This window comes from Cyprinodon tularosa, unplaced genomic scaffold (genome assembly GCF_016077235.1).
Source record: "Cyprinodon tularosa strain WSP-4 unplaced genomic scaffold, ASM1607723v1 ctg27, whole genome shotgun sequence".
Lineage (NCBI taxonomy): Eukaryota > Metazoa > Chordata > Actinopteri > Cyprinodontiformes > Cyprinodontidae > Cyprinodon > Cyprinodon tularosa.
In genome coordinates, this window is record NW_024038974.1 from 2315259 (window position 1) to 2459437 (window position 144179).

General features: G+C 36.8%; 7 protein-coding genes across 13 annotated transcripts in view; 3 read left to right on the forward strand and 4 right to left on the reverse strand.

Annotated features, from left to right (window-relative positions):
* Positions 1–13108: 13108 nt before the first annotated feature.
* On the reverse strand, positions 13109–19084 carry p2ry4 (pyrimidinergic receptor P2Y4). Its single transcript, XM_038289548.1, has 2 exons — positions 18886–19084; positions 13109–14366 (listed from the first exon to the last, which is right to left on the reverse strand). Exon 2 carries the CDS (start codon positions 14345–14347, stop codon positions 13271–13273), a length of 1077 nt encoding a protein of 358 aa, XP_038145476.1. The 5' UTR covers positions 14348–14366; positions 18886–19084; the 3' UTR covers positions 13109–13270.
* Positions 19085–38076: 18992 nt separating this feature from the next.
* On the reverse strand, positions 38077–70979 carry inppl1b (inositol polyphosphate phosphatase-like 1b). Its single transcript, XM_038289522.1, has 27 exons — positions 69451–70979; positions 64793–64856; positions 63079–63217; positions 62108–62228; positions 59653–59793; positions 58506–58593; positions 58292–58369; positions 57916–58053; positions 54098–54212; positions 53709–53809; positions 53528–53630; positions 53253–53449; positions 51883–52000; positions 51701–51797; positions 51484–51622; positions 49607–49706; positions 49416–49504; positions 48577–48658; positions 45973–46062; positions 45750–45863; positions 45580–45668; positions 45402–45489; positions 44857–45009; positions 44372–44453; positions 40770–41541; positions 40573–40688; positions 38077–38728 (listed from the first exon to the last, which is right to left on the reverse strand). Exons 1-27 carry the CDS (start codon positions 69585–69587, stop codon positions 38635–38637), a joined length of 3645 nt encoding a protein of 1214 aa, XP_038145450.1. The 5' UTR covers positions 69588–70979; the 3' UTR covers positions 38077–38634.
* Positions 70980–79654: 8675 nt separating this feature from the next.
* arr3b (arrestin 3b, retinal (X-arrestin)) lies at positions 79655–86908 on the forward strand. 2 transcript variants are annotated; one of them, XM_038289607.1, is made up of 18 exons: positions 79655–79786; positions 80144–80171; positions 81348–81378; positions 81499–81559; positions 81952–81996; positions 82136–82329; positions 82422–82481; positions 82565–82641; positions 82731–82863; positions 82949–83033; positions 83149–83221; positions 83646–83783; positions 83947–84024; positions 84139–84162; positions 84243–84292; positions 84410–84413; positions 84497–84549; positions 86463–86908. In XM_038289607.1, the coding sequence occupies exons 2-17, from the start codon at positions 80164–80166 to the stop codon at positions 84504–84506; spliced, it is 1071 nt and encodes a 356-aa protein (XP_038145535.1). In that variant the 5' UTR covers positions 79655–79786; positions 80144–80163; the 3' UTR covers positions 84507–84549; positions 86463–86908. The 2 variants fall into 2 exon arrangements, with proteins under 2 accessions (XP_038145535.1, XP_038145534.1); XM_038289606.1 differs by lacking the exon at positions 84497–84549.
* A 3380-nt stretch (positions 86909–90288) lies between these two features.
* rab41 (RAB41, member RAS oncogene family) lies at positions 90289–102198 on the forward strand. 4 transcript variants are annotated; one of them, XM_038289519.1, is made up of 8 exons: positions 90289–90467; positions 91478–91536; positions 93860–93913; positions 94212–94317; positions 96648–96759; positions 98372–98465; positions 99646–99712; positions 100409–102198. In XM_038289519.1, exons 1-8 carry the CDS (start codon positions 90389–90391, stop codon positions 100471–100473), a joined length of 636 nt encoding a protein of 211 aa, XP_038145447.1. In that variant the 5' UTR covers positions 90289–90388; the 3' UTR covers positions 100474–102198. The 4 variants fall into 4 exon arrangements, with proteins under 4 accessions (XP_038145447.1, XP_038145448.1, XP_038145444.1 ...); XM_038289520.1 differs by lacking the exon at positions 94212–94317 and adding an exon at positions 94790–94895; XM_038289516.1 differs by lacking the exon at positions 98372–98465 and adding an exon at positions 97936–98029 and having other exon boundaries at positions 90290–90467.
* A 6909-nt stretch (positions 102199–109107) lies between these two features.
* Positions 109108–113896, forward strand: stard14 (START domain containing 14). Its single transcript, XM_038289499.1, has 6 exons — positions 109108–109447; positions 110328–110475; positions 110741–110844; positions 110988–111105; positions 111194–111246; positions 112771–113896. The coding sequence occupies exons 1-6, from the start codon at positions 109277–109279 to the stop codon at positions 112975–112977; spliced, it is 801 nt and encodes a 266-aa protein (XP_038145427.1). The 5' UTR covers positions 109108–109276; the 3' UTR covers positions 112978–113896.
* A 2925-nt stretch (positions 113897–116821) lies between these two features.
* pdzd11 (PDZ domain containing 11) lies at positions 116822–119583 on the reverse strand. Of its 2 annotated transcripts, none has more exons than XM_038289501.1 (6): positions 119500–119583; positions 119043–119150; positions 118124–118264; positions 117934–118032; positions 117285–117345; positions 116822–116980 (listed from the first exon to the last, which is right to left on the reverse strand). In XM_038289501.1, exons 2-6 carry the CDS (start codon positions 119133–119135, stop codon positions 116946–116948), a joined length of 429 nt encoding a protein of 142 aa, XP_038145429.1. In that variant the 5' UTR covers positions 119136–119150; positions 119500–119583; the 3' UTR covers positions 116822–116945. The 2 variants fall into 2 exon arrangements, with proteins under 2 accessions (XP_038145429.1, XP_038145430.1); XM_038289502.1 differs by having other exon boundaries at positions 119504–119572.
* Positions 119584–128878: 9295 nt separating this feature from the next.
* The window catches only part of mthfr (methylenetetrahydrofolate reductase (NAD(P)H)), a 15544-nt gene continuing 243 nt past the window's right edge, over positions 128879–144179 (reverse strand). Inside the window, exons 1-12 of one of the 2 annotated variants that reach the window (XM_038289546.1) lie at positions 143996–144179; positions 142696–142957; positions 141971–142209; positions 140729–140839; positions 140140–140333; positions 137813–138063; positions 134622–134756; positions 134296–134476; positions 131934–132116; positions 131738–131839; positions 131537–131656; positions 128879–129981 (exon numbers count right to left, since the gene is read on the reverse strand). The exon at positions 143996–144179 is cut by the window's right edge and continues 242 nt beyond it. In XM_038289546.1, coding sequence (XP_038145474.1) covers positions 129760–129981; positions 131537–131656; positions 131738–131839; positions 131934–132116; positions 134296–134476; positions 134622–134756; positions 137813–138063; positions 140140–140333; positions 140729–140839; positions 141971–142209; positions 142696–142957; positions 143996–144179 — 2184 coding nt within the window. In that variant the 3' untranslated portion in view covers positions 128879–129759. The remainder of the gene's footprint in view (positions 129982–131536; positions 131657–131737; positions 131840–131933; positions 132117–134295; positions 134477–134621; positions 134757–137812; positions 138064–140139; positions 140334–140728; positions 140840–141970; positions 142210–142695; positions 142958–143995) is intronic. The other variant, XM_038289547.1, reaches the window with a different exon arrangement.

A 144179-nucleotide genomic window follows, 5' to 3' on the forward strand; every position in this document is an offset into this window, starting at 1 on the left:
TGGAAAAAGCGCTAAATAAGTGCAGGCCATTTACCATTTAATAGTTTCTCATAATAGTTTGGTGGAGTTTTGGTCATTTTTTTCCAGTCTGGTATAACCAAGTCAGTTTTTGTAGACCACCTTACTCTCCCAATTTTTCAGCTCTCCCCAAAAACTTACTTAATACTGTTATTGAAGCTATGTATAGAATGAACAGGGGAGTATCTGCCAAGTGGGTTAGAGCAGTACGCTTGTGCTTTCAGAAAGTTGCAAGTACCTGGTTCAATCCCCACAGCCTCCACTCTGGGTTCCTGAGCACAACCCTTAACACCTGATTGCTCCACGGCAGCCCACTGCTCCCCAAGGGGATGGGTCAAAATGCAGGGAATGAATTTTTACCATTGTGGGACAATAAAGGGATCTACAACACTCCAAAACCCAGATTTTTTACGTGCAAGACATTGCTATTTTGGGGGAATTATTATCGTTGTCCTCTTAGCTGATATTTTAACCTTATTTCTTATAACTTTAAACCTTTTGAGAGGTTTAAAGTGTGTCCTACTTCCCTCTTTGAAATGTAAACGTTTGAATATAAATTACATCAATCACTCATGTAATACTGCAAATAAATTAAGTTATGTGTTTGTGTAAATTACAGCATCCAGCATGGAAATTGGGTTTAAGACAAATCCCACATGTTTACTAAATTGCTGGGGGTAAACAATTGGAAAGGTGTTACATTATTTCTTAATTGCAAGTTTTAAGGCCCAAAGAATAGCTGGAGAAGTTTTGGCAGTGTAAATACTTATGTACTGAAGGGAGGAAGGGAGGCGGCAGTCGCCAACAGTGACGCAACTATCATGTCCACGCCACTGAGGTGGGCACGACCAGCAGGCTATCGCAATGTTCTGTATTTTACATAAAATGTTTATCACTTGGCACAGGTCCTTCAAACCAAATGACATTGGGTGTTCCCACAGAGCAGCTTCCCTGTACCAGCATATATACAATTTCTCCTTAAAGGACTATATGACAATCAAAGGGTTTCTGTGCAGCAATAAACACAACGGTAATTTCCTCATGTATGCTTTTGGTACTGCTGCCTGCATGCAGACATTTTTTTTAAATAAACTTTAAGTCCTGCTTTGCTTGTAGTGCTTCTCGTTTTGTATTTTGACTCTGTATTAGAGGAAAGGTTGAAAATATAAGGTAACACTGGGAAAGTTGCATTCGTCATGATGTCACCATTTCATTTTTATTTATAATCACCTAACCATCATTTGTGATGAAATCCCTTATGTGGTCAAATGTTCAAATATCTGAAATATTACGAAAATGATGATATGGACTTTTTTACACCGATATAGATTAACATCATCTGCATGATATAGCATCGGAATCGGTAAAAAGATATTTTAGTCGTATGCTAAGCCAAAGGTTTTGTTTGGGTTTTTTATTTGTTTTTTGTTTTTTTTTAAACAAAGGGCATTGAAGCATTTGATATGGTAAAAACCCTCAAATTAACAACCATCCCTGTGATCGTCTGCTCCACAACATATGATTTCTGAAATGTAATATCTTACAAAATTTTCTAAAGAAAATATCAAAGGACCCGAACTGTAGGTTTTCACAAGCTATTAGACATAGACTAGTTGAAACAAATATATACTTTAAAGATATCGCTTTGTATTGTGTGTTTCTCTTTCTGAATTTGAGGTGGGTTTGAAATAATAATATTATTTTGGAGTATCACAATTCTATTCTGCACTCAGGAAGATTATAGGTGCCATATGCCTCCTACAATTCTAATGTACAAATTATTTAGCTTTTTTTTTGCAAAGAGCTACCCAATCTTTGCAATTTAAATATTTTGAAATATCATATTTTTGATGTTGGAGTTGATGTAAGATTTTACGGGTCCATCTAAATAGTGCAAATCGCTTCAGACACTTAAGCCAAAGTTTGTCAGCGGTCACCATGATTAGTGTTGGAATAGTAAGAAAGATGGTAGGAACAGGAAGCAGGATGCTTCCTATCAATAGTTCATTGAGCATAGGGACCTGCTAACATTCCTATCTGATCCATAGCAGTCCTTATTGTGGTGTAAGAAGACATTGAAGCCGAGCCCACCTTAATGTTTTTAAGAAGAAAAACAAAAAGAAAATTTCTTCATGAATACTCTGTGTGAAACATTCCATTATGTATACACACCTTCAAATGTTTTGGGTTTTATAAACGAGAGCTCCAACCTTTTGTGACATTTGTTTACCTTTTATTTTTGTATTTCTTTTTCAGAAGGCTTTAGTCCCAATTTTAAAAGCATCAATAATGTGTTTTTCCTTTGCATAATGACACCCAGAAGGTAAAGTGCTGTTCAGATTCAGCACAGCATCCTGAGTTCCCCTGCAACCCACAATAGTGTTCTTACTCTTGACCCCATGAAAGGTGAAAGAACTAGAGCTAGAATTTGCAAAATTCAGAAGGAGGAGTTGACTGCCCTGGTCTTGGCCCATCTCAAACGAGTCTTTAGCATTAGCCTGAGGGACCAACTAATCTGGACTTATGAGAAATAAAAATAGAAAGAGAGTAATCAACTGCAGATATATCCCATAGTATATAGTATTTATTCAGATTGCACTTTACAAAACAACATGTGATAGATCAAAAAGGTAAAATTGTAGTAAAATAAGATTTTAAATCATCAATTATGTGCTGAGGCAGGTAGTTCTTGAGCTTTGAGGCCAATTTATGTCCTCTTTAATTTAGGAACCACCAGAAGCATCTTGTCATAGGTCATAAGGGAATGAGATGGGGCGCAGGGGTCCAGGGGGTTTGAAAATGTTAGCACAAGGTCATTAACAGACTTTCAAACAAAGCGCTTTAGAGATTTAAAGTGACTCCGGGTGTTTTGAGCTACATCTGTACTTCTGCTGCTTTAAGCTTACGCTCCTAGAGGACATGAAGACTACTTTTCCTTACTCTGAAACATTTCTCTTCTTTTCTTCAGTTTTTGCATTACTTGTTACTTAAACTATTAAATTCAAGTTCTTTCTGGTTTCCTTTTTTTTCTTCATAGTTTGTACATCTGGCCAGCTTTCCTGTTTGGCTGTTAAATGTTAAAGATGTCGATCTTTCTTCGAAAATCAACTGGACTGCCACTGTGGACAGCTCCATGTTATAGATGATTTAGTTGGGCCTGTTTGTCTGCGCTTAGTCGTCTGTAGTTATTTAGTCTGGAAATAACTACAGATGCAGCTTCTGCTGTGGCTAAGTGAGTGGTTTCTTTCATCCCTTTGACCTGAAAATAGCCTCAGAGCTTTTGTTTAACTTTCTTTCCTAGAACAAAGCCACCTATGGAGCTTGTCTACTAATGCCATCTCCAACATAGAAAGTACTGCCTCTCTTCTCAGACCTCCAATCCATCATGATTGTTTTTGATCTTTTTATGCTCATTATGAACTATTGGATAAGAATACCTTGATGGAAACGGACAAAAATTTTAAAACACATACTAAATTTCGCAATACTTTTTTTATTTGCTTGAGGTTGTTTTTGACTTAAAAAAAAGTGAATGCACACAAGAGGAGATGGAAACGATTGTACAAGTTCTGATGAAGCAATATTTAACTCATATGACTGACCAGCTGTTTCTGCTGCCAGCTTTCCATTAGAATCCCATTTCTCCTTCAACTTCTCTGGATGGCATGTAATATCACTAATAGTAGATGACATGATGAAGTAAGCAGAACTTGTCTGATTGCAGCACATTCATTGAAACCGCTGTCCATGACCAATCTGTGGTTTGCACTATTACCTCTATTTCCTCTTTATTTCAGCCAAGCAGAAAGACATTTCATCCCAGAGCTGCATGTTCTGACCCCGTAACATCATCAGTGACTCCTCACACTCCCACCATGGACCGTTCTCCCTACCGCCCTTTGGGAAAAGGCTTTGCAGCATTCGATGCAGGACCAGCAGATTCTGCAACAGCTTTTTCCCTGCTGCCATAAGACTGTTGAACTATGAAACTCTAATCAAGACACATATCTCTGCATCACACTGCAAATATCATACTTGCACTAAATTTTCAAATCTCTTCAAATAGAATTCAACTCAATGTTCTACTGCATTTTGCACCATATTAATTTATTTTTGCACTCCTACACTATATACATTTTGGTCACTGCTGCACTTTATAAATGGACATATTTATTTCACTGCTAATCTACCCATTCACTGTTGAAAAAGCTGTATGTATCGAAATCTTGTTTTATATGCACTCTGTGTATACAAAATGACAATAAAGTTTGTCTAAGTCTAAGTCTTAGCCATAACGTAAACATATGACGACATTACACATTACATATTCAAGTTAACATACTCCAATGAATGGAAACAAATTTCATCAGTAACTTTTCAAACTTCATAAAATATTACCCTAACTTTTGTGATTGTACGTTGAACTCCAACTAGTTAAATGACACCTCTGTCATGGCCTGAGGGGGTCTGTATCCCTTTCACCAGCACTAAACAACTTTTAGGAGGGTGGCAGACGCCCTGCCACACAAAACAACTACAAATGTGCAGACTGATTTATGGCATACATCACTTTCATCTTTCCCAAAAGTAGTTGATCCTCTTAGGAAAAAGCTGTCAATACAACTTTTTTCAATTGGACAGAGTGAAAAAAATCGACAGAAACTGAAATATATTTAGAACCGCTTTAACAAGTTTTGATAAAGGCTTGCTCAGAATTTGCATCACATTTGTTTGGAAACACAGCTACTGTGAATGGTTGTACTGGAGGTTTCTTCCTGTCATCAGTCTTATCACAAAAACTTTGATCAGAGGTAGGGCCTCATACCCTGGAGTCCTACCCTCTGATTCAGGTTTTAACAGAAAATATCATATATAAATACCAGAAACTATATCAAAATACACAATTATATCTGTATTTCTCTAAAAATAAATAAATAAATGAAATCATCCCACTGGTTAACTTAGTTGTTCCCAATCCTTTCTTCATTGGCCCCTCTAAGGTTTAAAAGAAGAGTTGAAGCACCTGACTCAGACCAACCTTTTCGGCTATTGAACGAAGAAAAAAAATCCCTGGCTGTAAACCATTTTGACAAGCATATATTTCAAATAACAAAACTGCCATTTTAAGTGCAGTTATTTTTAAGTTTCACTGTGTAGTTTTTCTTTGTTAACTGTGTAGAATTCACCTTTGCAAAGAATAAAAAATAAACTCTCAAAAATGGAAGTTGGCAAAGTTGCCAGTTTGTGATATTTGTCAATAGAGACTTGCATCATCAAGCATGTTTTTCCTGCAGAATTTAATTTCATCCTTTAATTTATTTAAAATCCCCCATCTTTTTTTCATCTTTTGCTCAGCTTAAGCAAAGATGCAACAGCAGCAGAAGATCAAGAAGCATCCAAGGCCCTCACCTAAGACTTTTAAACTGAGGGTGCAGATGGGTGAAACTGTTGGGGGTATAGGCCTCTCTATAGTTCAGCCTTCCAATCAATATCCAACATCTATCAGCATTGGGAGGCAATATTTCCCCTCTTTACCTTGCAATAATCGCGCTTAAGGCTGTGAAGTACCTTATCATAGGTCTGGAAGCAAGAGAAAGGCCGGTTTCCCTGGCGACCATGAAAGCCATTGGTTTCCTTTTCAGCAGAATAATGAACTTCTCTCATCCGTGTATCACTCTTCCACCCCACTCTCAGCCTCTTCGATTAAATTCAAGTCCACGCGTCCTTGAGATCCATCGTGCCTGGCTTATAATTTGACAAACAAGAAAAAAAACATAGAAGGGAAAAATGCTCAAAGCTCAAGAAATCCGCAGATTTAGGCATCTACAGTCAATACAGAGCTCAGTGTTGCTGTGTAATTGAATTAATCAAATTATATGTATATATATATATATATATATATATATATATATATATATATATATATATATATATATATATATATATATATATATATATATATATATATATATTAGGGCAATTTGTAGTGTATTTGTAGTGAATTTGTAGTAATATATGCAGCTTTTCTGTAAAGATGCATATATTTATTTAGTTATTATTTACTTAGTTAGTTATTATTTATATTAATTTAGTTATTTTCAACTTTTTTTAAGAGTGCTACATTTTAAGTCCAATAACACAGTGCTGGATTAGAGCTGGATCTTCTTAGGTGTAAAGGTTGTCTTTTTTCATCTCTGTATCTCAATCTGAATAAGAATAACAACAATGAAAAAATATTTTCTGCCATCTTGAATCCGACCATTGATTGCTACAGTGTCCTTGAGCGCGCATCCTCTGCAGAGAGGACACCAAGTGCTTCATTCAGCGGCGCTGACCGCGCCATGGTCGATTATAAGAGAAGAAAGGATATCAGAAAATATGCTCCAGGAAAACTTTGACAACAGAGGCGCGCGCAAATCCAAATAAAACCACCAAGTGATGAGGTCAAACAAAAAAATAGAAGCGCTCAAAAAAAAAAATAATAATAATAATAAAGACTTATATATGTTATTATAAAAAAAAGGCAAACTAATTTAACTTATACATGGCACACACCCAGCTTTGTTGGGTTCTGCTGTTTTTAATTTTCAGCAATCAGTTCATTATTAACCTACATTTAATGATGGTATTGCGAGCTTAAAGCAACTTAAATTAACAATTACTCACTTTTATTTAATACATGGTGATGTTAATGATTTAAACACATTTTATAAATTACGTCCTGATATCACAATCAATTTATACGATTAGACAAAAAACAATCTGCGGTCTTTGTCTTAATAAGCGGATTATAGGCTAAACGGGTAGATGACAGGTCTTCAAAATATTTTAAACTTGACTGGACATATTTAATTCGTCTATATGTGTTACTTTATTCGCAATAAAGACAGATATTAGAACAGATGATGCACTGAAGGCCATAACCGTTTAAGGAACGTTAGACTTTGTGGAAATTGGCTTTAATCTTTATTAAGATAGTCATTAGATATGGGAAAATAAAAATAAATAGTTAATGATGAGGAAAAACTTAACAGCTTTTAAATCTATAGATTATAAGACAGTGGTGCGGAAGTGTTTTTGAGTTTAAAAAAGTCCCACCAATCAATTTTAACATAGATGAAAGCCTAAATTAATAGATAAACTGTTGAAGTTAATCAAAGTGGTTAATTCTTACATTAAATAATTCGTTCCGATTAACAGTTGGATAGAGGTGGGCTTTTAAGATGCGCAGTTACATTACGCCACGAGGAGGCGCTGGTGAGCCACGCTGAACAGAGTCAATCTATGTGGTGTTCAGTGGGTTAATATGTAAAATACCTTTGATAGACTATGGTACGGAGACTAATGAAGGTTAAAAAAATAATAATAAAGCAAGTAGAGCAATTTCAAATAACAAACTGAATTATTTTCAGTGTAATAAAGTAAATCAAGGCTAAGAATACATTGACAGAATTACATAAAAGATGTCAAAAGTACAGATTTCCATAAATAAACTGAATCATTCTGCTGAAAACTGAGCCAGAGGAGAAATGTTTTTAACTGAATTTTTAGATTTAAAAAAATAATTATTTTGAAGCTTTCTGTCAAATCTTGACCATTTTAAATACTTTTCTACATGAGAATGTTTTCATTTATGGTGCGGTGATTTCATTTGGCCTCTCAAATCGATCAAGATTCATTTTAATATTCTTTCTGGAGATTAAATCGTAAAAAAAAAAAAAAAAAAAAAAAAAGATGTATCTTACTAATATCTATCTGATACATATTACAAACTCTTCTCATAGCCTAACCCCTTTAGCACATGCAACAACAAAAAAATGGTGGTATGCAAACATGAAGAATCTCATTTATCTGAGATTTATGTGTTATATATTGTGAAAGGATTTCTCTCAAGGCATCAGAGGTAAAAACACACTGTAAATAGTAAAGAATTTTTGGCTGAAGTAGTTTTGTGGCTGTGTTAGCTTTCATTTCTGTCCAAATAGTGCTTGCAGAAAGGAAGAAGATGGGAAAAGGAGCAGAGAGCGGATTTGCTATATTTGCTGTTATAAGTGAGTAAAAAGCAGTTTTAATATATTTGTAAGTGAGAAAGTCCACCTGAAAACTTCATCTGTGCAGTCAATTCATTAAAATTATGATCCTGCCTTCAAATATTATTTCCCTGTGCACCAGTATAAAACCCTGTACACCGGCAGTGCTCTGTCACTGGAAATCCCCCCTTAAAGGAAGCCTCTGGCCCAGTCGCCTCTTCTATGTTTTCTGCTAATGTTTGCAGTTGCTGGAAGGTGTTTTCCAAACCGTAGGCACCAAAATAATAAAATCGAACACATTTTGCCATCAGGTTTCTAAATCTTAATCCTAAATTATTTTAAATTAATCTAGGCATTAATAAACTGTTTTAGTGAAGTGATGATAGTGATCTGCATTAGCAGTGCTGTGTCTGTCTCCCTCCCAGCTCCCAGATCAGCTTTTGATTGGTTGATGTGGCGCATGGTAGAGGTGGGCGGATCGATCCCAGGATCGATACTATCGATACCAACGCTGGTATTTATATTGAACAATATTCGTTTAACAAGATCGATACTTTTTATCCTCTCTCGCGCGCGCTGACTGCTGCGGAGTCACCAGTTTCCCCATATGTGTAACAGCACTTTGCTCCCCCTCCCCTCTCCTACAGTCACATGGCTCAGCGGCGCCAGCCAATCAGCGCGCAGGCTTAGCTTGGCCTGCCCACTCAGCACTACGTCACACAGACAACCGCGCTGCCGGTTGCTGGGTGAGTGCTCACTCAGACTTGGATGGAGAGAGAGACCAAAGACCCGCCTCCAGCCTCAGACAGACATCTTTGACCCAAGCGTTTCAGTCCTCCAGAGAATATCCAGGTAGATAACAGTGGTCATCGTCTGCAGCACTTCATTATACATCATATATTACTCAGAAAGTGTAGTTAAGACCTTGAAAAAACCCAGTACATTTATCCCATTAAAAATTGTTAGCTAAAATAAGTTAACATTAGATAATCTCTTATTTATTCCACGATTGAGAACTTTATAGAAAAAAAGCAACAGGCAAGTGCAGCTTAAATGTAAAAAGTATCGGTATCGGTATCGATATCGGCGATACTGACCCAGTATTTACTTGGTATCGGATCGATTAAAAAATCCCGGTATCGCCCACCTCTAGCGCATGGAGCAGCAAAAGTTCAATTTATTCAACTCCAGCAGCTGCTGCTTTTGCAGCACATCCAGCGCATCAGATGCTCAGCAGCACATGAGACACTGCTTCAGCTGCTTCGAAGATGCAGTGCTCCTGCTGCTCAAAATGCCCTACTGGACCTTTTGCTGCGCGTTGATGCACATTAACCATTGACTTTGCATGTATACTAGCTGCTTCTGCTGCCTCTAGCACGAGCGGTCTGAACGTAGCATTAGAGACTATAATATGACTTCTGACGCAGCAATAAATTTGATTTATTTGTTTAAAAATGAGTTCAAATGAAAACTTGCATCACCTCCAGCTGTCCTCTGAGTGGGCATCCATTTATATTTCTTAGGGCCTGGTCCATCAGGTCCCACATATGTTGATAATTGTCTCCACCTGGTGGCCTGGAGCACCTCCGTTAAGTGTACCTAGTTTACAGTTTTTCTTGAATTTTAGCTGCTGCTACCTACAGCATTTTTTCTTTTCCTAGTGTTTGGTATGTTAGCGTTATCTGTGTATTAAAGCGGCTTTGGTGTCTGCAGCACCTCTGACACTTTCGCTCTCTATTTTTGTGATCAAAGCATTTCTCCTTTGCAGCATATTTCTTTTGCATGTGATTTATTGATGTATTGTTTATGTGTTAGTCTCACTTTTGTGTTTGCAGTACTTTTCAAATGTGTTATGCATTGCTGTTTTTGCAGTGTGCAACCCCCAGCAAAAATATTTTGGGTTTTGTTGTAGATTTACATCCACAAATTACATATAGGATATTAAATCCTATATGCAATTTGTAATTTGTAAAACAACCATCAATGATTTAATTTAATTTTTTACCATTTCATTCTTTTTTTTTTTTTTCAGTGTCCTGTCTGGCAATGTGGCAATAGGAATAATTGTCTTGATGCCAAAAAGAGCCCAACAGATTTTACTTTCACAAGTGGAGCAGTATGGCAATTGCCATACTGCTCCACTTGTTTCATGCATATAAATTGCTTTATTATAATTATGCAGGGAGTTTTACAGTTTATATGGACACTGCAATGTAAATAGAGCAGAAAAACAGAAGAAGAAAAGGAAAAAAGAAAAAAAAAGAGAAAAGATGAAAGATAAGAGGAAAGAAAGAAGAGATAGAAAGGACCATTTCATTCTAACATCTCCTAAGTAAATGTAGTCGACTACCCCTGTCTGCATTGTTTCTTGCTGATCACCAGTCAGATATGCACTTTCATCCTTGGTTTTACACAATCTGCTTTCCAAACACAGCTTGTGTTGTGTCTCCATCTGTGACATAGTTTCAGTTTCTCCTAAAAAGTAACTTGCAAGACATAAGACTTAACTTAAGCTATATTTTTCTTCAGCAGGAAGCATGTTCCTCTGTAGAGATTTAGTTTCTGGTTAATTTTCCTTATAAGACCAAAACCATTGCAATATAAAGCTTTAAAGTCATTTTAAACTGTAGTTACTATATCATAGTCCTCACACTTAATATCTCAGTAATCCAGTTGGGCTGACAACTTTATTTACGCAAATAGATAAATCTGTAACTATAGCCATGAAGTCAGCTTTAGTAAAACTGTTCCAGAGTTAAAAGACCTTGAAATTCCATGAACAGTTCCCATAGGTAAAGGAAGGAAAGGAAACACAATTTTCCCCTTTGCTGAGGGGTGGGCAGCAGAGAGTCTGAGTTCAAACTTAACTCCCCGTTTTTCTCCCAGTTAAGAGAGAAAGTTGGCTCTGCATGTTGAAGGACAAAAACAGCTGTGCTGGAATCCAGCGCAGGCCTGATTGCAGCTGTTGTTTCCAAGCAATATTCAAACACTGCTGATAGACCAGGGGGGATTGCCTCACTGGTGTCTCATCTTTGAGAAAAGATACTGACCATATTACTGTCTTAGTCAACTGAAGTTAAGTTACATCTAAGAAAGGTTTGCATATAGTTTTCCAATGAAAACTTTTTTTAACATTTCAGGCAGCATTTTCTTCAAAGATATTTTTACATTTACAGTGATAAAACTGTGCAGCAATACCACCAAAGATGTTCACATTCCCCAATCAAGTCCCAGTCAAACAAAAATAAAAATTTTATATTTAATGCATATCATTTGGTATGAGTAAAACACAGATTATAGGTAAGTTATGAAATAAAATTATCCTCCAACAAAATTTGACACAAACATTTTATAGTTTCATCTTTTCCAGAACATGTTATACTACATATAAAAAGACATTTATTATTCTAGAAACTCAATACTGACAACATATCTTCTGTTTTTAATTTAATTAAATCTAGTATTGGACATTTAAGTTAGTTATCTTATAGTTTTATAAGTGGGCTTTTATTGGGGAATTGCTTTTTAGTGCTTTTGCGTGCTTAAAAATAAACTTAAAAGCTTAAAAAAATAAATACACTACACATAAACAGGGAAACGTAATACTGTATTCTAACTATTCAATCTTTTATTGCTAAAGCATGAAACGTTTACTTTTAGCTGGCAACCTCTCATTCAACATATGTTCAGAATGCTCAAACCTTTGTAAAAAAACAATTTTGAGTAATTAACTTTTAATATTTAAGTTTGAATCACTAACATTTTTTACATCTTGATGTAAAACACGTACTTCATTCTTCAATACTCTTACTCACTTACTCAAAAATGTTGATGTAATAATTTCTTTCTTGTACACAAAATACCAATTTTTAAAATATAATATAGTGTAATATTTATTAAAGAACCACAGCACATTTTATATGCAAAACGACCAATAGAAATCTCAGCATAATTCAAACTGTGATTTTTATTTTGAAGTAAAGTGTTTTCTTTTTTTTTTAGGACTCATATCCCTGTTTATTTAAAGCTTAAACATATGGTAAAATAATTAAGAATTTCAGTATTGATACAGAACATAAGAGATATGTCACTCAGTATTTTAAGGAAATGTAAAAGGAATACCAGGCTTTAAGAAATAGGTATGCTATCTGCTTTAATTTATTTTTTAATTTAAAAAAGGGGGGAAAGTGAAGAATTTTATTCTCCCAAATATTCAGCGTGAAAATCTATTGGAATTACAACAACCAAACCTAACTTTTTATTTCTAACCTGGTTCTGTACATCTGCACACTGCTAGATTTTCTTTTTACCTTTGAGGATGGGAGGCAAGTCATTAATGTTGGAAGGCCTCCTTTCCAGCACCCTAATCTTCGGCTGAGCCACAATAAGAAATAACTTATCCAGTCAAAATTTATATTGACTAAATTAAAATACAGTTCTAATCAGGCATGTGATATGACAACCATAAGCTTAACTAAACATTTAGGATTATAACACACATTGTGGCTGTGGATGTATTAAGCAAAATGAATTTGTAAGCTGCCATTACCTCGTCTTGCTGGCATGTACTGTGTGTAGCATTACCATGATGACCAGTCATGTTTATACACCACAGCATTCAAAGAAACAAGATTATTCCCTTGCCCAGTGGATCTACACTTCCAGGGTTTCACCACTGACGAGAAATCTACATGAGAAAAACCTTTGAGCAGAATTTGAGCCCTAGATCTCTAGTTTGAGCCGAGTCTCAGTCAGGTCTGAATTGTTTTTTGTGTCATAGTCTCTAAATACCACTGTGATAGCGCACCAAACATAAAATAGAGCTTCAAGTTATGCCAAGTATTACACTAACATCTGATAAAACAGTCTTTGAGCAGCATATATATATATATATATATATATATATATATATATATATATATATATATATATATATATATATATATATATATATATATATATATGTATATATACATATATATATATATAAATATATATATATATATATAAATATATATATATATATATATATATATATATATATATATATATATATATATATATATATATATATATATATATATATATATATAATCTGTAACATACGATGCACTTATTGAAAGTTATATTTATAACAAAACTGTAATTGTCCATTCCGCAAGAAAAATGTTAAGACACAAGAAAATATATTTTTATACAGTAAATACTGAAATTCTTCATTATCACTCAGCCTCTTCACAGGCCTTAGGAGTCAAGTTCTTACAGACCAGACCCAAACTGCTGTTTGCTTGACTTTGGTTGTGTTTCTTGTTTCTTTTTCTTGAAAGAATGTACATTAACTTGGAGCGATAGTGATCTCCGGCTAGGAAGTACAGGATGGGATCGATGCAACTGTTGAGGCTTGCCAGCGGCCTTGTGATTTTGTAGGCAAAGTTCACAATGTTAAGGAACTCACAGTTGAGATTCAGCACACGTGAGGTGTAGTATAGTGTCCGTGTGACGTGAAATGGGACGAAGCTCACTGCGAATACTATCAACACCACAATGATGAGTTTGATGGACTTTCGGTGGGAGCCAGTGGCCTGCTGGCTGGAGGATAATCCCCGTCTGGGCTGACACAAGGTCCTTGCCATCAGACAGTAACACACCAAAATGACTACGAACGGGATGCCAAACAGCAGTACCATTATTACAGAACTGTAGTCAACGTACTGCTCAAAGGCATCTTGTCGGGTCGTGTCATGGCACAGTGTGTCATTGTCTCTCCTTGAGGTGGTGACGAAGATAAGGTTAGGCACCAGGCAAACCGTAACAACAAACCATACCGAGCCACACACCAGGTGGGCGTGGCGAGACTTCACCATGGTCAGCACCTTGATGGGGTGGCAGATGCCAAGATACCGATGCACACTGATGCAAGTGAGGAAGAGGATGCTGCAGTAGAGGTTGGCATAGAAGAGGAAGCGAACAATTTTGCATAGAGCGACGCCAAAAGGCCAGTCACTGCGGTTAGCATAGTAGTAAATCAGAGTGGGCAGTGAGAGCACGTACAAGAAGTCCGACAAGGCAAGATGGAACATGTACACAGTACTGGGGTTCCACGGGCGCATCCTTATGAACATCCACAATGCCATGGAGTTGAGAATGAAGCCAACAACAAACACCAGGCTGTAGGACACAGGAAGCAGGATGTATTTAAACTCCTCATTAAAGCGACAGCTGGAGTTAAAAACTGGTGTGAAAACCTCCAACTGGTTGTGTGGACTGGAGTTCCTGATGACCAGCTCCATGATAGACATCTTATAGTCAACAGATGACCTAAAAATGTAAGAAAAGAAAAGATTTATGAGTGTTTTCATAGTAAGAACATGAAACATGTGGTTATAAAACAATTTTAAACTACAGAGGTTTAAATAGAAATGACTGCAACACCTTCCTGTTTGCTTTAAATCCTAATATCCTCTGATTCATCTCTTAACATTAGCAGCATAAAATTACTGGCATCAAAATATCTCTGAGTGATAAACAGGATGCATGGCAGACACATGCAATCAACTCAGAAGTGTAAATTGATATATTATGTTAACCAGAGCTGTTAAAAAGAATTGGCCCTCCTTATAGAATTCTTCTGTTTATGCTTGTTGTCAGAGATAAATATTTACCTATTTAAATATAAATAGGTAATCAAGACCATTAAAAATCCAACAGATAAACTTGTTCAGTAATGACAAAAAATCTTTTAAAATAGAGACCAACCAATTAATCAGCCAGACGATATTTTGGAACGGCATCGGCCAATCCAAATGCACACATCCTCCAAATCATTTGTGCATTCAGCACCCCTGTTCTGAGATCAAGTAAAGCGCATGCATTGCAACTCCCTCCATTCGCCATCCACTGTTAACGTCATTTTTCATTTGCTGATGTTGTTTTTTAAATGGAGAATTGTGTTACAATTGTTATCATTTTCTTCATGTATATTAAAAAGCTATATATCTACTCAAAAACTGGCCCAAAAACTAATTCTAAAACCATTTTGTGTTTTTAACTTTTGCTTTAGTTTAAGATTGACTTGCTGAGAGAATTTCAAATAAGATTGCCCTTTAGGGAGTAGAATTAATGGTTTCACCAATCATAATAAGGTCCTTAATAATCAAGGTCCTTCTGTAGCAGAAAAGCCCCAGACCTTCATACAACAGCTAGCATGGCAGTATTTATGGTCTAAACCTGCAGATGCAATGTTCGCTTTTCTAAAACATTATGTTACCCATGATTTACACTGCTGGCAACACTCCCTTCTGCACTTTACTGCCATTCATTTTAGTCATAAAGTATATAGGAGAGAAGAGATGCTCTGAAAAGGATTTCACAATACATTGCAGAAGCAATGGATAAGGACGCTCAGTGTAGATTAGTTGTATTTTTTTTCTTATTTTGGTGCATTTAATTTGTTGATTATGAATAACTATAAATTAATAATTTAGGCTATGGATTTATAGGTATGCGCGCATATTTATTAATAAAGCAAGAATTTCAAGAAAGTCTACACTGAAGTATTTTCAAAATAACAGATGTGCATGTTTATTTTCCTGTAAAGTGGTCTGATTAGATCGACTCTGAACTGGCTTCATCGTCTTTATTGAGCTCACAGTGGAGAAATGTATTCGTTACATCAGCTCAAATAGTCAAAGGAGAAGAAGAATGTGACAAAGGAAGAAAAAGAAGCATGGGATATATACAGTATATACAGTTCGTCAACATATGACAGCTTTTTTTTATTTTCTTTTATAGTATGATTATTATGAAGGGTTATTGCACAGGGTGTTTAAATTGGTATTTATATAGATGGATATTTATATTTATAGTTATTGCACTGGGTGTCAAATATATAGAAACAGATTATTGCACAGGGTATAAATAGTAATTGGACTTTATACACTGCACAAGTTATTGTCGTTGTAGTGTAGTCTGATGGCAGCAGGGATGAATGACCTGCGGTAGCGCTCCTTTTTACAAAAGAGTGTAAAAGTCTTTCACTAAAAGAGCTGCTCAGCTCCTCTACAGTCTGGTGCAGAGGGTGGAAAGGGTTGTCCATGATGGAGGTAAGCTTGGACAGCACCCTCCTTTCAGCCACTTCCTCCACTGAGTCCTGAGTGCAGCCTATACGACAGAAACAGCCTTTCTCACCAGTTTTTTCCACCATTTCTTTGGGGGGGGATGGCTGTGTCTATGTTGCCCCCCTTATTTCTCTCACCAAAGTTAATATACACATGCCCACAGAGGTACCATTTTACCTTGTCAGTCAACAGAACATTTTTCCAAAATCTTTGGGATCATAAAGATGTTTTTTTTGTTGTTTTTTTTTTGGTCAAATATGAAACGATTGTTCCCTTTAAACATGCCTATTCATGTCACCACTGACCTTAACTAAGGCCAATTTAACGCTAAAAATATAGTTTGGTCGCTAGTTAGATCTAAATCCAAACATTAACAATAGAAAAGCTGTAACAAAATTATCATATGGAACTATAACTTGGTATGAAGGCATGATATTGTAGTACAAGAACTTAGTTTTACAGACTTTTCCAATACGGATAAAACGACACCTAAATGTTTAAATAGAACATTTATAAAACAGTTTTGGTAGGTTATAAAGAAAGCCCTTTCTTAGGACATTTAAGACTCTCATTGAGGCAGAATTCAGAATAATTAGCTTTGTGGAAACATTGTAAACTCTTAAATACCAGCTGAGACCAGGTATTTACATACATAAAAAAAAGGCTCAATCTTTTCTTCATGCTAACAGATCTAAGAAAAACAAAACTTTAAGAGCTTTAGTTAGATTAGGATTACATAATTACATTCTGTCTGCTGAAGACAACATTAATGAGAAAGACAATTTTAGGGAGGTTTTTGTTCACTTTCTATGAATTTAGAAGTGTAAATATTCATTCTTTCCTTTTTAAAGAATTTATCTAATTATTTTAACTTGGACAAAAGGTTTTGGGCATCCTTTATTGAGTTTCTTATAACAGTTTATTTATCTATTCCTCCTACAAAGTTACAATAACTTAATAAGAGTATATGCAGTACTTTTTTTTTTTTTTTTTTTTTAAGAAAACCTGACTTAGAATTTTGATCTATAATTAGCACAAACTTGAAAACTCACAAGAAAAAAAATATCAAAATGCATCTCTAAATGAACAATCCGGATATTTGGGTGAAAAGTATAACTTTCAGTTAAGTAGTTTCATTTCATGTTTCCTCAATAAATCTCCACCTTACTTTAAATTTACAACCCTGCCAGTTTTTCTCTAAACAACAAGTTCTTGTTTTCACTTTGCGTCAAGAAGCAAAACATCATAAGTATGTTGTTTACTTTAAGTTTGACATCCTCTAGAGGAAATCCAACCTCTTCCTGTAATTTAATGGACTTATTATTATCTCTTAAAATACCCTAATTAGATTTAAAAAAAAAATAAAAGTATTAGCCAAAATGGTTCATATTTCATAACTTTCATAATCTGTGAAATATTGTAAAAGTCACCCTTAGAAGTTTATACTAACACACAATAAAGAAATACAGGGTAATAAATCTTCACGCTGTCTGGGAGGCTTTTTCTTATAATCATTGCAGTGGCATAATATCACATAGAACATTTTTAGAAGTCCAAATTTGAATCTGAATGCTTATAATCCCAACATTATAAGAAATTAACATAGATTTTTGGTTTCTGTTTTGTTTCTTAGAAATAAATGATGCCACATCCATTTGCACTTCTGAGAGTCCTGATTAAGATATGCTTTACTTCAGCACTGTGTGGGAAATCCAAATTAATGAACTGCAACCTTCTGTTTTCCTGGCATTTATAATGTGAAACAGAGACCAATGTTAAAATGAGTGAGAAAAGGGAACATGTTATTTAAGTTAAGAAGACGCGCCTTGATCTTTAGAAATAATAGCTGCAAGACAACAGTTACTCGTGTAAACTTTGTTTTTATCCAAAGTTAGAGAAATAACGTTAAAAAACAACCAATGCTGTTTCTAACAAGACATGTTCCCACTTACAATGATGGGGATGTTGAGGGAGGAAACAAATAAAAACAACAACAACAACAACAACAACAACCAAAAACAACAAGTTGTATGTTGAAAGACTGCTGCAATTTTGAAGTGTTAGGCTATTTTAAGATGTTTTCTTTATTGTATTTTTTTACCCGTGCTATTAAATGTGGCAGGGTCTGTAACCATATGTGCAACACACTTTGCTGCCAGACACAACATTCCAGTGTTTTATGTCACCACACTAAACATATCACTTTTTAAAATATTCTGAGCAGAAAAAATAATAATAATAATATATATATATATATATATATATATATATATATATATATATATATATATATATATATATATATATATATATATATATATATATATATATATATATAATTTTTTCCTCTTATATCAATAAGTAGTTATAACAATGTTATTAATCCGAATAAAAGATCCAGCATGTTGATTTCAGTTAAGTCTGAAATCTTTTCTTTGAACAGAATTTGTAGCGAGATTAAACTTAAGACACGCTATCAGTATTTTTATACTATTTGTTCTGTTTTACAACTTTTACTTAACTTCACTCAGTCTAACTGCCGCCGATGTTTTTTAGACGGGGAAACTGTTGTAAAGTAGGATATTAGAAATAGAAATAGTTCTTTTCGCTCTTGTTACCAACTATTCTGGAGTTTCTTTTCCTCTTTGTTCCCTAAACTAAGAGTTTTTCTCGTGTAAAGCGCAGTTCATTCAAGAGTTTTCAAGGCTGTCTGCTCTCACCTAAACAGGATCAGGCAGCTCTGGTCTTTGCAGGTTAGTTTGTTTTGTTCTGTCGCTTCTTCTCTTGCTGTAGTTCCCAGAGCTCCAAACGCCTCCAACCGTCCATCAGAAGTCCAGGCTCTCCTTTAACCTTCCCGCTGAGTGTTATTTACCGCAGAGCTGGAGTCCATGACAGTAAACTCTAGAACTGCAGGCAGGAGGGAGGGGAGGAAGTGAAAGTCTCACTGGAGAGTGAACAAAGCATGCCCCACAGAATAAAAAAAAAAAGTCAGGTTTTGAAAACGAAATAAAAGTGATCTCAACTTTTCATCAAACCTTGGGGTGAGATTTTGAAATAGTTTGTAGCGAATAGGATTAGGGACACTGCAAAAAAAAAAAAAAAGAAGTTGACTGATTTTAAAAATTTACCTCAGTTTAATATGGGAAAAAAGTCAGAATTCTTACTTTAATCTCAGAATTCTGACTTTTTTCTCAGAATTTCAGGGGCGGAGCTAGATGAAGGTGCAGGGCCAATCATTGGCCACCCCTGTGGCCACCCCTACAATATTTTTTTCACCCTCTATAATACAGACGTTGGCAGCAGTAATACTATCAAAAATGTTTAAACTTATTAAACATTTAAATTTTTTTATATATTAATAGTTACTTGACAACTAAAACGCTTTGGTTAATTATGTCACAATGTTGGTTCTGTTATGTTTTCTTTTGAGTATTCAGTTTAACATTGCTCCATGTTTTCTAGTTTTATTGGTTTTATTCTTATTTTGTTGTGTTTTCTAGATGTATTTCAGTTCTCAGGTTTTTGTTTGTTGCTCTCTGTTTCCTTCTTGTGTTGGTCTCCTTTTTCCCTAGCTCCTTAGATGCTCTGTTCACACCTGCTCCCAATCTGCTCGTTAGTCCTCTCTAAGTTCAGTTAGCCATAAATGCTCTCCTTGTGCAGTTCCTCAGTGCTGGTTCCTTGTCTAACTTCCTCCATATCCGTCTTACTGTGTCTTCCTCATCGTGATTGTTTTCCATCCATGGTTTCTGGTTTGTTTTACTTTTTTCATGTTTGATTTTTGGATTCCTGCCTCAGTTGTCTGTTAACCTTTCATTAAATCTACAAGAAACTCACCTCTGCCTCCCTGCCATCTATTTTCTGTCACACTCATCGGCGTCGCCAGACCCCATTTACTGGGGCACGTGCCCCAGTATAAATGAGCTGTGCCCCAGTATAAATCTCATGAATATTTGCAACAGTTTTACATTTTTTTAATGCATCAATTTAGATAATTCCAACGGAAGGAGACATATATTTCTACTCAAATGCGCAGCAAGTGTGTTGGTAACTCCAAATTGAGGATGTATTAGCGCCCCCACGTCAGCGCATGTCACTGCATGAACTGCAGGTAAATTAACGCGCTGCTCTCAACTGAGTTGGATGGGACACTGTGCGGCCGCGACGCATTTTTAGTTCTGGTAACGTTTCTTACCTGTCAATTTTATTATTTTCCTAGTGAAACCACATGATTTATAGGCTACTAACTGAAAATGACTGCATTGATGTGTAGATGGATATAAGGAAATTCCTCACACGAAGCAGAGACAGGGAAGCAGTAAAACAAGATGAGAGAGAGGGAGGTAAGGTCCCGTAATGAATTAGTTATTTAAGCTAAGCAGTTACATTAGGGACGTTATAAGCAACATGATAGATATTTACATAATTATAAATTTACGTTTTTTTAATGTTTGCTGTAGAGAATGAGAATGAAGGTGCTGGAGTAGGAAAGGGAGGAGGAGGCGAGACTGACAGGCAAGAGACAGTTGAAGGACAGGAGAGACAGGTGAAGGACAGGAGAGACAGGACCATGAAGGTGATGAGGGAGCAACAACCAGCGTCCACAAACAAGAAGGGGACATTAGTGACTTAGGGGGAAAGCATGATGGTCCTAAACAAGTGAAGTTGTCCCACCATCCCCAGCACAAATTTGGAGTAAAAAAATGTTAATTTAATTCAAAATGGTTTGAGCTTTTCCTGGTTAAAAAAGAAAGCCTTGTCATCAAGGATATGCAGTGTGTTTTCAACTTGCTTGATAACATCATATTCCCAACATTAACGCAGGTCATCCAGATCTCCCTCACAATCACAATCATCAGCTGGAGTTGTGAAAGGTCATTCAGTGTGTTGAGAAGGATCCACACTTGGCCGAGGTGCACAATGGGACAAGACAGGCTCCATCATCTTGCTATTTTATCAGTTCAAAAAGGAAGAACTTTCTAAGTTGAGTCACAAGTGATTGACCACTTTGCAAAAATGAAAAATAGGAGGTACACTTTAATGCTCAAAAAATAAAAGGAAAACTTAGCTCAGGATGAGTTAAACTTTCCCCCGAACTAAAACTCTGTAACCTAGGAATTAATGATTACTTCAGAATGTGTATAAGGAAACTTTTTATTTGTCAAAGTTGTTGATGTCTTATTTTTTATAGCTGCAATGTTGAAAATGTTCATGTTTGTTCAAACAAATATGCTCTTACACTCATTATTATCTCAACTGGTAATTTTGGTAGGAATTTATCAGGGTTGGGCAGTGTGCTTGTCTGTATTTATGTATGGAAGGAGGAGCATATACACTAGGGGGCCAGTGCCCCAGTAAAGCTTTGTGCCTAGCAACGCCCCTGGTCACACTTATCCCAAATGGGGTTTACAAGGGGTGCTGGTGCCTATCTACAGCTCAAAAATCTCAAAATAAGCGGTCCTCCTAATTGTCAGTCATTCTGGTGATATGTTTACGTAAGGCTGTTGTTCTGTCAGATGAGCATACCTGGTCAGAACAGCTTACCATAGTCAATAGCCATTTATCCACATTTATCCCTTTAGTTTTGTACAACAAAGAAACTTTAAATTACCTCAACGGGCATGTATCCATTTAGTAATGTACAAAAAAATACAATTGAATTACTTACTTTTTGGTGTTTTTTGAAGCGTATGGTGATCTCAACTTAAATTGCTAGTTTTATTTGTTCATGACTAAAGGGATACATGTCCAAAACTCTGTACATGTAAACATCATTGTAATTTTTCTCTAGGACCATAACTATTAGAAAGTACACTTAACTACAGCCAGTCAGATTATTAAACCACCAGTTACTATTTTTAGTGGTTGTTAGGTTGACCATTAAAATTGATTGATCCAAAACATAATGGCTTATTCAGATTTTGTCCAAGATATTTGTAATTTCACCAAAATTGGTTTAACCAACTTGATAGGTTGTTTTTCCAACCTATCAATTCTTAGAGTGTAATATCATATCGATCCATCCAGAAATTCATCCATTCACACCATTTATTCATCTGCAGAAGACACACAATTATGCATGCTATTTCTACATCAACGGGAAATTATAGGGACTTTTTTTTTTCTTTAACAGGAACTTTAGGATTGAGGAGGAAGAGTAAATGGAATGCAAAATTTTGTGAAACTAAAAGGCTCAATGTAACCAGTAAGGCCTCACACTTCAGTTTTAATTTCACCTAACTACCTGGTGTTAATACAAACATTAATGACTTTGTTTAAGAGTGCATTTTCAAACTGAAATGTAATTACTATTGTCTTTATTATTGGAAGAAGTTTAGCCCATGTCACCTCATAAAGTTTCATTGATCACACACTCTGATATTCCTTAGGAGGGCCGTTTCTACTTCTAGTATTTCATTCTGGGGTTGGTATGAGCATTCACACCAGAGCAGGTTTATTCCAAAAAAGTTGTTCCAAAAAAAGAAACAAAGTCCAGTGGGTTGTTATTTAAACATTTTTGGAATGACTATGACCTGGATGACACACATGGTACATAGAATCTGTCTCATACTGTACCTAATCAATACATTTGTTTGGTGGAAATCCAGAATATTTTGAATTTCAATAGTTGCTGCAAAAACGTCACAATATGGCAATAACCAGAAAACTGCTTATATACAACAAGTAAAAGAACATTGTATAGTAAGCTATGCATGCAAAATCTGCATATGAATAAATATATTTGCCTGTCATTTTGGATGTGATAAATAATGATGGGGTATTGTGATATAGGAAAACAAAAGCTTAGGCAGGACACCATAGTAATATTCAAACAATATAAAACAGCAGATAATACAAGGTAGATAAATGCCATCCTTCGTCAAAACAACCTAAAACAGGAAACATTTAGTCGGATTTATTTTACTCAGTGACTTCTTTGCACAAGTTTGATGCATTTCCATAGCCTTTTTGATTTTGGTACTGAGGAACAAAAACTTTGGATCAACCCTTTACTGAGCCAGAGATAGGAATTGCTTTTATCAGAAACGAAGGAAAGGCTTGAGTAAAATGTAGTGAGTAAACTGCTTCAAATTCTGGTTCTGGTTTATTTTTGCATAGTTAGGACATCATTGATTAATGGATCTTTAACACGAAGTTTCACTAAGTTTCATTAGTATTGGAATGACTAGTTTTGTTTTCTGTTAGCCTACCGATTCCAGTCATGGACCGGTATGCTCCGAAGTCAGATGTGCTGACACTGTAACTTTGATAATAAACTCTGCTGGCAATTTTATTTTTTTTTTATTCAGTAGGTGTTGATAATTCTGGGTTTTAAAGGACATAAAACTTTTGTTTTGAGTAAAATCGATATATAAATAAAATAAACATAAATATATATAAGATATTGGTGGAATTGCATAATAACACTGCACAATGTGTTCACACTAAAAAGAACATTAAGAAATAAAAATAGGTTGTATTTCCAACATGACAGATCATGAAAAACGAGGAGAAATGTAAGATGAGTTCATTAAGCCTTTTCTTGAATGTGGTCTTCTCCAAAAATCAGAAGAAAAAGAAATAACATCTTTCAAATTAACTTTATATTTACAGTAAGAGACATATCTCTGGACTTTAAAAGGTGTTGTCTGTGAAAAAGCAAACCAGTTCCTAATGATTTTGATGCAATAATAATTAGTAATAATACAGCTTATCTTAAGAACCTCTCAGAACACACAAGGACACTGTACAAAAAACACAATCAACAATACACACTATTAAAAACAGCACATATTATTTAGCGTATGTATGCTGTCTTAAACAGATGAGCTTTTAGTCTTGGTTTACACAGAGAAAAAAATGCGTCACTATTATAAATCTCAGGTTGATTTTCATGGTGAGGACATGAGCAGGAGGCCAACATGGATGAAGAGAAAGATCTAGGGATTCAGGAGGGGGTAGCAATCTGAAGAAGACCGGAGAGGTTTGGCCTAACAAGATTATTGGATGGCCTTGTTAAGAGGAGGATGGAGGAGGATGTGAAGAGGAGGATTTTCAACTGAATTCTGCAGTTGAAATGGAGCCAGTGAAGCTCCTGTAGGACTGTAGTGATGTAATGGAATGAGGGGGTTTTGGTAATTAAAACTAGCCTCTGAGATCCAGACTAGCTACAAAAACAGAGGTAGAAGAGGAATGAAGCTGATTAATGTTTTGTAGATGAAAATATGTAGAAAGATAATGTTATTGATATGGGAGGTGGATGTGAGGGTGCTATGAAGGATAACACGCATACTCTTGACCCGAGGAGAGGGAAAGATCGTGGAACTGTCCATTAAGATAGAGAGAAATTGATTTTGGATTTCTATTTTGTTGAAAGGCAAGGCAAGACAAGTTAATTTGTACAATAGAGTTAAAGAAAAGATCATTTAAAATGCTGAGATTGGTATCTTATAGGTGTAACAAAGAATTAGGGGGGACAAAAGCTGGCTTTGTTTCTTCCCACTGGAATGGCCAAGAGGATACATGGGGGGGTATTAAAGGTCGGAAAACAGTGAGTTAAGAGGATTGGAGTGAAGTTGGTGTCATGATTCAGCACTTTTTGGTTTTCTTTTTAAATTTTTAGTTACACTTTGATTCATGGCATTCTGTGTTTTCTGGCTAATTGGTTTAATTTCCATTTTGTGTCCTTCTAGTTGTTTTCTGGTTGTTTTTGAGTTCTTATGTATTTCTTGCTTACTCTCTGACCCCCCCCCCCCCCCCCCCCCCCCCCCCCGCTTGTGCCTGTTTCTTCCACTAGCTCCCTTCTAGATCTTTTGTCCACACCTGCTCCCAATCAGTTGATTACTTCATTCATTGTTCTGTTTGGCATTTATACTCATCCTCTGCAGTTAGTGTTTGCTGGATTCTCTTCATTCAGTCATTCATTCATTCCCTCCTTAACCCATGTGTTCCCGTTTATCCTGGTTCCTGTGTTCCTTGATTAGTTATTTTGGATTTATGCTTCTGTTGCCAATACTGATTATTAAGCAAGAAACCATCTCAGCTTCCGTCCTCATTTTGGTCCTCTAAAAACCTCTGCACAACCTGACATTTGGGAGGCAACTGCTTTTTCTTTTAGAAATAAAGGGCAAGTTAGAAATGGTCAATTGTTAGGATCTGATTCAAATTTTAGCATCACTTACAATCTTGTTTAAGTCTGTAGGAAGGCCTCAATTTTCTGGACTTTTTTCAGTTTTAATAAGTTCTGCATGAGTCTAAAAGAAAATTGTGCTTTTTTTTTTCTCCAGCCTTGTTAGACAGACGGCCTACTAAGTGAAGATGGGATGGTTTTGATCACTTTATTATTTTGTTTTTCAAGAAGTTGCAACAGTTTTGAAAAAAAAAACTGAATATCATATCGAATATCTAAGAGAAAGTCAAATTTATCTTCCCTGTTTCCAGTTAATGGTATAAAATTCTTTCATTCCCTCGATCGTCTTGCACAATATTTTCGTCTAAATCCTAAATCATGTTATGTTTTAAAGAATAGCACACATTTGCCTAAAATGATTTTTGCAAACTAGAATAAAATTTTAATGAGAGCAAAGATCCCATAATATCAGTCAGTAAAGGTTCAAATGGTCAATCAACTGCAGAAACTGGATGACATGGGATACAGGTCTGCTCCCACATATTGCAACATGGATCTAAAGATGTTAGTATTAAAGCAGACTGTGACAAATAACAGTTATGTTTTCATAACTGTTATTTGTCACAGTAAAATAACGCAATAACGCCAAATAACGCATAATGCATTTAACAGTTTATTTCTGTTGAAATGCATTATTGCTACTAAACTATCCAACTACTGCAAGAAGTTTTGCAAGAAGCTTTGACGTCAAGAAAGTATCAAAGCAGACTTATGGCTCATTCAAAAAGGGTGATTTAAATTACAATCACATCTGACTTTTCCTGGGAGTTAAAAACACAACAGAAAGATAAGGTTTACTTTTTTATAATAATCAAGATTATGAAGATATGAATAAATTAATTAAAAGTAATTTTTTCATAAATCGATAAATTTCTACTCAAAGGATACAACAAATCAAGCTGAATTGTATCAACAAAGCAAATAATAACTAGAACAAACAGCTATATTTAAAAATACTTTTATTTATATGAACTTCAAAGGCAGCGATGTCCTGATCCATGGCTATGGGGGCTTGGAATGTTACCTTGCTTGCGGGGGAAGGAGCCTGAGCTTGAGCAAGATGTGGAGTGATGCCAGCTAGTGTGGGGCTCACCTCCATGCATTTGATCTAGGATTGAGAGGAAGGTTCGTTCTTAGGTTCGGTCTGATACCCAAAAACAAACCCTCTGATGTAAAACAGACTTGTGTTCTGATATGTAACTCATTATCGCCCCAGAGTTCAATGAGAGACAATGACCCACAAATGACTTAAAAATGTAGATTTGTCTCTTCACAAAAGTCCTGGTTAACCATTAAGATACCTTGTTTTGTCTCTTATAAGATTAGTTAACTGTAAATGGCTTTCTTGTTAGCTCAAAAATACAAAGACATTTTGGGATGTCATAAAAAAATCGTTTTTTGAAAGAGTTCTCATTTTGGCTAAACTGTGAGTTCATTGTGTAAAAATGATCAAATACAGGTGGCCTGTTGATGTGCACAAAAAAAAAAAACTAGTACATGGTAGGGGTGTAAATCACATCCATCATGGCGATTCGATTCAGTATCGATTTCCTGACCCAACGATTCGATTATTTTCGATACTTAAGAATACACCACGATCCGATTCGATTCGATTAATCGATTAATCGGTTAATTTTTTTTTTATTATTATTTTTTTTTTTTTTTTACACCTTACAGGCTAAACAAAGTTTCAAGTTTGAAATAAATCAATGAAAGCTGTAATATCGTTATGCATTTTCTTTAGAAACAACAGCAAATAACAGAAGTAGAAAAGTTGCATCAAAAAATACTGTAAAAATACTGCACAATATCAGTGTAATGAGTTCAATGCAATACCTTGGCTCCAAAGAAACTGTCCAACATATTTTTTTAGAATTTAATAAATATACTCAGGAAAGAGAGATGTTGTGTAGAGAGTTAGACAGGAATAAAAGTAAACTAGATATAAGGGAATTGTTTCAAAGGTCATCTGGGGATGTAGTTTTTGGTAGTATTTTTAATTTTCTAAGAAGAACGGGTATTTTAGGGAGAATATAATAGTTTGTCTGGTCCATACTCCATTCTGGAAGGTGGCGGTAATGCACCTATAAGTTGTTTGCCAACCGCCATTAAAAAAAAGAAGAAGAAGAAGGCTCCAGAGTGTTGACGTCACCGCCCCTTGAGAGACGCTCCGCTGCTCCTCTCCCAGATTGTAGCTGACCGCAAACAGTGCACCAGACAGGAGGCCGGCTTGTTTTGTTTTTATGACCGAAATTGCGGAAAACAACTCGTGAAGTTTGACCCGCTAGAAGAGCGAGGTGTGCGAGAACGGTGGGAGCCTTTTTCCAGCTGAATCTCCGCTCTTTTTTCCCTCCGTCGTCGGACTAAACTCGCCCCCACTTCCTCGCCGCCTCGGCCGTATCTAGACCCACAGCGTGTAGCTCAGACCACGCTTCAATATTGAGCATAATTTAAAAATGTCTGTGTGAAGCTTGCTGCAACAAACTGCTGTAAGAGTATAACCAGGAAGCGCGGTAGGAGGGCAAAATAAGTTTAGCGGCACCGCAGGGAGGGAGGAGAGTTACGCCCAGGAGCAAATGGATAAAAATAGACCGGAGGGGAAAAAAAAAACATTAATCGATTATCTTGCGGACGTGTCGATGCATCGGATCGTCGGCTTTTGGATCGATGCATCGATACAAAACGATTATTATTTACACCCCTAGTACATGGTTAGGTGCAGCTTACATGGTTCTTCCTTAAGTACTCGAACTCTGAACAGGACCCCAAGATACTTGAACTCGTCCACTAAGGCAGGAACTCTCCTCCAAGCTGAAGTGGAGAAGTCACTTTTTTCCAGTCAAGATCCATGGTTTCAGGCTGGAGGAGCTGATTATTATCCAAGCCACTTGGCTGCGATCTTCCCCAGTACCTGCTGTATTCTTGGCAGAAGGGAGCCAGCAGAACCACATCATCTGCAAAAAGCAGGGACGAGATACCACAGTTCCCAAACCAGACTCCCTCCATCAATTGGCTGCACATAGAAATCCTGTCCATAAAGGTTATGAACAAGACTGGTGACAGAGGGCAGCCCTGTTGGAGTCAAACATGCATCGCAAACAAGTCGGACTTAATGCTGGAAATGTGGACCAAACACTGACTCTGCTTGTACGGAGACTCAATAATACCTAGTAAATGGCCCCTGACTACTCCTGAAGCACCCCCACAGGGCAACACGAGGAACACGTTTGAATGCCTTCTCCAGGACCACAAAACATACCATATTTTCACGACCATAAGGCGCACCGTACTAAAAGGCGCAGTCTCAGTTGTGTGTGCCATTACTGAATTTAACACACACATAAGACGCACCGGACTATAGGGCGCAGGTTTTATATACAGGTACATGTCCTCTACTACGTTTAAATACCCAGTGTTGTGCCTGAACGCGTTCATTGAACGAAAGTTCATGAACTCGTTCATATTTTGGGCGAACGTGAACTGAACGTACTGCATTATTGCCTGGTGAACGTTATTGTGAACTCGTTCATTCTGGCGTCTGTGAACGGCACGCTCTCTCAGTTCAAATCCGTTTAACAGGTTGCCAGATTTCTATAGAGCCCTCCAGGCGAAACCCCGGCTAAATCACACCGTAAACAGGCCTTAATATGTAGCGGGAAAAACACCCAATCTGGCAACACCAGCTACCAGCGTCGTAGCCTACAGCCGCGTGCGTCATCAAAACAAAATGCAGCGTGGAAGCAACAGCAGCATGTAGGCGACAAAGCAGCAGTATGATCACTTAAAACAGTTTTATGACCAGTTGGTCGGTGAGGATGATGGCAACAAGTTTGCCCGCCGGCTTTCAGTAAAAAAATCCGCACTTCAGTAACCTTAAATTCCTACCTCAGCCTGGTCCCTCAGTTTGTGTTAGTAAAATCTTCTTGAGCGGAGGTCTTCAACAGGGGATCCGCGACCCCTAGGGGGTCTACGGAGGTACTGCATGAGCGTCTGCATGGTTAGTTGATATTTTTATATTCCCCCCCTGCATTTCTTTCCCCCACTAATTGAAATGTCTTTAAATACTCATTAACATGAAATCAACGCACTGTAGTAAACAGATAAATGGAGGCAGAAGATGTCTTTCAGTCATCAATGCTCACATTCAGCGACACACAGGAGCTCTTTCAAGCTGGGCACCGTTTCCTTCACAACACCTGTCCCATCAACCAGGAATCAGAATCAGAAAAACTTTAATAATCCCAGGGAGAAATTAATTTCTTTACATTACTCCATCTGTAATAGAGTGACTATAGGACACAATTTCATACAATATATATAGTTAGGGGGTCCCCGCTCCATCTCGCCATCAGTTTGGGGGTCCTTGGTCTGGAAAAGAAGACCCCTGTTCTTGAGGGTTTTACTATCCATGTAACTTGTTTGTTAAACCTGCCTGGTATAATTTTCCAGGATTCCTTTTTAGTATGTATTGAAATGGAATTTCAAATGGAAAAAATTATTAAAAAAAAAAAAAAAAAACATTTGCACCTTAAAGACTACTTTCCTATTTTTCTTTTAATAATTACTCATAAAAAAGACCATTCAAGCAGCACATTTTTCCTGATGTTTTTGAGAATATACTGTAGGGGTGAAAGCTGCAGCTGCTACTAGTGTGAAGTGAATGGACAGCAACAAAGCGTTAAAGCAGCAATGGGGAAATGCTGTCCCCTCAATGCTAATGTAAACCCTGGTTGGATAAGGATTCAAAACTGGATATGAAGATGAAATCTGACGCACAGTTTCAGAGTTACAACTGATAAAATAATTGCTGTCTGTGGTTCTACAGTAGGCTATGGTGTAATTGAGCAATATATTGAAAAAAAAAAGAAAAAAAAGAACTATGAACTAGTTTGTTTTTTGGAATTGTGAACTATGAACTGAACTAGTTCATTTTAAAATGTGTGAACTGAACTTTGAACTAGTTCACGTAGAAAGAGAACTTTCCCAACACTGTAAATACCTCTACTGCATATTTAGAAATAGAGCGGGAGCAAAACTGAGTATGTTTGTGTTTTATTCATGTATTTATTACAAAGTATTAATCAAACCTGGGAGCTGGCCGTGAGACAGACACATCGCTGATGACACAGAGCGCTGTGATCACTCCTCTGGGAGCTGGCCGTGAGACAGACACATCGCTGATGACACAGAGCGCTGTGATCACTCCTCTGAAACAGTTTATTGACGCATAAATTAACTTAAAATGCAGAAATCTGCCGGCAGAATATGTTCGCTTTTATTATCCTGGTGCCTGCAGTTTAGATTATTTAGATGAAAAACACCTACCAGCTGCCGCGGTGAACCGCGAGGAGGCGACCCGGCCAGAGGCTACTTTTGAATGGGATCCTACTGACAGCGCACCGCCGGTATGTGGGGGTCTGAGCGGCTCTGACAGAACTAATATTAGAAGGTGGGATTGTAATCTGGATGAACTGACTGCAATGATTAAGTTTTCAGGTGGACTTTCTCACTTAAAAATATATTAAAACAACATATTCTCATTATCAGTTCGTATGAAATCGTACGAAAAGTTATGCACACTATTTCGTACGTTTTGGACGTTTTTCCTCAAAAAACCAAATCAGTGCGCATGCGCAGGCAGACAGACAAAAAAAGCAGATCCGCGGATGGACGTAAAACTGGGAAAAACAGTGCAATAATCACTTATTCATGTCTCTAACTATGTTGTTTGCTGTTTTATATCTTAGGGTTAGGGTCAGGGTTAGGGCTAATTGTATTTTCAATTCTATGTTCTTGAATGGTGCGTAAGATGCGCATGCGCATACGATGAAAAAAACGTCCAAAACGTACGAAATTACGGTGCATAACTTTTCGTACGATTTCATACTGTTGGGATCCTCAGGCTTGCCCACCAGAGGGCGCCGAGGATCCTTTTCTGCTCTCTTTGTTTTTCCCTTAGGGTTGGAGTCACTGTGGGGATCTGGAGTTTACCCTCTGTCTCCAGCAGGATGCGCTGTGGGTCTTCTGGAGCTGGAACCTTCCTGCACACCTGTTCCTAATCCTCTTATCAGAAGACCTCTCCTTTATAAGCTCCTGCCTGTCCTTGATTCCACGCCGCAGTGTTGATCTTAGTTGGTTAGCTTCCTGAACCTTCTGCTATAGAGTCTTGGTTGTTCCTAGGTCGAGACCAGATTCTAATATCTTCTTTATCTCTGCCTCACAGGAATCCTGTCCCTCTTGAAAGCTCTGAATGAGCTTAACCTCCTGTATCTTCGTGAAAGCTCTGGATGAGCTTGACCTCCTGTATCTTCGTGAAAGCTCTGGATGAGCTTAGCCTCCTGTCTCCTTGTGAAGCTCCCTCATTGGAACCCTGTCTCTGGTCTGCAGCTCTGGGAGAGCTGCGTCATAGGAAACCAGTCTCAAGCCAGAAGCTCTTGGAAAGTCCAACCTGCAATCTGCCCTGGTGAGCCAACCCGCAGATCCCTACGTGGAAGAAACCTGAGGACTTCTTTGACGAGTTCCCCAGAGGTTACCATGTGGATTATCCCCTGTTGTTCTCTGCGTTGAGCTGGAAGCTCAGATCCAAGCCGTCCTAGCTAGCTTACAGCTAGAGGCTAGCACCTCATTATCTCTGTAATCCAGCCATCCCCAGTTCCCTGCACAGACCCCAGTGAACCAACCTCCTGCCTGAACTGTCCCGGTTTCATATTCATGTGCTTGTGCTCCTTTAATAAACTCTTTGGACTTTTACCTGTCTCTCCGTGTGTGTTCTGCATCTTGGGCTTCACTCAGAGAAAACCCATCATGACACATACAAACTCATAATGAGAATACACTGATTAAAACTACTTTATTCCCACTGATCACAGCAAATATAGCTGCAAGGCAAAGAAAGGATAGAGTAGCTCCGCCCAACGTGTGTCAGACACACTTTTGCACCGCACAGCCAGAGCAGCAAAGCTGCTTCAGCCGCGCGTCAGAACTAACTGGTACAAGTGGCAAAAATGAAGCAGCACACTGCAAAAACGATCTAGAAATAAGTAAAAATGTCTTAAATTAAGTGTATTCGCCCTTAATTTGAGCAGCTAAATTAGATAGTTTGCCAGTGGAATGAGTAATTTTACTCTTAAAATAAGATAATTAGATAATATGCACTTGAAATAAGACAATGCAATTGTGTTTTCTTATTTTAAGTGTAAATTGTCTTGTTCCATTGGCAGAATGTCTCTTTTACCTCCTCAATTCAAGAACAAATGCACTTATTTTAAGAAAAAATGACTTATCTAGATTTAGATTTTTTGCAGTGCAGACGCGTGAACGTAGCCTTACTTTGAACGGGCGGTTGACACCGATGTCGAGCGGTTGAAGTTCCTTTGTCAGGCCTCCCGGAATAACAGCAAGCACAGCGTTCATTTGTTTCACCATGTTTTTCACATCGGCTATGAGATGGGCACGCATGGAGTCACAGATTAACAGCGCACATTTTGAGGGGGAAAAAAGACGTTTATATGCGCCTTATTGTCATGAAAATACGGTATATGGACTGGTTGTGCAAAATCCCATGCACCGTCAATAACCTTGCAGAGTGTAGAGCTGGTCCACTGTTCTATAGCCAGGACAAAAACCACATTACTCCTCCTGTAGCCAAGGTTCAACAATTAGTCAGACTCTCCTCTCCAGGACCCTGGCATAGGCCTTAACCAGGGAGGGTAAAGGGTGTGATCCCTCTATAGCTGTGACACACCTTCCTGTCCCCCTTCTAATGCAGGGGAACCACCACCCCAGTCTGCCAATCTAGGGGCACTGTCACAGACCTCCAGGTGATGTTAAAGAGGCGGGTTAGCCACACCAGCCCGGCAAAATCCAGAGCTCTAAGGTACTCAGAGGGGGTTCTCATCCACCCACATTGCCACTGCGGAGTTTTCTGACCACCTTGGTGACATCAGCCTGGGTGATGAATGAATCCAGCTGCAAGCACACCGGCTCTTCTTCCACCATGTTTACAATCTTCCTGTTATACGCCTTCTTTAAGCGAACTAGCAGAAGGTTATTTCATTTTTAGTGTGATTTATTTAAAAACTAAACCATTGAAAAAGAAAAATGCTTTAGTAGAACTTATGCCAATGCTACTCTATAAGAAATATGCTTTAAATGAGACAAGGTATATGAATGAGCATGTAGTCCCAGGGGTTGTGGACATGATAACTGGTTTGTGCTATATTTGCTGGATCTCAGCTTTTTGTTAAAGATTCACAAGACTAGACAAGGGATGATAAAGTTTGCTCATAAAAATATAAAAGCAAGCAGCATATGCACTGGTGATGAGGCAGTAAACTCAGATCTGTTGGTTTACTTAATAAGTTACTGAAGACTCAAGTGTGAGTGACTGAGATACAATTAAACCAATAGATTTTAGATAGTACTTGAATGCTTTATACTGACAAAAGTGCAGAAACTACAGTTGTTGTCATATAATGTGTTTTATTTTTCAGCTTAAGAAAAGGGCCAAACAAATGTTACATATACAGGTGCTGGTCATAAAATTAGAATATCATGAAAAAGTAGATTGATTTCAGTAATTCCATTTAAAAAGTGAAACTTGTATATTATATTCATACATTACATACAAACTCATATATTTCAGATGTTTATTTTGTTTAATTTTGATGATTACAAATGACAACAAATGAAAATCTCAAATTCATCATATCAGAAAATTAGAATATTACTGAAGACCAATAAAAACAAAGGATTTATAGAAATGTTGGCCAACTGAAAAGTATGAACATGAAAAGTATGAGCATGTACAGCACTCAGTATTTAGTTGGGCCTCCTTTGGCCTGTATTACTGCAGCAATGCGGCGTGGCATGGAGTCGATCAGTCTGTGGCACTGCTCAGGTGTTATGATAGCCCAGGTTGCTCTAATAGTGGCTTTTAGCTCTTCTGATTTGTTGGGTCTGGTGTATTGCATCTTCTTCTTCACAATACCCCATAGATTTTCTATGGGGTTAAGGTCAGGAGAGTTTGCTGGCCAATTAAGAACAGGGATACCATGGTCCTTCAACCAGGTACTGGTAGCTTTGGCACTGTGTGCAGGTGCCAAGTCCTGTTGGAAAATGAAATCTGCATCTCCAAAAAGTTGGTCAGCTGCAGGAAGCATGAAGTGCTCTAAAACTTCCTGGTATGTGGCTGCGTTGACCCTGGACCTCAGAAAACACAATGGACCAACACAAGCAGATGACATGGCACCCCAAACCATCACTGACTGTGGAAACTTTACACTGGACTTCAAGCAACGTGGATGAAGTGCCTCTCTTCTTTTCCTCCAGACTCTGGGACCTTGATTTCCAAAGGAAATGCAAAATTTACTTTCATCAGAGAACATGACTTTGGACCACTCACCAGCAGTCCAGTCCTGTTTCTCTTTAGCCCAGGCAAGACGCTTCTGACGCTGTCTGTGGTTCAAGAGTGGCTTGACACAAGGAATGCGACAGCAGAAACCCATGTCTTTCATACGTCTGTGTGTGGTGGTTCTTGAAGCACTCACTCCAGCTGCAGTCCACTCTTTGTGAATCTCCCCCACATTTTTGAATGGGTTTTGTTTCACAATCCTCTCCAGGGTGCGGTTATCTCTCTTGCTTGTACACTTTTTTCGACCACATCTTTTCCTTCCCTTCGCCTCTCTATTAATGTGCTTGGACACTGAGCTCTGTGAACAGCCAGCCTCTTTAGCGATGACCTTTTGTGTCTTGCCCTCCTTGTGCAAGGTGTCGATGGTCGTCTTTTGTACAACTGTCAAGTCAGCAGTCTTCCCCATGATTGTGTAGCCTATAGAACTAGACTGAAAGACCATTTAAAGGCTTTTGCAGGTGGTTTGAGTTAATTAGCTGATTAGAGTGTGGCACCAGGGGCCATCAATTTTGAACCTTTTCACAATATTCTAATTTTCTGATATGATGAATTTGAGATTTTCATTTGTTGTCATTTGTAATCATCAAAATTAAACAAAATAAACATCTGAAATATATGAGTTTGTATGTAATGTATGAATATAATATACAAGTTTCACTTTTTAAATGGAATTACTGAAATCAATCTACTTTTTCATGATATTCTAATTTTATGACCAGCACCTGTAGGTGGGAAAAAATTCTGTGGTTATTTTGGCCACAAAGGAGGCCTTGTTACAGCAGCACATGATAGAGAGTGAGTCTGTGTGCAGAATAACATTAGATAGAAAAAATTATGTCTTCACAGACTGGCACAGTTTAATATAGCAAGGCTCTATCTTCATGAAATTAAACTAAAACTAAAAACACAATGGCAAAAAAAATAAAAATAAAAAATCTGGATAACCGGGACTATGAGGTTCTTAATGAATTTAATAATGGCAATAATGTGTTTTGGCAACATGTCATTTTTGTGTCAATGCAGAACTTTGCACACATCTACTTCCCGCTTTAGAATGTTAGTCCACATCAAAAGACGATATGTGGTATGAACATTCCCCCTACTGCTCTAGTTCTGACCTTGCTGCAGTTTTTAACAACGATATATCCTACTGTGCAGTCAAATTAGACCCCAATGAGAAAGAAAAGCATGCAGCCAAGATGGCCTAGGCTGTAGGAATGAAGAAATTCTTTGATTATGCTAACATTTTGTCCAGGCAAATGTCCAGGGGGCTGTTTCAGATGCTACTACAAATTAACATGCTGGATGTCGAGGGATTTTGTGGTTACCTGAAGTCTATGAATGTCAGGCTGGTTGGATTTACTGTCTGATCCTACAAAACACATTAGACTGATGGACATTAATAACTTAAAGAACATATGAGCAACAGCTTTGGTATACATTTTGATGGTCAGCATGCCAACATTGACTTTTCTGATAAAGACCCTTATTGGCTTTTTATTGTTGCCAATCTAAGCCCCACCTAGGCTATAATACTGCTGTCTAATCAGTTTCTTAATGTGCCACACCTGTGAAGATGATGAGTGATCTTTGTACAGTCAAATAGCTTTCTGATACAGATGTAGTTAGATTTGTGAACTACACTAACAAACACTGACACAAGTATTTTGTGTACATACTGTACAGAAGTCTTTAATCTTGGATTTGGCTGTTAAAAATGAATATAAATTGATAATTTATCATTTTTGATGGATTATGCCACTTAAGGGAAGTAAATCCAGGCCAAGCACAGCAGAGTGTAGTATATAGAAGACATGTATTGAGCAAGCTTGTTTTAGCCTGGAATGCACACCAGGCTAAATACATAAATAGTTTGAGAACTGTGTGCTGAAGTTGGCAGCACAAAAGATACAGCATTACAACAGGCAGCAGTTCTTTCTTCTCAATACTGGATATCGGCGATGACTTCACTGGTTAACACTGTAGCCAACTAGTGTAATCACTAAAACTAAAGCTAATGCCAGCTTTTGTCAGTCAACATATCCTTAAAGCCTCTAATGCCCTTTCCTTCAACATCTGCCAAAGTCAAAGCATTCAGAGTACTGAGTCGTAACTGTTGTCTGTGCTCAGGTCAGCTCACAACTCCCACTCTGGTAATCACAATCCAATCAGGCAGCAGCATTTGCACTCATATCAATCCTGTAGGTGTGAAAGGTACTTGAAATCAGGACTCCCTACTTCAGGCATGCACACATTCTAAGCTTTCTATCACCATCAGAACGGCACGTAATAATAACCTCCCCCGAATATTGTCATCAGATTTAAATAGTTTTATGATTTCATAATCAAACAGTAGCATTTCCCCCTTAGTAGCCTCCAAGAGCTGGATGGGTCTGTTAATCACTCAATTATTGACGGTAAGTCAGGTGTGTGGAGGTAGGGGAAACCCAAAAAACATGCTGGAGAGTCGGCCCTGAGAATCAGCATGGAAGGCTTCAAGCAATTTTGAATTCCATATTGATGAGAAATTTGGGATACAAAACAACAAATTGTGCCGAAAGGCCATGTGAAAGATTTTCATGCCTTGAAACTGAAACCTGAAAAAAAAAACCTGAGTGAATAAATTAAAACAATTGCTTGGAAGTTTTTTTTAACAAGTTTTCTATTATTTCCAGACTAATATACTAAATTTTTTCAAACAATGAAATGGATCAAAATATCGTTCAGTCAGTTGAAAAACTGAATACCTGTCACATATTTCTTGACATCTTGGCCAAAGCTTCACCTGACTCCCACAGATGATACCCTCATGGTTAAATGGGCTGTGACTCAGCGGTCACTGACACATACCTGCTTTCAGCAGAGTTGTTTGGCTCTGCCTTAATAAGTAACTACCTCCTCTGAATGCTGCCCACACAAAACACCACCAAGCACAGACAATATTCAGGGGTTATTTTTAGGGACTGGATTTTCAACTGTCTCACCTTTTTTTCCCACTGTTGTCTGTTATTACATACAAGCGAGAATACAAGGTGATGTGGACATCCGTATCATTTCTCAGACTTGTGAGTCATTTTCCAAACCTCAGTCTAAATCTCTTAATTGTTCTCTAAATATTGACACATTTCACCAATATCAGATGTACTCACCAGTATGTGGCTTTGCTTCCCTAAATCATTTAGTTAGAGTGATCAAACGTATTAGCAGCATAATGGAGGATATTATTAGAGCTCTGAAATGGAAAATAAGGACCATAAATGGGAGATAACTCTATTTTGCTGTTGCTTGAAAGCAGGAGATGACACGTTATTGCTCGGTGACAGTCAAGTATTGCTTTATGAGCTATATAAACATGCGCAGTAGACGCAGCTACTGATCAGGCGACATGATAGCAAAATTATAAAGAGATGGAATGGTTTTTCTAGAGGTTTCCAGGCAGTCTTCTGGTAGCTATATTAATGGAACTATGCTCTCTTGATTTATTCTAATGACCTATTGTGGCTCATTGGTAGCAAAAAAAAAAAAAAACATAATGACATAATGGAAAACTGATAGCAAACACTGGCTTAGAAAGAACCGTGAAAAACAGGAAAATGGGTTATACTATTTCCTAGAGGCTTTAATATAATTACAACTTCTTCAACTTGTTATCTACGCTGCAAATTAATGTTTTATTGTGTGCAACAGGTACTTCATGCATTATGCTTCTTTTTCTGTTTTGGCACTGACAACCATGTGTTACAGTTTTAACTAAGTGCATAACAAGAGGACAGGGTCCATCAAACATGATGCTTATTAAGATCAGAGCAGACTTATTACAGTTCAAGTTAAGAGCAGAACGGATGATGGCTTTGAACCACTTTCTCTCTGTCAGTTCCAGTTCCTGGGAAGGTTTTCCATGATCCTTCGCCGGTGTGAGGGGTTTGTTACACCTGCTGCACACAGATCCTCCTCAGTAATCCCGCTGCAATGGACAAATAACCCAGAAAAAAATCATGTAGCATCAAGTAAAATACACACAAGATAAAAGTGACCATTAAGATAAAACATGGATTTACAACCTGTTTAAAGAAAACTTTGTTTTTTTGTTTTTGTTTTTTCATAATAACAAATATTAATCTAAAAGACAAAATGAATTTTTTGGCAAAGGAATGCCAGAAAATGTTGATGAAGCATTTAGGAAAAAGGGAAGAAAAATAACCATTCTAAAAAGTAGACATTTAAAAAAATATATTAAAACTAACAGAATGCAACCTTAGAAAAGACACGAGAGCAACAATGAAAACACGCCATAATATTAAGAAGCAAAGCTTTCAAAAATCTATTGTTAAAGTTGAAACAGGTTTGTATTTTCACATTGTTTAGTTTATCCATTTTTTGTTTTAATAATTGTTTTTATGAAACCCCAGAAAAAACTTTTACTACACTTTAGAATAACTTTTTTTTATCTACAAATGAAACAGCAGAGATATGTACTTTTAATAAATGTAAAAACTGCCTGCCATAGCCCACTTTATATAAACCTACGCATTAACGGGAGCTACAATCTTCTCTTTCACCATCTTTCTCTCCTTTGTAGCTGTAGAACTGTTTTCTCTGTCTTTAAAACACAATCTCCTTTTTTAATGAATTTTTTTGCATTTCTGCGTTAAAATCTCTAGTTCCAGTGGGGTGAAATAGGCACTTCCTGTTGCCTGTTGTCATGGTGACTCGTCGAATTTGTGCTCCACTGATAATGGTTTTTCATACTTGTTGCAAACGTGCTTAACTATGAATGGGACTAGTTAAAATCAACTAAACTAATTGATAGCAGCCGTTGTGAAACCAAACACTCGACTTTAGGCTAGATCAATTTAGAGTTGCCAATTTGAATTTCAATTTGTAACACCTGCTTCATGACCCCATAACAATGAAGGCTTTATTAGCAGCTCTGTTGTGTTGAAAGATACGAAGGACTGTATCAAATTTTTTGTTTTTTTTGCCAATTTTTACAGGGATTTAATAAACGCTAAAATGCGTCATCGGCATTTGAACAAAGTAAGATGTTACTTTCTGTTTATCCCATTGTTTTTGTTTTGCTGTTGTTGTAGCTAATTTACACTGCTGGGATGTAATAACAATAAGTGTTACTTCAGTTAAAATGTTCATGGCCTATGTCTTGCATTATTACATAACCTGTTACTTATGGTTAAAAAGTATATGATGTGCTTCTAAAAATGGTAGAGTTTTCCTTGTCTACACATGGAGAGGGATTGAAACCATTCAGAGAAATAGAAAGAAAAAGTGGAATGAGGTGAAGACATATTACCAGACAGTTCTGATAGTGTCTTTAAAAATGAGGAACAAAAAAATGCTGTAAGAAAATGTTGCTTTTATAAAGGCTAAGAGGTAGTGATGCCATCTTCGTCAAGATTATATAGTTATATTTTTTTCACTTTTTTAATGTATTTAAATTGGCAACTTATGGGCTAATAAATGTAGTTAGATCAGCTTGATTCTATTGTTTTTACCAATTGAAGCAATTAAGTGAAGTTGGAGCTGCATTCTCTTTTTAAAGGTATCTGCTTCTCCCTGGGCACGCAGTCTCTTAAAGTCTCAATAAAAACTAAGACATTCGATTTTTTTATGTCTTGGAGAAATTTTGTTTTTTTATTGAAGTTTCTTGTGTTTAAGATGTAAAAGATTACAATCTAACACCAAGCTCCTCTTAGTTTGTATTTGCAAACATTTACAGATAGCGAGAGAGCCATTATTATTATTTTCAAAGATATCAGTCATTATTCTATGAATGTATCTAGAATTCTTTACCTGAAATAATCCAGATCATCCCAGCCATTAAGGCTAAGTCCCAAGGTGTACTTTTGAAGACCTAGGGTACTAAGAAGCTCCTGCACAGTTTCTGGAGCTCCTTTTAGGACAGACACCTGCATTTAGATGAATTTAAATTGTTTTAGAGAACCAGGAGTACCATCATTTAGCATCTGTGCTTCTGAGGAGGATCTTACCTCTTTATCCCAGAAGCAGCCTCTGTTTCCATGCACGGAGGGACTGTTTCCATAAATCACCCTCTGCCTGACTGGGACTCTCTCCTCTGAAGGAAAGAAGTCAACCTCACTGAGGGACTTGGCAATTTGCAAAGCAGTGAGGGAGTTGTCCCCTGCTGAGGGCGGCTTATCAATGATCCAGGAAACAGTGTGCTGCCTATGGTCCAAGGGAGCAGGGATATATGGCAGGAGTGATGGGGACTTTGCATTGATAGCATTCGTTCTCACTGGAACAAAACTGTGTTTTTCGCTCCTGTCATTTTTCTTTAGAATGTCTGTGCGATTGATATACACGTTGCTTTTAGACTGCATGGAGTCCTCCTCAACATTTTGTTGATCCTGGTATTTTTCTCTGCTTTGAGAAGTTTGTTGCTGGAACTGAGGAATGGGATCTTTTGAAGGAGGGGGCATTGATGGGCTTTGGGCTGGGAAGAGCTGATAGGATGAAATGCTTTGGGACGGGTGGAGGTCTTTTGTTAGATTGCACTGGGTAAGGTTGGCTGGAATTTCAATCTCTGTAAAGTCTGATCTGCGACAAGGTGTCCTGTCAAAGCCTTGTCGCCCTGAGACTTTTGGAAGCTGCAGGGCCTCATTTCCAGACCAAATCATCTGAGGGTCCCTTTGCTGGGGAGGAGGCTCCTCCACTCGTTGTGTTACTGATACGCCTTCAAAAATGTAGTAGGCGGGGTTGGTGTAGCTGTTTGCTGCAGTTTTAACAGGAACTTCCAATGGCCTACAAAGCATAAACAGGAGTAAATGTTTACAAGATGAACAATTATTTTTTTGCAATTGTTAGGAATTGTTTAGAAGAACAGCTGTTAGCCATCTTCATTCTGTTAAACAGCTTTCAACCCAATGAGCGGAGGCATGCAACTGTCATTTATGAATTCAATGTTTTTGGTCTATTCTGTCAAAGGCCATCTTTAGGTAAAAAAATACCAACAGCATATATTCTAATATCCAGACAATCTATTAATTTGTGTAAATTATTGCAAATTATGTTAAACTTTGGGCTCTAAATCGATACTGACTCTGATAGGATACAATAATTTTTAACATAACCACTCTGAGCACTCTGGTCGGTATAAACAGAGAGCTACTTAAAGCTGACACCCGACCCACATGAAGAAACTTGGCAAATAGAATGAATGGTTAGTTAATAATGGTTTTGTTTGTGCAGTGATAAAGATTGTTTATGCTGCTTTTGTTACTGAGATATTAAACAATATTTTTAAGGTCATCCAAAGATCACCATCTCCCCATTAAGCTCCACATTGAACCAAAGTGGTCTAGTCTATTTTGGCAGTCAGATTTGTACAGTAAAAAAAAAATGTTTGTGCTGCTTTGGTTTTTAAGATATAATAACGCCTACATGTGGGGTAAAGTGAGACTTCTTGTTTAAAGAAAACCTTTGTTGGTTTAATTTTATCGCCTGCTAAGCTTGAGTGAACATACAACAGTAAATGTAAATAACCTACTGTGAAGGTTTATTTTGAGAAGGCAGATTTAAAATGTTTCTTCTGCATGAATATGTTATTTTTGTATTTGTGTATTTTAATTTGTGTGCAACTTTAGATTTTCGTCTGTTTGATTACATAAACAAAGTCAGGGCTTAAGGAGCCTTATCATCCATTAACTTACTCCACTATATTCAAATATTTTCTACATCTCAAGTAGAAATATATATATATATATATATATATATATATATATATATATATATATCCTCTTGCATGCTGTTTTTTCCATTTATTTTATTTAATGGTGGCCAGCCTAACTTCCAAATCCATTTTCAGTTCCAGTTACAGCCTATATTGAGAATTTATACCTTTATGGTGGTAAGAATAGTCCACTTCTCAGTGTCTTGGTTCTCATTGGTTTTTTTTATTTTTATTGAAGCTGTAGTTTATCACTGGTTTATCACTCAGTATCACTCAGCACTAGGCACTGACCAACAGTTTGATATTATAAAACGCTCATCAGAAAATATCCCACAGTTTATCTGTGATAAAATCTCACAAGAAGCTTCTTTCAACCCATACAAACTAGAACCTAAACACTCTTGGCATTTCCTGAGAAAATAAAAGGGGATTTCAGGCATGAAATTCTTCAAAAGTTCCTCAAAACTTTACAGATATATTTGGCTCCTCTCTAAGACAACACAGCAGTAAGACCAATAAAAACAGACAAAATGTTCTTAAAACTGAAATTATAAATGGTTATTTTTGATTAAAAAAAAGGATAAAAGATGGTTGTTTGAAAAAAATTTAACTGTCAGAGGAAATATTTACCAAATCCTCTTTCAAGTTAACTATGAACAAACCTGTGGTTATATAGGGCTTTAAAAACACCAACATCTAAAAAGAGAAGTCAAGTAAATGGAGCCAAGTAAATGGAGCAATGCCCCATTTACTTGGTTTCAAAAACAGTAATTGTCAGAAGTTAGGCTGCTCTTAATGCACTATAAAGCAGAACTTTATCTGGACAATATCTTGAAATGAGAAACTTAAACACGCAGGATACTGGCTAAATACTTAGCACTGATATTAATGACCAAATTATTGTCTGGTTTTTAAAACAATAGCAGCATGCACTATAAAGCAGAACTTTATCTGGACAATATCTTGAAATGAGAAACTTAAACACGCAGGATACTGGCTAAATACTTAGCATTGATATTAATGACCAAATTATTGTCTGGTTTTTAAAACAATAGCAGCATGTTCACCAACGGAGGCTTTATAATAAAACAGTGTTTATTTATTATTTTTTTCTTCTCTTCTCTTTTTTTACAGTGACAGTTACTAAAACCAAGGTATTTGCATTCAAACTGACTGGTTTTCTTATGGACTGTAAATACAAAGTACTGTTTTCAAATACTTTGTTTAAAATAAACACATTGTGTGTGAGAAAAATTAAATATCTCATTTAATCAGCTTATCTTTAAGTAGCTTTAGGTTAGGTATGCTAAATCACAGGTGTGCTTTACGTAGGTAGGCCACAATGAAAAGGCGCTTTTAAACAGCTGAGGGATAGACTCACAACTCACAGTTTAGAGTGAATTAATTATAAGAAAACTGCACTTTTTTTTTTTTTTACACATGACATTTTATCAAATCCAAAGCTTTAGCGCTTTTTTACAGTATTGCATTAAAATAATTGGCACATGTAGATGCACATAAGTTATCTCAAGAAACATAGAATCAGACTAAAAACGTGTCATTTAAAAATAACAGTCTGATTGGATTTGTCAGGATTAGAATGGAAAGGTCATTGATGATTATTCCAACTGGCATGCATGTAAACGCTCATTAGGATCACGTAATTTTGTATGAGGCAAGCTGACTTGAGTGTGCATGTCAACCCCATGTCAACATGTGGCTAGATTATTTTAGAATATTCCATCTGACATGTTTACATGACACAGTTTTGACTGTGAAAGTACCACCCGATTATATTTTTGTTTTTAAATACAAATACATTTCAATCAGATCTTGAAGTTTTGTGCATGTAATAAAAGCTATTAGATGATGATGGTGATGATGGATGTGAGACACTCATACCTAGTTACTGGGATCCGTGTTACTGCAAGGGACACATTTCCCCTTCCAGGACCTTTATCAATTTTCTCAAGACAGAGCAAGTCTGAAAAAGCAAAGTTACAGGACATGAAAATGACATTTTGCACTGATCAAAACTTTTTAAAAGTCTGTGTTCCTTGCATGCAAAAGACTACTGCCAGTTTGCATTTGCTCAGCAAAGTTTTGTTTGTGTGTGTGTTGTGCCTGACCTGGTGGCCTAATACTCAGTGTCTCAGGATGCATCTGGTCAGCATCAGTCAGTCAGGAGCCAAAAGAGGAAGTACTCGATAGATACCAGCAAGAGTGTAAAGCCAAGCCATGGGATCATTGAGGAACCAAATAGAGGAAGCAATGTGAGGCACACAGGAAAGTTAAGGAATGCAGTGAGAGTGGAGATGAGGTTTTAGAGGGAAGTGATAGTGCAAGCAAGGCACAGTTCCAGAATACAAGTTTTTCGGCTGACCCACCATAAATCTTCTTTCGGATTGCTCGCCTGTCCTTGGGCACATGAACTCTGACCCGTCCTCGGATGGAGCCCATCTCCTCGCCCCGATGACACAAAAAAGTCTCAAATTTCTGTGATGCACCCATCACTGTCTGTAGAGCCACACAGCATTCGCCTAGGGAAATCATTTTTAGTTAAAAATGAGTGAAAGTTCTTGAAAAATGAACAGATTTTTTTCAAATTCAGTTATATGCTTTTTTGTAAACTACACCATCAAACCTTTATTACAGAGCTGTCAAAACATACTGCCTTTTTTGCTACTTTTGATTTTTTTTTTTATCAGCCCAAATGGATCATTTTCTTTGAAAGGCTGACCTCTCAAATAGAGGCACTATATACAGTATATATCCATTCCAACGGCCAATCCTCCTAAAAAATGTTAACATAATACTTTGCACCAGTAGCTGAAGTGAGGGTAAACTACACAGAAACAACTTGTTGTCTGGGTTTCTTTGGGTTTCAGATAGTAAAGATCAGCCATTTTCACAGAAAAGGCTTTGCACTGACCGTATGATTCAAATCCATCGCATGACTTCACAGATAACAGCAAGTGCTGATCCTGGAGGTACTCCAGATCAGATAAGACTGGAATGAGCTTTAACAGATTAAATAAAACCAAAATTAGAAGAAAAAAAAAAAACATTCTTCTTAACCATTTCTTTTTCTTTCAAAAGGAGTAGCTTACCTTCGGAAGCTGTTTGCTGGTCCAGCCCAGTTTGAGAAACCCCGGAATGTTACAGCTTTGCAAATTATTTTCACTGGAGCGTTGCGTCTCTGCGAGCCAAGTTAGGAGTTAAGTCTCTATAACTGTGTTGTTTTTATGCTACACATTCTCATTCTGACAAGACAACACACCTTCAAGGCAGGAGGAGTGAAACTCGATGAAGAACTTTGCCTTGCTTGCCGTCTTCACTATGGTGTCAATTTCCTCCAGCTCAATCCAGGTCCTTTCCACACTGGAATTCACATCTGTTTCATCAACAACACAAACACACACATGCATAGTTATTGATTTAACAGATATATGCCACCAGGTTCCAGCAATTTAAAATCAAAGGTTTTACAATAACACAGGCACCTGATTTGTTGCAGCACTGAGATGTCACTCCCACTTGGAAAGTAGCAAAAACAGGCGAATGATCACTTGTAAATATGTCATCAGTGCAACCTGGTAACAACAAACGGTTTATTTAGTTATATTATTGTTATAAAATCAGCTCAACAGCTTAAATACTCAGTGGCTAGCAGTATGCTTAGGCACACTAGCTGTCAGTGTATCAGAACTTTAAAAAGGCTGTTAATATCCCTTCAAACATCACCCTAGAATCTAAAACTTCCATTTATTGTTATATTGTCTTTTAATGAATGAACCAATAAATAAATGTTTTACTTGCCTAGATGTGAAATATAAATACCAAGTAAGGTTTCTTTTGTAAAGTACAATGAATATTATGAATGGTTTTCAGTAATTATTCAAACAGAATTAACGAAAAGCCAGCATAACCAGACAACTTCCAATTTTTCTTAAGTTATACAGTACAAGGATCTTCAAAGCTTCAAACATTTCAAAGAGCACTGCTAAATCTATAATTCATAAATGAAGTTTATGGCTAAACTGCAAGACAGTAAAGACAAGGCCAGTCAATGAAAAGCATCCAAGAAAACCATGATAACTCTGGAGAAGCTGCCCAGGGGTCAGTTTCACAGATTTAACAAATTTGGACTCCAATCCTGAACTCTGAGTTGATCTAGCCTAAGGTTGGAAACTCTGGGTTTTTGGTTTCACAATAGCTGCTGATGAGTAGTTCCACTCAGAGTTAAGCACGTGCTTAACAAGTATGAAAAGCCCTCATCAGAGGATCCACGATTCGACGAGCCACCATGACAATAGGCAACCGGAAGTGCCTATTTCACACAACTGGAACTAGAGATTTTAATGAAGAAACGGAAAAATAAAGCACAATGTGGTTAAAAGACTGAGCAACAGCGCTACAGCTGCAAAGCAGAGGGAGATGGTGAAGGAAAAGGCTGTTGCTAAGGTTAATGTGAAGGTTTTTATGAAGCACTCTATTACTAGCCTCGTGAGACCATCCTGATCTCGCGAGCTTTCAAGATTTCACTCGCTAATCAGTCTGGAGACTCTCCGTTGAAGAAAATTTGGAGCCGTTCACCAAACGAACGTCCAATCAGCGTTGGCTTTGAGGCGAGTTGAGGTGTGACGCAACGAGAAGCGCGACAGTTCAGTCTAAAGAACATGCCGGCTTCAGCCGATGAAACTAGCGTTAGCGTGGCTATCGAGCAAGTTTTATCGGAATTACAGAGTATTTCTTCACTGAAAGAAGAGCAAATCACTGCTCCGGAGGCTTTTCTCAGAGGAAAAGATGTTTTAACTCTTCTCCCGACTGGTTTTGGCAAGAGTAGCCTGGCTGTTAGTACGTCATATGCTTCGTTGATCTGATTGATCTATCACCAACATAGGCCAATCAGCTAACCAGTATTTTCGCCCCTTCCCAAAATTACTTCAACGGAAGGTTTCCAGATGGATATGCGGAGCAAATCCATCTGGCGGAGTCTGGTTACTCTTTTACAGGCTGTTTTTACATTTATTTAAAGCATTCTCCTGTCTGTTGTTCCATTTATAGATAACTGAAATAGGATATTTCCTGGCCAAAATTCCATTCCTATTCAGAAATTAAATAATGCATTTTCTAAATTACATGTTTGGAGCAGAAACTGAATTTCTGAAAGTAAAACAACAAAATTATAGTAGTAAGAATTAAGTTTTATATACTTAGACATGTTTACTTATTTTAAGTGGCAGTTTTGACATTTATCGGCTTGACTGAATATTTATTTCTGATATTTGAAATATATTTATTCCTAATCAAAATACTGCAAATGCATCAAGAATATTTATTCTAGATGTGAAGAATGTCATTTTGTTTGAAATGGTAATTTTTACCAGGAATTTTCTTTTTTTTTCAGATATCAGGAAATTCAGTCAAACTAAAACATATCAAAACAGATTCATATTCTCTCTATGTCAACCTGAAAACTCAGATCCCTGATTTGAGGTTCAGTGAACCTGCTTTGTGAAGCCAAGAACCCAGAACCACAAGTTAGGAAGGAGAATCGACCAACTATTACGGTAGTCAAGCACTCCATCAATCTGACACAATTGAAAAAGCTACAAGAATGTTCATTATTTCAAAGAAAATAAAATTGAAGTACGATGAAAACACATTTATGTGTCAGAATGATCAGACAACTCCAATTAAGAAGCTGTGGCAAGATTGGAAAATCCACATCTATAGATACTGTTATTTTCTGTATAAGGGAGCTCAGGCTACTTTGAAAAATGTACAAATACTTATGCAATGCACTGTATTTCAACACAGTTTTTACATCATAGAAAAAGAGAACCGGTTGGTCTAAACAGAAACAAAAGCATTAGACAGTGTTGGAGATGATTCTGCCTTTTTGAACCACAAACCAGTTTAATCATCATTCAAGTTACTACAATTACTTTCCCTTTTAAAACAAAAAGTGCCAGTAACCTTCTACCTCGCAAATGCTTCTTGTAACTCTTAAACATTTTGACTTAAGCTCACATTCATTTTGTTTTCCTTTTGTGGGTTTCTCATAAAAGACTTATTTTTCTAGGAAATTCTTTGGCTCTCACCATATGCTGTGCAGATGATGTGCGTTTCTGGGTAGGACTTCCACAGAATCCGGTCACACCATGATGGAACATTAACTCTCACCTACAGGGAGAGAATGCAGCATGTAAACAGAGAGAGTGAGAGACACGAAGACAGAGACACTGACAAAGAGACAGAAAGACAGAGAGCGCATGAAGGTACCCCTTCCTTCCAGTTACGACAGGCATTCCTCATTTAGACAAGAGGTTTATTCTTAACCTGCTTTTTTTAGCAAACCGAGCAGCTGCTTTCAAAGTCACTTATCCCCACAAATTCCTGAAATAGGATTAAGTAACAAATAAATAATCTTAAGAAGTGTATACTTGGAAAGGAGCAGTTGTGTTTCAGCTTTCTAGACTCAAGCTTACTGATTTGAAGATGAAGGGATCAAGCCTAAGTTCTTGCAAGCTTGTGGTGTTTTGGCATTTGACTGAGCTTTTTAAGCTTATGTGCTGCTTGGAATTCTTCCTTTAGCTTATCCGGTGCTCAGATCAAAGCTTTCAAACAAGTTTCAATCTGTAGATCCTGAAGCTAAACTCTATGTTAAGCAGGTTTTTGCCCACCGATTACAAACTGCATAGTTTATATTCATAGCAAATATGAAGACGGCCTACAATGATCACTGTAATATGTCAGTTGCTTAGTTCTAGACTGGAAAGACTGGTGTAGTGTTTTCATCTCCATGTTTGTAGATTAGCAGGCCTTATACTTCTTCTAAAAGGCATTTTTTGCAACAGTTTGCAAATCCATTTTTATTTCAGTTTTTTCTGTTCTATGCATCATCATTCTTTTGATTAAAATTGAAGCCGCAAAGACTCACTCCTGATGTCTTGTACTTCTGCCAAAGGTAGCAGTCTCTGGAGCCTCGTTCATAACGATAGGTGGGTGGAAATGCAATCTTCTCCTCCTCTTAATCACAAAAAGCAAAGAAAGCAAAGTTAAATTCTTCATTATTAGAGATTTTTTGAAAAACAACTGCAATTTTACATCTGTTTTGTAATTGGAACTCACTGAAATTGAAAAAGGCCTTCCTTTTTTGTCTTTCTCGAGTCAGCTGGTCTGCAAACATGAGTTCTTCAAATTCTCTTTTGGAAACATGTTTCAGGATGTCCTGGAGACAATATAGACCACAAAGATATTGGATATTCACCGTGTATTGATATCTTAAAAAAAAAAAAAGAAAGCAACTGTGGGCAGAACATTACACAAAACTTGTTTCTTTAAAAGCAAATTAGCTAAACTGTTTTGCAAAGGTTTATTCCAGGCTACTCTGAAAATGATGTCATCTTGAACACAGTGTGTCCACAAGCCTCTAGAAGATATTTTCAGGGCTGCGTAAAGAGGTCCTTGTCTACACTCTCAATAAAATGCTGCAAATTAATTCATGCAGATGACAGAACTGTTTATGTTTCAGCTCCATTTTTCCACACTTTAAGTTTGTGTTGGATATGGAATAAACTAAGTTGATAATATTCTTGAATTGCAAAGAAAAAAAATTTTTTTTAAACTTCTTCAGGTCTAAAACAAATAAAAAAATAAACCAATAAGATCTTTCAAGTGCTTAAATTAAGAGAACAAAATGTGGCTTTCAGAAACGAAACAGTAAAAAAAACTTCTTTCTAAATTTAAACATGAATAGTTTCACTTTGAAGCAGAACATTTAACCTCAAGGTGGGGTAACTATTTCACTTGAGCATTACTCATACATTAAGTAAGCTAAAAGGGATGATGAATTAAGATTTTTAAGGAACTATTTTGTTTGTGGAACCTTTTACACCCTTCTGAATGAATCGACAAGGGATTGGTGGAGGAGTATGAGATTTAACCCTGGATTATAAAAAGTTTTTCTTCAAGTAATGTTAAAATAGAATAGAATAGAATAGAATAGAATAGAATAGAATAGAATAGAATAGAACAGAATAGAAGATCCCTTTATTGTCCCACAATGGGGAAATTCTGGTGTTTACAGCAGCCAGAGGATTATTATCAGATTATTATTAAAAATGTATTAGAATAACATAATAGTGAAGAGTTAAAAGATAAACAGTAAAATACTATATTGTAAAGTGTTTTAACAATATAAATACTGTGCGCCTGGGAAAAAAAATAACCAATATACAGCTATGGACATTTTTACAGTAGTGGACATTTGAAAAAGTTAATTTAATCCTTTTAAATGTTAAGTGAACCATTGTGTTTCATATCAAACTAGATTTTATATTAAACTATATGTCACATACATATATAAGTATATGTATGTGACAACTGTCACCACTATGGCATTCCCTCTTATAAAATAGGACCTTTAATTGTCCAAATTAGGCCATGGTCGTTTTAATCATATAAGAGAATTTTGTTTAGCATATAATTATATGTTGATTTTTTGGGGTTGTTTATTAATATATATATATATATATATATATATATATATATATATATATATATATATATATATATATATATATATATATATATATATATATATATATATATATATATATATATATATATATATATATATATATATATATATGTACATATACATATATATATATATATATATATATATATATATATATATATATATATATATATATATATATATATATATATATATATATATATATATATATATATATATATATATATATATATGTACATATACATATATATATACATACATACTGCAAGCATGGTTAGTCTGAGGGATTGTATTTGAGTCAATGAGTTGATGGAATCAACTTGTTTTCCTTAGATAGAAAACTCTGGTGAACTGTAAAGTACCTTGAGATGACATGTGGTGTGAATTGGTGCTATATAAATAAACTGAATTGAATATTCATATATAGCTTATATATGGATGAATATGAAACATAGGTAAGTCTGACCTGTACATCTAGATCAAGTCTGTAGTTGAGATCTCCACACCAGAAGAGATGGGTGAACCTCAGGCTTATATCAAAGGCAGAGAGCTGTTTATCACCCAGGGAGAGCAGTCTGAGGATGTCCACAAAGTTCTGATTCCTCCTGAATATGACAATAAAACAATTAAAAATCAATAACATAAACAACATTGGTAAATGCATCTCATAGTGATTTATGAACCTTAGAACTTTGTCACTTCCAGAGGTGAGGTGGGAGTTAACAAACCCAAAAGATGTTCCATTAAAGAAGAAGGAGACTCCCACTCCTCCCTTGTTTCCTGAAAAGACCAATATTATTAAATCTCAACTTAAAAACAGAATTGCATTTGCTTTGTGAGATGGAGAGGATGCAAATAATCCTACCTAGAGTGTTTCCAAGACCGGTTTTCACACTGGCTGTGCTCACATGAGTAATGCGACTCTCATGCTCAGGCTTTACAAAGACCGCCAACCTCATATTGCAGAGGGACTGCACTGCCACCTTGTGGACAAAGCATTATATTACAACCCATTTTCTTTTTTCTGCAAGCATAACAAATTTCTTTTTTTTTTTTTTTATCTCAGATGCATTCCGTGATATTTTCTATCCTTTAAATCAGAAACACAGAATAATATTTTATAAACATAATAGAGTCACTTTTTGTTAAAAATTATATTTCTGCCTTAATAACCTCCTCATGATGCTGGTTACTCCTGGTGAAAATGGACAAAATTACCTGTTGAGAGAATCATGCATTTCCACCTCTGCTTTTAAAAACAACTTATGTCAATAAGGTGACTTCTTTTTGTGAAGTTTACATAGATCCTAACATACACAGCACATATAGTAATATAAATGTTTCTTAACCAAGATTTTTCAAGTTTTAGATCAGTTAGAAATAGCAGTAATAACTGTAGTAAAACAGCTTCATTTGTTTGCACTGAATTTTCAGTTTTTCAAATATGAGAAATTAAGTTTTGCATATAAGAATAATAATTTAAAACAGCTCCAAAAACCACTGCAGTTAAAATCTTTAACATTATTGAACAAGTTTTTAGCACTGATATCTTAAGCTTTAAGCCATTTTATTTTAAACATGTGACTGTTTTAACTGCTGCGCTTTTCGCTTGTTTAAATTCTAACTAATCCTGGTCATGGTGACCACAAAACTGGCTTAAATTGGAAGCAACCAGACTTTCACTTTAACCAGATATAAGCCTTTTATGTGGTTTCATGCTTTCGATAACCAACTGGAGTTGGATTAAAGGTAAAGGTTCAGTGTTCTTTAGATGTTCAGTTGTAACAATACAAACTGCTGCTAAAGAGTTGCTGCAAGATAATGACAGAAAAGCTTTTTATTTTATTTCTTAAGTAGGTTTAGATTTACTACTTAGATTTAGTTTACCGTTAGTCAGGTTTTGTAACTGTTAGAGGGTGGCAAAGTGTTTAAAGAGCAGCACATTTGCATCCTGAAGTGCCTCCAGAGGTTGGAGGTTTAAGTGCTGTGCAAACAGGGCAGTAAGGATGGAGGTAGTAACAGGAAGCAGGAGGTTTCTTCTCAATAGTTTATTTAGCATAGGGACCTCCAAACATTCCTGTCTGGTGCATAGGAGCTGTAAAGTTTCCCACAATCCTTTGCTCAAAGGGGCAGAATAGGCTCAGCCCACCTCACAGAGTTTAACAAAAATATATTATTTCTTCATGTGAACTCTTAGTGACACAAATTAGGTTGAAAAGATGTGAATATGATTACTAGTTTGAAGTCGATTTGAGTGTAGCTGCGTAGAGTTGCTTTGATATGCTCTGTCCACTCTTTCTCCCCCTGAGGGTTTTCCTGAGTCCCTAAAGCATAGATGTCATGTGGAATAAAAGCGGTGGACTCATCAGGGGTGTGTCCCAAACCACAGCAGGTCACCCATGACTGCAGGCTTCGAGGAGGAGGAGAACCACCTGCACATACAAAAATATGCTTATTGAGCTTTTGTCTCAGAGGCCAGTGAAAATCAGCGTCCGAACAGAGTGGATTACCCATATTCCAGGTGCCAACAAACACAGAGACCACATCAGGTTGCTCCAGCTGAGAGTGCCTGGACTTCATCAGCAGGAAGAGTTGGCAGAACGAGTCACATTTCTGAGGGGGATGAAACGAAAATCATGTAAGGGAAGCAGCTAATTTAATTGAAAGGTTAATCTCATAATCCTGCCTTACCCGAGCGCTCTCAAATGTCATCTCCCGCGGTGTGCTGAGGTAGCTGTCAACAACCATACGGATCTTGGCTGGGTAGTTTTGGAACTTGACAATCTGAAGAACTAATACAATAGTAATATACAGTTTTACTAAAAGAAAAAAAAAATCACTCTAAATTACTGGTATAACGTTAAAGATATCTACAAAATGCATGTTAGTTGCTGTTTTTGATTATACCTCAGCAACTGTAGAGAAATCCTGCCTACATGAGGGTAAATCTGTGTCGTACTATGAACACCTGACCTCTAAACACCAGTAAAACATTTAATATTAAAAATAATAGGTGTAACATTGTAAAATGTGATGCAAGGAGTTAATGTTACAGGTTAAAAAATGAGAGATTATCTTACTTCTGTTATGAGAGACTCTCTCGATGCCAAATGAGCCCACCTTCTTGTCAAATAACAGGATTCCTGTGTCAACATCCACAGAAACAGTTTGTCTACCGTACCTCACCATCTTCACCTGGAGACAAAATGTCAGGCGCCGATTATTGCTTTTATTTTGAAGTATTTTATTTCAAGAGATTAAACTATTGATCAGATTATTGTGAGATAGAATGTTTCCATGATTGTCAGTGGAAAGAAATAGGGAACATCCGTTAATCTCATTAGTTGCTCAGTAAAATCAGAGGGAATTTAGCCTAAAAGTAGGCCTTTTATGCTCCTAGGAACAATTTTCAGCCATAACAAGATCAGGGTTTTGTCTGGGCCATTGTAACACCTTCATATAGATTTTTTTTTTTTTTTTCAGACATTATTTATATACAGGCGAAAACAGAAACTTTACATTTTATATTTTCAAACACTCAATGTCCTTTCTCTACTGTATTGGTGCCAGAATGGAATAAAAAATATATTGAATTTGCTGTTTCTTTCCTCAAATCTAGATGTCATGACCCTGCCCTTTGTGGATATTTTTGTTTCTGTTTAAGTTCCTGTTTGAGTTTTCATAAAAAATTTTATTTATGTCATTCTGTGTTTTCTTGGTAATTTTTTCTTTTTAATTTTCTGTTATTTTAGTTGTTTTCTAGTTCTATTTTAGCAGTGTTTATTTTTTGTGTTGCTCTCTGTTGCCCCCTTGTGCCATTCTCCTTTCCCCTAGCTTCTAACCACGCCTTCTCCCCATCAGCTGTTACCCCAGTCTTTATTCTGTCTCCCATATATACTCTTGCATTAAAAGAACTGTGTTATTCACTAGGTCCATTACACACATCAGGTTTAAAAAAAAAAAAAAACCTTGCATGTACGTTTGACAAGGATCTTATAAAAGAATGATCAGCACTTTTTAACAGAAAATTAACTATTTATAGGGAGATAATTCTAGAATTCAGTTGACAGGATATGTGATTACTTGTTTTTTGGTTTGTTTAATATGAGCAAGATGCAGATCATTTTATTTTTATTTAGTTATATTTACAGTGCATGAAAAACTACTGTAATTATTTTCAGATTACACATAAATGGATTAATTAATTCTGCAGGGGGAAAAGGAATTACTTTAGGGCTAGGATTAGGATTCACTCGATGATAACAAGCTAAGTCATTATATGGGACTGAAAGCTGCTCACAACAACCATTTATTGGGATGATAACATCCGAAGCATGACTGCAAACACCCACTTAGTTGTTACTTTTGTAAAAGAAGACTGAATCTACATGAGAAGGGACCCATGAGATGTTGCACAGGTTCTATATATTACAGCAACATTTTTAGATTTCATCTTCACCTGCTGCCAGAAGATTTCACCTAAATAGATACATTTATCTTCTATCATTCAAGAAATAATCCTGTAAAATTTTCATGGTAACAACATCTTTGGCAAGCCATTTTGATATGTACTAGTTTTACAGAACATGTATTCCTGATATCTTAAAAAAAAAATTCTTTGGCTAAATGACCATTTCAAACAAAGATACATTTTCCACATCTTGAATAAACATTCTGGATATAAAAATTTATTTCAGATCTCCAAATGGCTAATATTACTGGTCAGCATTTGCTTTATTTTAACTATGAACATTTTTTTCAGATATCATAAATACATTTTCAGGCAAGCTGAGAAATGTCAGAACAGCCAATTAAAATGTGTTAACATTTTTAGATATATAAAACTTAATTCTTACTAGTATAATTTAGTATTTTTTTATTTTCTAAAATTCATTTTTATGCTATAAAAATTTTACTTAAATATATTATTACAGTTAGTCTTGGAGTGTGATTTTGATCAGGTAGAATCTTATTTTAGTGATATCCAAATGGAACAACAGAGAGGAGTGCTTCTAATAAATGTAAAAAGGGCCTGCTGCTTCATAAAAACTTACACATTAACTCAATTAACAATCTTCTACTTCGCTACCTTCCTCTCCTTTCTAGCTGAAGCATTGTCTCTCTGTCTTTTAAACACATTCTCCTTTTTTATTTCATTTTTTAACTTAAAATAGGTCCACTTAACTCTGAGTGGACCAATTTAAAATTGATTGAACTAATTGATAGCAGCCATTGTGAAACTGAACACTCAGAGTTCCCGACTTTTGGCTAGATCAATTTAAAGTTGCAGATTTTAATCTGAATTTGTTAAACCTGCTTCATGAAATGGACCCCTGGCATCACCTGGTTTTGATTAGTTGTTTATTGTTCCAGGATTTGTGTTTCTATTGCCATCTACATCCATTAATTCTTCAAGAACTCATCTCTGCATTTGGATCCTCAATCAACTTCTACTAAACCTGACACTAGAAGTTTGAATGCAGTCAAATAAATCTGCCTTCAAACCATTTGAGACATCTCAGATGATTACGACGATGTCTTAGCTTTGTAAGCTTTTGATTTGACCATTATATAGACTTTAAAAAAAAAAAAAAAACTAAACAGCTACCAGCTATGAGTCTGGTTTATCTTTTGGTTATTGCTGTAGAGGAAACTGTACATCAACTGTAAAGCTGGTGGGCTGCCATCAAGATGCAGCAGGCGCCGCCCAGAGTGTCCCAGACGCTGCAGCCCCGGAAAACAGAGAACAAACAGGAGTCCGAAGCCAGGTCAGGCAAACAGATCAGAACAAGCAGGCTCAGTGGTTGGGAGGCAGAGTAATTAAGCCAATCGTCAGCGCCAAGATCATGAAAAATACCTACAGTATCAGAACTTTGGCTCCAAGTTCAATTCTAAAATCCAAACATTAATCCTTTCAATCCTATAGTGATTTAAGGTTATGTATATTAACCATAAAATTGCCTGAATATAGGTATGTGGCATGGACTACTTTTTCTTCAGCCAAGTAAGTACGTAATGCATCAGCAGCTAAGTTAAGCACAGCTGGCTGCAGTTACTCACTCCCCTACAGAAGCTCCACATATAACCAAGATGTGGAGAAAACAGTGAGAAGTTGTTGCAACGTAACAGCTTCATGAAACACCTCAGGTTGAACCACAACACACACTGTAGTATGCAGGGATAATGATGAGGAGAGGAGAAGAGGAGGGCACCGTCTCATGTGCTACTGCTGCTACCACGGCAACACACATCTCTAGGGGAGTCCTTCAGTGCTCCAGGCAGGTACCAGCTATATGCAGAGGGAGATACTTTAAACAGCCCAAAGCACTGTGTCAGTTAGAGGCGCTCATATTAAGTTAAAAAAGTTTTTTTTTTTAAATGCTTGATGTAATGTGTATTATTGTGGTCATATTACTCTTGAAGAGTACTGATGAAAGAGAGCTGAAAATATACGTATGCACTCCGATTTTCACCTAAATAAAAATATTTGTGGCTGTAAAAACAATATTTCATAGCCTGTGAATAATTTTAATAATATATGTTTAAAAAAATAAGTGAAAAACAATATAGAAAATAAAAAATGAAAATAAAATCAACCAGTACAAACATCCTTATTAAAGCCAAGAGAGAAAAGATGAGACTTTAAAGGTCTCTGCAGATGTTTTCCCTTCTCTGCATAGTGTTTCCCTGCAGCCTTATAAACAAAACCAATAAGACGGCATAACTGGAGATGGTCAAAACTGCAAGGGATTTATTTTTGAGAGCATTTCATTAGGAAAACCTGACCTCCGTTTTCCTTCTGAGCAACCAATAAAGTCTATTCTTTTGGTTTTTCTATTTAGTCAGAAACTGTAGTTAAATGCAAGAAAGTGTTGGTGTTTTTTTAAGCCAGATTTACCTGAAAGGAGTGGACAGGCAGCTGTCTGGTGTTGCTCTTTGCAGGAGCTGCAGTGTTGGGTGCTGAATCAGGAGGTGGTGGGCTGGGCTGCATTGCCAGGTTGTGATTTGTCACAGCATCTTGTAATGCTTGTAAAACCTACAAATGGAAACAATAAAGAAGTGTTTCACTCACAGACATATTGGACTTTATATGGAACAATAGTTTTCTTTGGTGTTTCTACACCCATAATCAGGTTCTAAATTCATACCACCACTAAAGATTAACTAGTTGTTGCTTTATCCTAAATTGTGTGAGTATAAAATGCAACCAGAAACCATGATACATATGATTTTTTTCTGTATTTATTTTTAGTTTGTTAATACTGTGAACATACCTTTTTCTCCAACGAAGAAAGGAGGCTGATCAGAGCTGAGATTTTGCACAACAAGCTTTCAATCTCCTTCTCTGGACCCTTGTTCCCAAAACACAAAATCAAATCCACACTGAGTTTGTGTCTGATTTCCTTAAGGAGCTGCGTTACTATTATGAAAAACCCCTTGGGGATATTGTCAATGGGTATTGATATAGTTCATGGTGTGTGTGACTACCTGTGCCTTGACAGGATTTATAGAGCAGCTGGGATGGTCAAAGACTTTGGCCAAGGTTTCCAGACTGGAAAGTGTCAGATCTATCTCACTGTAGAAGCGATAAAAGAGTGTTTGTTTGTCATTATTCAATATATTAAATTTTGTCACATGAGAAATAAAATTCAGGTCATATTCAGTGCGCCTCAAAAGTTTGTATATTCATTGACTTATTATAGATTTTTTTTCATGATACAGTCCAAATAATAAAAATTATAATCCAACTGTTATCTTATGTGATAGAATTAGAATAGGATATTACTTTATTGTTTCTCAGCTTTGAAAAAGGGGTTTATCAGCAGAAAAGTTTACAACAAAAGAAAAATACTGTCCAAAAAAACAGTTAAGTGCATCATTGTAAAGTGGAAGCGAATAAATAAACAAAAAAATAAGTGGAATAAATAAACCGTCAAGAATGCAAAGGGAGCACTAAGTCTTTTTTGAAGTTTGGTAGAAGCCAGAGCAGATACAGCAAAGATGTAAAAAATGTTGCCCTGGTCTGAAGAAACCAAGCTTTAACTTTTAAACCTACATATAAAACAGTATATTAGGTGGGGAAGTAAGCCCTGCCCTTTGCCCTCACAACATCATCCCCATGGTTAAACATAGTGGTGGTGGTATGTAATGCCTTCCTAGTGTAATACCTTCTAGCAGTACAAAACTTGCAGCCTTAAACCTGCAGGCAGAACATCTGCGAAAAGGCTCGATATTTATATTATTTAACAAAAGTATAGCCCATATCAGAGAGAATGCTTTTTTATAAATGCCTTGCATCTGGTCTGACTGAGCTTGGAGTTTTTTGGAGAAAAAGGATGATCCAATCCTCAGTCTTTAGACGTGCAAAGCTGGAATAGATGCAAAACGTCAAACATTGTATTTAGTTTTTAATGGCTTACGGGGGAACAATAAAAATGCACGTGACACATTCTAAATGTTATTTCATTCATTTTCTTCAACTTCATAACTTATTTGTTGTTGTTGTTTTTTTTTTTTTTAGAAAATACAATCTAATAAAATGCATTAGGGCTTGAGGTTATAATGAAACAAAAAGTACAATAAACATTACAAACTGCATCTGATGGTTACTTTTAACATCAAGAAATATGCTAACCTGTTGAGGCCTTGGCAGGCTGTAGCCAAAGTGCGCTTGAGGCGATATAAAGTCGTAGCCCCTTTATGCACATTCTCAATGTCCAGAGGCAGCTCACTGAAGAGGTAGTCATTGAGCAGGCCAATCACTTCACCTGCAATACTGCAGTACATAAAAAAACAATAAGGGTCATAATAATATTCAAGCTATTTCGGTCCTCCTGAGTATGACTGCTGCTGGAGTGGAAGTTAAATGTCATCTCAGAGGTGAGAAAAGACTTTCTGAAACTGGTGGGAAACTGAGCAGAACAGTGGGGTTTATTAATATGAGCTGAACAGTCACATGGAAGAACAAGCTGTTATGCTTGATTGCCAACAGGTGCACGTGTCTATAAAAACTGATTAATGGAAAACATAATGACTTGTAACCAAGAAACCTTCTGCAGTGTGACTCTATTGTGATTAATTTTTAGTATATGATAAGAATAAGAATAATAATAATACATTTTATTTGTATTGCACTTTACATTTAAAAAAAATCTCAAAGTGCTACAAAATTCATAGTTAAAACAAAACCGTATAAAAGAAGGAAGTAAAATCCCTCCTGAATTTTAGTTTTACAAAATCATTAAAAGCTTACATTAAGTCTCTTTACTAAATAATGAGACAGAAAGAATCCTAGCAGTCTTGCACACTTATATTTAGATTTTAATTTGATATTTATATAATCATTTTCCCACTATCTGACATAAATCAGCTCTTTATATATGCTAATTGCATGGAAAGGTAAAAACTATTTTTTGTTCTTATTATTTAAAATCGTTTATTTAAAACCTTTGTGCAGTTCAGGACTCCCATTCGGTGATATCTTGGTTTTGTAGGGTTTTGATTGGTTCATTCAAAATTGTTTAATAATTAGGAAGCACAGCTGTAGATCTACATGGCAAACATTTTGGATAGTTACAAAAAATCTCAACTCTATTATCCAAGAAGTTAAGGAGATCATTTTGCAGCTGAAGCTTAAAGGTGTCACATTTATCAGTTCAAACATTTATTTGCAAATAAAAGCACATTGAGGATGTGCAGTTATTATATTGTTCACAGACAAGATAGGTTCAATGTCCCAGAGATGAAATGTTTTGGTACAAAATGTGCATATAATCCCTTAATCCAAAGCCAGACACCTTTTCAAGATGTTCACTGATGCTTGTAAGAGAGGGCCATTGAGAGAGTTTTTTACTAGCCGTCATTAAAAGGCTACTTACTAAAAGTGAAGCCAATACTCAGCCAAAAAGTTTGCAGGCCCACATGGCAAGATGTTTAGGAGTTTTACTGCAGCAAAGTCTATGCTTTAGAGTGGTGGTCAAAAAGCCCTAATCTCAAACGCTTAGAAAATCATTAGGTAAAGCCAAAAATGGTGTCAATAGGTTAGGCTGCAACACCAAAGTCAACATAAAAAAGAAAATGAGGTGATGTCCTCTTTATAGTGTTTGCCTATTTTCCATTATTGTTATTACTTTAATTAATGATTTATTTATGTTTTGTCATTGAAAAGAGAAACGCATCACAATCTAAGATCGTTTTTCTATTTTCAAAAGGATTTAACATGACACATATTTCCACAAAACATACTATACTAGTATATTCTCAACACCCCAAAAAAAGATGACCAAACATTTAGAACATAAGCGTGAAAAATATTGACACATTTATCCATATTACCACATGGGTGGGTTTAGTTTTCAATTGAACAGGAGACACAGTGCAAAGAAAAAAGTTTTACTAGTCACTTAATGATCCAAATAACTATCACACACATACACTCGTGACATTACTGTTGAGTTGTTTAAATATGTGTGTTCAATCTAAAAGTTATTCTCCAATGTCTTCTTTGGGTCTGATTTTGAGTCATCAATGCAGAAATGTTAGATGATAACGTTTTGAGGTCAACTAAACAAACTGTGAGGTTTATATGGTAAATTCATCTGTGTAGTTATATCCAATCATTAAAGCAGGCTATGTCACTTATGACCTAGTTTATATATGGGTTTGTGGATGGTTGTTTAGGGCATTTTTTTGGTTTATTAGCTAACATCACAAAGACCAAATTAACCTTAAAGTGGCAAAAGCTTGATCCAAATGCAGTGGTCCACCTTTTTTTTTTGGTTTAGATTTAGTGTCACAATTATTTCCCCTTGAATCAGCCGAATGATTTTGCACAAAATATGTACTCTGATAATGTATTTTTAATGGCCACATGGATGGATGGATGGATGGATGGATGGATGGATGGATGGATGGATGGATGGATGGATGGATGGATGGATGGATGGATGGATGGATGGATGGATGGATGGATGGATGGATGGATGGATGGATGGATGGATGGATGGATGGATGGACTAAAATGAATTCAAAGCAAAGTTCTAATATGTTTAGGAATACAAACTTCATCTTCAGGTGGAAAACATTTATACTTTGATGTGTTCAGCTCTTGCAGCTTCTCCAGGAATAAGGTATGAGGGGCTGCTTTTGGTGGCGATCCCATGAATGACACTGTGTTGACAGGAGCTGGGATAGGCGCTGGCTTCTCATCGTCTGTGTTAAAATAAAGAAAAAAAACAAATTAGATTCAATAGTAAAGCTCTCGGATTTTTAACAGTTAAAAGACGTCTTTCAACCCAAACAAAAAACACAGAAAACTTGTTGAAAGTATTTACTTTTTTAAAATAATTTTCTCATTTACCATCCTTAAGCCACTCAGGTTCAATGTGTTTTATTGGGATTTCATGTGATGGATCAACCACAAGGTAGGGAAGTGCAGTTAAACTGGTTTTATAGATTATTTGTGTATTATTTAGACAATTTAATCAAAAAATTCTTTAGTGAACCCAAATGGAAAATAATTGTTGTTTTAACTCATAGTTTTGTTTTAGTTCTATTCAATTGTTATATATAGTAAGAGCTGCAGGCAGGACTGATCTGTAGCAGTCTGTCTACAGTGAATCTGGTGAAGCCTTTAAATAAAGAGACTCTGTTGTTGTTCAACAGTCTTCCGAAAAGGATGTTGAGGGTTTTTCCATAACTTTGTTTCTTTTATGAAGAATTGTCCTTTATAAAAATGATGAGGTTTAGAGGTTCTGGTGTTCCCAGAAAAGAGCGGAGCATCTCTTTTATTTATTCTATTGTTTATGAAGGAGCGACAATAAGAAGGTTCTTTTTAAAGAAAGCCATAAGAGATTTTATTTACTGTATAGAAAAAGACACCCACTGAAAGTCAAGTTAACTTTTCTGCTTAGACATATAATGTTATATATGTGGTAGAAATATGTACTACCTCCTGAATACACCATGGTGAAACTATGCAATGGCAGCATCATGCTTTGAGGATGTTTTACTGATGTAAAGTTGGATTTGAAAAAGTCGAAGGAGGAAGCTTGTGACCCACCTGAGCTTTCATCCCCTGAGTCTGTGTCATGGGACACAGGGTAGAGAAGAGGGGTGACCAGGCCTTTGTGGGGTTGCTGGTATCCCAACACCAAGTCCTCCAGTGTGCGAAAACAGTTCACCTGCACACCCTGTGTTGTCTTTACAAAAAAAGAAGAACACAGCAAAAACACTATTATTCTATTTTCAATAAAAAATATTACATTTTCTTTTATCCATGGAAACCGAACAGAAGCTTTATTCGTTTACAGTATAAAGTAACAATGCAAAATAAGAACTTTACTTTTAGGTTTAAGAAAAGAACTACATCAAGGACAGCAATGCAAATACTCTGAATAACCTAAAATAGAAAATGTTACATTTTAGCTTGATGAGTTTATTAACGGATGTTAGACATAAAAGCTCATCTCTTCTAAATTATTTCCCTTTTTTAAAGCAGATGTATTCATTTGCATGACAGTAAATGGCACATACAGTACAGATGATGTGGGATGATAAAATATATATTCCCTGGGGAATATACAAATCTGAGCCGCAGAGAAGTGAAGAGAGCAACGGCTGATCATTATGTTTCTAAAAGCAAATACCATATCCCTGAGTAAGTTTTCACTTTTTGTTTATTTTAAGCATCCCCTCAGTAGCCAAACGTCCACTCAATCAAACCTGATGCATTAAAAGCAAAAGAAAATCAGGTTACATGCCAGCACAGCTTTACATGAGCCAGTCTAACGTGGTACATTAGACCACAACTGCAGAGAGAACAGCTTCTTCCTGTGCTCTCTTTAATTTTTTCACTTTCATTTTGTGGTGAGAGAAACCTCTTTTTTGGCTTTAACTGCCTGTCCGTTCTGTCCAAAGTTCTTTAAATAGTATTTTTTTGAAACCACAAATATCTCTTGAAAAGTCATTCAAAAGAAATGAATAGGACACGAGGCAGCGATCCCGAAAATATCTACTCAGCCTTCTTGGAAAAACAAGAAAGGGCGAGCATGCGACTTGTGAGTTAGTGGAGCAATTCCAGTCTGGGGGGAAATCACATACTGGAGGTTTATACTGATGGCAGTGGAAAAACAACTGAAATAGCAACAGGGTTAAGCGGCCTCATTAGAAAGAAGAGTTTTTCAAGTCAAAGCCATAAAAGCTCCTGCCAGATAACTGGTATTAACAGTTGGTGTAACTGTTGAAGAAAATGTAACATATGCATTTTACTTCATATTCTTGTGTGTATTATGAGTTTTATTCCTTTTGTCCAAACTAAGAATCTTAAAAACTTTGTTGCAAGCAGCCCAACTTCTCTTTAAATAATTATGCCAAATACAACCCCCTCGCTAAACACGTGTGTAACAAATAAGCAAACCATTTGGTCAGTGAATTAGTGAGTGGGTCGGAATCTTTGAGACATGAAAACAATTTCTCCTCTGTGCTGCTGAGCTCATGCTGCAAGCATGCAACCACATGGCGGGGATGCCATTCAAACAACAAAGTGGCTGCAGCCCTAGCTAAGTCTGCAGAGAGAAGAAACACAAACTCACTCCTGTTCTCCATGCAACATGGAAAAACAAACCTATTGTCTGATGCTTTCCAACAGCATCTGACCAGCAGGGTTTCTGACTGGCTGAACAATCAGTTTCAAGGCTTCATGCATCCTTTATAGTTTTCCTTATAACTGTTACTTTGCAAGAGATTTGCATCTAAAATGGCAGCAATACCTTTACCTGAACTGCCAGAAGACCATCTGGGTCAGGAAGAATACGGTATGTGTGAACATGGCGTTGAAACCTTTGGGAAGAAAAAAATCAATGTAAGCAACAACAACCAAAACTCACAGGAAATGGGAAACAATGTTTGTTACTAGCTTTAATGTGTTTGTTCACTTTAGTTGCTTGAAGAGAGTCATTAAAAGTCTACCTTTCGTGTAGAGTGTACCGCAAACCTGTGGAAAGTTTTCTCTTCACCTGAGAGATCAAAATGGATTTAATGCCACAAGCAGCTGAGCAGTCTTCGCCAGCTCAGCGCTGCTCGGCCTATCGCAACCACCAGACCTGCAAACCACTGCTATGGAGTTACTTTTGCGTTTTTTTTTAAATGCAAGTATAAAATGAGCCTGAAAGGGGAAAATAATTTTGAAATTAAAATAAATATATTAGAGAAAATACATTTTCACTCTGATAGCTAAATCTGATGTTGTTTGAGACTGAAGAAAAGATCAGAGTGAAAACATTTTCACCCAAAAATAGATTTCTCTCTCAACTTTTCTTTCACTGAAAACCTGTGATTCTCCAATATATATATATATATATTTTTACTTTTAAAATGACTCCCCTTTTACACCATTGGTCCAACAGACTTTTGCATGCATCCTTGTGGTTTATTCATGTGGACCAAAGAATGGTCTGAGACCGCTTTATTTTTGTTTAATGGTGAGAAATCTAAATTTGAAGTTTGGCCATGCCCACATGTTTTGTCGCAGCAAAAATCTTTTGATACATTTTGATCCCTAATACCTAACGTCTTGGCTCAGTCAAGTAGAAGTTTGTGGCTCAAAAGCTCTAGGACGAGTCCGCTCAAATACATCATGAAGTTAAAAAAGCAAACTGATGCCTTTGATTTAAAATGACTAACTTCCTGTGGGGTTTGGAGCAGGGCTCACAATATACTTTATGTCAGTTACACAAGTGTACCAAATTGTATAACTCTCAGTCAAAACATGGCCTGGAGCATACATTTTTTTATGGTGAAATAACCCATTTTGACACTTGGCCACGCCCACATGCTTTGATGTAGAAAAATTATTTTGATAAATTTAGATCCCCGATACCCCGATAATGTAGAGTAAATTTGAAGTTTCCAACTCAAAGCTCTAGGAAGAGTTTGCTCAAATTCAACAGGAATAACTGATTGAAAAAGGCACATTTGATCGAAAATGTCCAACTTCCTGTGAGGTTTGGCTCCATGATAATTTTTTGTAGATCCAGAAGGCATACACATTTGTGCCAAGTTTCATAGTCTTCAATATAAGCACGGCTTGGGGTGGTTGTTTTACTGTTTCTAAGGTGCGTTTTAGAGATATTAGGTCATGCCCACTAAATATTGGGCTGGATCCCTGTGTGAGGTCGGTCTAGGATCCATCATATCGTTTTTGGTCCAGATACAAAGATCTATGTGGAAATAAGAGACAAAAGTATGGTCATGCCGAAATGCCTCACTTCGCCATGCCGCCATGACAATTATTTTTAATTAAAAATTTCTCTGTGTTTAACAAATTTATGCCAACATGTTATCTACCTTCTGACCTGGTTTCAAGTCTATGGGATTAAAAATGTCAGAAAGGGACCCTCCCAGGTGAAAAAAGTGACTTTCTTTCTCAGGAGTTGGGACATTGATGATGTCATAATTTGACCAGCCAGTATCATCAGGACTTGGTTCAATTTGGATGTTTTTGTAAAAGCTATTGCATTTCAAATTGCTTGAAAAGTATCCTATCTTTGTCTTCAGCATACCTGCTAACTTTAAATCTCATATGCCTTACCTGCATACTGACCAAGTTTGATGCTGGTTGCTTAAAATCTCCACAAGGAGTTCTTTGAAGTTCGATGTGAACAAAAATGAAAAACTGACATTTGAACCAAAAATGGTCAACTTCCTGTGGTTTTTAGTGCATACCACCAAAATACTTTTTTTTTTTTTCATGATTTGGGGAAATCTATCTATGTATACATTTCAAATTTCTGTGACTCATGATATTCCAAAACTGACCTTAGGGGGAGCCATTGAAGCATTATGCCACGTCCATTTCTGATTCCATTAAAATATGTAAATTTCAAATGGGGGACAATTTTCTGTAAAGTCTGGTATCTTTTTGAACATTTTAAAGCCACAAAATAAGAGTTTAATTCAGTAGGAAAATGATTAATATTTGATTATGATAGACCTTTGCAGCGCTTTCCTGCTCGTGCCTAATTCTGCAAAGTGCTGGCAGAAACTTAATACTGCAGAGTACTTTGGACACACCATCCCTATGGTGAACAAAAAGCATTGTTGTCCTGATGCGGGAATATTTTCAGGTCAAAGTCCTGTGCTAAACTCAACTGTTAATCTATAGAAAGCAAATATGATTGCTTTTAAAATGCTCTCTTTGCAGTCTGACAGAGCTGAAGCTATTTCCCCCAAAAGGTTTGCAGTAAGTTTTAGTCTGTAAACCTGATGATTTTAGAAAAATAACCAACAACTGTAACAACTAAAATCACTTTGTGAATCTGTTTGTGAAAGAAAAAAATGTATATCCATCTACCGTTTCCAACTAATTCATAATAATGATGATGTTTGTGGAAGCTTATTAAATAACATCTCCATATTTTAGTTTCTGCTTTCAACTTAACAGAATTTGGGAAAACGTCTGTTACTCTATAAATGCTCAGATCACCGAGAAATTCAAGATCATACAAAGATAACAAAAACGGAGCTTAAAAAATTTGCAAGCCAACTTAGCCTTTGAGAAACATTCATCCAGACCCATTAATTACTGTACTTGTACAAGTTATCAGGCACTTGTGATAACTGGTAATGAGTCTTTCACGTCGCTGTTTTGACACACTCTTTTTGCAGAGTTGTTTAGATTTAGTCACAGTTGGTGGTTGACCAAGGAACAACCTGTTAAAGTCAGCATCTAGGTCAGATTTAAGTTTTAAACACTGAGTAGGCCACTAGTCATGTCAGCGTCATCTATAGGTGGCCTTTTTGGTGTGATGCTGGACAAAGAGGCTCCATGCACAATCCACTACTTCTTAAACTTATGGCAGCTCTTATTTCCTGTCTTTATTCTGCTTTCTACTGGATGAACTGATTAATCCAGGTATGTCTGTCCATGATTACTGAGGTCAGGCATTGATCAGTTCATCCAGTAATGTAAAGTCAGTAAACAAAAGAGCTGCCTTAAGTTCAGGACTTAGTTGAGTTGTGTGTAGAGTCCATTGATGCTGGACATACCCCTTTAGGTTGTGCTGACAGAGAGCAAAAAGTATTGTTCTTTTCACCTATAGAAAGTGTCTTAACAGCAAAGCAGACCCAGAACATCACACTACCCCCATCATGTTTGACTACAAATGTTATTTGACTAAAATTTTATACATTGCTTTTAGGAAAATCCACAACGATTTATCTCAGATATAAGATAGAAATTAATGAGAAAACTCGCTCATGGAGGCACATTTTGAGTGGTTCATCTCTTGCTGTTGAATCACAAACTGACTCAAAATGAGAACAAACTGCTTTCGGTATTGCTCAAAGTTCTTTTTTCATTTTGTTATTGGTTTTCTCTTGTAGTAATTTGAGTAGGCTGGGCTTCCTGAGAAATGTTTACCACAGTTCTTTTTTTTTGCCTCAATTGTGGTTTGCTGGAGTCTAAAATCGTTAAAATGGATAGATAACCATATCAAGACTAGTTAAATAATAATAGTTTTGTTTTGGATGGATCAAATTATGATCTATTGCCTTTTGAGGTCTCTTCCCCCACTTAATGCTGTTTGATAGAATTTATGTAGGTAACATTATGACTGCCATTGGTTTGTATTGTGAATTTAAAGTAGACTTTCCAAGTCTAAAGGTTAATGGCAGTTAGTTCATAATGTAGTAAACTATGGGCCAGATTGGTATATAAAGCTTTTCTTACAATGAGTAAAAATCATAATTTGAGAACTTTTATTTGCTCAGGATAACTTTAATTTGTATTGTATTTGTTCTGAAACATTAATCTAAAAAGAATTCTTAGAAAAAGTTGATTTTTTTTATGCTTCAATAACTGTCTATGTTCTTAAAGAGGGTACTAAATAATTTCGCAGAATACTGACCTGGTATAAGATTGTATTAGACTGCTGTCTGTTATTATGTCGAACTATGACAGCAGTTGTAGAAGACATTAAAAATAGGATGATATACAAAGAAAAGAATGAAAGGAAAGAGGCTGCATTGGGAGCAGCCAGGCTCAGCTTTCAGGAATGCATCTGGCTTGAGCCTGATGAGCAGAAAGCGTAGTGCGGTTGCTGGAGCCCCGGCCCCTTTTTAGGGGCCTGAGAGAAGGAAAGGGGGGTTAAATTAGGGAAACAAGGAGTCATATGTTTGGGTTTGGCTGATGTAGATGGTTCTAACAGTCCAACTTGATGGCTTTTTTTCAACCAGGTGGTAAATGTTGAAGCAGGGGTTGGTTATTCCACAAGGACTTTACAAAAATGATATCAGTTAAAGTTATTTGTTTTATTAGACTAGACAATCCATAGTCAAGAATACCGTTATATAAACAAATATTTACATATCATAACAGCTTAGATTAGACTGTATTTTAGATGCTATAAATAAATAAGTGTGTGTTTCTACTTACAGCAGGCACAATGCATATGCTCCTGGCACTGACTCACTGTCTCTCACCAGGTAGCTGCCATCCCTTCCTGCCCGTGCCAGCAAGTCCTCTGCTCTCACACGGCTGATGTCACAATGGTACCATGATGCCGAAGCCATGGTAGTCAATGAGGAGGACAACGCTCACGAGAATAATCCACATGAGGTTATTAACTCTGCAGAGGGTCCATGTCCAGCACAGGTTTAAAGTCTTAGGCTTGCAGTCATTTCATAGCTCCGGAGGTCTCTCTTGCAAGTCAGTGGCATCAGAAAACCACTGTGGTCTGCTTGAGTATTTAAAGCCTTCCCATGATTGTGGCACTTCCTGGGTCCTTCCTCGTTGCGCCAGGGTAACCCATCACATTGCTTTAAAGCAAGCAGATGTGAAAAGAAATGCCACCAGGTTATTCCACTCCAACACGCCCTCTACTTCTCAGCAAAATCCTCCATTCTGGTCATATCTTTCTCAATAAAGCCCCAGTTTCTGATTTAATGTTGTTAGCGTCTCCACCCTGTGAAAGTGTGCGTGTTGATCCAACAAACACAGACCATCACAGCTGAGCAAGCGCGAGAGGAGAAAGTGGTAGAGAAAAAAACAGCAGAGTCTGAATGAAGCAGCCAGTCCTAAGGCGACGACTCTTCCTCAGGCTAAACCACAAACACAAGCCCTCCTTCTTATCCCAAAACAAAACCTCTATATTCAAACAACAGGAAAAGATGAACCAAAAATAGGAAAACAAACAATCTGAAGTGAACACATGCTTACCACACACACACTCACATATGCACAGGCATAGCAGATGGAAATCAGTCAGCATTAAAACCAGACAGACGTGCAACAGAAACCAGACTAATTCAAATAACTTCCCTGCTCTGCTGCCATATAAGGGAAAAGGAACACCCTCCCTATAAGTTCAGCTGATGACTGCAGCCGTCTTTGCTTTTTTTTTCAAATCCTTATTCCATTAAGAGTGAGCATCAAAGGATGTGGGCTCCTGCAGGAGTCTTACTTTCAAACCTAATGTTTTTGAGTTGCAGTCAGAAGAGTCCAATGCAAACTGGTGTGGTCTTCTTCAGACTGCTGTCAGAGCAGGGGAGGGAGCACAGACACAGAGGAAAATCCTGTTATAGGGTAGGACAGACAGAGGAAGTGACTTGACATTCCAGATGGCAGGGGAAGCCAGGAGCATTCTTGTGAGGGGCTCAGCTACACCTCCATTGCGTAAAAACTACTTCCTTCTTCGCCCTCCTCTCTGTTTTCTTCTTCATGTACCCCTTCCTGACTAATATTGTTTCAAAAGGAAAAAACTTCTTTGTCCAGAAAAGTCCTCTTACATTCTTAATCCTCAGCTTCCCGTCGCTTTAGAATATTTTATCCTTTGACTGCACGTCTTCTGTTGATAAAAACCTTCAGATTCATTTTTTTCCTTTGTCACCCTCTCTTCCTTCAAGCTCTTGCTCAGTCTTTCCCTCTGAGCAAACACCCTCTCCATATGGTTATGATCATCCCTTTCTTTCTTATTTTTGTCCTCCTTGTACATTGCCAATTTTTACCCCTCCTACGTCCCTCCCACTCCATTAGCAGGAGCAGAAAACCATGTGGGAAGCTGCTTCACTGCTCAGCCTCACACTACTCAGCAGAATTTTTGCCGACCACCAACCACAGACCCCATAAAACAAACAGAAACAAATCCATAACAATTCGATGCATCTTCTTAGCTCTCATTTTGGGATCACTGCTATTTATTTGTGCTTTGCACTGCAAATGTCAAAAGAAGGCATTGACCTCAGCTAAAACTTTGCACTTATTACTTTATTTAATGTGGGGAGAGTAAGCTCCTTAACTCAATTATGAATAGGGACGAGAGTTTTTCTTTATATTTAAGATGCAGTGCCTTGCAAATGTATTTTTTTAAACATAGAGAATTATCCCATTACATAACATTATGATCCTTACCTTTTTTCTTATCATATTTACAATAAGAAAACAATAAGCATAATGTAAAGAAAGGACTGTACTGCAAATTTTAGATACATCCCTTCTCCAAAAAACTTAAATACGATGGTGTAAGCTCTGATTTGCTTTCCTGTCCATGCTGAATTTAAGAATTCCTGGTGTGTGATGCTGTGACATGGACATGGATTTGCTTGAAGGCCAAAAAAACCTGGTCCTGGTCGCCTCTGACCAGAACATTAACTTTGTCATGTTTTCAGTGTCTCCTGGGTTTCATTTGCAAAACTTGGGGGGGGGAAGGAGTTCTTTTATCTGCAGAGATGTGGTAAATCTTCCATAGAGGTCAGATTTAGACATAAATGGACAAATAAGAGTTCTCCTCACAAGAGACATTTAAAACAAAGCTTTGGATTTATGCAGATTTTCCAAAGTCCTCATAGGGCCCTCTGGCATCTCTCTGACTTCATGCACAATCGGTCAGATTGGTATTGGGAGCTTTGCAGTATTGCCTTGCTTCTAACATTTCTGGATTAATATTTTAGATAATTTTGAGGGAGATTTTCAACAGGTCCTGATCAAAAATAACACTAAGATATTTTACTTTATTATCTGAGATCAATTTAATCCCAACCAAAGGAAGTGACTGACTAATCAGCTTCTTTTTCGAAGACTGGTCCAAAGACCTAACTTCTGTACTCTTAAAAAAAACCTTTACAAGAACAACTGGATGTATGCTTGAATTAAATTACAGAAAGGGCAACTCTAATTACTAATTAAGGATGTACACAAATGGCTGGCCTAGAATAAATAACAAGTTTACAGTGAAATAACTTACTGAAAAGAATAGCCCCTTTAACAATATGTTTTAAAATCTTTTTGAATTAATCATTTTTTCTGCATTGTACAATAATGCACACCTTCATATGGGTTGAATATTGAATATTTTGTAAAATAACCAAGTATACTTTAGAAGAAATTTACCATTAATTTAAAAAGTGTCCTTGGAAGTGGTGGTCTCACTCCTCAGAGCTTGGCCAGGACGGATCCCAGGAGGAGTACACAAACACCTGGCACTGTAACGATATAGACAGATGACCCAAGTGTTCAGCCAATGACACAGCAGTAGAATTTAAACACTTTATTCTGAACTCAGGACTCTAGGAGCATGTCCGCGGAGGACAAGGGATAACTATATATGAAGATGTAGATTAGTGGCTTAAAGGTGTTCAATAATGAAATGCATGAAACCAACAAAAGCCACTAAACTTTTCAGAGTTCTCCCTTGGACGGGGGGCAGCAGCTTTAGCAGAGCGGACTGCTTCTTTAACAGATGTGGGGTTAAGGACAGCAGGGTGACTTGTAGCACAGAGGCAAGATTGAGGTCTGTGAAGCCAGACTAAGATAAAAAAAACAATCAGGGGGATTGGCAGGAGGCATAGTCAAGGTGCAGAAACAGGATCATTGTCCAGAAAGCAGTGAAATCCGACAAGGGATAGGCAAGAGGCAAAATCTGTGATGTGAAGACGTTGTCATGAACTGGTCAAGTAACATTAAGTGCTGGATGCTGCTTGTGCAAGGACTCGTAACTGAGGACCCAGAATTCAGGCAAGACAGACAGTGGAATAACTTAAAAGCATTTATTTTAACAAGCTGGTTTGCAGAAGCAGCAGGTAGTGCGTAGGCAGGAACGTATAGAGGAAAGAAACACAGGTTAGTGACCAACATAATCTGATGGAGGATGATTATAAATGAGTGAGTCACTAACCTGGTTTGACAGTTCAGTCCGTGTCCAGAGAACAAGGATGATTCCAGCCAGTCGGCTGACAAGACACAGCGGAAGCTGCCAGAGAGTTCCAGACGTGGAAACCTAGAAGGCTGCAGAATTGACGGGAGATCAGATCCGAGCAGACGAAGGAAGGCAGGATAATCCAAGACAGGCCAGACAAACAGATCAGACAGGAACAGGCAGGCTCAAAAGTCCAGATACAGAAACAGCTCTGGATCAGGAAAAAAGAACACTATTAGACATCAGGGAAACAAACCCCAGTTTTCCACATGACAGGCAGTCATGTGGGACACAGGGAGACCACTATACCATTCTTGGAGAAGCTTGGAGTAGAACAGTCTCTCCTCCAAAAAGGAGGGCCAGGGAATAACCCAGGACACAATTGAGGGACTGTGTCTCTCTTCTGGCCTGGAAACACCACAGGCTTTCCCCAGCAGAGCTTGATAAGATGTCAGGAGAGAGGAAAGTCTCTGTTGAGACTGTGACCTGTTCCCAGATAATCCCATCCTTAAAAAATATTGGTTGAACGCCTAACAAAGGTTTGATGGAATTTAAGGTGTCAATGAGTACAAACAGGTATGGCAAAGGATTGGTAACTCTTTCTCTGCTACCCATTCACACCTGTGTAGAGGTTTCTCTGTAACTTTGTGGTGTCCTTCAAAATAACAAGAGAACTGAATGATATAATGCACATTATGAGGTTGCAAAAAGCTTACCCTTTCACTGCACAATTTAGGGCAGAACCAGCTAAGAATTACTAAAACAACACAATATTGTTTAAAGTTTTATATATAAATTAGGGAGCTGTAGTTGTGGATGTGCTATTGATTGGAAAGTTTGACACAAATACCTTAGTTGACTTAACCAAACTCACTAAAGGTCATGTGAGAATTGCAAAATACTGATGGCATCACACTAAACAAGCCTGTATTATTTACAATTACTTTGAGGTCATACTAAATTGTGTTTTAGTTTATAATTAAATTCAGCCATTTTGTCTATTTCTTACATTTCTTACAAGTCTAACATTTTATTAGAAAGACATTCAGCGGCTCACTAATAGTTGTAATATAGTTTCTTTAAATAGCAAATGTTGCATATCTGTCTCAATTTAGCAAAAATGAAGGCTGTGTTGTTAAGAGGGTGTAATACGATAGATCTCTAATGCACTCAGACAAGGCAGGAGTTCCTACAAAGGACAATACTGGTCACATATATAAATCACCTACCTAAAGAGGCACCAGATTAACTGTAAGGGGCTTATGTGACTATTTGTTGGCCTGCAGAGCTGAAACAGGTAAAACAGAGAGTGCATCATTAGGATACCAGGGCACAGCATTATTCAAGGCTCTTTTGTTTGTTCTCCACTGATAAGAAGTGGTAAGGAACATCTCTAAAATTACAGCTCTTGTTTTAATAGATCACTGGAACATAAGCCTAGACAAAACATTTACATAATAACGACTTTTTAAAGTTAATCAGGCAACTTTTTATATTTGTAACTTTCTCTTTAAGAGAAGGTTAATACACCGTAACTTATAATTATTTACAAATATATGTAAGTCCATTGTCAACATTAAGAGGGGACAACTATTTAACAAAGCTCCACCACAACACAGCTATTGTCATTTACCACTGAATGGCTCAGGTCTCTGTTTTCCACATTTGCTCTTTTCAAATATCGGGAAAGGCTTAAACATGGTATGACTCTCTTTAAATTTGATGTCCCAAGTAAATAGGTTAAGAACAACAGTGGTGTTATTACTTTAAAAAGGGTGTTTTTCTAACAAAAAATAAAACACAGAAGTAAATTAATGTTCATTTCTAATTAATGTCACAGGGCCCTTAAAAAGGTCAGGTAAACAAAACAAAACCTGACAACAAAAACAAGTCGGTTTACCAGCAAATTAACTGGTTGACAGATCAAAAATCAACATATCATAACTGTCCCCTTTGTGGAATTCTGTTGAAGTTTCTCATGAAGTTTCAGTTCCACTTTAATTTATGTCATTCTGTGTTTTTGTGATCAATGGTTTCTTTTCCATTTTGTGTTATATGTGTTTTATTTTTTGAGTTAGTCTCTGTTGCGTTCTTGTGCCACTCTCCTTTCTCTTAGGTCCTTCTAGTTACTTCTGTCTACACTTGCTCCCTATCAGCCAATCAGTCCTCCCATTGTTTTTGTCTCCTATACATACATCTCCTGTTCAGTTACTCATCGCTGGTTCCTCGTCATTCTTTTGATTTATTCCTCCCTAGTTTTTTGTCTCCTAGTTTTTTGGTTCTTCAGTTTCCTCGTCGATCAGTTCTGGACTTTATATTTTGTATTTTTACTTTTTCATTCAATTTTGCAAGTAATCTTCCCTGCCTACTTCTACTCTGCATTTACCAACATTGACAAAACAATAAAAAATAAATGGGGATATAGGTACTGGGTGGTCAGGCCACACAGAAACAAAAGGGGGAATTTTTAAAGGAAACAAAACTAACAGTTTGCCAGTAATAGAAGTAAAAAAAGAACAAAAATTACAGAAAATAAAATATGAAATATTCAGGTCATACTGTGCTGTTAAATAAGAAAAGACACAATCAATAAGAAAAAACATTTAACTAAATGTGTGTGTTTAAACAATGGAGTTAGAATGTTAAAACATATCAAACATGGTAATGCAATAAAAAAAGTGTCATATTTGTGTATATAAACACAGATGGCATGTCAGCTTTGATTTACGTGTTGCAGAAGGTGTGACCTTCATATTCTACAATGACTTTCTTCACACCACTCTTCCATATAGGTCTGCAGAGTGCAAGATTGACAGAGATTCTTAAACCAGAGCTCAAGATTTCAACACCTCCTCAGCAGTAACCACAGGCCTCTTGGCTTTGTCAGCATAGAATAGATGGCTCTGTCTTTATATCTTTGTAGGTGTTTAATACTCATTAAATTTCCAGATAATGCAGTAATCAGTTACATCAAAGGAAGGGATGTTGTTTTATAATCTAACTCAGCCTTCAACTTCTCTACAAGTTCATCCTGTCCTATCTATTCAACAATAATAACAGCAAATCTGCAATTGTAAAGTGACAAGATGAAGAACAACTAAGGTCAGATAAAGGTCAGGGCTTTACTTTCTATGTCTATTTGCAGACAGTAGTTGTAGCTGTAGAACAGCAAATCATGGCCCCACCTTGAATGCAAAAAAACTTCGGAGCAGTTTAGCAGGCTAAAGAGTAGTGATGCTCTGAACTGCACATTAAACCCCAAAAAACGTGACATATGTCTGTCTAAATCTCAATTCTGTTTGAGAAGTTACAAAGTAGTTTGGAAAAACGTGTCTGTAATATGATGAATTTGAGACAGAGGCATTGGTGGAAAAGTTTTTTGCAAAATACATAGTGAAAATGAAGTATGTGGCACTCAAAAAAAGAACACAGTTAAGCACCAGCAAAGGATGGAGGCTATTATCCTGCTGGGAGAGAGAAGTGAAAGGCATGCTGCAGGCGTTTGTTAACTGTAACATGTGAAAAAGTACACAAATCCTTAATTTTTTTATTAGGCTTTGAAAGCAATAAATGGAATTTTTTTCTTAATCTGAAAATTCTTATTGTATAGAATAGTGTGCTATTTTTTGTTTGTTTGCTTGTTTATACATTCTCTACCCTTGCTGCTCAGACATGTGAATTTCCCAGCTGATGCACCATAAAAGTTTATTCTATTCTATTCTACTGTTTTTTTATTATATGCCATTCTATTCTATTATAAAACCATTTAACCCAAGCGATATCCTATCCCTGATGTTAGCTGTTTAAGCATCTGCATCCCACCACCATGCTTAGGTTTTAAATATCTGTTGACTAATCTAAAGAAACTGCAAATATGATTGGGGGATGTTGTTCACTTCGGTGCTGTCTGTTGATGGGAGCTTTAGAAGGATCTTAAACCATGTCCCCAAGTGACACAGTAAAGTGAGGCATGTGCAAGCATAAACCAATCTGATCCATTACCTCTACACCCAAGGTGAGACAATCCATTCAAAATACCAATCATTCACCGCCCTCATTAATTAATCAGTTACTAATAGCTGAACCAGATGATCCTGCATCAATCCCCTTCATGGATTTGTTCACCGCCTTCTGCCAGATGAGTGTTCAGCCTCTGAAGATGAATTGGTGTAGGTGTGGGTAGTTTGAAGCAACTGGCCTAAACCCAAGTTGATGTTGTAAATAAGAGGCAATTCACGCTAACGCAGTCCTGAAAAGCCGATACCCACCTAAGAACATTCAGTCTTAGTGAGGAAACAATGTTTGATTATCTAGTCTTATTAGAAATAAAGGTGAGTGTACATACAGTGAAGTTAACAAATATCCATTATCTTTCATGTTATGAAAAATTACACAAAAACCTAGATGTTGAATCTCTTATAAAATAACAAAAACAAGGTGAAATGATTGTTGGTCTCTAAAAAACAAATGTTTTGCACTACTAAAATTATGCCTGTTAGGGATTGTTTACGTCCTTCTAAGTAAGTGAACTAAGTTGTTTGTTTTTTTCAGGGACATGAACTCCAGGTATCTATCTATCTATCTATCTATCTATCTATCTATCTATCTATCTATCTATCTATCTATCTGTCTGTCTGTCTGTCTGTCTGTCTGTCTGTCTGTCTGTCTGTCTGTCTGTCTGTCTGTCTGTCTGTCTGTCTGTCTGTCTGTCTGTCTGTCTGTCTGTCTGTCTGTCTGTCCATCTAGCTACCCACCAGTCCACACATCTTTCCGCATAGAACATTTTAACAAAACTGTTATCACATAAGCATAAACTTTTATTTCTAACAAACTATTGGTTTGCAGACAGCCTTAGATTCAAACTGTGATGAAAAATAAGCAGCTTTTAAACCACAAACAAAACAACCCCAAAAGTTAAACTGCCATCAGACAGAGGCAGATCCGTGTATTAAAATATTTGTATTCCCTCCTATGTTGTGCTCTTTTTGACCATAGAAAACAAAAGGCCATCCTATTCACTTTTATTCATTTGATTTGAGCCACTTTCTTTTGAAAGGTTTTTTTTTTTCAAAAAGTGGTTTTTAAACAAGTATAGCAGGAAGTGATTTCTGGAGAAGGCCAAAATCATTTAATGATTCAGTTAGGTATTACATTTCATTCCATTGACTAATTGGTTTCATAATGATTGCAGACATAAACATTGTTTTAATCCCATTAAAAGTGTGCATAGTTTCCCATAAAACTAACTGAAATGACTTTACAATCTCAACAAACCAACCAGACGACTTAACTCAATAAGTTGTCGAACCTTTTTTAACAAAACTCAATCAAAGGAAACCTGGGTTAACAAATCTAAGAAAACATCATGTAATTGCGACCTTTTCGGCTTCACAGTGCGACTCCGAAATGCTCCCGTTTTCTTCTTACTCTCCTGTCTTGCATTCTTATGGTTCTGTAAGTTCAAAAATTATCTCCAAAAGACATCCTGAATTGGTCAACCTTCATCATAACCATATTAGGATGTGAGGATTTTTGGAATACTGATGTCAGCTGTAAATCCTTTTGACTTGCACAGCATTAAGTCAAGAGGTTACTCAGATTTCTGTAAACCGTTGATGAGCCCAGATTGTGTTGAGCTTGGTAGGAAAGCCATCTGTCAACCTGCCTTCCACAACAACTCAAATCCAACTAATACTGATCTGTGCAATTCTTGGCATTCAGAAAGGAAAATCCTTTCAAAAACATTCCAGGTTTCTCATAACTCAATCAAAATTTAGGATCAGACTTTTTTCTAATGCTTGAGTTTAAATAATCTGATGAATGTCTCTATGGACTATGGAATTAAATAGCATTATAAAAACTTTTATAAAAGGACTTTATTATTAAATTTTTTTACATATCACATTTGACAGGAAAAATGCATTTTCAGTTCTAAAAGAGGAGTCTGCTAAGCCTCTTGAACACAAGCCGATTCACACATACAAACAAAGGCAAATGTCCTTCATAATAATAATATTCTTAGTCTCTATGGGAAACATAGAAAATTACTTGCATTTTTTTTAAATACATACAGGTGTTTTTTGTTGTTAGTGTTTGATCAGAGAAAAATGATCGTTAGGACAGCTACTGCTGCAGGAATTGCTGTCAAAATGTTTAAAACCCCTTTGGTATATTTCTGTCTATCCATCGGTTTATCTATTAACAGATTTCCTCAATTATTTATGAACACAAAGTACATAGGATCTAAACATGGATAAAATACTTGCTCACTTATAATATATGAATTACTTGTTTCTACCATGGGAGTCTTACGTTACCTTCGGCTCTGAGCCTTTTCTCTTCTTCTCGCATACACAATAATTATTTTTAACTGTGCACTAGACTAAATCGGTACTGTTATAATTAATTAATCAGATTTTCTCTAAAACAGCCATCCTTAAGCTGAAGGGAGGTCTCCAAGGTTGGCGGGGAACACTGTATAAAGGCAAAGCAGAAGGCAGCTTTCGGCATTCACTCGCCAACAACTGTGACAGATTAGACAAGGAAACAGAAGAGAGTCCCTGGTGGAACTAAGACACCGTAAGTTAGCTTCTTTTCCTTTTAACACAAAGACTGATGCACAGTAATTTTTCAAATTCATCGACATTAAGCATTGGATAAGTTAGATTTCATTTTATGTGATGAGGAAAGAACATGCAGAGGAAAAGTAACTTTCTTGGTTAGTTCATAATACTAAACTCTAAAGCTAGAAGGGTAATTTCTCATTAATACAATTGTTGAGAATGTTGCGACTTTAAATGCCATACATTGCTAAAGAAACTTTGACTTGATTTAGATCGAATGAAGAAATGTTCTTAAATACCTGCTGCTCTTTTTGAGATTTTAAGTTTAATTTGTTTCTTACTAAACAACTCTGTCTGTATTCTATGCTGACAGGATCTATATCTGCTGCCATCATGTCAAAGTAAGTCACTTATCCATTAATATAGGAAATTGATGGAAAGGTTCTGAAAACCAAAAAGTCTCTATCCGTGTGTTAATTTGTAAATATCTAAAGATAAACAATTACTTAAGATGATTTATTGTTATTCTATTATGAAGATAAAATAAATAATATGATTAAGTATAAGGTAAAATATGTTTAAAGTACTGGGTCACTTTTACTATATAAATCCCATTTCTGTCATCAGCGTCTGTTCGGGAGTTAACTCTGACATTGCTGTCAGCATAATCAAAAGCTAAATGATTTACAACCATTATTTTATTTTAAACATGCAGTTAAAGTAAGACTTTGAGTTTGTTGCTTTGTTGAATATTCAGACTTAGAAAAATTGATAATGAAGAAATTAAATAAAAATAAATTCCCTACAGAAACACAGATGACAGGCATAACTGTAAAATATTTATATCAAAATCGCTCTGGTAACACTTTCGTTGGTTTGCACTTTTTAAATAATTTGTCTAGGATATAGATAAACCCTTATTAAGGTGGATTATGTGGATTAAATCTTGGAGGAGAGACTTACAAGACAAATGGAGGGATTAAATAGGATTACTTGCAAATACATGAAAGTGGCAAACACAAGCAAAGGATTACGTTGTTGTTCACAGCATATGCACAGAGCGAAAAGATTGATCTTTTCCTCGGATGGGTCAGAAAACTGATACTGAACTTCTGAGATTTATTTGTTTTATTTTTTATGCGTTTTGCTTGTTGTGTACTGGTGTTAGGCATAAAAAAAATTGAGCAAAGTATTTGAAAATTATAAAGTTAAAGAATAGTTTCTGTCTAACTAGAAAGTCACACATAAATCCTATAATAATAAACAAATGTGTTCATTCTTTTTTTAAAGAGCTACTGTAATCTACCATGATAAGAGAACACTCTGGTGGATGGTAGAAAATGTTTAAGTTTTCTATGAAATATAGGGATGAAAACCCCTTCTGTTTGAATTACTGTGACACTGAAATGCATAAAGTATTGGCTGAAATGCAGTAAAGTGGAGACATCAAGAGAAAGCTCATGTGGAATTCAAAAATTTGGTCCAGTTTCTTACATATTTTACAAGCCTAATTATTAAAATTTACCGTCAAAGTCTGATTTCCTGTTTTCCTGTTTTCATGTTGTTTTTTCCTTCAGAGTCTTTAAGAAGACCAGTGGAAATGGAAACGTAAGTGGACCTAAAAAAAAATGTTAACTATGGGATTTCCCAGTATAATTTCTACTCCTTCCAGCTCAAAGGTTTATGAACCATGGCAGCAGACTAACTGTGTTTAGTTGTTTCTCTTAGATCGCCTTGTACTTGGCAAGAAGAGATTTTGTGGACCACGTGGATTCTGTCGACATAGTAGGTGAGTTTTGTGGGAGGGGATTCATGGTTGCACCTAATAAAACATATGCAAGGCCAGGATTTCTCATAACCCTAAGAAATGTTAATATAAAGTTATTGATAAAGATTTATTCCAATTTAAAGCTATTAAAAAGCTATCTACGTGCTGCTCAATAATATTTTAATTGGCTTTGAGGTTTCGCTCATCTTTTGAGTTCTTCGAAAATTCTCTATCATATTCTGGCAAGTCAAACAAAAAAAATTATATTTAGTTAAGAAGAAGAATGGGGTAAAACTGAGATAATAACTTATACCTAAATCTGACAGAAAATTGAATAATTACAAGCTCATATGCATATATACATTCCTTTGAAATAATATTAATTTATTCTTGTTTCCCCTTGTTGTTTTCAGATGGGATAGTAAAGGTGGACCCCTCTGGTCTAAATGGCAGAAAAGGTACCAATACTCTACTTACAATCATAGAATAGAATAAAATACAGTAAGTGTATTCATTTGGGTTGCTAGGAGCAGCTACCATGATGGTAATCCGTGAATTAAACAGACTTGGACTGATCATTATAACTTTCTGCTGCAGTGTTTGTCTATCTGGCCTGTGCTTTCCGCTATGGAAGTGAAGACCTGGATGTTATCGGACTCTCCTTCAGGAGAGACATCTGGATGAAGAAAGTTCAGGTGTATCCACCTGCAGATGGAAATCCGACCAAGACACCAATCCAGGAATCCCTCCTGAAAAAAGTTGGCGACCAGGGGTGTCCCTTTTCTTTCCAGGTAGCAAACTTAAAAAAACACAGAACTCAATAACCTTGTTATAATTTTGTATCACTAATAATCTGTTCTGTGTTTATCCTTTATTATTTCAGATGCCAACAAATCTCCCATGCTCTGTTTCTTTACACCCGGGGCCAAGTGATAACGGCAAGGTACTATACGGACCATTTTTATTTTATTCAATCTTATTTAGACGTATGATCTCTTGATTGAAATGGACTAAAATGTGTTTCAGGCTTGTGGAGTGGATTTTGAGGTCAAAGCATACGTAGCTAAGGAAGCAAGCAATCCAGATGAAGTCATTGAGAAAAAGTATGTCTTCACACTGTTGATCATATATTTTATCTTGAAAATACAACAAAATAAATGCTTGACTTTTGAACCGTTAACTTTTGTCTCAGGGATACCTGCCGTCTGATGATTCGTAAAATACAGTATGCACCGACCAACAAAGCCGGACCCAAGGCCGATATCTCCAAACAGTTCATGATGAGCGACAAACCAATTCATTTGGAGGCATCTCTGGAAAAAGAGGTATACCAACATTTTTACTCTAAAATGTTTAGCCTTCAAAAAAATCATGATGTGGCATAAGTTAAACATGTATGATTTGTTTAAGATTCACTACCACGGGGACCCGATCAGCGTCTTAGTGAAAGTCAATAATGAAACAACAAAAACCATTAAGAAAATTAAAGTCTCTGGTAAGAAACACCACAAAGAAGGTTGAATGACACTTTTAACTGAATCAAGATGCAGGAAATAGAAACAGAGAGTATAACCATAAATAAAACATTATTTTTGTCTGTTTGCTTCCAGTGGAACAGCTAACAAGTGTAGTCCTCTACTCATCTGACACCTACACCAAGGAAGTGTGCTCTGAGGAGTTCGGGTAAGGGTTTCCTTATTTTCGAATGGGATCAGTAACTTCACATGTGAATCAAATTCAAATCAAATTCAAATATATTACAATTCAAACTCTTAGCATTGTGCAAATAAACAACAGTTGTGATGTGCATGAACTTTACAACACTTCAGTTCCACCTTTCTTTCAGAAACATGTATATAATTCAGAGACAAGTGCAGATTCAAATGCTGGTACAAGTAAATCAAATTTAGTTTAGAATGTAAATTGGGAAAAAGAGTATCTATCTAAGGCAGACAAGCTTGTTACAGAGACTAATTGATATATATGTCTCAGATACGTCTATTACAGCAATCCTACAGTAGACTACAAATATTGGTTAATCTCTTCATAAATATAAAAAAAAAGATGAGCATACTTTGACATTTGTTTATTTCAACTTTCAACACAGAGAAAGTATTGCTGCAAACTCTACCTTTGAGAAGTCCTTTCAAATTACCCCTGTCCTGTCCAACATCAAGGAGAAGCGGGGGCTTGCCGTAGATGGAAAGCTGAAAGATGAGGACACCAACTTGGCATCCACAACGCTGTAAGACAAATCTACTTTCTCATTGAAGCAAGGAGCTTAGAGTGTGTCCAGGAAGGATTTTCATCCTCTTAAGGAATGGCACTGATGCAGCTATACACGGTTTCATCCACTTAACACAAATCTTCAAGCTTTAAAAAGGTAAACTATTCCTGTCTCATTGCAGGAGCCAAGGGGATAAGGAGATGCAGGGAATCCTTATCCACTACAAAATCAAAGTTACTGTAACAGCGTCTGGAGGAGGGTAAGGTTTCACTGAACCAATAATAGGAACAGAAGAAGCTTTTATTCTTTGAGACAAGCATGAACCTACAATCAATTCCTTGTTGCTCATTCTCCATTTCTTCTCTTCTGGAAGCTTGCTTGGTGGCCTGACAGGAAGGTACATGGATTCCTTCATTTGTTGTCTTCTAATAAACTACATTTCAGCATTTTTCTAACGGTGAAATGGTTCCATTTCAGTGATGTTGTCGTGGAGCTTCCTTTGACTTTGATGTCACCAAAACCTGCAGGTCAGTGAAGTGTTGTACATCAAGTATAGGAATTAGAACACTTTATGCTGATGACTAACATGATCTTTCTGCACTTTTTGTCCTATTTACTGCATGCTGTCCTCATGCACTGAATAGAAGTGTAAGTACAAAAACTCTCTTTGCTGCATGCATAAAAGGAAAATCATGGTTGTAATCTGGTTTTCTTGTCTTATTTGTAACTAGGGTTCTATGAATTAGAGCCAACTCGATCAAAAAATCTATAAAGTTCAGATGAGGTTAGTTCAGGTGCACTTTATTATTACTAATCAAGAGTAATGATCGATGCTAAATTAGGAACTCAAACTAAATTTTTAATCTTTAAATGTATTTAGACACCATGTACAGATGGTCACTGTATTCGTTAAATTAAAACCTAACTATAAATATATATATATATATACAGTGGGAAAATAAGTATTTGAACACCCTGCTATTTTGCAATTTCTCCCACTAAGAAAAAATGGAGGGCGTCTGAAATTGTCATTGTAGTTGCATGTCCACTGGGAGAGATATAATATCAAAAACAAATCCAGAAATCACAATATATGTTTTTTTTTAACTATTTATTTGCATGATACAGCTACCAATAAGTATTTGAACATCTGTCCATCATCAAGGATTCTGACCCTCAAAGACCTGTTAGTTTGTCTTCAAAATGTCCACCTCCACTCCATTTATTATCCTAAATTAGATGCACCTGTTTGATGTCGTTAGCTGCATAAAGACACCTTTCTTCCCCATACAATCAGTAAGAATCCAACTACTAACATGGCCAAGACCAAAGAGCTGTCCAAAACACTAGAGAAAGAATTGTAAACAAAGTTCCAAAAGGCTGAAAAGGGCTACAGGAAAATTGCCAAGCAGCTTGGTGAAACAAGGTCACCGAGCTAAATATGGTTATCAAGTTCCCTCTGACTGGGGCTCCGTGCAAGATCTCCCCTCGTGGGGTCTAAGTGATCCTAGAAAAGGTGAGAAATCAGCCCAGAACTACATGGGAGGTGAAGGTCAATGACCTGAAAAGAGCTGGGACCTCCGTTTCCATGGTTACTGTTGGTAATACACTGAGACGTCATGGTTTGAAATCACGCATGGCATGGAAGGTTCTATTGCTTAAACCAGCACACTTCTTAAGTTTGCCAATGACCATTTGGACAATCCAGAGGAGTAATGGGAGAAAGTCATGTGTTCAGAAGATACCGAAATAGAACTTTTTGGTCATAATTCCACTAACCGTGTTTGGAGAAAGAAAAATGAAGTACCATCCCAAGAACACCATCCCTACTGTGAATAGTATAATGGGGGTGATAGCATCATGCTTTGGGGGTGTACTGCTCTGTATTAAGGAGAGGATAACCAAGGCCATGTAGATTTTGCAGAGCAACCTCCTTCCCTCAGTTAGAGCATTGAAGATGGGTCGCGGCTGCCTCTCCCAACATGACAATGACCCGAAGCACACAGCCAGGATAACCAAGGAGTGGCTCTGGAGGAAGCATATCAAGGTACTGGTGTGGCCTAGCCAGTCTCCAGGCCTAAACCTTTCTGCCATCATTGTGTATGGTAGACGATACGTTTTGCTATATTATTCTGATTGTAAACCCAATAGAGTATCTTAGGAGGGAGCTCAAACTCTATGTTACTCAGCAACAGCCCAGAAAACCTTTTGATCTAGAGAAGATATGTGTGGAGGAGTTGGATAGAATCCCTCCTGCAGTGTGTGCAAATCTGGTGAAAAACTACAGGAAACGACTGACCTCTGTAATTGCAAACAGCATGTCTACTGTACCAATTATTAACATTGATTTTCACAGGTGTTCACACACTTATTTGCAGCTGTTACATACAACTAAATAGTAAAAAAATCAGACATTGTGATTTCTGGGTATTTTTCATTTGTTTCTTACAGTGGACATGCACCTACGATGACAATTTCACACCACTCCATGATTTCTAAGTGGGAGAGCTTGCAAAATAGCAGGGTGTTCAAATTTATTTTCCTCACTGTATATGTATGTGTAAAGAGAAATAATATGCATCTTATTATGAAAATGCTTAAAAATTTTACTTGATCAAAATTTGACTCATTAAATGATTAAGAATTTGTTTTTCATGTTCGTCCTCATCCTGATGTTGGTATCTACTTTTTTAACAGAACCGATGTCACTGTTGATCCTGTGGAGGCATAAAGAAAAGGAAAATCAACAGGGAAAACCAAGGAACTCATCACCAATGAAGAACACACACACGGCACAGTCTTTGCAAGCAAACAATTTTCCTGTTTTCCATGTAAATAATATTTTTTACTGTAAATTACACTCAAGGCTTAATTATGGAATAACTATGTGTAATTTTTCTCCTGAATGTTATTATGTCTAAAGTATTCTGGACAATTGTGAAATGTTCTTTAGACTATAAGAGACCTCTCTGCACATTCTCTAAATGGAAATGCAGAGCTTAATTTGTTTGTGTAGAATTTTGTGTCATTAGAACAGCAATTAAGCTTACATGTTTCAGATGAATGTATTGACATTACTTGTTACTCATTACACATTACTTGTTACAGACAAATAAACTAAGAAAATCCTCAAAAAAAAAAAACTTTGTAACTTTTTTCTTCTGTATGTTAATTTTTTAATATACATTTAAGAACTACCTTAATGTAAAGGTGAAAGATAACAATTGTAAAATAAGAAAAGAAAGGGAAGATGTTAAAAATTCAAACCCTACAAGACAAAAGTTTGCTCTTTATAATAAATTGCAATCAGCTGAAACAAGGTACTTACTAATACTGAAAAGAGGTACTTTACTTTTGTCATCGCTGTTTGAGGCTAAAAGTATTTCTTTTTTTCTTTTCTTTTTTTTTGTTAGATCTGATTATCAAAATTAACTAAATTTATTAAATGGATATAGATGTTAAATGCCAGCAGGATGTTTTTTTTTTTTTTTAAGATGTTGGTGTTTCTTTTGCTTTAATTTCACTAGTTTACATTAAATACATTTCCTTGGTAATAGAATTGGCTTTGAAAGAAATGCATTAAACTAGAGCTGCAACTAACATTATTTCGCAAATCAGTCAATCTGTCAAACGATTTTTTTTGATTAATCGGATATCAAAAGGTTCCTTAAAGAAGATTTCTTACAGAATAAGATCAGGTCAGTCTAAAACTTTTCGACTTGAGGAGTTCTGGATAGAGCATATTGACAGATGAAAAGATTTTTTTTATATCTGAAATGCAAAATATTGATATATAATCTCACAGTTTTCTTGTAATTACTGCTCTAAGCAGGCAGCTCGGTCAGCTAAAGGCACGTTTTAGAGTCTCTACTCTCCAGTTAATGAATAATCGATTACTAAATTAGTTGACAATTATTTCAATAAGCCATTAATCACAATTAATCCGATTAACTATTTCAGCCCTAGGTTAAACATTTCTATGAATAGCCTGCTACTGCTCTGGCCCATTCAACTTCACATAACTTCATCTTAATGTAGTAACTTGCTCACACACCTTCTCAGCTCTGCTCACAAATTTTGAATTGGAGCTTTATGATGGCCACAACAGCTACCTCATGGATTTTAAGTCACTGTGAAACTAAAATAAGTAGCATTGTGCATTTGGAAGATCTATTGGTGCCCAGGCTTTAACTTGATGCTTGATGTCTTCAAATGTCGCTTCAATATTTCCTGATAATTGTATTTCCTTAGGATGGTATCTTTTTTATGATGCTTCCTTCCACCCTCATACTTCACTTTAGGAATGTTTTTCTCAGGCTTTCAAATTGGGCCCTTCACCATGATCTGCAGTACAGGACAACCCCACATGTTTACATTTGTTTTTATAAAAAATTAGGTGGCACATTTAAACATCTGGAAATTCTATAAGGATGAACAAGCCATGGGGAAGTCTATCACTGCTGGATATATTGCCTTTTTTTAAATACCAAACATATTTCCGAAGCAAAAGGAGCAAATTTTTGCGTGGTCCCACCCTCTCCACTTAAAAAACCCTGTACCCACTCCCTAGAGCAGCGGTCCCCAAGCTTTTTTGCACCACGGACCGCTACATGACAGACAATATTTTCACGGACCGGCGGGGGGGGTCGTGGGGTGCTGCGGCGGACCGTTTTTAACTTGATCGTATTTACTTAGACTTAGACTTCTTTATTTGTCATTTTGTATGCACAGGGTGCATACAGAACGAAATTGCGTTACATACAGCTTATGAACGTTGCATTGATATTTCAAATGGCTCAAGTTATAGAAAAATACAAAAAGTGCAGCAGTGGTCAAAGTGTGAACAGTGCAGAGGATAAGAGACAGTGTGCAAGTTGCAGTGGATTCAGTGCAAATAGGCATTTGTGCAAAAAATGCGTTATTGAAAATAGAATGAGATGAACAATTAAAGGGCTAAAAACCCTTGAAACCCAACCCCACCACCGCCTCCTTCCCTTACCCAACCCCACCACCGCCTCCCACCACATGTGAAGTGTGCTCCTGAAGTCCAGTCTGCTCCGTAGCTTTGTTTTGGTCGCTGTAACCGCAGAAAATCCCGCTTCACAAAGATAGGATGTTATAGATAGGATGAGTCTCGAGCTGAATTAACCTGTGTCAAGAGGCACAGATGCACCGACTGATGTAATTGGGAGAGAATACTGCAATTTTTTATATTTTTCAAAATAAAAATTTTTTATTTATCTATTTTTTCTGTGCGGCCCGGTACCAAATGACCCACGGACCGGTACCGGTCCGCGGCCCAGTGGTTGGGGACCGCTGCCCTAGAGGGAATGCGTGCAAGAGCATGCACCAGCCCATTTCTCCTCGTACACGCTCTGTTTAAAAGTCACTGCTTGCATCACTCATGCAGCTTTCTTTCCAAAAGAAGATTTGCAATTTTTCCACCCTGTCAGGCTCACCATCGGTAAGTGAAAATGGGGACGAGTAGGTAGAACAGCCTTACTTAAACATATCACCAGAATGATTGACAGTTAGTAGGACCACTTATTTTGATGATCCACCTGGAAAAAGAACATCCTCCACTATAGTTTTAACTGTATGCTTGTCTATGTGTACTACCCCATCACAGAAATCCTTGTTTGTGTGAAAATGATACTTGCCAAAGCATTTCTGATTTATACTACATAGGTAAGCAGGCTTCCATTTTGCAAAAATGTGTAAAAAAATAAATAAATAAACATAAAAAAAAACAAAGGCCTCCTAAAGGCAATACGTGATTGTTATGCCTTTCCAAGGTTGTTGAAAGAAATAGAAATATCATCTAATGTCAGATTCTGAAATTGGAAAAAAAATTCTCGTGTTTCAAGTATGTTGCAAATTTAAAAAACTGGAAATCTTACCTGATCTAAAGCAGGAAAAAAAACGTTGTATTGTTTAATGTCTGAAAGTTTATGTAAACACATGTTACGCCGCATGTACAATAGTTTGGTATAAATAAGAACCATTGTAATCTCATAATGCTGTATACTGTGCTCTTTCTCTTTACACGGAGTCAGCTGCATGTATTATTATGAATAGAAGGAGTTGTAAGTTGTAGTAGTAGTACTGTGTGCTTTAACCTTCATTATTTGATCAATATTTTTGATTTACTTTAAACCACTGCAAAAACATTGCAGCACAAACTAAAAACTAATTTCCTTTTCAAAAGATATTGTATTGTAAACTTTACAGTTTTTTGTTGTTTTTTTATCTCTCCTCTATGTAAGAGGATTATGTGCCACTAAAAAAATAAAAAAAAAAGTTAACTGAGTTTTACATTTTATTTCAGTTTAATATGGGAAAAAAGACATAATTGAGAAAAATGTCAGAATTCTGATTCTTGTTTCCCAAATTAAACAGAAATAAAATGTAAAAAAAGAGTTAACTTATTTTACATCTTTTCGTTGCCCTAATTATCTTCCATGCTCCTCTGTTGCCTCTAGGTTGCGCTGTTTCCCCACTCTGCATTTAACAAAACAAAGCGCAGGCTAGTGCAGGATAAAGATTCTCGCGTTGGTCCTCCCTAGTCTAGACATCACATCACTAGCAAAGTCTGCTAATTTAGCTGTATATTTTTTAACAAAATGTCAACCACGACTGGGGGCGGAGAGTTTGGCAACCCTCTGCGGAAATTTAAGTTGGTCTTTTTGGGCGAACAGAGTGGTAAGCGATGTTCTTTTAAAAAGTACTATTGTAAGATAGGGCAATTTGGAAATAAGTGTAAAGATTAGCCTTCCAGCTAGCTTCGGATTAGCTCGTCACTCGCTTATGGGTTAAAGTTACAAGTTAGTATCAGTGTCTAACAGAGATATTGGATTATACATGATAGTTTTAAAAAAACGTTAGAGTGAACAAATGTAGAAAAAGATGAGCAATTTGTCCTTTTTCGACAATGGTGATGATGTCATTGAGTATCTACAATTCGCCGTTAAGCTAGCCAGACACCTTGCAGTTGGTCAAATAACTATAAAAGCAATAAAAACAGAGTTTTGGTGTTGATTAAAACGTGTATATATGTCTATTGACTGGTTAATCGTCTAACTTGGGTCATGTTTTAGATACCAGTAGCGGTTATGCGTTCAGAACTATCCCACCGGTTTAATGTTAGCTAGCTAGCTGTTTCCAAGCTAATGTGCATGAAACATTGTTTTAAATTGTAGTCAACTGCATTCGTTGTACGTTTGGATGTTTCTAAATTATCTGAAAATATTGCCGTTTCTCAAAAAGCACATGTATAAGTTAGTGAAAGAGTTTGGTCTCTTATGTGTCATGTTAGCATGTAGCTAGCTATTAGCAGGCAGTATCTGACAGAGCCACGTCGGCCACTGGGCTAAGTGGTCGGCCTTTTCCTCGCTGGCTATCCTCGATCTTCGCAGCCAGATGCTGTCCAGTGTGACTTAATATTAGACATATATACTGAACTTAAACATCGGAGTGTTGCGTTGAATGCAATCTAATACAAATGTAGGCATTTAAATGTTGAACAATTTGTGGCTCCGCCCTTATTGCCAGCTCAGCGTGTGGGTTCATCAGTAAACTCCCATTGCTGCTGTTCTTTTCTGTATGACACCACCTCAAAATACGTCTTTAAGTTAATGGCACGGTTCAGGCTTTGTTCTGATGTTATCTCAACTATTTCTAATTTGTATTTGAAATGTTGTTTATCTTTACAGTTGGGAAGACCTCACTCATCACTAGGTTTATGTATGACAGTTTCGACAACACTTACCAGGTACAACTAAATATGACGCATGGTTTGAATATTTTTCTGAATTTTCTCTACTATTAATAAATGTTCATCTAAGCCAGACTTTTAGGGTTAGTGCTAACCATGGGACTGTCCCCACTGTGTGTTTTGCTTAAAATTTGCCTGTAGCCATTCATTTATTTTGTCACAAAAAAACACATTGGAATGTTTATTTAATGTAACTTAATAAGTTAATTAAGCATTTATCAGGAATGCAATTAATCGTCCCATTATAAATGTTTGAATATTAGCTGCTGGATGAAACCTAAGGACCCATTGTTTTAAAAATGAACGTAAATGGCATCATATTTTCAGCAGGTCCTAAATTTGGAAGATTTGGAAGTAGCAGCAGCTATATTTAAATTTTTGCATATGGTCAAAAGGTTAAATTACCTATTTATATTTTTGTTCGTTTAAAATACAATCATTTCACCCTGTCTTTAGTTTCTGTGAGGTAGGCTAGAACCAGAATAAGCTACAGCTGATAAAGAAAATGTCCAGGTGAAAGTAGACTGAGGTGGTATGGAATGTTACGTTTTTGACTCTGTGATTCATGTTCTATATATTGCTCTAATCTTATGTCCTTCAACTGTTTATTTGTGCTTATTTATTCTAAACTGAAGTGCTTTCTAAATAGTGCATTTCTACTTAGATTTAGTTAATTGGGGGACATTTTATCTGATCTAAAGTAGGTAGGAATAAAAATTTGCCATGACAATATCAGTATATATCGGTATACGCCTATTTAATTCTTTGCTTTTGCAAATTCTCAGCTGGTCATTCATGGACTGGCAGACACAAATCTAGCTTAATTCAGAGGTGTCCAGACATTCACTGAGTTTTTCTGAACAGAAAAATTTTATTTTTCTTCCTTATATTCACATCTGTTCTACCTGCAGTTTTGTCAATGTTAGCTTTATAAGGTGGAAACATTTGCTCTCTTGAAACTTTCCATCTGGTTAAATATTAAAATACTATTAAGTATTTTAATTGTCCAACCTTGCTTTCTTTAATTTCTTGTTCTTAAGTATATTACCTGAAGAATATTATTTGGTTATTGTCCACTAGGGAAATAATCATATTGAATGTCTATAGTTTGACCCATATTTTTCCTTTAGTTCGTCCCTAATTTAAATGGATATGACTGCTTTATTTCAGTTGTTTTTGTATTTTTTATCTGCTAATATGAAAAACCAGAAGAATGAAAAGGGGCATCCAAATGTTTACCCAGATTAAACCTGTCCGTCTATAAGCAGTGCTGCCAGATATGTTCTTTCAGTATTGAAGAATTTATCTGAATCCCTTCAAACCCTGGCAGTGACCACCAAATTCAGAACCATAAAGACCATGGTTCTCCCCTGCAGAATTTAGCGTAAAGGGCCGTTGCACTAAAAGTTTATCAAAATTAGACCCAATTTAGGATGTTACTGAATTATAAAGAGCGTAACACCTGCAGAAACAGTCCTTTTATACATTTACCTTCTTAATTACACATACCTGAGAAACCTGTCTGATTGAGGATCTCAAGTTACTGTTATGAAAACATTTAGACCCCTGCTTGCCCTACATAATTCATATTTTGTCATCATCTCTCACTGAGTCATGTGCGCTCCCTTCAGCAGAAAGAGAGAGTGCAGCAATTAAAGGAAAGAGTGGAAAGGCCATAGACAGGTTTTAAAGGATTCCCAAACAGCTGGCCTGTCAAGTTGAACCAGCCAGTGGTCAGTGTTTTCTTCTACCCCATAAAAAGTATCATCAGTGCTGGGCCAGTGTGTAGCTGCTCCCAACTCAGAGCTGCAAGTAGTGTCTAACTGGGTCAATCTGATATTTTGCATTTTTGGGGAAGGTATGTTCGGGCCCTCCCTATATGAAGCTAACAAATGGCTATAAAAAAGAAAGGAGAAAGGGATGGGTGAGGAATCACAGAAGAAAAAAAAAAATTTACATCCATTTTCTTTAGCAACTCCCCCACACTCTCAGAATATCCTGCTTAGATCCCTAAAGACAGTGAGAGTATAATGTTTACATCAAATATAAAACCAGCTTCACCGTTACAGTATACGTTCCCCCTGTCTGTCTTCTATTATTTTTATCTAAGCATCCGAGTCCTTAAAAGACATTTATGTTCAAAACATGATTGATAATAGAAAACAATCCATCAAGCAAAAGCATTTTGATAGCACAAAACACAATCCAGCAGTTTGCCAATTGATGGATTATAAATATGCTATTAAAAATGGCATTTAATTGATTGATTTAATTGATATGTTGATATTCTCATCTAATTTATATAATGCTTGTTTTACAGGCAACAATCGGTATTGACTTTTTGTCAAAAACCATGTACCTAGAAGATCGTACGGTAAGCCATTGTTTTGTGTTGCACTCGTCAAACCCATTGGTACTTATTAAACTCCTAGGAAGCATGCATCTGCTTTCTATTTAGTAGCCACAATTTATTCCATCTCATCATTTCACATTTTGGTATTACACTGTCCTAGATTTTTGTCATTCATTTTCATTATAAAAAAAAAATATGCTCATATTTTTATTTCCCATCATTACTGTTACATTTTTTGTTTCCTTTCCATCCCCCCTGGCTTGATCATGAAATCCCCCCCACAAACATGGTCCCACATTTGTATCACGGCTGGCCACAGATTCGGCTGCAGCTCTGGGACACAGCCGGACAAGAACGTTTCCGCAGCCTCATCCCCAGTTACATCCGCGACTCAGCTGCCGCTGTGGTGGTTTATGACATAGCCAGTAGGTATCATGGCCTTGCCTCTTTCATTGTCCTTCGCTTATGACATGGAAGGGCAAAAAAAATCCCAGCATTTGGCAGAGTAACAAACTTACTTCAAGGCTGCATGATGAGACTGTTTGCATCAGCTGTGGTTATTCTAAAGTGAAGCCTCTGACAGTAACCGGGAGCACCTGTGCTGTCTTTAATAAGGCTGATAGAATAAATGTCTATCAGCATCACTTTGTGTGCTGAGATTACTTGAAACTACTATAAGAATTATCTCATAGGGTCTTCTCTCACACGTCTTGAATGCATAACAGTCATCTCAAAGCTTTCTGCACCTAAACTATTCAAAGCTGCTGCTCTATTTTTTTTTCTTTGCTGCTTTGCTTGCAGATCTTTAAAATCAGTCCTCTCTTCTTTCTTTTCTTCCCATGCCTTCCTTTATTCTTTACTCTTATTGTCCTCTTCTCCTGGTATTCCAATCCTCAGGTCCGGCTCCAGCTGTGGGACACTGCTGGACAGGAGCGCTTTCGTAGCCTAATTCCCAGCTACATCCGTGACTCTACCATTGCTGTGGTTGTTTATGACATCACCAGTGAGTCAGGGCTGTGCTTTTAACTTCCTGTTGGGGCCGAGAGCAATTGGAAGGAAACTTTTTGCAATTTATCTGTCCTGAATTCTTCAATATTTTCAGAACTCTCTGTGTATTTTCACTCTGTAGAACATTTCTGCTTACTAACATGATTTCCAGCTTGCATAAAAAAATCTTCCTTTGTTTTGAAGTGAAGTACCAGCCAATGCTTAGTTTTGATACAGTGCTTTGCTAAAGTATTCGGCCCCCTTGAACATTTCGAACTTTTGCTACATTTCAGGCTTCAAACATAAATATCACTTGTAATTTTTTTGTCCACAACAAAGTGGGACACAATCATGAAGTTTATTTAATATTTATTGAATATTTTAAACTTTAAAAAACAAAAAAACGAAGACTTGCAAAATGAATCGGCCCTTTTTAGTGCAGTGAACTCTCTCCAGTAGTTCAGTGAGGATCAATGAATGATCCAATGTTGACATAAATCATTAATAGATTCCACCTGTGTGTAATCAAGTCTCCGTATAAATGCTCGATTATGAAAAACAAAGATGCACACCAGGCAGGTCCGAGATACTGTTGTGGAGAAGTTTAAATAAGACCACTGTGAATCTACAAAGACCCGGCCGCCCCTCTAAACTTTTGGATCAAACAAGGAGACTGATCAGATATGCAGCCGAGAGGCCCATGATGATCACTCTGGTTGAACTAGATTTACAGCTGAGGTGGGAGACCATAGGACACCAATCAGTCGTATACTGCATAAATCTGGCCTTTATGGAAGAAAGCCATTTCTCAAAGATATCCATAAAAAGTCTCATTTAAATTTTGACACAAGCCATCTGAGAGACAAAGCCAACACGTGGAAGAAGGTGCTCTGGTCAGATGAAACCAAAATCAAACTTTTTTTGGCAATAATGCAAAACGTTGTTTGGCATAAAAGCAACACCGCTCATCACCCTGAACACCCCTACATCCCTGATTTCAAACATGGTGGTAGTAGCATCATGGTTTGGGCCTGCTTTCTTCATCTTCAGCATGGACAGGAAGGATGGTTAAAATTGATGGGAAACTGGATGGAGCCAAAAACAGGACCATTCTGGAAGAAAACCTGTTAGTCTGCAAAGCACCTGCGACTGGGACAGAGATTTATCTTCCAACAAGACAATGATCCAAAACAGAAAGCAAAATCTACAATGGAATGCTTCACAAATAAACATATCCAGGTGTTAGAATGGCAAAGTCAAAGATCAGACAATAATCTAATTGAGAGTCTGTTGAAAGAACTGAAATCTGCTGTTCACTAAAGCTCTCCATCCAACCACACTGAGCTCCGGCTGTTTTGTAAAGAAGAAAGGGCAAAAATGTCCGTGTCTCAATGAGCAAAACTGATAGACATACCCGAAGCAACTTGCAGCTGTAATCGCAGCAAAAGGGGGCGCTACAGAGTATTAACTAAAGGGGGCTGAATACATTTGCACACCCATTTTTTTTTTTTTTTTTTGTTGTTGTTGTTGTTGTTGAAAAGTTTAATATATCCAATAAATTTCCTTCCGCTTCATGATTGTGTCCCACTTGTTGATTCTTCACAAAAAATTTCAATTTCATATATTCATGTTTGACACCTGGAAAATGGCAAAAAGTTCAAGGGGGCCTACTATTTTCGCAAAGCACTATGTGTGTTAGAACAAGCCTTATTGCTTTGAGTTTTATAGCAGCAAATGTCAGCAGTAACTTCTTTGTTTTTATTTGCAGATCTTAATTCTTTCCAGCAAACCTCGAAATGGATTGACGATGTGAGGACAGAGAGGGGAAGTGATGTAATTATTATGCTTGTCGGGAACAAAACAGACTTGGCAGATAAAAGGTAGAGAATTATTTATGGTTGTACAAGAATTGTATTTAGTCATTACTAAAAAACATGCATGGTATTTTTTTTCATTCTGCAAGTGTATCTCATTGAGATCGATATGTTTCAGGAATTAAAATATAACCCTGCTTAGTTTTTAGATTCATTTTACAGAGTGATATATTTCACATATTTGTTATTTTTTGTGATCAAGGCTGGCAGTTAATTGAAACCCTAAAGTTTTAGCTTTTTTTGTCTGACATCAGTGAGATTTTTGTAATTATTTTATGTTTTCCTGTGACAACACCGAAGATAAACCCCTTAAACATTCAGTGCACAGCTTGTATAACAACATAGTTTCATATCCATTCAAAATAACTCCTCACTTGGCCATTAAGCTTTAAGATGCTGGTGGGAAAAGTAAGTACACCCTTAGTATAAAAAAAAAATAAATAAATAAAATCCAAATTGTGCCCATGTGTTGTGTGACCACAATGAATAGACGTCACTTAACAGTTTTCTACATGCTGGGTATCTGTGTTGCTTATGTAGCTTTCCTTGCCACACTTCCCATGAATAAGTTTGGATATATCAGTCTATAAATAGAAATAAAAATAGATGGTTTGTTTTAGGAAGTATAAAATGGCCCCAAAAATCTGTCTCTATGGCATCCTCCATCAGATTGCTCTTTAAGGCTGTTAAGGAAGCAGAGGATCTCCACCACATTTCATTTTTATGTAGAGTTCTACCCTTCTCATCAAAAGTAAAACAAGTATTTGAATTACATCACTCTGTGTGATTTATTTGCATAGTGAGAAGTTTTACTAAATTGCTGCAAGAGAAGACATTTTTAATTATTTGAGAGCAGGTCGTATAGCTAAAAGGAAAATGTGAGGTGTTGAGTTCTGCAGTAGATGAACCAAAGCCTGGGATCCCTGCATTCATCCCTTTAATGAATTCTCACCCAGTTCTGGCTTCATTGTTGTGTTTCCCTTTTTGTTGTTTTGTTTTTTTTGCGAACACATTTGTGTTTCCCTTTCATTGTTCTTATGAATTCCCAGTCTGGTATGCTTTAATTTTAAATTTTTTTGGTTGTCATTTTGATTTATTTATTTTGTGCATGTTTATCCTTCATCTCTCCTCTCCACCGTATATTTGCCTCCCTCCCCCCCTCTCTCCCTGGGACCATGGTAGGCAGGTTTCTGTTGAGGCGGCAGAGAGGAAAGCTCGTGAGCTCAATGTGATGTACATAGAAACCAGTGCCAAGGCGGGTTATAACGTCAAGCAGGTTGGTGTTCAGCAGCTTCCGGTGTAACTGTTATTTACTGCAGGGGTCATAATTCTGAATAGGCCAGTAAGAAAAGCCAGGTTGTGAAGCCCTCCTTTTTGTGTACACCATAAATGTTTAACTTTATAATCACAAAGTTGATTTTCTGCTCTTTGGTCTTTACTCAACATAGTAGCCTGACTTCTTTTGTCTGTTCGTCTCCCAGCTGTGAACTAATCCCTCATGTTAAGCTCTTCTTTTCTTTTTTTCATTCCCTTTCCTTTTGGGTTCTTCCTCTTTGCGACCTTTCTTTTCTATATCTTTCTCTTTGTCCAACGCCCGCCTCTGCTTCTGCCGGAGCAGACAGATCACCACGGAGGAGGGTGAGCAGAGGGCTAAGGAACTGAATGTCATGTTCATTGAAACCAGCGCAAAGACTGGCTACAATGTCAAACAGGTAGCATATCTGTGTCTTGAGGCTAGTTCTGTTTTCTCAATCAACATTTAACTCCTCCCCTTGTTTCCTTCTTATTCTGCATCTTGACTTGTCTTTATCATGCAAAACCTGTGACTTTGTATCTGTCTTTTGTCATTTCGCATTTAGAGGCTTTGCCAACATTTTTGTTCTTCCACACAGTTGCACTGATACTTTGGTATTTTTGCATGTTTGAAGCCTCTTAAAAACATTTTTAAGAAGATTTCTCAGAATTAAGATTTTAGCAGACATTTTCGTCTTGGTGTTTAGATTATGTATTCTTAAATTTTTAGTTTATGTGAAATTTTTCATATTGATAAAACATCAACTTATTCTGACCTCAAAGACTAAGTCGCTAGAAAGAAATTAAAAAACTTAAATCAGTTCAATCTGAATTGAGTCCTGGATTTCTTGCATCCTAAATGTTCTTTATTGCTGTGTAGTAGCACGTTTAGTAGGTAATACATCTTTTTAATGTGGTTGTATGATCTACTAATTGCTTCACCATTTGTTGTATTTATGCAGCTGGATTTATTTTGTTTTTATGTAATGTGAACCATTGTCTATAAAGATGTTTTACTGAAATGGAACATAAAAGACCTTATTTTTGGGAGGGCAAAAACTTTCTTTTTTACATGTTACAGAAAGCTCAACGTGTGATCTAAGCATAATGGTACTTTAGAAAATAGTTCAACAGTGAAGTATATCTCAGTTAAAACATTTTTATTTAGTTATAAACTGAAAAAAAATGGGTTGCCATTAATTTTTTTCTTATCTTTACTAATTTTATCCTTTTAGTCTGACCTGCGTATTTATTTAACCTGGTAGCTAAGGTTGGACATTTGGGGAAACATGAGACCCTTTTTTTTTTTTTTTTTCTTTTTTTAAACATACAGAGAATTCTGATTAAATTCCTCTGTTTGTTCTAACACACACACACACACACACACACACACACATATATATATATATATATATATATATATATATATATATATATATATATATATATATATATATATATATATATATACACACACACACACACACAGCAATTGTCAGGTTTTGGCAGTTTATAGATTTAGATATGAATAGAGTAGGGAATGTCTTAAACCTGTGATTAAGGTGATTTGTTGTTAAAGTTTTTCTTGTTGTTTCATAGCTGTTCCGACGTGTCGCTGCTGCGTTACCTGGGATGGACAGCACACCGGAGAAAAGCAAAGAGGACAGTATCCTTTTGTGTTGATTTAAATTGAAATGTAGTTTTCTGAGAACATAAAAATGTTGATTGTTTCCATTTGGTTGCTGTTGTTCAGTGTAGTATCATAAAAGCCTTGCTGCAGAGTTAGGCTCAAAACTCAGCACTTTAGAGCTTTAAAACTTATTTGGAATCTTGAACCTCTTTAAGAATTTTATTTTGAAAAAATTCTTAGATGCTATTTCTTTTTGCTGCTATATGTATGTCTATTGATAACTAGAAACTTGGTTTGCAGTTTTATTTTAGTAGAAATGTGCAAACTCATTTTGGAAGAAGAAATGAATCAGCAGAAGTTCAGACAGCACCCTGAAAACAACTTTTTAAAAACCCAAGGCTTTTATTTTAAGGACTTTCAACGAAAAGAAGTTTAAGAGTTCAAATTAATCTTTCCAATCGCTGCTGTAGGGCCATCAGGGTGTTCTATACCTAATCGTACCCAGTTTATAGAAATCCTCTTTTAATTTGTAAGCTTTATTTGGAAAGCCTTCCAAAAATCATTGATGAAAGCCAATTAGGAATTTGGATAGTGCTGTAATATTAACAGTAAATAGGACTCATCTGTTCTTACCACATTAGTGAGCTTTGCACCGACAGTATGTTCTGTTTTTTTGCATCTCATAGCTGGGGGATTCTTGAGGTCATTATTGCTTAACTCTGCTTTTCCCAGTGATCGACATCAAATTGGAGAATAAGCCAGAGATGACTGTTACCGAGAGCAGCTGTTCATGCTAGTACACCTCGGCCCCACCCAGCCTGTTTCCTCCCCACCAACAGCTTGTCTCTCAGTGGCCACTCTCCACCCATGGCAGCCTGCCACTGGGATGGAGGACCTATCTTTATTGAGGTTCTTTGTTTTGTTTTCCTTCCCTTCTTAACTCAGTGACTTTTCAAAGTAACCGTGTGGATGTGCATTACTGTATTGAATCTGATTATCTTTGGGAAAATAGTTGAGAAACAAACATTTAAAAACAACAAAATAATTTAAACATGTTCAGATTTTCATTCAGTTGCATGACATTATATAAGACTGCAGACTGACGAAGCGAACCACGCCGGGTTTATGCACAGTGCAGGATCTTAGTGCTGTTTCTCTTGTTGTAAAGGTAACATGCTTTCGAATATTTAAATGACTGCAAGGGTTAATTCTTAATTCAATAATGTTTTATCTTGGACGCCTCATTTGTCATATTTCCTGTTATATTTTAAGGAAGTAGAAACCCACTCTTATATCATCTTAAAGCCATGATGATATATTTAGCTAAAACAAGTCTTTTACATTTAAGCAGAGGAACTGTTCTCTCTCCTTTATATTCATCCTTAGAGTTAAGTTGCCAAATTCATCAGTTGTGACCAAATTAGGAAAACAGATGTGCTGGAAAAGGATGGGTAAAAAGAAACAAGAGTTTAATGAAAGGGATTTTTTTTAGGTTACTAACCCTAAGCTCTGCATTAAAACTATCAGCTTTAAATGTTAAATTCGCTGCCCGCATACTAACATATCTGAGGAAGATGGTGGTCGTGATGTGAGGCAGCCCTCCACGTCATCGATAGTTTGTGTTGTGCTGATCACACTGTTGTAAGAACATGCAGCATGCTAACCATGCAGGATTTCTACGGATAAGAACACAGATGCCTTTGCTTGTTTGTTCACCATGTTGTGCACTGAATCAAGCCACAATATTGTAAATTATCAGAGGAGCCCGTTGACTGGTTCATGGCTTCACTAGTTGTCTTTGTAGAGCTGTTAGTCAGGTAGAAGTCCTCAGATAACGGCTAAAGCTTACTAACACCCTCACTGTAAAAAGAGAAATGTGCAGAGAAGTTAGCTGCAGCATCTTTAATTGTGTTGCTATTGCCTGCGTAGGACCGTTGTTTTAATGCATTTATTTATTTTGTAACTTGGACTTAACAGCTGACCTTCTTGAGCTTGACCAAAAGTACTGCCACGCATGTTGGAAGTTTATTTATTGTGTGTGTTCGCTAGAGCTCTACTTAAAGGTGACTGTTTTTTGTTGTTTTTTTTTTAACCTGGCAGCGCTTTCCCTCCTGTGCACTCTGTAGCTATACAGTCACAGGTGAAGTCAGCAACACACACAGTCTTAACACAATAAAATAAACTAGACGGAGCACAAAAAAAGATAAAAGGTCATTGGATGTTGCTTGTTTAAGAATGTGGGCGTTTTGAAATGGTCTCTAAGGTTTGAGTGTTTATTTACTTCACGAACAAACAGTTTATCTTGACCCGCTCTTCTATTACTTGTCACTGACTACATACTCAGCTTTGTGCTATTCTGAAATGTGTATGTTCGATTTGAAATCTGATGTCTACTCGTGTTTAGCAACGGTTGTGTGAATAATGTACTATTACTTATCTTATGTATAAAAAGGAGAGTTAATGAAACACAAGTGTAGGCATATCACGTGGAATAAAATAAAAATATTTCACCCAAATGTTAAGAATTTGTGATTGTTTTCATAACTACTTGATGATGACACATTCGTTATGTTCTGATTTCATCTCCAGGGTACAAATTGTTGCACCTTAAATGACCGAAAAACCTGTTCTGTAAGGGTGTGTGACGCACATAGTGGAAACTACTCATCACATCAATAGCACAGAGTTTTACAACACAGAGGTGTGGCTAAATATTAACATGAGCTTCCCTCTGTTCCCAATGAATTTGAATTGTTGGTGTCTACCTGTGTTTGATGAAAATCTAGGATCAACACGCCTATTTGAGGACCATTAAAAGGTGCAGTTTGAAGTCAGTGGGTTGGAAAACATGGGAACCAGTTAGGGATGCACGATATGCCGATATTTTAAAACTCATGTAGCCGATAACCGATACCAATACCGATGTTAAAGCTGGACAAAAATAAGTAGTCATTGAAAATAGCAGTTTTGTTATCCATTTCTGACACTTAATATACTCAAATAAATTTTCATATGCTGATATCAAATTGATTTTTAAAAATGCGGTATCGATCTATTTTACTTTCATAATCGCATCAAATTTCATCGTTCTGTTACAAACTCGTGATATTTTGCAAATTCTTGTGAGATTTTGTTAGTAAAGTAGATCGATACCGCGTCAATATATCAACATATAAAAATATGGCAAAATTTCATGAATTTTCGTGGGATTTCGTAGCATAATGATGACATATAGCAATATTTCATTAGTAAAAGAGATTGATATGGTGTTTTTAAATGGCAATATATCAGCATATGAAGATATTGTGATATTTTAATGTATCAATAGTTTTTCCCTCGTCTTTAGAAGTTTTTAAACGGTCTTTTTTTAAAATATGCTACTCACCGGGTCGTCAGCGCTGTTCAATGACGTTCCAAAAAAAGTTTTGTGAAGAAAAACCGTTCCTGTCTTGTTTTATTTAGCATTTTGTAAATCCCAGAACTATTTTTTCCGATACATCACAACCGCTTATAAACTTCCGCTTCTGGTTCGAATCTGAACCGTTGCACACTCCAGACCACTAGTTGGCGACGGTATCCTCTACCGTCAAACTCAAAGTCCAATATGTCCTCCTCAAGAATCCACCTTTCGTATTCCATTTTCAGAGTTTTTTTAAAGTGTTTAACAGAGACGTTAGCACCTCGACGTCGGAGTACACAGAGTGAAGCATAAACACTTGGGCCTTGCGAAAAGACTACAACTGTGTAAACAGGCCCCATTTCCATTTCCGGTGGCAGCGGAATATTGACTATTCCTACAGAACTCAATGGGATTTACAAAATGCTAAATAAAACACTACAGGAACGTTTTTTCTTTACGAAACTTTTTTTGGAACGTCATTGAACAGCGCTGACGACCCGGTGAGTAGCATATTTTAAAAAAAGAACGTTTAAGGTTGTTTTAAGGACATTATCGGACATGCACTATGGAAGCCATTCTGAAGCAGCCAGGGGGGGATTCTGCATGAGCCAAAAAGCAGAGACAGGACCAATTGTCAAAATTTTGGTGTCGATCATTCGATTTCATCCTGGACTCTACAGAAAATGGGCTAAAAGTGTTAAAAACCGGAATTCTCCTTTAAAATGGTACTAAAAATCTCCTTAAGAAGTAAACACATTTTTAATAGACAGTTAACCTGTAAAGACCCCAAAGGAAGGTCATCATGGAAAAAATCATCAGACACAGAGGATAAGGTTGTGGTTTTTAAAGCATGAGCCAGTTCTAAAGAAGTATAGCAAGTTTTTAATCTATTGAGTGTGGGAAGATTATGTCAAGTGTACAAATCTACCAAGGAGTGGCCAGCCTGCTCAATGTCCTGACTGGGCAAGGAGAGCACAAAGAAGCAGATTAAGAAGGCTATAGTTACTTTGGAGGAGATGTAGAGGAGATATGACATTTACTGACAGGATTACACGTTGAGGTTACAACTCATAAATACGTAAAAAGTTTTTTTTTTCTGCAATTAGTCACAGAACATAGGAAGTACAGTAAACCTATGTGTAGTTACACAATCACTTTCATTCTAAATAAAAGTTGCTGACTAAGCCTGATATTTTTGTGTGTGTGTGTTTGGGACAGGGAGGTTCCTGACAGAGGTGAGATGTTGCTAAATATAAGGCAATAATGAGGCAAAATGTTAAAGCTGCAAATGGTTCCCTTCCTGCAAATTAACAACCAGAGCCAAATAAATACCTTTAGAGATCATCTCCATCCAATTATATTGCTCTTGATCTATTTTGAAGAGCAAAATGGTCAGAGCTAGTTTATAAAACCAGAGCTGCAAGTCCATTTGGAAATGTATAAAGCGTTAAATCTGTGATCAGAATTCCAATACATGTTAAGTTATGATTGTTTTCTTCCCTTTTCACCTGCCAGCAATGGTCTATGTTGGTTGTGTCATCTAAAAAAACTTAAAGAAAAAAAGCACTTTATGGTTGCAATAAACAATGTTAAAAGGTTTGGTTCAGGAATAATGTAAACATTGTTTTTTGCAAGGTTATCTAGCAGAGTTGAAATTGTTTCAGTTATATCAAACTTGACAGTCCTACATTCAGATCAAGTTTCAGTTTTGTTTGATATACTATATGTTATGGTAAGAACTTGGATAAAAAGTACCCTCACTGCATATGTTTAGAGCTTTTCTATTATTCATTATAAAATCATAGATTTTAAAGCTTTAACGGAAAGAGTCCCACTGACATGTTCTAAGCTGATATATTTTCCATTAGCATACTGATATTATTTGTCCCATCAATTTCTGCAAAAGGTTCAATTGATAAGACGGTATATAAAAACACAACATGATCCTTGTACCCTCTGTGGAGTTGATAACCATAGCTGTGATGTGTAAAGCTTGCCCATGACCTGCATGCATGGGTCATGTTGATGTCGTCAGGAAAGCAGAGTTCAGTTCAGTTTGCTACAGAGCCAAGCTGACCGGTCCAGTTCTTGTTCTGCATCTGAGCAGCGCTCCCACAGGAGAACCGAACAATGCTCCCAATTGTTTCGCAACATTTAAGGTGTGTCTTTAGCTCCAATTAGAACAACTAAAGTAATTGATTTACCTGTGACCAAGTGAACTGCCTCTTATTGAGCTATTAATCATAATCAGGGAAGTGTGCAAGAATAAAACATTTGAATCTTAAGAGTCATCTCAAAGTGGATTGCATTGATTGAGTTACAATAATAAGTTTAAAGCACTTAAACGCTATCACTTAGTTCAGCCTGCTGCCTTTTTAAAGAAACTGAGGCTTGAGGGAGTGGAAAATGACCAAGCAAGTACAATAACTTATCAGGAAGCGAAGTTATCATTAAGCAGTTATAAAGCTTTATTTCAAAAGATAATAAAACATAGCAACAATAAAAGAACAGAGCTCTGTGGCTCTACTACGGATACAAAGTGAGGCAAATGTTTTTAACTTAAAAGTCTGACTAAGGTTTATCTTTTTCTAGGTCATCGGACTCCTTATCTCCACTGAACTAAACAGACCATCCTGGGCTGCAGACTAATTTGACCTCCTGACTGCGTTCACAAATCTGGACTTCTGATTTTAATGCTTGTCTGCAGGGATAACCATCAATATGAGTGTATTAATTGATCTAAAATCACAGCACTCAGTCCATTTTTTCCTATATGTGGGCATAGTATTTTAGCTGTACATTGTTTTACTCAAGAAAAAGTAGAGAGTAGTCATCGAAGAAATAACCCAAATAAGAGTAAAAAGTAATTGGTAAAATGGCTACGCCGGTAGTGAGTAATAGCTGAAAGTAACATCAACTTTAATATGATGTAATCAGTCATCAGAGTTCATTTTGTAAATTACGATAGCTAACATATTAGTCATAACCTCCACAGATCAGAGGTATGAGGGAAGCCATGAGGAGTTCTGTTTGCAGTTTCTCAAAGAGCCGTGTAAGGAGATAGTAAACATTGAAGAAACGCTTCTTGGCAGGTGAGGGGAAACCCAAATCTGCCTGCTTGTCGAAGCACTCCACGTCCTGATGGTGAAACATGGTGGTGGCAGCATCATGTTTTAGAGATGTTTGTATTTCCTGGAGAAAAGGGAAGCTTATAAAACTAAATCCTGGAAGAAAAGCTTCTAAAACAGGGGTGTCTAATTATGGGTACGTGTCAATTTGCATGAATATTTCATTGCACTAGTTCTAAAGATGAGACTGAAAAATGTAGAGGAGACTAGAAATTGAAGACTGGAATTTGACCCCAGTTCCTTTCAAGCGACTGAGGCGTTGGTTCACTATCTAACACGGCAACACCTCTTAAACAGCCAGAGCAGAATGATTTAGATTGGTCATTAGGAAATATATTATTGTGAGTCACTGTACAACTGAAAGATGGAGGAGTAGCTTATCATTACACTTTAACCATCCTGTTTTACTCTACAAAAGAGAATTTTATGAGACTAATAATTGATGGCTATAGAAGATTTAACCAGGCGTATTAACTTGTAAGCATAATAGGTACATTCTAACTACAACTACTCCTTTACTTTAATTAAAACATTTAACAGAATACATTGATTCAGTCACTGTTATCCTTGTTTGTCATGTGTAGTTTATAGCATATTATGATAGGGCTGTTATATTTACATAGGATGATTTTTAAAAGTTTAAAAAAGGATGCAACTTGTATCAGTGTTCCTTTGTTAAAGGAATGGTTGCTTAGCTTCTTTGGCCCACGGGAGTTTTGCCTCTGGTTATGTGGCTTCATGCTCTGCTTATTTTTATTGACTGTTCTTAGAATCCATACTAAATTTGGTAAAAGAGTATTTCATTTTCCAGCACCATATGCTTGAAATTTGCTTCAGAAGGAACTTCTGCTCTATTTTTATTGATTTTTTAGCAGAAACAAATTCTATATTTTTGGTGGTTTTATTTACTGATGTCATTGATATTGTACTGTGCTTCTTGTATCTAACCCTTTAACCATATCATTGTCAGGAAAACCTTTCAAAATAAATCTTTGATGATGGAACCGTATAGATTTAAGGTATTTTTTTCACATTGCAGGAGTGTGGCAGTTGCTGCTGTATAATACCTGCAGGTTTTATCAGTTTTTCAGATTTTTTAGCAGATGGTATAGTTGCATTGGATGTACCAGTAATATTTGTTATGCATTTTTCTTGTGATTTATTTCTTTATAAGGAATCTTTTTATTCTGATGGTTTAAGTGAAGGGCCGACACACGGCATAAGAAAACCAAGCGACTGCTTAGGCCTCCAAGAATAATTAGTTGTTTTTTAGCCAGTATAATAATTTCTATAGAAATTACAGTGACAAAAAGACACAATTTCATGCGACAATTTTCACATTTTTTTTACACCAGTATATCTCTGATCATGTGCAAATCACCCCATACATAAAAAATATTGGTGTTTGGGCCAGACTGACACAAAGACGGACCAGAGTAAACTTCTCTTTTGATAGCGGCCTGAAAGTGATGAGAGAGCACTGGCCTCAGAGATGGAAACCCTTCCAGAGATCCTAAAGCACATTTTACCTCATTTACTCTCTTATTTCTCTACCCAAATCTTTGGGTTACTTCTTTGGAGGATCTGCACTCGCCCTGTAACTGCTGCAGCTACAACGCTGAGCTTTTTCAACCTCAAAGTTATCAAGAACTACTCTGCAGAAGGATGAAAAATCAGTGGTAAGTAACAAAGACAAAAAAAGCTGTCTTTTAAAGTATCTATTAAAGTGATGTAATTTACTTTGCAAAGTCATATATGTGGGTAAAAGTAGTTTTCATGGTAGTTTCAGTTTGTTTAAATAGCTAATGAGAACTAATTATTAAACGTTGCATTTCTTTTTCTACCTGGCTGCAAGTAACTTTTTATCTCAGTTATTTAAGAACATATTTTTGTACAAATATTATTTTCATTTCAAGGCATTTGTTTTGTGTATATTGCTGATAGAGTTGGGACTAAAAAGCGTAAACTACACGACACTGTTACTGCAAATAAGCTGCATATTCGTTTATTTTCACTACTTTGAGTCCCACAAGAAGAAGCAAACAAATAGTAAACTGTAAACAGCCCTGCCAGAACTACAGTGATTATGTGTTATCTGTTGATTGCAAGAAGACATATTGTGCTGTGATTACCAGGCCACTAGCTTTTGGGAGAGTGGCGACCTCGTGGTTAGGGCATAGTGCGAGCCAGACTCCCACAGATTGCCACTCTCGGTCCCTGAGCAAAGACCCTTAACCCCAGACTGCTCCCTGAGCGCTGCACAATGGCAGGAAATTGCTCCCCAAGGGGATGGGTTAGATGAAGAGTTCATTTCATTACACTGTGCTTGTGACAGTGCAATGAAAATAAAAGCTGGGGGGAAAAAAGTAAAATTTTATTTTGCTTCGAGGTCCCATGAAGTTGAATTAAAAGTTGAATCTAATCTAATCTAATCTTTAAACAATCTTTAGAATGATGGATTAACAGAAGGAGGATAGCACCAGGACCGGTGTCCACATCCATAAACATGTCATCAATGAAATTATTTCTCCAACTTCAAAGAAAAATATTAGTTCAGAGTTATCAAAGTGTCTGAGAAATTAAACTAAAAGAAATGTGCAACCTTTAAATTAAATTTAATTTAAAAAAAAGAACAATCCAAATCTAATTGTTTGATGAACTGGCTGATGAAAAGCCATACAAAAACCCCACTCCCTTCAGTTTCATCCCATTTCACAGTCTTAATTGTCTTCTTTAATGGATCAGTTTCGAGCTGGAGAGGTTTGTTTTTATTGCCAGATATCAGCCCTTTGATTGGACCCTCCTGGTTCCGTCTATTAGGGCGGGGCCTGGCTTTTACGCACACCTGGATTCCGGAAACGCTCCCACGTCAGAGGGAGAGGCTGTCATTGTTCAGAGGAATGGCTCAGGAATTAACCCAGGAATCCTGCCCGACTGGAAGCTTGATCAGCGCCTATATATGTTAGTGAGCAGAGGCTGGGAGCATCAGAGCCTTCAAGTCCGGAGGAAGGGAAACCGCACACCTGTTGGAACCAAGTGAATTGATCGGATTAGTTTAGAGACCAGGCAAACATGTCAGGAAACGCGAGTATTTTACCCAGCGATGAGGCGTTTGAGGACTTCAAGAAGCAATGTTTGGCCACCGAGAACTGGGTGAACAAATATAAGAAGGAGGCGATGGAGGTGTGGATTGAAGAACCTGTATACAGGGGCAGCAACTCACCTAAAGTACATAAAATCAAGGTAAGTTAGTAAAGATGATTAACTTGTGCTCATGTGTATCAAACTGTGGACTGCATATGTGGATCTGTGCACTTTGCAATCACCTGAGAGAAAATAAGAAATGGAAATTAAAATTAAACAAATGACAGGAGCTTTGAAGTTCCTGTTTGACATTATCCTGGAGCATAGCAGGAACCTTTGTGGAGATGAGATGAAAACTTCATTTATTATAATAATAATTAAAAAAAAATGTATGATTTGATCTGGATGAGTCATTCCTTCTTAAAACTTACAAAAAAACTTCACAGAACCTGGAAGTTTAAAGCATCTTAAACATAAATTCCAGCAAAACTATTTTCCAAATGTTGACAAAGCCCCCTAAGCACTTCCTTTGAATCTCAATTGAATTTATTGGGGCTGTTTTTTTTGTTTTTGTTTTACCATTCAAAGTTGCAGGTAACTTCCAGAACAGCTACAGACAGTTCATGTAAAATAGTCCAGATATCCTGAAACTTATAGATGTTTAGCAGCAAAGTCACATCCAGTTCATTCCACAGGTAGAAAAGTATATGTTTCAGGAAAGCTGCAGGTTGTTTATATAAAAGATCCAGATAGTTCAAACAATATGTAGGTAAAGAACAGGACAGGTCTTTTGAGGGTGCTTGGACAGTACATACAAGTTCCTGGAAAGTAGAGTAGAAATAAAAAATAGAAATACCCCTTTGTCACACATTTGGGGAAATTCAGCTACTCGGCATGAACAGAAAAATGTATAAAGCAATTTAAAGAGGCTTAAATGCCTTTTCTCATCAACCAATGTGTTCCATTTTTGCTTTGAGAGATAAAAAGGTTTAGGTTTCAGTGATGGAGCAGATGCTTAAAAAAACACTTTATGTTTCAGTGTAAAATGTCCATCAAAGACGTGTCGGCTGCCACCATGTACGATGTTATTCACGATGGCCAGTACCGTAAGACGTGGGATCCCAATATGCTGGAAAGTCGTGACATCGCTCGCATCTCTGACAACGCCGATTTTGGCTACTACTCCTGTGAGTACCCCTTTCTGTTAACCTAAAATTGAACTTTTAAGGTTTTAGTTTTCCAGGTGTTTGTGTATTTTCTTTATAACTTCCTTCAAGCTTCTCTGTGAGACGTCTGCACTACTTTTAATCCTTTCACAAACCTGTTGCTCCTGTTTTGGCTTTCCCATGAACACTAGGCGGCTTCCTGTTACACCAGAGTATTTATTGTCACAACACGTGGATCCAGTAAGAGTGATTTTTTTCTGCTTTTTTATTTGTTCCCCCCATGCAGGGCTTTGTCCAAAGCCGATAAAGAACAGAGATGTTGTGACTCTGCGTTCGTGGCGAGTGAAGGATGACGAGTACATCATAATAAATTTCTCTGTCAAACACACGGTACGCTTCCTCCATTTTATAATATATCAACCTTTTTGACACTTTGGTTGCACATATAAATTAATACATGTCTCAAATGTTTGCTTTAACTGTTCAAATGTATTTCTTCATTATTAAAGCATATTTTTGTGGCTTGTTTGCAGAAATATCCACCACAAAGCAATCTTGTGAGAGCAGTGTCCCTCCTTACTGGTTATTTCATCAAGCCCACAGGACCAAAGAGTTGTACTTTTATTTACCTTTCACAAGCTGACCCGAAAGGTAAGAGTATATATGAACAAACCCTGAAAAACCTTGCATAACCATTTATTAAAAATGTATTTCTAATTCGTGTATGCATTTTCTTTAGGTTCTCTTCCAAAATGGGTGGTGAACAAAGCATCACAAGTCCTGGCTCCTCGGGTGAGTTCTGCAGCACCTAATCTGGCACCTTAAACAGACAAGGCTAGTTCACTCCCTGCATGCACAATCATTGTGTGTCAGCATAGCTGCTGCTGATGATGAGGGTGTGCAGAGAGCATAAACCTGGCACATGTTAGGGGTGTGTTTTTGAGTTTCTATGTGACTTAAATGACAATGGTAGCCATAGAAACACAACTGAAGGGCCTTGTCCAGGTAGAACTTGTTGCTGACAAAGGAGAATCTCAGCTTAAGGTGCTGCCTGGTCGCCCAACCCAACCTGTTCCCCAGGTTTCAGATCTTGCTTTAGTTGAAACTATTAAGAGCAAATTTAACAGATGCAGAAAGTCCTGAAAATCAAAAGGAGAAATGGTTGAAGTTATGTTAAATCCATTTAGCTTAGGCATAGGTTTCTTATTAATCTATATAAGAATTGGATTTAAGCATGAAGGAGATAAACTGAATTAATTAAATTATATTCAGGTATCAAGTCCCCAATCCTTAGGTTTAGGTTTCCTCCAAAATATGTTGTCTGCAGTTTCTTGGGGTTTTTTTTTTTTGTATTTGACAGAAAATTATTGGCAAAACTACATAGAGGATCAAGTTAACAAAGAAGATAGGCAGCCATTGTCAGTTATGTAAAAAGCAAAAACTTTAAAATAAAAAGATTTAACAAAACAGATTATAAAATTCAGCCGAAGTAACCACCTCTGGCCTGGCATTGTGTTATAAATTGTCAAAGGGTGGCGCCCTGCCTCTGCAGTAGGATGCCTCTCCAGAAGCATAAAGACCCTCATTGTTTTCCAAAGGTTTTTTGCTTTTCCAGGTTTAAAAGTAGCCAGTCTGCTCTGCCTCAGATACTTTTATTAAAACATTCTACTGATTTGATTGTTTTGTCTTATTGGCTAAGAAACTTATTGTATTTATCCATCATGGTCTATAGATCAGAATGTAATAAAACAGACCAGGACAAAAACCTCCCTCATCTGGCTTTAATAGTAATAGTATATTTTTCCCACTTTTTTATCCTTTAACTTTAAAGTCTTTATCATTTTATAGCATTTAAAGATCCGAATGAGGAAACAGGCTATTTTTTTAAGGTCACGAATCATCTACTTCCTCAATGCCTAATAAATCTAAGGCTTGGTCTGGTTGGGCTGGTATTAAACAAAAACTTGCATCAATTCAAACTAACATTGTGCAAATTGTGTATCTAATTAGAAAACTGATTTATGGTAAAAGTTATCTAATCTTAGCTGAGTTCAAGAAAAAAAATTATTAGAAGGTAATTTGGTTAAATTTCTCATTTCTAAAGCCTAGTGATAACCTATTCTAGGGATAATCATCTTGTATAATTTGAGGATTAACAAACATGGATGCAATGAAATTGATTTAAACATAAAATTTATTATTTATATATATATTATATATTATATGGCCAGTTTTACTGTTAACTAGGACTGGGGTATGGTAAAACTCTTCGTCTTCATGTTGCAGTCCTCTGATCCTCATTTTTAATCTCTCCAGGTGATGAAAAGTGTGCACAAGGCAGGACAGAACTACCCAGCATGGAAACAGCAGCACCTTCCTGAGGTGAAGCCCTGGCTCCACCCTGAGCAGAGCACCCTTCCCATGATGGACCCTGCCGAACTGTCCATACAGAGATCAGACTCGCTTGAAAACGTGGACGAAAGCTCCAAAGTGGACGCTCAGGAAAGTGAGGACAGCAGCTAAAAATCGCACACCACTAAAGGAGGAAAGGAGGCCAGAGAAGAGTTTAGGGGATGACCTGTATATGTATATATATTTTCGTTTTTTTTTTTGTTTTTTTTTAAGAGAGACTTTAACATCCCAGTTCTCTGTGAGATCACCTAAATCCTCAAGTTTTCCACATCAATGTGCCTTATGGCAGAAAGAAGAGCATCAAGTGTTTACATTTGTCTTAATACAGAAAAGAGCACAGATCAAGGCTTCATTCACCTCACTCAACCCAAGCTTGTGCACACAACTGGAGGTGGGGGATATTTTTAAAGCGCTATAGTCAAACGGGTCATCTGCAGGGGTATCTGTTTTTCAAAAAGCTTAATTTGAAAGGAAATGGAGTGCAGCTGCTGGATATTTTATTTTGTCTGTATACTAAAAATAAGTTAATGTTTAGTCCTGATTACTAAAACACAACTTCTTTTAACTTTTTTTTTTTTTTGTATCTCAGAGACCATTTAAAAAAGTCTCTTTATGTAAAGGGACCACCATCTAAAACTCATTTGTTTTTGATTAAAACATATTTGACAGATATTTAGCTGTTTTTAAGAATAATGTATTTGTGCAAGTTAGGTTTTTTTTTTTTTACTGGAAGTTAATTTTTGACTGATGTTTGCCTCTAATGTGTAATGAAAAAGTTATGCAATCAATTGAAGCACAGACGTCTATCGTCACCTTAAAGGGAAAGAACCATTTTATGTAAATAGTAATTCTGGTTTACTATTGGAGTATGGTCATAACCACAACTGTTGTATTTATTACACTAAACTTATGAAGCCATGAATGGAATGACGTCCTTTCGGCTGAAGTTAGTCTTCCCTTTTATTGTTCTCAGAATATTTGAGTTTGACTTTTTAAAATAAACCCGACAAAGGTTAACATACTGCAGTAATCTGTGCCATTGACTGCATTCCTCACATAGGTTGGTTTCTCCAGAAACTGCATGGAACGAGTTTTGCTACTCGCTCTGGAACAATCCAGTTCATTTCCAGCCCTGGTTCAGGTTCTTCCAGTATAGTAAAAAAAAAAAAGGTTATTAGAGTTTGAGCCATAGTTATTCATCTTTATGTGCCACGTTGCTTTGATGAAAGATGTTCAATCATCCTGAGTCAAGCTTAAAAGCTCAGCCAAAAATTACACAATCTTTTACTCGCACGGTTTAAAGTGCAGGCGTGCAAGAGCAGGTACATTTTCACAAAAAGCTTGACAAACTTTTGCATTTTGTACACGTTTTTTTCTGAATGTTTCTATTTACATAGCAATAAAAATAAATCACAAGGCCATCTCTGTTAACACATCCTAGCTGGCAAAACTACTGACATAAAATGTCCACAAACTATAGCAAAATATTAACCAAATTGCCTAAAAACATTTATAATTAATAACACAAGGAATAAAAACTGAACAAAAAAAGGAGGCAAAGGTTTAATATTTAAAATAATCTGGCACTATATCAATGTAAATTATTTAGATGGTTTGGTCCAAACTGATGGCCTTTAAACAAGTGTTAAAGTACTAATGAGATGTACAATAAGCAGTGCATTATGGGTAATGGCTATTGCAACATTACTGTAAAACACACCAACAGCAATGGTTACAGTATATCTAGACCTAAATTTCACTCATCTTCTTTCAGTCGTTTTAACTTGATAAGACGATACACTCAGGCTTATTTTAGTCATTTTAATAGAGCGGAAATGTTTTGGAAATCAACTATAATCCATAATCTTCTGCCCCAGTTCACAAACAGACAGAAACGGGAAAACAAGCTGTGATCATGTAGTGGTATTCTGAATTATTCCACATCATTAATCCACATAACTTTAGCATGAATAGCAAAGAGCATTTTTTTTCAATAAAGGAAAAACATGCATAGGTCTATCTTACATTCAAAGACCTTCACACAACAACTGAAGCAATTCTTTGTATCTAAAATTAAAAAGTATCCTACAAGAGGAAACATAGCAGGTTACCAAAAATACTAGAGCAGTTTATGCCCCTATAAGCCAACATTAAATAGAATACAACAAATAAAAAGTAGAAATTACTGGTTCCTACTGAATAGTTGTCAAGGGACTTAATGAAATATAAAGCAGTAACTTTGTATATATGCAAAATTACACATGAAACCTTTTATAAAGCTACATTTGTCTAAGAAATATGGTACAGTGCGAGACTACACAGAGCGGATCGTAATACATACCAGTTAGCAGAGTGGCAGAAAAGAGGGCAGGACTTATACTGGTTACTCTAGTAACCACCAACTGCCAAGAGAACATAACTTGCATAACAAGCAACTGCCAGTAGCAAAATAATTTTCTTCCTCAATAAAATGGATATGAATGATACAATAACTATTACTATGTTTGCATGTATGATAGTAGTACCAAAAAAACAAATTATGATTTATTTGAAAGAAAACAGGTGTAAGATCAGTGATCAGAATACAAAAACCAAGAAGGAATGGAGCAATAGTCTATTAGAAAACATCCCAAAAAGACAGGCCAATCTCCCCCTGGATAACATCCCCTAAAACTCTCTGCTGCGATCCTCACGCCAAACTGTTTTCACCAGCAGAGCTCTTAGCTTGAAGAATTAATGCATATTTTTTCCAATATCTTTTCCAGGTGCACTTCCTGACAAATAAATTGAACATGTTCGTTCTCAGCTGAACACTTGAACCATCTTGAATGGATGTTTTTAGAAAGCTCCTCTAGCCCTTCAATGATCCATGACTCGTCTGCACAAAATAAACTCTCATTTCCAGCACTTAGACCAGGGGGAGTCTCTGCATACAGTGACCTCTGACCCTGCACCTCCTCTCCTCAGCTTTGTTTTCTATATTTCCTGTGAATATTAGTCTTCAGCTTTAACACCTCCAGCAGGGGAGCCCTTACTGGTTGATTCTTTTAAATTTCCACATTTGGGCTTTATGAAAAGCACATATATAGACATGTAAACTTTATGGTTCTTGAAAATATACTGCTTCAACTGTGTTAATGATTCAGATATGAAAAACTTCAAACAAAAGATCTGTTACAATTTATATTTGATTATAAATATTTTAAAATCTCCATAACTCTACACACAATTACAATTTTTGATCATTACTTAAAACAGTATGTTTAGTAACAGAACAAATTTATCCAAAGTGCTGCACTATTTCCTCTTACAGCTTAGGTTCTTAAATTGATTTTGTTTTTACAGCTTCGTATTAGTGTCTAATGTCCAGCAGTCTATAGATTTGCTAGTTTCTATCATTTAGGATTTAGTCCCAAATACAGATTAGTGTTGTAAGTTGTAGGTCTTTTATCTAAGGCCACGTTCACAATGCAGATATTGATGCTCAATTCAGATTGTTAAAATATGTTTTCCCTGCAAGATTGTTCAAACTACTACTTTATTGCACCCAGTAGTAATCAGAGCCTGGATATCTGATTCAGTGCCACATATAGAGGCGGCACAACTTGGAGATTTTTCTGGGAGTTGAAAAGATCGGATGTTGGACATTCTGACCATCATGAAAGTAGGAAATTAGTTGCATATGGGCAAAAACAAAAATGGATTATAGTGGCATTTACCAGAAATGGGAATGTAGCCTAATGACCCCCCGCTGTGAGAAAATATCTTTGAACTAGGGGAGAACTGAATTTGCACAAACCAAAAAAATACTACCGTACACATGAGAAGTCCCAAGCTGTATAAATAAAATATATAAGGTTAAAATTTCTACTTTTCCAAATATGAACTACATAACTACATGTGAAGCCTGTGACTTTTTCTGCACAACATGCACCATTTAACTGTTTTCAACCAGTAACATGGTGGGGTTTAATTAGACATGAAAATCAGTCTTCCTGAAGCTGTGTCAGGGTAGCCAACAGTTAGTAAAAACAGTAATGATGTCCAATGAAGTGTAGGCTTAGGTGAACTGCTGCCACCTAGTGGACGGTTCTCTCCTTCTGTCTTTGGTAGTCTGAGGTGGAACAAAAACACATAATTATTACACCGAAGTGGTATCAATATATCTACCTTTTTTTTAAAGGATACATAATATTGTGTTCCTAGTATGTTATATGCTTTTATTTTCAATACCTAAACATAAAAAAGTGGATAAAGAGTGATCAGGTGAAAAAGACAATGGGAAAGTGAATCAAAGCCCAACATATACAACATGCTGACTAAATAGAATAAATTGTTAGATATTTACAGCTGGGTTTTTTTGTAACAAACTTGTCATTTAATGTGAATTATATATATATAAAGAAATATACACTTACTGTAAGGAAAGAAGCGAACTTTCATCATAATTTCCCGAGCAGTCTTCAGAATCTCTACAGCCTAAAGAGGGGGAAGGAGGTTATTGACATACTTTAACAGAAGGAAATGTTCAAATCAGTGAATTTTACACCGATACTGATGATATATCTGTAAACCACACAGCAGGAATCAACTGCCTCTCTAGGAAGTGAGTTTTGGACATTTACCTTTCTCACTTTCCTATTCACTGGGTGTGCTAGAAACGTACCTTTAGAAAAGGGTAACTTTAGGAGTATAGCTATTGTTTACAGCTATTTCATGATTTAAAATTTTTCTTTTCCCCATCTCAAAAAAAAGTCCAACAAGATGTCAAATTAACACAATCTTTCAATACTGTTCCCACATTTTTGACAATGCAACACAAAACTGTTCCTTTTTTCAGGCAAAATGAGATTCACTCTTAACAAACTCTTATTTAAAAAAATGTTAAGTTTTACATTTCAGGCTAAATATCCATGTTTTCTCTTATATTAGAATGAGAAAAAGAGGTTATTACATAAAAGACAAGGCTTTATCAGCCTTTAATTTTGCTAGTCACTACCTTTTCTGCACAACCAATAGTGACAAAGGTAATTAGTTTTAAACTTTACGAGTTGTGCTACAACTTACTCTGGAGTGTTCTATGTCTTGGAAATCCACATCATTCACAGAAAGAACCTGATCTCCTTCCTGAAGTCCTGCTCTATGAGCATCTGAATCCGGGACAACCTGAAAACACAAAAGGGAACTATTACTACAAAATCACTCTGTTTTTGGAAAGAAGGCAGCGATGGGTTATAATTGCTACACCTGGACAAACCTTAGATATAAAGATTCCTAGTTGTGATGCTTTGCCTCCACGAATGTTGAAACCCAGCTGGGCTCCTGGGGGTTTCTTTAACACAATGGTACGAGGCAGGAACTGGGTGAGCTCGTTGTTGTAGTCTGGGTGATGAACACGCTGATAAACAGACCAGAATCACACAGTGAAAACTAGATGTTTACATACTATTTGGGAGAGCTAACAGACAGACTGTTTTTTTACAGTCAGTAAAAAAAAAAATCTAAACAAATAAGATGTCAAGGAGAAAAATTGTAAATCAAAATATTATTTTGAACAAAAGGCACCCAGGAAAAATCTAAAGACATTTATACTAAAGGTTCTCATACAGTGACAATCATATCATACCCTATATATATTTTTTTTTGTTTGTTTGTTTGTTTGTTTTTTTTTGCTTGTGGAAGATCTAAAGAATGTTAAACATTCATATTAGAATTTTCACACATAAAACAAAGAGTGTCACAGATCAGACAGACAGATTTACTGAATATGTATGTGGTCCTTAATAGTCAAGGTCCAAGTATGGCCATTGCAGAACTAATAGTTAATATTATGAACATTATTTATGTTCATTATGGGTGTTCTTTGGTCCAAAAGGCAAGAAAATTAAACACTTTTGCAAAATATTTTTAAACACAAACTGAATTCAATCAACCATGACTTTTTTTTAATATATCAAAGAAACTTCAAAGATTTAAACTTTTAAATGCATTCCGTGAAATTGGATGACATCTGACTTTATTGATACTTTATAGAGCTGTATCTTTGTTGCGAAAGTAGCTTTTCAGTAAAGCAAAACATTATAGTTTAAGTTAACTGAGCTCCGCCTCCCCTAAGCACAGATCTTCCTTCAGCTACAAAACAAACGTCCACCAGAACCGTTTATGTCCGAGCTCACCTCCTGAGGGGGAATCCACGCCGGTGGGTTCTCATAAGAGGGCAGGAACACCACTGGCAGCTGATAATCATCATAAGGAATTTTCTGATCCATCTTTCATTTAAACTCCTATCACAACAGAAGTTTATTAGCATTTCACGTTTACGATTTATTCTAATACACAGTATATATAACGGACTCAATATATTCAGGACACCTACTATATTAAGTGTCTACTGAGTAATGTACAATAATAAATATTTTATGTCTAGTTTAATAAAAGCAGTGACATTTCATTACTTAGCGTGTGCTAAAAACTAAATGCTAACTTACACTGCTAACTAAACCAATATCTTAAACAATTCGCTGTAACCATATCATGAATGTATTTTCTACTTCTTACTATTGTTACCAAGACTATTAAAATATTGCAGAACAAATTAAGAAACAAGAGCTGTACGCTTTAAAAGATTTTTACCTGCCTGAAAGCTACCAGCTCGAACTTCCTCTGCTGTGTCCCTGACGGAACTCAGCTCATTACCGCCACCTGCTGACAGAAGAGTTATCTTTTTCTTCTTCTTCGTCGTCGAGTTTATTTGGCGGTTGACAAACAACTGTAGACGCGCATTACTGCCACCACTGTTTTGGAGTGTGCCAAACTGCTCCCATGAAGCATCATTCCAAATTTTTTTTACTGTTATACGTTTGACCTTTTTTTTTTTTATTTTAAGATAAACCTAACCGACTTACTGAACCTTACTATTCAGTATGGTGGAGTGTTATATATTTTTTCCCGTTTGCCATGTCTTTATAGATCTAAACGAGGCTCGACTCTCCCATGAAAGGCTGTACAGTGATTTTTTAGCATAAAGTAAAATCTTGTTAAACAAAAGATGCTGGTTAAATGGTTAAACAGTCTGCCCCCTTCAATGTTAATCAGGCTCGAGTTTTGTCCCCAGTTTGATTTGATTTAAAGGATAGTTTAACTCCATACATTTCCATCATAGCCCTCTCCCATATGTGTTTCTACTTCCCTCTTTGGTCCAGGATTGTATCACAAGGTCAAATAAAAAAAACCTATTTGGAGAATATTCAGGGTTAATTCATCAGCATCACAGCCATCATTCATTCATTTAGTCAATCAAAGCTTCATTCACCAAAATTATTTCATGTGTTTTAAGTTGATTGTCCACTTGATGGCAGAGTAGTGCTGCTCAATGCTCTATGAAGCTTCATCTCTCCATCATTGCTTATTTCTATCTTCACAAAGATTAATCAACAGCCGACACCTTGAGCAATAGGGGTTTTAAAAAAAAGAAAATGATTAAAGATTTTATTATTATTATTATTTCAGAAGGAAGCAGTTTGTGAGTCTACTATTATAAAGAAAAGCTGTAAATAAAAACTAAAATCACATCAAGGGTTGTGTCTGAGACAAGCCCTATGACTCTCAGTATTTCTCTAAGTATTGTCTCATCAGTTTACTATTATGTTATTTTAAGTTACAGTTTATTTACACATATTTTAGGGCACCTGCGAACTTTTAACCAGTTTTTATCAATGAAACATTGTGATCCCTGGATACCAGTTTGTCATATCACAATCCATTAAAGAAAATAGATCTCCACTAATATTTACCCATATTGATTTTTTTTCAGACATTCACCAGATAACTGTTTTGCCCACATTATCATTTCGCACCCACACACCTTGAAAATAATTTTGATACATAAAAAGTGTATGGAATGCAATAACCAAACAAGAAGTATGAACAGAAATAAAAACAAATAAAGTCTTTCCAAAAATGGCTTAAAAATAAAATGTAATTTTAAGACAAATTGTTAGATACAGACATTTTATAAAAAAAAAATGTCCAGAAAAGCTTAATGGAGTCTAATAAACTCAAGTTTCTAAGTTTCCTTTCATTAATTTTGGCTCAAATATTTAAACCACTTTTGCATGGGTAATTCAAGGATGCACAACATGCACATGCAGTATTCCTTTTAACCTCAGGCAATTCTAGTTTTCCATAACTTCAGTTCCTTTTTTACCTTAAACAGATATCAAATGGACTCAGTGCCATTTATGTATGACTTGCATATATTTCTGGATGGGGTTATACCGTTTAATTGCAGCTATTATAATAACTTTCCTTCCGCTCATTAGGAATAATTAACAGAACAACATCCTGCCTGAGAGATTGGGCAATTTACTTCTTGATGAGTTTAAAAGTTCTAATTTCCATTATTAGTGTAATCATGGATCTCACTGAAGCACATCCCTGGGTTGTTGGCATCATGTCACTCTGTAAATGGGTTTTTAGAAATGTTAAGTCTTGGTTTAATGAGCTGGTTTCTCTAAGACGTTAGGACTGGGTTAAATTTCTCTACTTTCTTAGTTTTAGTGAGAACAGGGGCAGCAGCATTATTGATCAGCTGTCTGATTGACGTTTTGGGTAAACCCGTGAAGATAGCATTGCAGAAATCAATTTAGCAAAAGATAAACACATGGAGGATGAGTATTTCATGATCCCATTGGGACTTCAGTCCTTTGATCCTGGAAATGTTGTACAACTGAAAGAGGACTGTCAAAGTAATATTCCTTTTTGTGCCTCTGAATGTTCAGGCCAAAGACCATCAATACTCTGAGATCTTGACCCTGGTCTGTGTTTTCTAATATAATAAGTGAAGCTGTAACTTAATAATCGTATTTAAAGTGTGTCTCATAAGCCCTGAGTCTGAGGATCCACCATAGCAATGGCTAGATTCCCATAAGGAGAACACTCCCAGAACCATAGCATCCTATAAGCTTCAACATAAAATTCAGCAAACACAATCCAGAACAGTCTATTTCAATCCACAATGACTTGAAAGGATTTCGTAGTACCAGCCTCTATGAAATCAGCTGTGTGACAGTGCTATGGTTCTATTGTGAGTAGTATTTGGGAGCTATGGTATCCCCTTCCCTCTCTCTGAACCTCTCCTGATGCGGAAAATGTGTTGTGGCAGCAACATCATCTCGATAAAAACCCTGTACAAACCTACATACAGAATACCCCTAAGGCAGCTAGCTACCCTAAAGCAGTTGCCATTTTCCTTAAGGGCACACCGAGGAGAGTCATACGATGTCACTTCAGGGTTGGGATCAGTTTGTAACACAGGTAGCTAAATATTTGTTATAACTTTGGAAATTCTGCAGCAACTGCATGTTCGTTAAACCAGGAACTTTAACATCCCATCACTAGGAGGCCCGCTTGAACTCCCAGAACGATGATCTATTGTAAAGTTGTTGAAAAGAGACCTCTGCCATCTAAAAAACACACACAGCAATCATGTTGCATGATATTCGCCTGCATGTTACTTATGTCATTGACAAATTATTGCTCATATTAGTGAGCTAACATTGCTTCCCAAACTCTCCTGTACTTTTATACCTGACAGGAAGACACAAAACCGTCCAGTTATTTAAAAAGTAGTTAACTATTGAAACTGGTTTTTAATATCCCGCTAATAACTAATGAATAAGGATTTGAGATGTCAAGACCTGGTGGAAATACACCAAATTGGATCAATGAGACAGTATGACAGGTTGAACTTTCTTAAAGAAAGTTGTAGGTAGCATTGATGTAAATATTTGTAGATATCCCCAATGGGCAGACATCCACAAACAGGAATCCATAAGCAGTGTGGGAACTGTGCTGCTGTCAGTTGTTTTGTTTTTTCTTAGCAGCTGAATTTGCCTGGTTCTGATTATTGTGTTATGTTTATGGCTTTGATGCTGAAATTTGTAAACTACAGGTCAGTAAAAGTTTGAGTTTGAACAGCCTTAATATTAGGTGTATTAACACGCATAAGGTTATAACAACGATAAACTCATTTATAGATAAATTCAGGCAGCCAAGGTTAGAAAAGAGGGAAGCATTTAGGAGTGGGGACAGACTTGTTATGGTCGTTAAAGTACAGGTTTATCATGGAGAAGCAAGATGTTAAATGAGTGTTTTCAAATAGAATAAAAAAGCACCCCATCTGTCTGGAGGGGGTTCAGAAAGATATAACTTTAAACCTAAAGCTCCACAAGACTCTTGACTAGTAAATAAACTAAACCTGTGACTCCTCCATTTAGCTCCAGTCTCAGTGTTGGCCTAATTAAAGGTAAAGAGGTATAAACTGCAAAAAAAGCTGATCAGCTGTCTCCAGTATTCACATTTTTAACACCTCTCTGGAGATATGCAATGTCTACCAAAGACAATAATGGAGCAGTTCTACTCCACCATCATTAAAGCCATCCTCTCCTCCTCCATCATCATCAGTTTAGCTGCTGCCAACAGTAGGGACAAGGGCAATACATTTCACTGATAGAATACAAAGAATGAATATTGAAATCCTCGTTTTGTTGTGTTTTTAACCATAAAATTATGGTATTTAACCGTGAAATTATTTGTTTAATTATTTTAAACACTCCACAACTTTTCATTGTGTATGCGTGTATATCGTTGATTTTCTATCACATTTTTTGAGTAAAAGTTTTCATATCAATCTTGGTTTCAATTTAATTCAGTTCAAGCTTTCAAATAATATATTTGTCATGATTTTGACGCTGATGCCGGGCTTAATGGCTCATTTCATTCACCTGTCTAACTCTGCCCTGTTCCTCATCAGTGCTTATCTGATCCGCCTACTCCTGCTTCCTATTAAACTCCTTAGTCGCAGCCATCAGTGCCAGATTATTCTTGGGCCTTTGGTGTAGAGAGTTTTCTAGCGTTTCTATAGTTTTCTGATTACCTGATCGGTTTCTGTATTTGGACCTTTGAGCCTGCCTGCCCCTGTCTGCACTGTTTGCCTGGCCTGTCTTCGGACTCCTGTTGGATTCTTCTGTGGACTGAATCTGGATATGCTTCTTGACTTCGCCCTGTGGATTATCCTGCCTTCCTTCATCTGCTGTGATCTGATCTCCTGTCAGCTCTGCAGCCTTCTAGGCTCCCACGTCTGGAATGCTCTGGCAGAATCCACTGCATCTTGTCAGCCGACCAGCTGGAATCATCCTTGTTCTATAGGGACGGACTGAACTGTCAAACCAGGTTAGTGATTAACACATTCATAATCATCCTCCATCAGATTATCATGGTCACTAACCTGTGTTTCTCTCTTGTAGATGTTTTTGTGATAGACGCCCTAACCGCTGACAGCGCAGATCCTGGTTAAATAAAGATTTTAATTTATTCCACTGTCTGTCCTGCCTAAAAAAATTGGGTCTTCTGTTCTGAAATCTTACAATATCATCTGCTTATCAAAGTTTTTTGGGCTTTACAATAAATCTTTTTTTGTGTTGGATTTGATGCTGTTCCTCCAGCAGCTCTGACTCAGTGCATACAGTAGCAATGGATCTCAAAGTCACACTGTAGTCAGTCAATGTCCTGTCCAGTAATCATTTTCAGTGGTGGGTAAAATATCAAGACAGGATATATCTATATATAAATCTATACTTCTTCTAAGCAGATTTTCTATAATTGTGTGTCATTTTGTCCACATTTGTTTTGATTAGAGATAAGTATAGTCCTGGACTTTGTAGTGATGTACAGAATACAATTTAAAAATTCGGAATTTTCTCAGCCTTCTGATGTTCTCCTCAGAGATTTCTGTAAGAAATTTTAATGTGAAAGTTTTCTACGAGCTCATTTACTGATATACGAGAGAAAGTGGAAGTGGACAAGCAAACTTGGTTATATGTTTAAGTTGCACTATTTCTAACAATGTGTTTTCTTAAAAGTCCTTTTTAGTCAATTAAGTCAATGAAAATGAGACTATTGCTGATGGTGTATAGGGTTAGGCAGAGATAACCAGAACATCACTGCCCACCCGAATATGAACTCAGCTTAACGAATGAAGCCGAGTTGTTTATGTGTTAGTGAACACGCTTGCCTTTTACGATTACCAGTGAATGCAACATTAAACAGTGTTAAGAGTTTGCTTATATAGCATTTTCAGTGAGTCATTGGTCCTGATTTTAATATACCAGGATTTTAATGATCCCATCCCGCACCTGAAATTTTCTGGGGGTGACCCACTGAGCATGGTTAAACTTAGTAATGGAATCCCTGACTGTAAATGATCTACCAGACGAATAATTAATGTTGAATACAGTCAGTTTACTTGCCTTAGGGAATGATATTTGGAAAGTTGGACCTTAAAACTCTATTTACAGTCTGCTGTTTCTTTCTTATCTTAGTAGCTGTTTTTGCTGTTGGACAGAAACTTTACAGCATTCTTCCACTGTAGTCCCAAGCTTTCCTGGAAATAGTCACAGCTGTTAATTTTACCACCTGAACAAGGTACATATCACAGGAAAGATTCTAGAATATAAATATTACCTTTAATACACTGATGGTTCTTACAGACCTTCAGTGTAAGAGAGAAAAATGAATAGTCAACCAAAAAAACAGGAAACTAAAGAAAATAAAGAATACACTTAAAAACAATTAAGAATGTATTTGCTCATAATCTGCTTATCCAGGACTGGGCCCTGGCAGCAGCCTGGGAAGTAAAGCCCAGATACCTTGTCCAGCTCCACTCGGGGAAGACATGAGACATAGACCCTCTAGTGTGACCTGGGTCGTTCCATCAACACTGGTGGCCGGGATAAAATCCATGCTGGACAATCCTGCACATCCTCTTCATATTGCGCCTTCAGTCAGAGATGCATTTCATCACGCTGCACCACAGAAAATCATTCTTGCCTGGGGCCATCAAATTTTATTTTATTTATTTATCTAATTACTTTACTATGCGCAATAAGACAGTTATGTGCAATATTTGTAATTTGCTACTGAGCAGCTTTGTAAATACTGTATATATCCTGTGTATTCTGCCATCCTTATTTTATTCTTTTCCTTACCTAATTTTATTCATATCCTTATTTTATTCTTATATCTTATTTTTACTTGCAATCTTAATTATCTCTCTGCTGCAAACAGTTTCACTTCAAGAAAAAAAATCCCAGCAAGGGATTAATAAAGTAATTTTGATTCTGATTCTCCTAGTTTAAATGTGGAGGACATAGAAGATGCCAACATCTGAAGGTTGTTTCAGAAATGTTGACGCGAGAGAGAGCTGTGCAGGAACCAACATCTGTGCAACTAAATAAGTATAAAAACTGTAAGGAAGACTGGCTAAAAAGTTCCCTGCAGTGATGTGTGCATAGCTAAAATGTCAAAGAAAGGAGTTGTTCCTGCCAAAGGTGGATGTATCATGGATCATTTAAGAGCTTCATTTCTTGTTCAGTAAAGAAAGGCAGTCTGTATTTACAACACTAATAGATAAAGTGAGGGACTGTTTTTTTCTTAAAATTATTCTACAGGTAAAGACTGAAATCTAAAGTGTTTATTATGTTGAGCATGAACCTTGGTCAAAGTCTGCTGAGGTCACTCTGTACATGAGGTCCTGGTGTACACCTAAGTTCAAAGAGAGGACTACCGGCTCACACGATGTTTGGACTTATTCCACCCCCTCACGCCATCAATCTGTTAGACATATTTGGCACCGGCAGCTTATGATCCAGTAAGTTACTCAATAAATGGAAAATTCCCACCATACCCTTTACTGTGTGTTATGACCTGGACTTTGTATCTGGAGTCATGTCATGGTAGACATTCACCTAAAAAATCCGTCATTATTACGACATATAACTTTTTACCAGAGGACTCTTTCAACAACTTTGGGAGGAAACAATATTTCCTGTAGTTCTGTTTTAGTTTAATGTGCAAATGGCATTTCTATACATGCATGTGTGAGAATATATCCTATTTTTCTGAAATGATGGTTTTTCTCATAGAAATTTAACAAAATATTGAGAGCTGATGAAATTTTCTTGATGAGAAAAAAACTGGAGATCACATGAATTACATGTTTCATTTTCAGTTGAGTTATTAGCTATTACAAAAACAAACAAACAAACAAAGAAAAACAATGAAAGACTCAGAAAACATTCACAATAGTTCATCATTAACCCTTTCAAAGGTCTGTTCCAAGTCTGGCTGTTTAAAAGGGATCTTCAAGAAAATGAGAGCTGCATTAAGGTTTTTATTATTAAAGCTCCCATGAACTCATAAACTGAGAAATCCCTTCAGTTATTCAACTTGGTCTGCAATAATAATCAAACTCCAATTAGCCATGAGAAGCTTCATACTAGCCCTAATTTCACATGACTTTTTATGGAGGTCAGATAGGGATGGACAATAACTCAATATTAAATGACTGACTTTTAAACACATTTCTAATATTTCAACATTCCATTCTATGATTAAAGCATTTGTCACTGACTGATGTGTTTGCTTCTAAGGGATTTGTTTTTTTTTTAAATCAAACATTTCAAACATGTTATATTGGAGTTTTATGAAATTCTTTTATTTTGTTAATTTGGATATCATAAACATTTTTATAGTATGTAAAATTCTGATTTCTTATTTTTTTTACTTTCTTATTTTAAGTTTTTGCCTTATTGTCCAGCTCTAGCACTGCTGCCTTGTAGTGAGAAGGTTCTGGGTTCAATTTTCGGTCCTGTCTTTCTGTATGGAGTTTGCATGCTCTCCCTGTTCATGCGTGGGTTCTCTCTGGGTACTCTGGCTTCCTCCTACAGTCCAAAAACATGACTGTTAGGTTAATTGGGTTATCTAAATTCTCCTTAGGTGTGAGTGTGTGCATGAATGGTTGTTTGTCCATTTTGTCTCTGTGTTGCCCTGCGATGGACTGGAAACCTGTCGCGCGTAGACAGCTGGAGATAGGCACCAGCACCCCTCACGACCCCAATTGGGATAAACGTGTAAGAAAATGGATGGATGGATGAATGAATGGATTGATGGTTGCCCTGCGATTGACTGGGGACCTGTCCATGGAGTAGTCCGTCTCTCACCTGTAAACTGCCGGAGACAAACACCAGCCCCACAAGGACTTGCCGGGAGAAAATGGATGCATGCCCAGCTCTGGGGCCCCTGACTCACCTTCAAAATCTGTCAATAAAAGAGCTTTTCTCTTACCTTTTACTTTTCTTGGTTTTAAACAAATACCTGCTAACCTTAGTCTCAAAATAGATAGGCAGTTCACACCTATGAAAGAAACATGCAACACAACTTGGTGAAATGAGTAATTTTTAATTCATATTTTTGTTTTTTTTCTCCATCAAATTTAAGAGCATTTCTATATAGGAAAAAAAAACAAAGCACCGTTCAAACATATCAAAACAGTTGATAGATTTTCTGAAAGCGCCATTATCACATTAAAAAGCCTCACTCTACATCTAATATATTGCATGATTAAAATGTGTAAAAGCTTAGGTAACACTCAAACCTCACAGAATTCTAAAAAAAGACAATGAAAAACTTATTAGAACAAAGAAAACATGACATATTCATTATTTATGAGACTGTTTTGTTTTCATTTTTTGTAAAGAGAAATGAGACTCCAAATCTCAAAGGAAAACTGCATATTGTATAAAGGCAACTGCTCACCTTATGGGAAAAGAGCCATTAAGACACATTTCTTTTGATATATAAATCAAGCAAAAGGATTTTTTTATAGAATAAAAAAAACTAAAAGAACAATATAAACCATTTATTCAGAAATATTTCTGCTTATGCCTATATTTCCCTTCACCAATTGGCTTTGAATTGGCAACACAAGATGATGCAAGTTTAGGCAAACCAAAACACTTCTCTTAGCTGTTGTTAGTAAAAAAAAAAACATGTTGTGGTACACAACTAAAATAATAACCACAAGCAAAAAGAGGTTAAAAAAAACAAGGAAAATGATAGATTGCTGCATAGTCAGAGACTAATTACAATTTGCTGGGGTTTCCTTGGAGAAACCTTTTTTTTTTTTTACCAGTTTATTGTAATTAGGGTAAAAGTGGAAAGTGTGTACCGGTAACTTAATCTAAATTTGACCCGCTCGCAGTTTGGAAGAAAAATGTCAGCTGAAAAAAAAAATACAGGTATGAAAAAATCTTTTACATTTGCAAATTCCTTTAACAAGCTTTTAGTTGTGCGTGCTTAGGTATTTCCATATTTGTTATTTTTTTGTAAAAATGTTTTTTTTCGTTTTGACTCCCTCATTTACTTTTGCTGAGCTTTGACACCATCCAGAGATCCATCAGCTGAGCTATTGCCACCTGTAAGCTCATGTTCCAGCCCCATCACTCTTTCAGAGAGAAGAATGAAGGAGCTATTGTTGCAACTAACTGTAATCTCCTCTCATCCAACATATCTTACTACCAGTCCTCTCTCTACAGGTTCATTCAGGAGGTATTGCCATTCGTCAGTGATTAAAGACACTTCGCAGGGTTCCCTTCAAACAGCTTAATAACTTGGAAAAATATTGGCATGTATGCAACTCAATCTGTTTATCAGATTGAAATGAGAAAATATATTTCTCATACTCACTGGATCCGTCTGTATCAGACATCATTAGTTATAAACTGGTGCTACATAAAATACATTTAGCTTTCTTTCCTAATCATGTCGCAGATTTTTTTAAGTCGCTGTATTGCTCCATAACTAAAATGTGCTGCATTTCCTATTTACCTGAAACAGAACATTTTCCATGTTAACATATTCACTCAGCATCTACAAAACACTATAAAAAAATTCAGTTAAATACATTAGCATTTTACTAAGGCACTTAAAAAAACTGTGAAATGAGAAAGGATCCTGAATGATTTCTTTCCTAAACAGGTTCTTTCAAACAGTAATTTATTCTGAAACGGCCCCATCGCTGAGCACGTCGGGCGGAGCGTCCAGGAGCTCGAACATGTCGTCGATGACCTGCCATAGACAGTTCTCCAGAGGAAAGTCATTGTCCACCAGATTGACCAGGAAGTAGTTATCATGGATGTATTTGATGATCATTCGTGACGGCGACTCGTCTTCGTAGAGTTTGGCCCACTGTTCGATCCACAAAGCAAAGGCCTCATCCTGAAAACACAGGAACAAAGATGTGCATCTAGTATCTTCACAACATAGTCTGCTGCGTTGATTTATTCTGAAGCCTTTTCAACACCATGATAAAAACAATCAGTAATTCTATTTAATAACTTTGGGGAAAAAACGTACCCATTTTTGTAATTTAAACAACGTCAATTTTAGTGTTATTGAAAAAGAAACAACAGCTAGTTTAGTTTATTTAAATTAATTTATAAATATGAAAAATCTAAAATAAAGTTCAAAAAGCAGCTTCAGAGGACAGAAAATAAAAGAAAAACAGAAGATATGACAGTTGTTTGTTTTAGGAGACACGCTATATAATATATATTACATTGGAATTATACTAAAACCACTTAAAAAATAAAGTTAAAACTCTTATCATTACATATTCTAGTTCTATTACTGAAGGAAAAAAAAAAAAAAAAAAAAGGTTTTAGGAACAATGACTATACAATGCCTCATTATCTTGTTTTTCTATCAATCAAAGGTGGGTAGCTTTGGGGCTCGGGTTGAATTCTCAATGCAATCTTCTTGCCATGGTCTTTCATGCTTCAAATTCAATGTGACATGACAGACGTCAGACTGAATGGTTCAGGATATAATAATATATCATCTGCGCTGCTGCCATCAACACTTTTGTTTATAGATGTTGGAGCTTGGCCTGTTTTTCAGTGTAGTCCTGTTTCTCTGAGACTGGCTGGATGTGCTCTCTTCATCATCTGACATGGGAGCTGGCTTGGAGCTCGTCTGTCTGGCTGTGTGTTTCCTTGACGGGCCGCCTGTGCAGCTGGTTTACAGTTGCCTTTTGTATCTCTGCTTCTTTTTCTATGTCTGCTTCTGTCTCCTTGAACCCCAGTGGGCCTCGGCAGATGGCCGCTCACACTAAGCCTGGTTCTGCTGGAGGTTTCTTCCTGTTAAGAGGGAGTTTTCCTCTCCACTTTGGCTACAAGAACGCTTAAGAGTGAGGGATTCCCTTTGATTCAATGAGTCGATGCAATCAACTGGTTTTCCTTGGATAGAAAACTTTGAACCAATCTGAGTTTATGATCTGGTTAAATTGTCTCTGTAAAGTTCCTTAAGATGACGTGTTGTTGACCCTATATAAATAAACTGAATTGAATTGATAATGACCCGAATGCTCAGAGAGAGAGAACGTAGACGTCTCACTGTAGAGCACTGTTTATGGACATAATGATGGGTGTGACTGTCACTAGAAGTCAGGATGCCGGTGTCTCTGTGTTATTATTAAAGTCTTTAGCAATGGAGAAGTATGGAAAAACTGCCCCCACCTAATAACAGTGACCATTAGACTGCTGCTGCAGAGAAGTCTGTAAAGGAGCTCTGGCAGTGGCGTATAAGTTGGATAAAATGTTGCGCAAATGTTCATACTGTAGACACTATGGAAAATACTTTAGTGGCACATGTGAGAGATTTTTCTGATTTTATTGGAGAGTGAAAAGATCAGATGTGGATTAACCAGAGGAAATTCCTGTTGTCTAATAACCAAAGACTCCTGAATTCCTTCAAGCGACACTGGGTAACTTACCTTCCAGTACATGAAGCTGACTGGGTCGACCACAGTGGGCTGGACAATCTCTCTGCCTGGGAAGATGCCCCATGTAACCGCATTGGGCTGCATCTCGTGTGCGTTGGTCATGTTACGTCCCTGCATAGAAAATAATCAAAAGGCCTCTTTTAAATCTGTTCTCACACACTGACTAGAAAGAGTGTCACTGCTTAGACCTACGTGCACATTGACAATGTGATAGTTGACACGAGGCTCGTATTTCTTCAGGACCTTGAGGAGAGCCGAGACATTTTCACTAGAGGTGAAAAACTCAAGGTAGGCCTGTTGGATGGAAAACAGGACAACTGAGACATCATGTCAGACCCAACAGGACAAAACAGGGCGGAGCTTCAATGTCCAGAATAAAGCGTTTCACCTTCTGAAAGACGTATCCCCCTGGCGGACCCCAGCCTACTATGGGGTCTGTGGAGGGTTTGCCATTGATATTGGGCTGAGAGTTGATAGTGAGGACTCCACGTTTGTTCACCTTCTCAAGCTCATCTTTTAAAAGGTTGGTCTCTTGGGCCAATGGCTCATCGTTCCAGGGTAAACACATCACCTAAGGATGGAGAAAGAGATCCAGGCTTAGCCAAACATAAAATGAAGACCCATACAATGATAAGGCAGAAATTAAGATTTAAATATACAATTTTTTTTATCTCTTTTCCTTTTTTCCAACTTCCCTGAAAACGAATTGACAGACCGATCCATTTCTAATAATCATGGCGCCTCGGTGGAGTTGGCTCCAGCGCCATCTAACCATGACCAGACTACATGTACAGCTCAAGAAAAGTATGTTTTGTGACTCCAGGGGGAACAAAACATAGATCCAAAAACTTGAATGCTGTTTAAAAAGTTAAATTTATTTTCTCACCAGGTAATTATGCACTCAACCAAAAAAAAGGGAAAATCTTCCTTTTGTCTGATCTAAACCTAGGTCCTTGGGTTAAACATCTTTATTATCCATCTATCTTCCTGTTGGTCAAGTCATCAATCACTGGGCAGTTTCCTTCACCGTTAAGCTGATGACCCACAACTAAATATAAAACCACAGAGTTCCACAGTCCTCTTTATTCTTATCATTATCTATAATTATTATCTGTCTCAAGGAATAAAAGCTGTGACTGGAGCACTGTTTCCTCCTGCAAACCAATTAAAAAAATGGAAGCTTATAGAAACTGGCAGGCCTCATCAGACTCCAGTAGCATCTACAAATTCAATCACCTTCTCTGCGGGCAATATACCTGTCTTCAATTCAGTCACTGACCCTTACAGACATGAACCTCATCTCTAAACAACATATAAATAACTATGCAGAAATATTCTTTGAGTTTGATTGCTGAAATGTCAATCCAACATCATTGTCTCCATTAGACTAGAAAACTGTAATGCGCTTCATTGCGATCTTGAGCAAGAGTTTGCAGAGATCCCATTCAAACTCTAGTGAGGCAAAACAGCCACACACCTATTTATTTTCTAACATCAGCTTTAAGTCTCAAAAAAACTAAAACTATGGTTTAGTTTTAGTCATTTCTACCCTACAATCAATCATTTTGTCCCATTTAGTATAAGCAACATGTTCTGAGTGGAAGTCTCTCTACCATTATGAAGATTAACTCCAGACCTAAACTATAGAGCATCTGTGGAGGAAGCTTCAGAATCAAAAGGCAGTTTTCAAATCCCACAAACTCGAAGCCAATTCCTGCAGGTAAATCATCAAATGTTGAATTGCCTCAAAGGATGCTTCAAGTAAGTTTGTTTTTAAATTTAAATATATTAGAGGTAAATTGTATTTTAAAACTTAAGCCTTTTTACTGCTACTAACTAATGTTATTAAAATGCATCAGAAATAAACCTCTTGTCCCAATGAACAATGAATAATTTTACGTCTAAAACTCACGTATAGATAAATGTGGGCTTATCTACACGTGTTAAATGACACAATGATGCAGCTGGCATCTGGTGTTACAGATACCAATTCAAATTAAGTAATTAATTAAATACTTAATTAATTAAATACTTAATTATGCATGCATGCATTAGTAGAAAGCTGCACCTGTATTTTTTTAATGTTCTGATGCAGTATCCTCTGTGATCTATTCCCACAGTAAATTACATTTTCATCCCTCAAAGCCTGTACATAATTTCAAACAACTCAAATAAAACTGCAAGCTGCTACTGCAAGTTTAAAACTCTGGTTCCCACAGTAACAATATACAGAGAAGATCCTGAAAGACATTGAAAAAAAAAAGTGTGTTTCAGAGGTATTTTGCCAATAAGACAAATAAACAGAAAATCCAAAGGACACGGAGCGTTAATGCCGGTTGTGCAAGTACTACAATGATTTAAAAAGGTCAGGAGTGCCTCTGTGTCTGTGACAGTGAAGTAATAAACATGAGCTAACACAAACACCAGCCATTACCTCACTCTTCTTGGGACAAATTAACAAAGGAAAATTACTGTATGCAGTTTCATTGAAGTGACATAAAACCCGAGGATTTATTGAAGAATGCACCTTTTTACTTATGTTGACAGTATCTAATAATGTTATTATAGAGGAAACACTAAATATTTAATAAAGATGATAAATTTGAATTCTAAGGGAAATGTTTGACATGTTTTCCAAGCAATACAAACAAGGCTTTAAGAAATATCTCAGCAGGTTTTGACATTTGACATTACTTTCCTAATGAGCTGTAAGGATACCAACTTATGTGTCTGTGCATCGACTTATTTACCCTCTGTCCAATTCGGTTTGGCTGGGCAGTGATGTAGCATGTGAAGACCTCAAAGACGCTTTGTTCGTTCTTTAATTCCTCTCCCCACATCTGGAGAAGGGCTTCCTTAGAGGATTTACTTTTTAAGTAAAACAGGTAGTAGTCATTAAGCTCCCCAAAAGCTGGAGATGAAGAGTTTCCCCTAAAGAAAACAGCAGAGCAGTGAAGTCAAACTCACACTATCCACCACTGCAGTTCACTCAAATACTTCAGGTTTTAATTAGAACTAGAACTCACTAAGAAAATATATAAATGACTGAAAACAATTTGTCTCTGATTAGGCCTACCATCGACCGTTGGGGAACTCGTCCCAGTCCTGTGTCCTGTAGATATAGCTCTTTGGTCTTGAGGCCCAGAAAATGGGTCGGACATCTTCCACTTTCCGTTTAGGGTTGGCACTAACAGCCCAAGGAAGAGGACGCCTAGCAAAAACAAGTTGTAAGACAAAAAAAAAAAAAAATGTTCAAGGGGAATCCAGCCTCAAAGCCATAAACGTGGAGAGAAGAAAGTCGGAACAAAATTTCACGCAAGTTGAAAACTCTAACGTATGGCTAACGTTAACCAGTCAGGGGATGCATGTGGTTGTGATGTGGGGTTAAGCAGCTTTTCTTCAGTCAAAAACTTAACAGGTGGGGAAAATGGCTGAACTGTGTGTGCTCTGAGCCGTGAACCAGTGTTGCACCATATTCTGTGCCCCATCATAAATTGTGACTCATTGAGCACAGAATGTGGTGCAACACCGGTTCCTGTAGCTAATATCCAATCGGCTAAGCGGATAGACGTGCTTCCCATTTAACGACGCAGTGAAGCAACCTGGGTGGAATTTCGCCGTGGTGTCTGTGACAGGGAGGTTAAATGTAAAAAAATGACCAACGCTAGGCCATCCACAGGGAAGAGCGACCGTTTGGTATCCTTAAAAAAAGAAAAATGCTCTTTTGCCAGTTCTTTTTTTTTAACATACCAAAGCCAGTAGAGGGTTGGTTATACCCGGCAGCAGTGTGTCGCAATAAACTTGTCGCAGATACTTCTGATTTATGCCCAATATTGAAGCGTGGTCTGTGCTGTTATTCCACGCCACAACGCAAGAGGGACAATCATGAACTAGCTGCGGGTCTGTGGGTACGGCCGCAGCAGTGAGGAAGTAGGGGCAAGTTTGAGTGACAATGGAGACTACATGAAGGCGAAAAAGAGCAGGTGGATCCTGGTGGAAAAAGGGTCCCAGCATTTTCTCGCACCTCGCTCTTCTAGCTGGTCCATCTTCATGAGTCGTTTTCCTCAATGGCGGTCATACAAACAAAATAATCCGGTAAGGTACCAAACAGGAAATACACATAGGGCCGGATTTATCAAGATCCAATTTTGCGTGCAGTAATTTGCGCTCGCAAACTGGAATTTTGCGCGAGGGGCTGAACCATGGTTTGCGGGTGATTTAACAAGAGCGATTGCGTAACTGGTGGCAGGTGCAAAACTGTTGGAGACGCCCTATTTAAATGATGGTTTTGCGCGTTTTGTGGTTTGCGGCAAAGTAGTTTGTAGTTTGTGCAAACTAGTGCATTAAGAAATTTTAATCTATATATATATATATATAGGCCTACTTTGGCAACCTTTATTCCCTAAGGTGGTATGTGTCTGAATTTCTACTTCACTGCAGTAAAAAAAAAAAAAAAAACAGGTGTTTTGTATTGGCCTGTATGCACATATCACATGGCTCATACCCGCAGCATTTGGCAGGTTGCTCCACAGGCGCAGGGGGAGAACCCCGACCCCGTCGGACAGCACTTCGGACAGCACTTCTGAAAAAACGAGATTGGGAGATCCCAGCTCTCGCTGCAACCGTACACTGGAATGACCCAGATGCAAAAAAGTGCAATGTTGCAAGGAGTTTTGTGATATCTGGTATTGCGTGGGTCCTCCTTGTGGCTGGCTCCAAATCCATTCGGAGTTCCCCCAACAGCTCCAAAATGGCAATGCTGGATAAACGATATGTTTTGATGATCGTTTCCTCCTTCATTCCAAAAATATTCACACGGAGTGAAAAAATGCGTTCTCTGCGTCTCCTTGCTTCATTTCGATGTCTCCTTCTTGCGACAATAACCGCTGCCATGTGTGCGCAATTACGCATACAGACCATTTGCACCTTCTTTTGAAACGTGTTAAATATAGAGTCAGATACCGTTAGCAAAATTGCTTTCAGATTTGATAAATCACTTTGCGAGTGCTAAATTAATATATTTACATGTTCTCCTCCCACAAGACGCACTTTTGCGTGTAAACGCCCCATATTGCATATTCATTGCAGAAAAAGTACTAAATGGATAAGAGGCGCTATTTAGCACGTTTTAAAGACCAAATCCTTTTAGCACGCTGTTGATAGATCAGTTTGTACATTTTAGCGTGCGCAGTGAAATAGCTCACGTTTTAATACACGCAAACCTTTGATAGATCCGGCCCTTAGTGTAGAGTGGAATTAGATTTGACCAATCAGAGGCCACCTGACTGCGGACATCTACAATTTTGGAGCGGTACACCAGAGTGTTTGCGGAAGGGGCGGGGGCATATTTGCGTTCACTACGCCACACACGTAGCTGAACTGCTTTCTGAGTATAAACCAAACTGTAGTGTGACATCACCGACAGAAAATGGCTATCCAACATGCTGGATTGACAAATGATAGCGACAAAAATACTTCTGAATCTTCATTAAGTGAACTTATTTCAATGGACGACAAACAGAACTCAGTCGGCCAACAGGTCCTGCAACTGCTGAACCATATGTTCAAGCCTGATGCCTCATAGGAGGAGGAAAATGTTTAGCCTTTATTTTAAGGCCACTCAAAGAATCTCCCTAACCTCTTCAAAGCAATGCATTGCCACACACCTCTGCGTCGTTGCAGGTTACTGAAGAAATTTTTAGCATCTGTCAGATGGCATGACCCTACTGGTTTTGTGGCTTCAGCGAAATATTTGGTTGCTAAGGTGGTTGCTATGGCGCATTTTCGGATTTGGCTGAACAATCAATATTGTTTGCCGTTCGTTACGAATAACCATCTAGTCATTTCTGTGAAAAAAATGTAAGCTCAATTTCTCTTATCAACTAACCTTTCTTCCCATCTATAAAAGCACAGTTTCATGCAAACATTACGGCCATTAAAATTCAGTGCATCAGCCTAATTTCAGTGTAAATTTGACAACTTTCAGCGTAACCAGTGTCAGTGCTGAAATGCTCTGGACCGAACCCTGAAGAAGGGAGACCATGTCAGTCAAAGGGCCGATGTACTATTTTTTTATAAGAGTATCAGCCTAAATTTCAGCACAGTGGGATCAAGTTTCAGCATTTGAAAATAGCATTTGCCAAACATTAAAAAAAGACTATATTAATGTGTGGAAAGAAGAAAAAAAGCATATGGTTTCACAACACAGAACTATGTGTGCAAATGTGGATTTCCTTTTTCACTGTCACCGATGCATTTCACACCTACCTGGGGTCTTCTATCCAGAGGCCCAGCTGTCGGAGGACCTCCATGGTTGCAACTTCTCGGTTCAGTGTGTAAAAATGGAGGCCGGGTACCTTTCCGCTGTCCAGCAGTTCGCGACACATCCCCACTGCCTGGTGGATTCCATAGTTACGGATAGCAGCATCGTTATCTTTGATGGGTTCAATTACTTTGGTGATCTCCTCTGGTACTTCAAGTTTAGACAGCTTGACAAGCTGACGTAAAGACTGGTATCCCTGTAAAAATATAAACATACAATTAGAGTCAACATACCAGGGGACTCCAGTTTAAACTATTCTTCTTTATTCTACTTCAGGCAGTGTATATATCACTAGGCCAAACAAAGAATGTGGCTCTCCCATCTTCTCCACACAAGTCGCCAGAACTCTTCAGTCATAAGGACACAGTCTAGTATTGTTTTAAAATTTTTTTTAGATCTGTGCTTTTTTTACACTGTCAAACACTTTAATTTAGTGTCCCATTTTAGATCCTTGGTCAACGCATAATCTGGAGTAGGGTTTTAAAAAGTCCCCTGAAATGATCCATACGTATCTGGATACAGTACTAATTTGTAACGGTATACATATTAAACACAATTGCTATTGTTGCTATTGTTAATTTTAGACTCATAGTTTATTTGCAAATTAAAAGAAAAATACCCCAAACAACCTAAAATTATTGTTAAAATGTGTTAATTAGGTTATACAGTTTTCATTTTTGCATGAATTTTATTTTACAATTCTTTTCACAATTTTTTTTTTAATAAATTAATAAAATCTGTGATTCTGTTAAGAAAGCAAGTGCGGTGTTGAGATTAAAAAAGGTTAGTTTTTCATGTTAATAGGTTTTTTTTAACTCCATGGTATTGAAAAGGGTATCCAGTATCAAATATTTTGCTTTGTATTGATATCAAGTTATAAATTGAATTAATGTGCTAATTAAAATGTTGACATATTTAAAAGAAACTGAGAAAATGTTTTAAAGACAATTCAAGGAAACATTTACATCATATTTAAATAGATAGAAACGACAACAATGAGAGAGAAATATTCAAAGATCTATGTACCTTTTCTGTATGCAATGAAATATTTTCTAGGGATATAATTTAGGGTTTCCTTTTGGTAAAAATTAAAGAATGTTTAGTATCACCTCTTGAGAGCTGGAAGAAAACAAATATTGATAGTAAAGGGATTTTTTACACTTGGCAGAGGACGATCAGCCACAAAGTTTATTAAGTAGCGAGAGCAGGTAGAGACATACTGCTAAGAGCGAACCGTCAGAGTGGAGCGGGAAGCGCAGACTCGGAGCTAAGCTCGTGCAAAGACATATTTCTGCACAAACATAGATGGAAGATCAGAGCAGTTTGTCAGAGTTGAACGTACACTACCGGAGTAATCCTTGTTATTTTTTCAGACCCTACCGCTGCTGCCATGATCCATCTGTGCTCCTGCAGCATGTGCAACGCTACACGGTAGGTGGGCAGCAGGATCAAACAAGACGCAGCTACATGGCTGATACTGATTAACAGATTACAGCACAATGATGCAGTTTCAACGTCTGACTGACGACCCGCTAACTTTTATTTTGTATCGTCTTGTCGATGAAAACTCAAACCAATGACTAGTTGTGCTTTAGTCAGCAAAGATGCACGTTTAGCTCGTCAGTTTTTGTTATGATAAAACAAAAAAGAGCATCAAGAAATTATTTTGTCATCCTCATCGTTGACGAAAACAACACTGCTTTTGTAAAATAACATTTTCCCTATATTAAAGGGGAATGCCGTTTTTTTTTTTTTTTTTTACATTTGGCCCTTGATTTTACGTTATGACATCATGTTCTACTCACCCATATCAGTTTTGTCTCATTTAGAGCTGTTCTGAAGATATTCGGTTAGGTTATATCCAAGTAAAGTCTTCCCATGGGCAAATGACTTGAAGGCACGAACTAAACTGTTCATTATTTATCAGTTATGGTATGCCAGTATTTATTACATGTAGGCGAATCACTGTCGCCCTGATATCCGGTGCTGTATTTTTTATATTTATATTTTTTTTAAATAAAGCGGCGTCTAGTCTAAAAAATAGTCAGCAGATTAATCAGTAAGAAAAACAGAAACAGGGAGCTTGGCGGTTTAGATACTTCACTGCCTTTTATGAACAAAGTCCAAACATATTAATGTGCCATTTTATCTAATCAGTAGGTATAATTTACAAATGAAATGTTTAAGCCACGGAAAAAGTGTCCTCAGAGGAGAATAGGTGAATGGGTTCATGGCAATGATATAACCGTTTCCTAGAAAGAGTCCTTTGTACCTGAATGGGAAAGATTCCAGGTAGGATGGGACACGTGATGCCAATTGCCCTGCAGTCATCCAGGAACTTCAAAAACGTGTCAGCCCTGAAAAATAGCTGTGTTATGATAAAGTCCGCCCCTGCATCCACTTTCTGCTTCAGGTGCTGGAGATCCTGCTGATAGCTTTCTGCCTCAGGGTGGCCTGTTGGGTAGCCTGCAAACAAACTCTGAAATGACTGGAAGCTCAGATTGATGTGAGGGATTAACATTGTGTAAAAGATAAAATTGCTTAGTGGGAAGCATGAACCCCAGCCTTCCCAATAGTTTACCACGGGAATCCTTAGATCTAATTGATTACAACTGATGTCTATGGTCTTTCTCATGATCTATAATTTCTGCACCTGATTTTTATCTAATTAAATGGTTTATTGAGAAATGCAGAGGGTATCGAAATGATCCTAATCATTCAGAAAAACTACTGAAATATAGAACACTGGGAAACTTAGTCAGCAAAAAAAAAAAAAAACATACATACAGACCAAAAATAAAAAAAAAGCTACAAGCTAAGAGAGGTTTCAGTTTTCACTCTGGGAAACTGAAAAGACATACCAGCAACACAAATATCAAAGTATTCATCAAACTCTGATCGAATGTGTTTGACGAGGTCAACGGCGTAGCTGAAGCCTCCTTCCTCCTCCTCCCAGTCGTCTCCCACTGGATCTGCAGAGAGGTGTGGAACAAAAAAAATTAGCTTTAACAGTTAGTGTGTAGATGTTGTGGGCTGGTAGCATAATCTATTAATAAAACAATATTTAGTGAATGCAGCTAAAAAAAAAATTAAACCAGCTGTTTGTTAGTCCATCAAAGAATGTTTAAGCCAAGTTGCAGCAGACCCAACAAGAAGTGTAAGTAAGACTGGAACATCAGAACCAAACCCTGGCATAAATCAAACCTTAGCAATGAAATATTTTAAAGACATTTTTAATTCTCACAGAGGAAAATGCAGAGAGGAGCTAAAAGATCATTCCTCTCCTTTAACTGCTTTTAGCTGTCTGCTGGCTAATAGTTAGCATGAACTGGTTTGTCTCTTTAATTTAACATATTATATATTGTGCAATCATCCTCTAAGAGGGTCTGGTTAAACTGGAAAGAATGCATCTTTCTATAGGATCACTAATGCAAACTTTACAGTAAAAGCCCAAGTAGAAAGTATTTGTTTCTCCTTCCCTCTTACAAGCTGTATGTCTGCACTGAGTAAACACACATTTGCTCAATGATGTGCGTTTGCTGTGACAGAGCAATGACAGACATCATGAATGCATTGGAAACATGCACTTAATCAAAAGAGTGACAGCAGAAAAAAAAGAACAATCTGGACATATTTTTTCTTACTGAGACTAAAAGGGCTGCACATTAAGTCTGAAAGAAGAGAGTCTCAAGCCTTTTCCACCAACAAACAGCAAAGGATCATAGTGTTCAAATATCTATAGGACCATGGAATTGAATGAATAAAGGCAAGTTTATATACTGAATTATAAAATTAAAAAAAAAATAATAAAAAAATCGATGAAAAATTATATATTCTACATTATTGTGGTTAAATTCTGCTACAACTGTTGTTGCAGCTGGAACAATTCACACCAACCCTGCACACTAGTACTGCCACATAATTTCTTAGAAGTCCAAGTTAAGTGTGGCTCCTGCTTTCTAAGAATTTAAAGCAGCAGGCCCATGAAGCTCTTATCTCCTGAGGCATACATGACAAAACTCCTAACCCAACAAATGCCACACATCCCAGAGAGGGGCTCCAAGAGCATACCTGTCCTTAGCAATGCATGTTAGTTCCCTTACCTCCCCTTAGAGCCATGATGTTTTTCAGCCCCAGACGCTTTGCTTTAGCCAGGTAGCCTGTGATCTTCTCCTTGGTTTGGTTGCAGCAGGTGAGGTGGAGGATGCTCTCCAGGCCGCAGTAATTCACTGCTGTGCTAGCAATCATCATAGATGAGGTCTCTTTGTCTGAGCCTGGGTCTCCAGCTGGGTGCCAGGTGATATCAATAAAGAGGGGTCCTCCAGAACCCATTCGGTCAAATCTGTTACAGGATGAAATTATACTCATTTGATTCTCAAACAAGCTCTCAGCTAAGATTTTACTGTAACTTGAAGTCATCCAAGTAGTGCACTTCAAGTTTTCTGGAGTTTTTCCTTTAGATCATTCACTTAGTTTAAGCTGAGCCTTCTCATCTCAGCTCACAGATGCCCTTCTAAAAAAAAAATTCCCATAAATATTTCTCTAAAAAAAAGTCCTAGAAGAGGTGAGGTGACAACAGCTGTAAAGAAACTAATACAAACCCAAAAAACACTTTATTCACAAACACAAGGGGTTGACTTTTTGGTTTTTAGTTACGATTATTAAACTAAGGAGCTATGTTGTTAAAAACAGAACCATTTTGAAAAACTATATATTTTAGGGTCTGGTTAAACTTGAAATTGGAACCACAAGTTACAATTTGCTGTAATTAAGACCGTTTATCGCTAAAACACATGGGATAAGATTTAGGAAGCACATTAGAGCGTACCTTGAGATGAGGTTGACAGCCCCGCTAGCTGTGCGAGGAGGAAAGAACTCCAGAGAGAACCAATGATCTCCAGAATCAATCCTCTTCCTCATCTTTTCTCGCAGTCGGTCAATGCGATCTGCATCTAGTACTGGCGTTGAGCATCGAGAGCTCTCCTTGGAGCTCTCCCCGCTGCTGTTGCTGGCTGCGCTCGAGTCGCCTTTACATGAATGCCAGCAGCCATCCACTTGTTGAACTTGGTTCACCATTTTGGTAAATAAAGCTGGATAAAGAAAAAAGAAAATGTTGATGATAATCTCTGCAACATTGGAAAGGTGTAGCTATATCACTTTGTTTCACTTCACATAAACTCTGTATTTATAGTTGATCAATAAAGACATCTGATTTTATAATCTCTTTCTGCACTGCACCATAGTAAAAATTATACTACTATTTATGTGTATTTTTTATTTCAGCTCATGTAAAGAATTTCTTAACATTTTACAATCATTTAAAGAAGAGATTCAGCATTTTTTGGTGCAACACTGAAATCTTTCCCCATGAAATGTAACTTTATATTGAATTAAGTTTAATTCAATCTCACAATTTTGGAGAGTAAGCTGGAATTTGGAAATGTAATTTCTTTTCCAGATTATCTTTAGTGCTACAGATAATAAGCCTTCTAATTACAGACATGTATTTTACAGCCATTATTTCAGCACTTGACCTACTTCTCCTTTAAATGGATACTTTTCTATTCATCTTTCTGTACTTCCAACCTTGTTTTAATATAAACCTGTCAATTATTTTTCAAATGTGTTGCATTAAATCCTCTGAATATTGTCCATCAGATGCAAACTGATTCAAATAAAGATCCAGATCCAGTGGCATCATATTAAAATAAGCTTGAATTAAAGCTAATGGTGGATCAACAAAGTATCAATGAGATGCTGGGAATTAGTTTTCTATTTGCAATAATTACCAACACACTAAACCGAGTTAGAAATGTATTTTTATTTTCCAGAATTTGCACATAACTTGGTATATATATGTCTTATTGATTTTTCCCCAATGTTAAATCTAACGTTATGACCAGTTACAGCTCTTGATTAGCCTTTTAAGCAAATATTCTTTAGCTTAAACTTTAGTGATAATATATTATAGTATTACTACCCTTAAATGAGTAGAATTTTGGGGTACCCACTTCTCCATTTAACTTCATCAGATCAAATCCACACACAAAGAAATACATAAATAAACGTTGATAGCCCATTAGCTCACTGTGGGATTAAAAACGAAACGTTTAGAAATTAAACTTTACTTTTTGGATCTAATCCTAAAACGGCAAACGCAGCTGCTCCCCAAAACCGATCCTTACAACACCCAGCGTTTAAATTCACATTCAAAAGGGTTTCTTGTGAAAGAGCAGACTGCCTACCTGCTCCAGCCCTGCGGGGTTCAGGGAGCCAATCTGTTAACGAAGGATCCAGATCCAGAAGGACCTC

What these genes read in the sequence shown, in the direction of transcription:
- p2ry4 (XM_038289548.1), bottom strand. Translation starts at nt 14,347, where the DNA reads ATGTCTATCATGGAGCTGGTCATCAGGAACTCCAGTCCACACAACCAG.
- inppl1b (XM_038289522.1), bottom strand. Translation starts at nt 69,587, where the DNA reads ATGGCTTCGGCATCATGGTACCATTGTGACATCAGCCGTGTGAGAGCA. An exon ending in GAGAGTCTCTCATAACAGAA is followed by an intron (nt 53,810 to 54,097) that starts GTAAGATAATCT and finishes CTATTGTATTAG; the next exon opens with TTCTTCAGATTGTCAAGTTC. An exon ending in GATGATCTGGATTATTTCAG is followed by an intron (nt 38,729 to 40,572) that starts GTAAAGAATTCT and finishes TGTCCATTGCAG; the next exon opens with CGGGATTACTGAGGAGGATC.
- pdzd11 (XM_038289501.1), bottom strand. Translation starts at nt 119,135, where the DNA reads ATGGATCAGAAAATTCCTTATGATGATTATCAGCTGCCAGTGGTGTTC. An exon ending in TAGGAATCTTTATATCTAAG is followed by an intron (nt 118,033 to 118,123) that starts GTTTGTCCAGGT and finishes TTGTGTTTTCAG; the next exon opens with GTTGTCCCGGATTCAGATGC. An exon ending in AGTTCGCTTCTTTCCTTACA is followed by an intron (nt 116,981 to 117,284) that starts GTAAGTGTATAT and finishes GTTCCACCTCAG; the next exon opens with ACTACCAAAGACAGAAGGAG.
- stard14 (XM_038289499.1), top strand. Translation starts at nt 109,277, where the DNA reads ATGTCAGGAAACGCGAGTATTTTACCCAGCGATGAGGCGTTTGAGGAC. An exon ending in CGATTTTGGCTACTACTCCT is followed by an intron (nt 110,476 to 110,740) that starts GTGAGTACCCCT and finishes CCCCCCATGCAG; the next exon opens with GGCTTTGTCCAAAGCCGATA. An exon ending in CACAAGTCCTGGCTCCTCGG is followed by an intron (nt 111,247 to 112,770) that starts GTGAGTTCTGCA and finishes TAATCTCTCCAG; the next exon opens with GTGATGAAAAGTGTGCACAA.
- arr3b (XM_038289606.1), top strand. An exon ending in TGGTCTAAATGGCAGAAAAG is followed by an intron (nt 81,997 to 82,135) that starts GTACCAATACTC and finishes TTTCTGCTGCAG; the next exon opens with TGTTTGTCTATCTGGCCTGT. An exon ending in AACTTGGCATCCACAACGCT is followed by an intron (nt 83,784 to 83,946) that starts GTAAGACAAATC and finishes GTCTCATTGCAG; the next exon opens with GAGCCAAGGGGATAAGGAGA.
- rab41 (XM_038289519.1), top strand. Translation starts at nt 90,389, where the DNA reads ATGTCAACCACGACTGGGGGCGGAGAGTTTGGCAACCCTCTGCGGAAA. An exon ending in GTTTCGACAACACTTACCAG is followed by an intron (nt 91,537 to 93,859) that starts GTACAACTAAAT and finishes CTTGTTTTACAG; the next exon opens with GCAACAATCGGTATTGACTT. An exon ending in CTGGCTACAATGTCAAACAG is followed by an intron (nt 98,466 to 99,645) that starts GTAGCATATCTG and finishes GTTGTTTCATAG; the next exon opens with CTGTTCCGACGTGTCGCTGC.